At 31.8% G+C, this 144179-nt stretch overlaps 2 long non-coding RNA genes across 2 annotated transcripts; both read left to right on the forward strand.

Annotated features, from left to right (window-relative positions):
- Positions 1–43566: 43566 nt before the first annotated feature.
- Positions 43567–91420, forward strand: LOC139848178 (uncharacterized). The gene is made up of 3 exons (XR_011759863.1): positions 43567–44060; positions 53399–53499; positions 91136–91420. It is a non-coding gene; the product is annotated as an uncharacterized lncRNA (long non-coding RNA).
- A 230-nt stretch (positions 91421–91650) lies between these two features.
- LOC139848179 (uncharacterized) lies at positions 91651–94218 on the forward strand. The gene is made up of 3 exons (XR_011759864.1): positions 91651–91740; positions 93617–93915; positions 94153–94218. It is a non-coding gene; the product is annotated as an uncharacterized lncRNA (long non-coding RNA).
- Positions 94219–144179: the final 49961 nt, after the last annotated feature.

Raw genomic sequence — 144179 nt, forward strand, 5'->3', positions numbered from 1 at the left:
TACCTGGTTCATATTATTAATAAGCTATAATGTACTGTAAATATATACTACATCTATAATATTCCATGTGAATAATTATTTTCTTTTCATTCTTATAGAAGAATATGGCGCGATTGAACCGAATGACGGAACAAGAAATTCAGGAACTCATCAATCAGCGAGTGAACGACAGAATGTTATGGGTCGAGGCTGCAAGAGGTGCTGCAGTTAACCCAAATCCTCGTGTGGGGTGCACTTACAAAACTTTTCAAGCTTGCAAGCCCTCATCATTCAGTGGAACAGAAGGACCGATCGGTTTAACCCGGTGGATAGAAAAGATGGAGACTGTGTTTAAAATAAGTGGTTGTGTTGAAAAGGACATGACCAAGTATGCATCGTGCACTTTACAAGATAGTGCACTCACGTGGTGGAAAAATTATGTGAAGGCTGTAGGAGGAGATGTAGCTTATGATACTCCATGGGAAGAATTCAAAACAATGTTAATCAACGAATATTGTCCAAGGAATGAGGTTAGGAAGTTGGAAGATGAATTACGAAGTCTGAAGGTTATTGGTACTGAAATCACCAACTACAATCAGCGATTCATGGAATTAGTTTTGCTATGTCCTGAATTGGTTTCAACCGAAGAACGGAAAATTGAAATGTACAAAGATGGGTTGCCCAAAAAGGTCAAGGCAAATGTTACAGCATCGAAACCTAAGACAATTCATGAAGCTATAACCATGGCAAACGAGCTAATGGATCAGGTCATCATGGATAAGAAAGTATCCAATACTGATGTGAAGGTATCAGGTAACAAAAGAAAGTGGAATGGAAATTATGATCGAGGTAACCAACAACAATCTTTTAAGAAACAAGAAAACACCCAAGGTGCGGGAAGTGGTTTAAGCTTTGGTTATAAATGACAAAATCCTTTATGCAACCGATGCCACAAACATCACTCTGGTTACTGTAATGTGGTATGCAACAAATGTAATCGAAAGGGTCATCTTGCTGAAGATTGTAGGGCTCTCGTTACAAATACAAATGGTACCAAGACTCCTGCCATCAATGCAAATAGAACTGCTTTGGCTACCATTACTTGTTTTGGGTGTGGAAAACAAGGTCACTATAAGAGCCAGTGCCCGAATCCAGAGAAGAATATCGGACCTGCACGTGGGAGAGCATTTGTTATTAATGCTAGAGAGGCGTGTGAAGACCCGGAGCTTGTTACGGGTACGTTTACCATTAATAACTTATCAGCATCTATTATATTTGATACTGGCGTCGATAGAAGTTATGTGTGTAGAAATTTTTACACTAAATTGAATTGTTCCTCATTACCTCTAGATGCTAAGTACATGATTGAGTTAGCTAATGGTAAACTAATTAAAGCCGATAAAATTTGTCGTGATTGTGAAATAAATTTAGCCGGAGAAACGTTTAAAATTGACTTGATACCCGTAGAATTAGGAAGTTTTGATGTAATAGTCGGCATGGACTGGATGTCCAAAATAGGAGCTGAAGTTGTGTGCGCCAAGAAGGCAATTCGCATTCCTCGTAAGGATAAAACGCCAGTAATGATTTATGGAGAGAAGGGTAACTCAAAGCTAAAACTCATTAGTTATTTGAAAGCTCAAAAGTGCTTGAAGAAAGGGTGCTATGCTATCTTAGCACATGTTAATAAAGTCGAAACGAAGGAAAAAGTGAAGAGCATCAATGACGTGCCTGTGGCAAGAGATTTTCCTGAAGTCTTTCCGGAAGAATTGCCGGGATTACCTCCATTTAGATCGGTAGAATTTCAAATAGATTTAGTACCAGGAGCTGCACCAGTGGCTCGTGCGCCATATAGACTTGCACCGTCCGAATTAAAAGAACTTCAAAGTCAGTTAAAAGAATTACTGGACCGTGGATTCATACGACCAAGTACTTCACCGTGGGGAGCTCCAATTCTATTTGTTAAAAAGAAAGATGGATCTTATAGGATGTGTATAGATTATCGTGAATTAAATAAGTTAACTATCAAAAATCGGTATCCACTACCGAGAATTGACGACTTATTTGATCAACTCCAAGGATCATGTGTTTATTCGAAAATCGACCTAAGATCGGGCTATCATCAACTACGTGTCAAAGAGGAGGACATTCCGAAAACTGCTTTTCGGACACGTTATGGTCATTACGAATTTTTGGTCATGCCGTTTGGATTGACGAATGAGCCAGCTGTATTCATGGACCTCATGAATCGAGTTTGTAGTCCGTATTTAGATAAGTTTGTTATCGTTTTCATTGATGACATTCTTATCTATTCCAAGAGTGAGCAAGAGCATGAGCAGCATTTAAGGTTGATATTAGAGTTGTTAAGAAAAGAACAGCTATATACTAAATTTTCTAAATGTGCTTTCTGGTTGAAAGAAGTGCAATTTCTTGGCCACGTTGTTAGTAGCAAAGGAATTCAGGTTGATCCAGCAAAAATTGAAGCCATTGAAAAATGGGAGACTCCTAAGACACCAATGCAGATACGCCAATTTTTGGGTTTAGCCGGTTATTATAGAAGGTTTATTCAAGATTTTTCCCGAATAGCTAAGCCGTTGACAGCGTTAACGCAAAAAGGGAAGAAATATGAATGGACATCTGAGCAGGAGAGTGCATTCCAATTACTAAAGAAGAAGTTAACTACGGCGCCTATTTTATCGTTACCAGAAGGGAACGATGATTTTGAAATATATTGTGACGCTTCGCGACAAGGTTTTGGTTGCGTTATTATGCAACGGAAGAAAGTTATTGCATACGCATCCCGACAATTAAAGATTCACGAGCGGAATTATACGACGCATGATCTAGAACTGGGAGCAGTCGTGTTTGCATTGAAGATATGGAGACACTACTTGTATGGGGTTAAATGCACTGTGTTTACTGATCATAAAAGCCTTCAACATATTTTTGATCAGAAACAGTTGAACATGAGGCAAAGTAGGTGGGTCGAGTTAATAAATGACTATGATTGTGAAATTCGTTATCATCCCGGGAAAGCAAACGTAGTGGCCGATGCTCTAAGCAGAAAGGAACGAGAACCAATCCGAGTTCGAGCAATTAACATAAAAATTCGCATGAATCTCAACTCACAAATCAAAGAAGTTCAACAAGAAGCACTTAATAAAGAAAACATAAGAAAGGAAATAATGAAGAAGTATGAGAAGCAACTCGTTATGCGGAAAGACGGAATTCGATATTTTGCAAATCGTATTTGGGTACCAAAGTTGGGTGGATTAGGGAAGTTGATATTGAACGAGGCACATAAAACAAGATACTCGATACATCCTGGAGTTGGAAAGATGTATCAAGATCTTAAGATGCATTATTGGTGGCCTAACTTAAAAACAGACGTTGCAACATATGTTGGGGAGTGTTTAACTTGTTCCAAGGTCAAAGCAGAACACCAAAAGCCGTCAGGGTTACTTCAACAACCAGAAATCCCAGAATGGAAATGGGATGGTATTACCATGGATTTCATCACGAAGTTACCAAAGACTGCCTGGGGTTACGACACCATTTGGGTGATTGTTGATCGTCTCACCAAGTCTGCACATTTCTTGCCTATAAAGGAAACGGATAGAATGGAGAAACTATTACGATTGTATATAAAGGAAGTTGTTTCAAGGCATGGAATACCTATTTCCATTATATCTGATCGTGATAGTAGATTTACCTCAAAGTTCTGGCAAGCACTACAGGAGGCACTAGGAACTCGTTTAGATATGAGTACCGCATATCATCCGCAAACGGACGGGCAGAGTGAAAGAACAATTCAGACTCTTGAAGATATGCTCAGGGCATGTGTGATCGATTTTGGAAATGGATGGGATAAGTATTTACCGTTAGCAGAATTCTCGTATAATAATAGTTATCATGCGAGCATTGGAGCTGCGCCATTCGAAGCATTGTATGGAAGGAAGTGTAGATCTCCTATATGTTGGAATGAAGTAGGAGATCGACATTTAACTGGTCCTGAGATCATACACGAAACGACTGAAAAGATAGTACAAATTAAGGAGAGATTGAAAACAGCCCGTAGTCGCCAAAAGAGTTACGCCGATGTTCGAAGGAAACCATTAGAGTTTCAGATCGGTGACATGGTTATGCTAAAGGTGTCACCTTGGAAAGGTGTAATACGTTTCGGCAAAAGGGGTAAGCTGAACCCAAGATATGTAGGTCCGTTCAAGATTATTGAACGCATTGGAACGGTAGCTTATCGACTTGAGTTACCGCAACAACTCGCCGGAGTACATAATACCTTTCACGTCTCAAACCTTAAAAAGTGTCTTGCAAAGGAAGACCTCACCATCCCTCTTGAAGAAATCCATGTCGACGAGAAACTACAATTCGTCGAAGAACCAATCGAAATCATGGATCGTGAAGTTAAACAGCTCAAGCAGAGCAACATACCGATCGTTAAGGTTCGTTGGAATGCTCGAAGAGGTCCCGAGTTTACGTGGGAATGAGAGGATCAGATGAAACAAAAGTATCCACACTTGTTTCTCGATGACGCAAAATAGGTACAATTTTAAAATTTCGGGACGAAATTTATTTAACGGGGAGGTAATGTAACGACCCGCACTTTTTCGATCGTTCTACACTTATAAGATTAATATTTACATAAATTAAACCTTACCAACATGATAAGCAATCCAAATTGTTGAGACTTATGTTTTCGAAAAGAGTTTTACACAACGTTTGACCGTCTAGTTTGACCGATGATATCACGAACTATACAATATATGATAATTATACGTTTGTGTATATATATGTATATATACATATTTAACATGATCTAAGAATGTTTTAATATCTCATTTTGTATTAATAACAATAAGTTATAAGTATATTTTGAAACTACTAACTTAAGTTTTCAAAACGATAACCATACGTAACGTTATTTGACTTAAATACTTATAACCTATAATGTTTATACATATATCGTATAAGTAATGTATTTAATCACTTTTAAAGGGCTTACATACATAAAACAATATAAGTATATTAACAAAAGATAGCTATATTTGAATCCTCGTTCCGTTTTCTCAAAGATTTCTATACGTATACCTAGGGTATATGTACCCGTATCATACGCAGCTTCTAGATGTATTTACTATTGGTATATACCAATAAAAATCTGCTCCTTAGCAGCCTTAAATGATTAAGAAACATGTGGAACCAACCATTTGTCAAGTAGCATGAATTATTTAGCAAGAAAACAAAGTTAGGTATCTTTTTTTTCCTTTATAACCTAAAAACGTTTTTATGCATGCACACCATTTCTTCACCCCATTTTCTCATACTTACACTTCCATTTCTCTCTCAAAATACTCTTAACTTCATACTTGATCATCTCCAAGCATTTTCCCCATCATTTAGCTTCAAAAACAACACTTAAACCTCATAAGAAAACCTTACAAAAACACTTCAAGAAATCCTTCCAAGAACACCAACTTACTTCCAATCTTTCATCCACTTCCATCACCCTTTTGGTTCTAGGTTCTTACTCTTCTTTTACAGCAACCTTGTCCAAGGAACTTGAGGTAGAATCTATGTTCATAACCTTATTCGATTCATATATATATAGCTATCTTATTTTGTGGTATAAAAGTTTAACAACAAGAACATAGTTTGAAAGTTTTCAAACTTGTTTGCAAACTAAATAGATCCTTCTAACTTAACTTTTAAAATACTTCAAGACCTGTAATATATCTTAAATATATGCTAATTTAACAAGGTATAACTTGGTTTTTCAAAGAACACCTTAAAAACTGAATTTACGACATCGGAGTGCAACCGGGGGCTGTTTTGGGTTGGATAATTAAAAACTATCTTAAACTTTGAATTGGAGGTTTATTTTCTGGAAAAATGATTTTTACTATAAATATGATAACACATAAAAATTTCATGATTTAACTCAAAGTATAAGTATTTTTAGAAAAATAATCATTTAAGGTTGTTTACATGATGGAAAATGATTAACTTCATAAGTTTCACTAAAGTTTGACCTATGACCTGTGATTTCGAATACAAACTAAGGTATTTACAGTTCATAGTCTTAAAGAGGGACTCGATCCAAGGAAGTGGCAAGTTGAATCAACGAAAACGGAGTTGTAACGAAGAAACTATGACCAAAACGAGATCGGATATCTAAGACTAGTTTAGCTACGAAAATAATTGGAGAAAATTAAATAAATCACATTTTTTAAAAATAACATGATATTTTATATATATGTACTCATAATTTAATTTTATATGGTTCAGGATCACCCGTAAACAATACGAGAAGATTAATCATAAGATCCCATGATTGTACGCAACATGTCATTTGACAACACCGGTACTTTATGTACGCAACACGTCATTTGACAACACCGGTACCATGGGTCAAGATTAATCTCAACCAATACATATACGATGGGGTTTTATTTATTTCGTTGGGGGTTTTATTTATTTCATTGCGGGTATATTAAACATCTAAAAATGAACCATTAAAATTGAATTACTAACAACGAACTGCTAACTACGGACTAAGGAATTATTAAAAGTATTAAAAGTATAACAAGTATATATATGTGACGTTTGTTTAAAAAGAAAAGGTATTGATATATTATATATGGATAGGTTCGTGATATCAACCGGAGACCAAGTCAAATTATATATATCTTCAAGACGAAAGTGAGTATATAGTCCCACTTTTAAACTCTAAATATTTCGGGATGAGAATACATGTATTTTATGTTTTACGTTATGGACACAAGTAATTGAAAATATATTCTACGTTGAGTTGTACCACTGGCATACTTCCCTGTAGCTTGGTAACTAATATTTATAGCGGTATTGTAAACGCGAATCCTGTTGATAGATCTATCGGGCCTGACAACCCCAACCGGACTGGACGACCAGTATTCAACGGTTGCACAGTACTTCATTTTGTGACTACACTTGGTACGGTGTAGTAAGATTTCATATTAAAGGGAATATGCGACGTGATTAAATGTTAAGTATGGTTACCAAGTGCTCAACCACTTAGAATATTTTTATGAAAATGTTTATATATGAAATCTTGTGGTCTATATATATATATATATATATATATATATATATATTGCTGCCGGCACTAAACCTATATCTCACCAACTTTATGTTGACGTTTTAAACATGTTTATTCTCAGGTGATAATTAGAAGCTTCCGCTGCATTATGTTGAATTTGAGCAGGATCTTGCGTACGCATATTTGTGTCAAAAATAAAACTGCATATCCAAGAACTTGTGTTGTAAAATATGCTAGAAATCGTGTTGTTATCATCATTTGTAAAGTTTGTAAGTCGAAGATTATCGCTAAACGATAATCATCTTTATTTCGTCCAAAGCTTGTATCAAAAATAAGAATCATGGTTTGTAATGTATAATATATGCAGTTTTTCTTTTAAAAATGTCGCATATAGAGGTCAATACCTCGCAATGAAATCATACGTTATCTAACACGTTCTTACGGTTAAGGACGGGTTATGACATATTCCAATATACATCTAATAATTATGTATAGAATTCATATATATCTCTATACATAGATTTATTTTTAATAACAACTTCCTTATCTTGTATTTTGTTTTACATATTGAGTTTTAATGATTATTTTATATTTTGATAATCTGAGTTAATACATATACCCTTATATTTATAAATATATATATATATATATATATATATATATATATATATATATATATATATATATATATTATATATTTATTTTCAACAATTGTTCGTGAATAATCGGGATTAGTCAAAGGTTAAATGAATCCATGTAAACTGTTCAAAAAATTTGAGACTCAACATTACAGACTTTGTTTATAGTGTCGAGATCATATGAAATTAAGTTTAAATTTGGTCGGAAATTTCCAAGTCGTCACTGTACCTACCCGTTAAAGAAATTTCATCCCAAAATTTGAGTGGAGTTGTCATAGTTAACAATAAGTAAGTTTTTATGACGCATACGAGCAGGAAATTAGAGTTTTATCATCAGTGGGAAAAATGGATAAATCAGTTCGTTTATGCGAAGAGTACAAGTGAAGCTATCATAAAAGAGTGGAATGAGTAAATGTAGATTCGTCATATCTTTTGACGTAGATAGTATTGATTTCCAAAGTTCAAGGGATTTGGAGAAAATCTTCTTAATAAGATTTGGTTCTTCGGTAATTCAGGAAATTAGGATCCACTTTAAATGCGATCATTTGTTTTGATTGTTCTGTCGGATATTTTACCATAAATCCACCCTCTTCATTTCTTCATTTTCACAGCTCACCTCTTTCTATTCTTTCTTCCTCAATTCAACTTTTGGTTTCTCTTCTTGACTTTAAGTCAAACGAATAATGATTCAGAATTCGTAGGTATGGAGTTTCGAATGATTATGAATAATGTTCTAAGCGAGAGATTGTAATCGCACGATCTTGATTGGTTAAATTACTAAAATTCAAGGGAAAGATAGAACTATCAAGAAGATATGTTCTCTATATATGTTTGGAGATTAGGTAGAATGTAAGAGTCGTGTAACATGACACATGATGACGTTATAATCTATGAATCATCACGTTCCATTAGAAATTCAGCATGACTTACTGTAATATAATCACGTTGATCAAATGTCATTATATTATACTAACTCATGCTTCAGTTCCCAACACTACTTCAAAAACATTTATAATTTAAATTCGAATTTTTAAGAATTTAGCAACTAAAACAGTTTCCTTTCTGATGTAACACTGATATCGCGAAGAGATAAATGATTTCAGATAAGAATAGTTATGAAAATATCTTCAGAATATCAAGGATATTTATAATGAAAGATACGATGATATCTTAGAATTTCTAATATCGAAGAATGATGAAGAAGATTTATCCGTAAAGGTTTAGAGTCAGGAGCAAGGTATTTGATAATAACTTCAGCAGATACTGAATCGTTTGGATTCTTTGAAGGCAGGTTTAGTCTTTGTGATTTGTCCATAGCCTCCTTCATAGTTTCGCATAATCCTCTTTTAGGTACTAAATTTTCTATTTAGCGTTTCCAACACTCCATTCTTTATCATCATACTTTTGACTGTTAAAGTCATCAACAGTTTTCGCTGCTTTGTCAGCTTTCTCAAAATTCCAGGAATTGATTCGTAGACTAGAGTGCTTTTCAGAATTTCATAATGGAGATCATAATTCTAAGATATAAATGTTATATGTATACATATAACTGTTGATGTAGAAACGTTGCGAGATTCAAAATACTGATTGCTGATTCCCGATAATTGGTATGGCAATTATCATTACAAGGTGCGAATGAGTATATGATAGGGTTTCGATAAGGATAATGATTTTTTGGAAAGTCAAAGATCAGTGAAATTGTTGGTAAGTTTACTGCTAATGTGGTGGGATATAAACGGTTCCCCTGTAACAATAAAAGAGCACACATGTATATATATGAAGGTTATAATAAGGTTGTTTTGAACGAAAGTCGAAGTTGACTTGCTGGAGCTGTGACAAAACTGGCTATCTCGAACAGGAGTTGCAAAGATATTTTCGGTAATAATAACGCTAAAGGAATTAGTACAGCTACGTGTTAAATGTTTACTCAGTTTCCGAGAGTTTTTCATGTGCATAACTATATGCATAAATCTTTCTTTCCGTAGACGAAGTGGGGTTGGTTCATCTTCTCGATTGAGATGTTTTCAAGAATCATGAAAGGTTTGAACGCAAATTGTAATCGTCAAGATACAAATGAGGTTTAAGATGAAATCAAGTGGCAAACTTAAAGAAATGTTTAGTTTCATATGTTATAATCAATATTTTAATTCATTTTAATTGTCCAATGTTAGTAGTCCACAGTTGATAGTCCACAGTTAACAGTTCAATAATTCATATATAGTTTAATATATAATATTCGAATTAATTAATACGTGTCGTGACCCATTATATACATGTCTCAGACTCGATCACAACTCAAAGTATATATATTATTTGAGAATCAACCTCAACCCTGTATAGCGAACTAGAGCATTACAACATATATAGTGTCTATAGTTATTCCAAATAATATATATAGATGCGTCGATATGATATGTCAAAACCTTGTATAGGTGTCCCGATATTTAAAGTGCGTAAAATAACAGAAATTAAATGACGATAAATAAAATTGTGAGAATTTAAATTACGATAAATAAATTGCGATAATTAAATTGCGATAAATAAATTGCGATAAAATAAAATGTAATACGGAATTAACAGTTAGCTAGGAACAGTTAGCTAGGAATAGTTAGCGTGGTTTCTTAACAAAATTTCTCATAGTTAATTTATTTGTTTCTAACAAATTTTATTTTTTGTCATATGTTTTCTTCATTATGCCACTTGTTGAATTCTGATAAGTCAAAATCCAAATATGAAATTGAATGAAAATGGTTACTCTGTGATGAACGGATTCGTATATATGTGGATGTAAGTATGATAGTAAATGACTGTTAAATCAGAATCGAAGAATGTACAGTATAACTTATTAATTGTAAAATCTAAATATTCCTCGGGTATTACCTACCCGTTAAAATATTTTCACCATTAATAGTTTATACAAAAGAATTTTTAATTACAATCTTTATGAAAACATATATACATATATATTTTCTTCAGATATAATCATGGATTTAATGAGTTAATATGATATTAAACTCATTTGATTTACCGTTAGAACTAGAATACATAATCTCTAAAACATTAGAGATTACATAATCGCCATGTAGAATGAAGATAAATGATGTAGAACTTTTTTCGTAGAACGATGATTATACTCGAGGTATAGAATGAGATGTTGAGGCATGGATTGTTGATGGTACTTGTGCTATTACTGATGGTACTGTTGGTGCCGGTGATGTTGCTGAAGCTGGTAAATTTTGCACCACGTTTTCCAAATTAATTACTCGAGCGCGAAGCTCGTTGACTTCTTCCATTATTCTGGGATGATTGTCGGTTAGGACGAGCGGATAAATAAGGTTTAGAATTGTGGATAGAATATAATCGTGTCAATCTACTCTGAAAATGAGGCTGAAAATGGTGTTTCAGATAGGTTCACTAGTAAGTACTTCAGGTTCTTCACCAAGAGGGCAATTTGGTTGGTGGAAAGGATCGCCTTCTTCGCGTCTCCATTGATTAAGTCGACTATGAACCCATCAGATGAATTGGGGATGGCTGGTTGCTTAATTCATTCTGGTGACGCCGCTTTCGGAGCTTAGGTGAACATCCATGTCGGAATAGCTATCGGGTTCTGAAGAACTTGAACTAGTGACGAGTTCCATTTCGTACGAATGAGTAAAGGATTTTTTTTGATATAAAATGATTTTCGACTATCGGGTGGTATTCTAATTATATAGAATATCTCTATATATATAACAAAAGATTTCGTAGATTACGGAGAAATTCACGGAATATACTAGGCAAAGTTTACAGTAACAGATACTCTAAGATATAAATTAGCATATACGCTAAGATATGAATTTTGTCTATACACTATTCATGCAATCAATGCAGTAAGATGTGTCTAGACTAAGAATGCTAAGCAAGTGATTCCCTAAGAATGATAAGCAGGTAATTTTTAACACAAAATGATAAGCAAAACTTTTGACATGCAGACACGGTCGAAGTCCAGACCCACTAATGCATCTAAACAACTATCAGTTAGACACACTAATGCAAGAACTGGTTCGCTAAGACCACCGCTCTGATACCAACTGAAATGCCCCGCTCATACCGATTATAAACGATTCATAATAGTTGATTACATCGCGAGATACTTGACCTCTATATGCTACATTTTACAAGCATTGCATTCGTTTTTAAAAGACAATCTTTTGACGGCATGCATACCATTTCATAATATATCCAGCTATAATTGATTTAATAATAATCTTGATGAACTCAATGACTCGAATGCAATGTCTTTTGAAATATGTCATGAATGACTCCAAGTAATATCTCTAAAATGAGCAAATGCACAGCGGAAGATTTCTTTCATACCTGAGAATAAACATGCTTCAAAGTATCAACCAAAAGGTTGGTGAGTTCATTAGTTTATCATAAACAATCATTTCCAATAATATAATAGACCACAAGATACTCATATTTCGAAAACAATCTGTGCAGGTCTGCTCACTGCTGTAAAATCATTCATACAATATATAAACACCTGGTAATCGACCTTAACAAGATGCATATAGAATATCCTTCGCATACCGGCATTTCGCACGGTCATGCAAAAGCATACAAACAGGCCACTCTTTTAAATATGATGGTTGTGTACACCTCACAAACAGATCATATCTTTTAAAGCTGGCGGTTGTATACCTATTTCGAAGTACTATAGCAGTTTAAATTCTCTGACTGGGGCTTGTGAGTGCCCATAGATCTATCTTTAGGATTCGCATCAATTAGGAGCTCGGTTTCCTAATTCTTAGATTACCATACTATAAAGGGGTGAAATCCGGTGTACTCGTAACTCAATCGTAGAATGTTTTTAAGTACTTGTGTCTATTTCGTAAAACATTTATAAAACAGCGCATGTATTCTCAGTCCCAAAAATATATATATTGCAAAAACATTTAAAAAGGGAGTAATGAAACTCACAATATTGTATTTTGTAGTAAAAATACATATGACGAAACTGAACAATGCAGGGTTGACCTCGGATTCACGAACCTATATCAGTCATATGTATTAAAACTCATATAATCATTATCGAACAAGTTATACATTATTTTAATTGTCATATATTTATATATATATGTTTTATATAAGTATTTATTTGATAAAATAACATTAGTAATGATAATGAATAAGGTGTTGTATTATTTTATAATAATAATAATAATCATATTAATAATAATAATAAATAATAATAATAATAATAATAATAATAATAATAATGATAATAATAATAATAATAATAATAATAATAATAATAATAATAATAATAATAATAATAATAATAATAATAGTTATATTAGTAGTAATAATGATAATGATAATTTTTAGTAAAGATGATAATCTTAATAATAATGAAGAGATTAATAATAAAAATGATACTTTTAATATTAATGTTAATTTTTAATAATAATCGAAATGATAATACTAATAATATTATTAATGATGATATTAATAATGATATTAATAATAATAATAATAATATTTAATAATTTATTTACATCACAACTTAATTCTTATTTTAATCATTCTTTTAATAATATTTGTATTTAAAATTTTTGTTTTTATAATCCTAATCTCATTCAATCTTAATATTTATATACATAATATTACTGATAATAATAATAATAATAATAATAATAATAATAATAATAATAATAATAATAATAATAATAATAATAATACCTAATAAGGTTTGGGTTTTGGCCCCAATTAAAACCCAATCATCGCAGCCCAAAGGCATTTTCTCCAATATCAGTCCAATAACCTCAATCGGCCCAACCAAACAATCAAATAAAGATATAAAAAAAATCGGGTTACTGGTTCAATTATATTTCGTATGTGTTGGTATTGTCGGCTCAAAAATAGATCGAGAATGGCAGAAGTGGAACGCAGGAACCAGTATCATGATTTAGGGTTTCTTGATTCATAAATCAACAATCGATCAATCAAGCAGGAACCAAAAATTGGCACGAAGGAAGGAAAAATTATATAACTATTCAAGGGTTCCTCGATTCATAAATAAAAAATCGATCGAGCAGTAATCATCAAGGTTTAGTAAGTTTTCGATTCATCATTGTCAGTCTTCATTATCATCGGTAATCGTCATCAATCAATCAGCTATTCGATTCATCAAATTAATCAATTAGGTAATCGATTCAATGATATTTCTTAATTTCATTAATACCTTTATAATTTCTGTATACATATTTGATAGAAGATGTTCATTAATTTATCGTGGTCCTCTGTTTCACTCTCGGTTCTCCTTCTTTCTCCACCAAATCACACAAGAAAAATTATTGTTTAATTGAGGATTATGTATGTTATTTTGATTGTTAAATTAGTTGTCACAAATTGTAAAGGTTAATCCGTTTCCGTAATTTGATTGACTCTTTTGCTGTTTGAAGATGATTATTACAATATATACCTTCTTAAGGTTGTTTAACGATTTAGGAAAGATGAAAAGAGAAAATAAATAAACATAAGTTTCTCTGTTCAATTTTTATATAAATAAATATATTACAGTAGGGATTGAATAATAACAGATAAATAGCAGCAGCTCACCATGGTTTATAACTCGAACAGCTTTGATTTTATATAGGTATTTAGTGGCGGTTCAAGTGGTGGTTTATTCGGGCTGCAGTAGAAAGAACGAGTTGTAGCAGGTGATGAATGATGTGGGTTTAATGAGGATGATGAAGATGGGTTTCGATGGTGAAGGTGGTTGTATTGATATAAGGTGGAGGTGGTCGTTTACAGTTTGAGAGATGGTGAAGTGGTGTTCGACGGAGACCTTGGTGGTGATTATGGTTTGTCATGGTGATTGTGGGTTGGTTCGAAGGTGGTGGCGGGTCTGTTGAGTCTTCAATCAACAAACTGAAAGGTGTAACTCCCCAATGGGTTTGGATTTGGGTTGAACAATACTCAAAACAGAAACGGATACTGCAGTGGTAACTAACAACTTCAAACAAGAAACAGAAGCATGCAGTGGCAGCTGTTCGATACAGTAGTATTAAATGAAACAATTTGGTAGTGATATGATGGAGGTAATGGTTGTTGTTTGATTTTTATGTGGGTTTTATGTTCAAATCGGAATTGTATGTATATTTTTCTAAGAAAAAGATTGTGGTTGTTTGAGTTGGATACTTCAGATAGAAATAGCAAACATTAGAAAATAAATTGTGAAGTGGGTGGTTTGATGCAGGGATATGTATATGTGTATATAATGTGCCAGCGAAATTTATGTAAAATGGAATCAAATACAGTTGTTTGTAGTGAAAGGACCCGTTCATATACATTATAAACGATTCACAATAGTTGATTACATTGCGAGGTATTTGACCTCTATATGATACATTTTACAAACATTGCATTCGTTTTTAAAAGACAAACTTTCTTTACATCGGAAATTGACAGGCATGCATACCATTTCATAATATCCACTATCCAACTATAAATTGATTTAATAATAATCTTTGATGAACTCAATGACTCGAATGCAACATTCTTCGAAATATGGTATGAAAGACTCCAAGTAATATCTTTAAAATGAGCAAATGCACAGCGAAAGATTTCTTTAACACCTGAGAATAAACATGCTTTAAAGTGTCAACCAAAAGGTTGGTGAGTTCATTAGTTTATCATAATCATTTATTTCCATCATTTTAATAGACCACAAGAATTTCATTTCCAGTTCTCATAAATATACGTCCCATGCATAGAGACAAAAATAATCATTCATATGGTGAACACCTGGTAACCGACATTAACTAGATACATATAAGAATATCCCCTATCATTCCGGGATCCTCCTTCGGACATGATATAAATTTCGAAGTACTAAAGCATCCGGTACTTTGGATGGGGTTTGTTAGGCCCAATAGATCTATCGTTAGGATTCGCGTCAATTAGGGTGTCTGTTCCCTAACTCTTAGATTACCAGACTTTAATAAAAAGGGGCATATTCGATTTGGATAATTCAACCATAGAATGTAGTTTCAATTACTTGTGTCTATTTCGTCAAACATTTATAAAAGCGCATGTATTCTCAGTCCCAAAAATATAAAGGGTAAAAAAGGCAAATGAAACTCACCATACTGTATTTCGTAGTAAAAATACATATAACGTCATTGAACAAGTGCAAGGTTGGCCTCGGATTCACGAACCTAAATTAATTATATATATTTATGTGTTGGTCAATATTTGTCTAACAAATTAGGTCAAGTCATAGTGTACCACAATCCTAATGCTCGAGACTAATATGCAAAAGTCAACAAAAGTAATTTTGACTCAAAATAATTTCCAAAAATCTATACATGATTAATATATAGTTTAAATATCGTCATTTTATATTTTTAAATATTTTTAAAAGATTTATTAGAGTAAATAATATAATTTATTTATTAATAAATAAAATTTTATATTAAATTTATATAATAAAATATACTTTTATATATATTAAGTAATAAAATTTATAGGGTTCATTTAATATCATAAAGATAATATGATAGGTATTATTAAAGTAAGTTATTACACGTAGTAAAATATGTGTGTATCACATATTTATTTGATAAAATAATATCTATAATGATAGTAAGTAAAAGTTGTATTATTTTATAATAATAATTATTATTATTATAAAAATATCAATATTTATAATTACTAAGATGACATTATGATAAAACGATAATTCTAATTATGATAACTTTAATATTTATGATAATTTTTAATATTATCTTTAAAATAATAATTCTATTTAAAATAATAATAATGATATTTTATAGTAACAATGACATTTCTATTAAAATGATAATTTTTGTTAAAATGATAGTTTTAATACTAACGATACTTTTAATAATAATAGTAATGATAAAAATAATAAGAACGATAATTTTATCTAAATTAATATATTATAATATTTTAATTTCATCATGATACTCTTACTCATTATTTCCTAATCGTTTCGTTTAATAGATTTTAATCGTCTTTTATATCGTGTTCATAATAATGATAATAATAGTAATCAAAATAATTAGGTGTTACAAATATTTATTTTAATTACACTAATATTAATAATGATAGTTACTATAACATTATTAACGATAATACTAATAATTATCTTAATGATAATATAGTAATAATAATAATAACAATAACAATAACCATTTTTAAATAATGATATATATATATATTAATAATGATAATAATAATAATAATAATAATAATAATGATAATAATAATAATAATAATAATAATAATAATAATAATAATAATAATAATAATAATAATAATAATAATAATAATAATTGGATAATAATAATAATACTAATTATAACTTTAACGATAATAACGATAGTAATAATAATAAAAAAAATAACAATTTTTAATGATAAATCCCTTTTATTGATAAAGATAATAATAATGATAATAATAAGATAAAACTAGAACGACGATAAAAACGACGATAATAATAATCATTTTTAATAAAAATATCGAAAATTCAATTGATTATAACTTCTAATCCGTTCATCGAAACCATACGATATCTAAAGGAAAAGTTCTTAATTTTTCGCTAGCTTTCCAAGGACATGCATATCTTATACCTTATCTCAACCGCAAGTGTAACTAATTCAAGATTCAACCTAACATGTCTAAGGGCAATATCAAAAGTACAAGCATGCATAATCCTAAATACTCGAGCACTAGTCAGGGATACACTATTAGTATGTAAAAGTTAAATTATGAGTACTCACGTATCAATATTGAGATTCAATATTGCAGGAAAGGTACGTAGACGCAACGAAAATGATAAACACTATATTGTCCTCACGAGCATACCCATGAACCATACTCAATCACCTCCATAGCTATAACCCATAATTTCCTTAATCCTATCCTACCCGAAAAACAATTTCGAAATCACTCGGACAGCACTCCGTCGTAATATTTTATGTATACTAATAATATCTTGAAATAATACGGAGTAAATATATATATGTAAATCGATTGAGAGAGTTTAGAGAAAAATATTTTCAAGTTTCTATTAAATAATGAAACCTATTGAATTTTATTTATAATAGATTTTTAAATTATTAAAGTGAATTATTAAAGTATAAATTATTATAGTGAATTATTAAAGTATGAATTATTAAAGTATGAATTATTAAAGTGAATTATTAAAGTATGAATTATTAAAGTGAATTATTAAAGTTAAAGTAAAGTAAAAATAAAGTAAAGGTAAAGTTTAAGTATAGTAAAAGTATAAAACTATGTACGTATAATACGCGTATAAATATATATAATATTAATTTAAATCGTTATATATATTTAATAAAATAAAATATAAATATCGTTATCTTTATCATACTAGTTAAGTAATGAGTTGTCAAAAGTGGTTCTAGATATTTTTAAAAGTTATATACGTTTTAATAATAAAGTTCTTTTTAAACTGAAACGTTTTTGTACGTTTGAAACTAAATAGATCAATCGAGTCTTTATGAGATTCAATCTTCCACTATCCTTTGTCTAGTTCTCAATGATTGACAATTTGTTCTTATTTATAAATCACTTTACCATTTTTCGAATATTGTTAAAATAGAAAGATTTCTCAATTCAACGTAGGCCTTTCAACAGAGACTTGTAATCATAATTCAATATATCTGATAATTCAATCATTTGATCTTATCTTCTAATTCCATTGATAAACATTTTGAAACAGATACAATCATATAAAGTATTTAATCTAATATTTTGTTTACGTTTCAAGTTATAATATATATACACATATACATATATAATCATATTCGTTTAATGGTTCGTGAATCGTTGGAACTTGGTCGAGGTTGAATGAATGTATGAACATAGTTTAAAATTCTTGAAATTTAACTTAACAAATATTGCTTATCGTGTCGGAAACATATAAAGATTAAAGTTTAAATTTGGTTGGAAATTTCCGGGTTGTCACATGTAGTGGATGTAGTGGTCGACACTTTCCATCAGAAGCAGAGAAGAAAACAAATTAAAGAAGAAAAGAAAATAAAAAAAAATTATATAACAAACAAAATGAGAAAACGATGGGTAACTAATTCTTGTCTTGTAACTCAGATTCGTTTCAATTAAGTAGACAAATTAGATAGATTAGATAAAGACATCAATCAAATTTCTGATCCTAAATCTAATTATGCGATTTTATATGAATTATAAATAATTAATAATTATAATTATATTAATAATAACTCAATACTAATATTAATAATAATAATAATAATAATAATAATAATAATAATAATAATAATAATAATAATAATAATAATAACAAAAATAATAAGAGTAATAATAATAAGTCACAATAATAATAATTTTAGTGAATTTGATAATAATAATATTAATGATAAGTATAATAATAATAATAATAATAATAATAATAATAATAATAATAATAATAATAATAATAATAATAATAATAATAATAATAATAATAATAATAATAATAATATTAATATTGATATTAATATTTATATACATCAAATTTCACATTTATTTTTAACATAATAATATTATTAATATTTAATAATAGTAATGATAAACATAATAATAAGAATTATAATTTTAAAGCTAATAATAACTAACAATTTATTTAAATCACAACTAATTTATAATTTCAATCTTTCTCATAAAAATATTTATAATAAAAATCCTTATTATGATAACCCTAAAACTATTAGAATTTATTAATTACAATCATAACAATAATAATAACATAATTAATACTAGTATTGATATTAGTATTATTAATAATAATGAAAGTAATAATAATATTATGACATTATATCCTTAACTTGTAATTATATCTAATATATAATATTTCATATTATCAATTATGTACTAGTGAATAATTATATAATATTTATATATATATATATATATATATTCAAATATAAATCTAATAATTATGTATAGAATTCATATATATCTATACATAGATTTATTTTTAATAACAACTTCCTTATCTTATTTTTTGTTTTACATATTGAGTTCTAATGATTATTTTATATTTTGATAATCCGAGTTAATACATATACCTTATATATATATATATATATATATATATATATATATATATATATATATATATATATATATATATATATATATATATATATATATATATATATATATATTTATTTTCAACAATTGTTCGTGAATCATCGAGATTAGTCAAAGGTTAAATGAATCCATGTAAACTGTTCAAAAATTTTGAGACTCAACATTACAGACTTTGCTTATCGTGTCGAGATCATATGAAATTAAGTTTAAATTTGGTCGGAAATTTTCGGGTCGTCACAGTTTTCAAACAATGACTTTGTAACGACCTTTGTGCCACGTTATCTTTTGTAAAACGCTCTCTTTTTATGAATGCAAAACTGGTTTTCAAACAGCATATAGTGTTTGACCTTGTAATGATCCTGTTGTTGATGAACCGTACACGATGGTTTTGTACGGGGCGTCACAAGTGTGTTGTGTAAAGATTACCCGAAGTTGTAAAGATGATCTGTTAGAATTCCAAAAAACCATGACCAAACCTGAAAATCCTACGAACTGTAAGCCTTAACTCATTAAATGATCTCTTATATTTAATTCTCTCAAAGACTTAAATAGTGGTACGGAAATTAAGTTATATAATTCGGCTATATTAGTGACGTAGTAACTATATCAATAATAACCAACCATAGGGCAAAAGTTGGTGTAGGTAATTTAATTGCAACACAAAATTAAATATATCCAAGAAGTTTGGTGTAATTGTTGATTTTCTGTTTGTTCCATCAACAACACACTAATAACTTCTTAATTAAATGATGCAAAAATTAGTTTGCAAATACATCAACGTTGGGACAAAAATATAAGCAAACCAATTATAAAATATATGCATAATACCGAATGATGCCTCAAGATTGTGAGTTACTGTTGGGCTATCTCATAATTCTCAGACACTAAACGTAACTTAATACGGAGTATGACTTTTCATTCACCAAAAATTATATCAACTACTAGTCTTCTGTTGGGCTGATAACTAATCTCAATAATTAAGTAGTCATAAAATATGTTTAAAGAAAATAATATAAATGTTATAAAATATCTAGATTGGATGTTAATTTTATTATTATTATATTTCTTGCATAGTAATATTTTATACTATAAATAGACATGTATGGTAGCCATTTAAGGTGCACCATTTCTCTTGAAATATCAATATCAATATTTCTTCTCTCCTTCTTCTCTCTTTTTCTCTCTTTGTTCTTATAACCATTAAAGGTAGTTATAAGCCTACTGAATTATAACACGTTATCAGCACGAAGAGCTTAGTGTAATCAAAGGATATCTCAAACGATCACGAGTCACTAATCAAGGTATGAAATTATTAATAATTTTCAGACTCGGACATATCAAATTTTGGACTACTAACATTTTGAACTACTAATTTTTATTAAGTTCTTAGTGCATTTGTATTGTTCTTATTATATGGTTGGCTCTGCCACCTAAATTATATATGGTCGACACTGTCGCCTAACTATCATTTATGTTTACTAACTTTTATTAACTTCACTAACATTTATATTTATGTTATTTAAGTTATATATGGTCGGTTATACCACCTGAATTATATTTCTGTAATCTAACTTTTATTAACTTCACTAACATTTATATTTATGTTATTTAAGTTATATATGGTCGGTTATACCACCTGAATTATATTTCTGTAATCTAACTTTTACTAACTTCACTAACATTTATATTTATGTTATTTAAGTTATATATGGTCGGTTATACCACCTGAATTATATTTTCTGTAATCTAACTCTTATTAACTTCACTAACATTTATATTTATGTTAATAAGACCTCATGATTGTACGCAACACGTCATTTGACAACACGGTACTTTATGTACGCAACACGTCATTTGACAACACGGTACCATGGGTCGAGATTAATTCCGATCAATACGAATACGACGGGGTCTTTATATGTTATCTAACATTTATGATTACTTATGCAATTAATCATTATTTATTTCATGCATACTAATGTTTATTCTTAAATTTATAATTTTAAAAGTTAAAATAAAAAATAGTTTGTATTTTTATTAAAAGTAAATCTTAAAAGTTAAAATAAGAAAAAGTAGTTTGTACTTTTATTAAAAGTAAATCTTAAAAGTTAAAATACAAAAAGTAGTTTGTATTTTTATTAAAAGTAAATCTTAAAAGTTAAAATAAGAAAAAGTAGTTTGTATTTTTATTAAAAGTATATCTTAAAAGTTAAAGTAAGAAAAAAAAGGGATGGTAAAATGGAATAGTTTTTTTGTCAAAAATGAAGTATTGAAAATGAAGTGGTCTCCTTCTATAACTAAAAAAAAAAAATATATACTTTTATCAAATGAATTTTTTTGTGGCCGACAATTTCAAATACGAGTCCGTGTTTAGTTTATCAAGAATATCTCTTGCTTTGGTGAAAGGTCACGATCACGATATCAGGTGTTGTGAAAGAATTAAAAAAATTGGTCAAGTGGCCTTTTAAAAACTAGAAAAAAAAATTTAAACAAAAAGTTTTTTTTATATATTTATAATTTACGGGTAACGTAAAAAAAGGAAGTTTTTTTTATAAAAAAAAAAAACAAAGAAAGTGTTTAAATGAGTTTTACAGAAAGGGGGAAAGCAAAGTAAAAAAAAAAACTTTTTTCCAAACAAAGGTAAATGAAAGTAGGACTTAATACAAGAAAAAAGTAAACATCTCCTAGACGTGATAAAATCTATCAATGATAAGTATTAGACTTGATGAGCTAAATATGACAAAAATGTTTCAACATGTCTTATGTTAATTTTCTAAAATAAGTTATTATTATTCCGAGTTTAACACATATACATATGTTAATTAAAAACAACCTTTTTGTTCTTATGTAGTGTTGGGTTGCAATTTTGGTTGTATGCCATAATTCCATCCAGTAGAGTGACAATAGAAAACTTTTGATGATAATCAATAAAAAAAAAAATTTCCCAAACTTGTCAAATGTTTTGTTAAAAACGTAACCGTTGAAAAAAGGAGGTTGAATAATAAAACTTAAAAAACAAATTATTTTTTTAAGAGTGTGCATCAAAATGGCCCGTTTAATAATGGGGAGTAAAAATATAGTCAAATTGTTTCAACGAACAAGGGTTCAATTGGATGTCTCTTAAAAAAAAATCCGCGGGTACGGGTGATGGATCCAATGGATCCGCATCCACGACCCGCGGGTGCTATCCCTAATTGTGACAAGTACAAATCAACTAAAAGTCTAAAAATAAATGCTCTTATAGGGACCAAATGTTCACAATAATTGCCTAAGCTAGATATGAAACAAATAGTTCATAAAAAAAAAAAAAAAAGGTCGTTGTGCGTTTTCGGGATGATAGCCGAAATACACTTACAAAAGTAGGTCAGCCGTCAATTCTTTATGGCCATATCAACGTAGATCAATAAAATCATTTATGGTTTTGATAAAAGATTAATTAAAAATTAATTGTTTTTTGGTCTTGGATTCTCGGTAACAAAAGCAAAGGTTGTTTTTGGTTGCCACAACAAACAAGACAGAGGTTGTTGACTTTTGTTGTTAAACATGGCACAAGTGAACAATAACAATAGATTATTGTTTTTGAAAAGAATAATGATGCGTTAATTTTATTGTATAAAATAAAATTAAAGAAAATGATTTTCATTGATGACTATGAACAAACGCAAACAAAGTGTTTGTGGTATTTGGTGATTAAAAAAAAGTGCATCTAAAGCTTCTACTGAAAATAATATGCATCTAAAGCTTCTACTGAAAATTAATGTGCAAGGTACAACGTATAACTATATGGTCAAATTCATTTGAGCCTTCGGAGTCACAAGTATATGATGTATATATATATTACTCAATTAACAAAATAGTAAATCTAAATTAATTCATATGAATAGTAAAACGAAATTAATTAATTTACTATTCACATAAAAAAGCGCATATGATAAAAAGCGCATCGCATATGATAAGCGCATATGATAAAAAGCGAATATGATGAAAAGCACAACGCATATGATGAAAATCGCATATGATTAAAAGCGCATATGGTGAAAAACACAGCGCATATGATTAAAAGCGTATATGGTGAAAATGATATATGATAAAAAAAAAACACATATGGTGATTTATAAAAAAAAAAAAAAAAACACATATGGTGATTAATGGAAAGCACATATGGTGATTAATGAAAAGTATATTGTGAAAAAGAATCACAAATGTTTCTTGAAAAAATTCAAGGTAAGATATATGAACCAATTCATCCATCATGTGAACCATTTTGATATTTCATGGTTCTAATAGACGCATCTAGCGGATGGTCTCATATTTGTATGTTATCAAGCCGTAATATGGCATTTGCAAAGTTTCTTGCACAAATTATTAAATTGAGAACACATTATTCTGATTACACCATTAAAAGGATGAGACTTGATAATGCTGGTGAGTTAACATCTCAAGCATTTAATGATCATTATATATCTACAGGGATTGTTGTTGAACATCCAGTTGCTCATGTGCATACACAAAATTGGTTTAGCTGAATCAATAGATAAACGCTTACAGCTAATAACTAGACAATTGATAATGAGTACAAATCTCTCAATATTTATATGTGGACATGTAAATTTACATGCTGCGACATTAATTCGCATTATACCATGTGGAAGTCGTAAATATTTTCACTTAATACTTGATTTTGGCCAAGAGCCAAATATTTTCTACCTTAAAACATTGGTTGTGCAGTGTATGTTCCAATTGTATCACCACAACACAATAAAATGGTTCTTCAAAGAAAGATGATAATATATTTTGGATATAAAACATCTTCAATCATAAGATATATTGAACTCATGATGGGTGATGTTTTTACAGCACGTTTTGCTGATTGTCATTTTAATAAAACATTGTTCCCTAGATTAGGGGGAGAAATAAAAATAAAAAATAAAATGATGCTTCATGATGTGAACATCAATTAAGGTATATTGAACTCGCACAAAAGAATGTGAAACGAAAGTTCAAAAATAATGCATATGCAAGAACTTGCAAATTAATTACTTTATGCATTTACAGATATAAAAAAGTGACTAAATCATATATACCAGCGATAAATGCTCCAGCTCGAACTGAAATTCCAAAAGCTGGCAATAATGTCACTGTTGAGTCTTTGCCACGCATCAAACGTGGAAGATCAATTGGTTCCGAAGATAAAAATCCTCGAAAAAGAAAATCAGCTGATAATGAGGTAAGAGAAAGTGTTCAAGAAGAACCACAAATCAATATTCCTTCTGCAGAGGATATTGATAAATGTAAATACTAAAATTGCGATAAATTATGCAATATTATGGAACCGAAATGAAACTAAAATCTCTATGAGATATTTTCATATAATGTTACAATGACATCATGAATAAAGATGATGATCTGGAACTAAAATCTGTCATTGAATATACAAAATGGACATGATTGAGCTCAATGGAAAGGAGCAATAAGAGCTGAATTAGAATCGCTCGATAAAAGAAAAGTTTTCGGATCAATCGTTATCACTTTTAAAGATGTGAAACGTATGGGATACAAATGAATTTTTATCCGAAAAGAAATGTGCAAATGAAGTTACAAGGCAAAACTAGACTTGTAACTCAATATTTCCCACAAAGACCAGAAATGAATTAGGAGGAAAAATTATCCTCCTGTAATGGATACAATTACTTATTAGATACTTAATCAACCTGGTAGTTATTTAAATGCATCTCATGAATGTTGTTACTACTTATCTGTATGGATCACTTAATAGTGATATATATGAATATACCTAAAGGGTTAAGGTATCATAAGCATCTAATGTAAAACCCAAGGGAATATATTCCATTAAATCACAAAGATTTCTAAGTGGGTTTATACAAACGGGACGTATGTGGTATAACCGATTAAATGACTACTTGATAAAAAAAAAGGGTATAAATATAAACTTATTTTGCACGTATGTTTTATAAAAACAATGTTCGGATATGAGATCGTAGTTGTTTATGTCAATGTTCTTAACATCATATGAACAAATAAAGAGATCTATGAAATCATTCAACTTCTAAAGAATTATTTTGAAATGAAAGATCTTGAAAAAACCAAGTATTACCTTGGATTGCAAATTGAGCATATGCCTAATGGTTTACTTGTACATCAAACAACTTATACCGAAAAGATTTTAAAACATTTTTTTTAAAGACAAACTCATTGTTGTTAGATCACTCAATATTGACACTGATCTATTTCATCCCTGCGAAGATCATGAAAATTTTAACAGATCGGAAGTTCTATATTTTAATGCAATTGAGGTTCTTATGTATCTTATAGATTATACAAGATCTGACATTTCTTTTGCAGTTAATTTGTTGACAAGGTTCAGCTCAGCCCCTACCAAAAGACATTGGAATGGGATCAAACAAATAGTTTGATACCTTCGGGGAACTACTGATTTATAATTATTTTATTCTAACAACTCGAAACAAGATTTGTTTGGTTATACAGATGCAGATTATTTATCCGATCTACATAAAGCTAAATCTCAAACTGGATATGTATTCCTAAATGGAGGCACCGCAATATCATGACGTTCTCAAAACAAACACTTGTTGCAACATCATCAAATCATGCCGAAGTGATTGCATTACATGAAGCTACTCGGGAATGATTTTAGTTAAGATCAATGATACAAATCATTATTGATTCTTGTGGACTAGAACGCTATAAAAGCGTAACAACTATCTATGAAGATAATACAGCTTACATAATACAAATGAAAGAAGAGTATCAAAAATGACAGAACAAAACATAAATGCTGACGAGGCGCTAAAGCTATAAACGGTCTTAACGGTCATAAGTTTGATGGAAAAGAATGGTATATTGGTAAAGCTCAGAAAAGACTACAAGGGAATATGAATTGAAACAAGGGTTTGAGCAAACCATGAAGGAGATTGTAGACAAATCACAGGGGCTAAACTTCTACATAAAAGATTTAGATGATACAGTTTCAGATGAAAACCTCAGATTCTTCTCATATACTCAAGATCTCGTAAAAGACAACCAGATTAAAATGAGATACGTTCAATCAACAACTCTGCTGATCTTTATACCAAAGCACTGCCAACTGCTATTTTCAGAACACACGTTCATAATATTGGCATGAGGCATGTTCAGAAGATGTAACAACTCAGGCGTTGCCTACTTGAGGGGGAGTCAACTCTATGCTGCACTCTTTTTCCCTTAGCTAAAGTTTTATCCCAATGGGTTTTCTTTAGCAAGGTTTTTAACGAGGCAGTACTAGTTATTCTCTAATAAAATTGTCATCCAAGGGGGAGTGTTATAAAATATCTAGATTGGATGTTAATTTTATTATTATTATATTTCTTGCATAGTAATATTTTATACTATAAATAGACATGTATGGTAGCCATTTAAGGTGCACCATTTCTCTTGAAATATCAATATCAATATTTCTTCTCTCCTTCTTCTCTCTTTTTCTCTCTTTGTTCTTATAACCATTAAAGGTAGTTATAAGCCTACTGAATTATAACAATAAACATGTTTTATAATGTCCTTTTAATCATAAACTATCAAACAAATAGTTATATTAGTTTGTTTTATTTATTTTAAATATAAATGTGTATATATGTACACTTTTAAGTTGAACTAGATAATGAGTGTTCAAAAGTCATGAAGGATAATAATAATGAAATAGGTGCAATAATGTAACCAATTATTATCACGTAACAATAAATAAACTTCCTGGTTATAACACCATTAAAAAAATCTTATTCTTTATTGTTGCTATCAAAATTGACTTTAACAACTAGTGCAAGGACCCGTGGATTCACGGGTTTTTAAATAAATTTTTTTGTAATGATACGTTAAATAATCAACGTGCAGATAAACTAACGAAATTCATCAAGTTATATGAAATAGAAAACAACATTGTTTAAACAAATAATTGGTCGAACGACAATTAAAAAGAGAGATCCAAAAGCATAGTCTTTAAGTTACAAAACATTAACAAACAATTTGAAAAGCATGTTAATAATTCATTACTTCCAAAAATCATCAAATCCTCTTTGTAGTAGGAAGGTCATTACTTGTCAAGTTCACCGAAGTGGGACGTGACATTCTATAGTTAATTAGTTCCTCTTAAAATGTCGAATCCACCTCCCTCAAGGCCCGATGGATAACAATTAAAGCCTTCAAAGCAACCTGGCCCATAAACATGTGGTCATTATGCAAATATGTATTAATTATTGTATATGACTAATTACATTCTTTGAATACTTACTGCCCAATTGCGTGTTTTTGACAATCTTCTTTCAAGAGCATGAAGACAATAAGCAATATCTACCCTAGGTCTTGTAGCCGATATGTCACCAATTATAGCTGCAACACAAATTTGCAAGATAATACTAATAAAAATTTCATAACACGAAAATACATCACATTTGAATTCTATCCCCAATAAACACCAACCTCATAAATGTTTCTCGTTCGCTGGGCGCTCAACATGATTAGAGTTGCCTTAACAATACTTGCATCCAGTTCCTATAGGAGTTTTACATACAGAGAATACCAAAGAAAAGTATATTAACGAATTGAGCATATTAACTTTTTATGTTTTTTTTTTTTCAAAAAATATTCTTATTATTCCTATACCTTAAGATTGCTACAGCGCATTCAACCTGTCTTTCCACTTCACCATTTAATGAAAGAAAAACACATGAAATCGTTTGGTACCTCTTCTATTTATAGAGATGCGATGCACACTTATATTTTGAAATGTCATACCAAGCATATACTATGTCTTTTACCAACCAAATATCAAATCAGTATACTAATATTTAAGTTTTAATTTTGGCAAATCAACAAAATACTCAAGATATATATTAATTCTAATAGGTTGAAATAGCCACCTCTATACAAGACATCGAAATAATCATGTTACCTGAAAATTGTCAAAGTAGCGAGAACGAATGTTATCATCAAATTCCTTCATAGTGTCCCAGGGTCCATCACCAACACCGACTAATACAATTGATAGTGGAATCATGCTGTAAAAAGGAGTGCTAAAATTCAGTTGGATACACAAAATTCTTTATTTACTTGATAAGGGTTACGGGCAGTTACCTTGCTTCAACTATGGCACCTACAGTTTAATTTTCTTGTGGATTCAACCGACCACGTTCAGTATCGACACTTCTAGTTACCTATATACTCAGAGCAATAATGGAACTCATAACAAAATGTAACAATTGAATATGCATTTGTTCCGTATAAGTACTCCTATAAAGATTTAATAAAGAAAAGCTAGAAATTTTTAGACCAGACCAAAGTGTATATAAGCAAATATATGTGCTAGGTACTGATGTAAATCTCTGAATACTCACTGCCATTTAAAAAGGACATGACAAACACTGATCAACAGTCGGCTTGTTACTGATGTAAATCTCTGTGCAACACACTTCCTTATCTTGAGCATTTCATTAAACACCTTGTCTTCATGTTTACTTAAACAAAACCAATTACATATAGTTAGAACTCTAGACCAATAATAACGATAAAAACATAAGCTAAAGCATAGCTCATTGAAATTACAAATGACCCAATATCTAACCATTAGAGTAATGGGTCACATTGTTCAAATCTCATTAGTAAACCTAAAAATAACTCTAAATTCAGATGACATTAGAGAAGTGGATCACATTGTTCAAAAGCTACATAAAAATCTTTATATTAGGTTTACATTCTAAAACTAATCTAACAAATTTTTGGGTTAAACAAAACATACTACATATGAATCTGTAAAACTCAATAAAAAAAAAATTAAAAGAATCATTTACCCTATGTATAAGCTGACTGAAGCATCAATTAATCATCTAAAAACTTGAAAAAGACAAAGAAATTAAAAAAGTTTAAAAACTTGTGAAACACAAAGCACCTGGACATTTTGCAACCATCAGATGCTTCAATGCACCTGAAATATGGCGGTGGCGATGGTGACAAAACTCGGTAATAAAGAACTTGATAATGCAAGTACACCTTTAAATATCAATATGGTCATTTCAATCTTCATTAACTCAAACCAAAACCTAAATTTCTGCAAGTAAAAATAAAATTAGTATACAGGCTTACATTTCAATTGGATGTAAAAATTTGCAACAAAGACATGTTAAATTTCGTTGGTACATTAAAGTGCACATAAGATTTATGCTTATGAAATACTATTGAAAAATAAAATACTGAACTTTGAAGTTCCATGATGTAAATAACCTAAAACTTCAACGATATGAAAAACTATAACTTAACTTATCAATCTATCATGCATTTATTTACAAAACCAAACATACAAAAGAAGGATCAACTGTAATAAAACTAAATAAAAAACATACCCTTAACTAATGAACATGAGGAAAATCATTAGAAAGATGAGAAAATTACTTGACTAAAGAAACCAAAGAATGAGTGTACTTACATGGAAGCAAAGTTAAGTATGTATCTTCATTGAACTTCACTTCACTGTATTGGAAATAATAATAAGGAATATCAAATTCAACAATGAGTTATATCCTAATATCACAACATAATGACTAAAAACTAAATTAGAATTTTACTTGAATGTTATGAGTACCTTCACTGTATTGAAAATGATAATAATTAATATCGAATTTAACAATAAGTTAAATCCTAATAACACAACATAATCACTAAAAAAAACTAAATCAACATTTAACTTAAATGTTAGGAGTACCATGACAATATATTTCTTTTAGACATTTCATCGATCACATTCCGTGCATTTTCTTCGAAGAAGCTTAAACCTTCCATCTTACATATCTGCTTTACCCAAGAATCAAAAACGGTAATTGGTTATTATAAAAACATCAAACCCAAATTTCAGAATGAAAACCCTCATAAGAAAATAAATAAGCAGTAACAATACCGAAAATCATCCCATAAATTAAGTTCTGTGTATTTATCAATTCGATTTTTAGAGCAAATTTTTTATAGCAGATTATAAAGCGAAAACGATAGTTACTGCAACTTTAAGTTGCTCTTGTATGTTTGATATTAAGCATGTCATCCCATGCTTGTATGTTGTGACACTCTTCTTTAACAACAACAACAACAACAACAACAACAACAACATTACCCAATTCCACTAAAGTGGAGTATGGGGGAGGTTAGATGTAGACAGTCATTTCCTCTACCCTAAAGTAAAAGGGAAGTCATTCTTCTACCCAGGATACCTATCGGTCCCCAGGTAGAGGAAGTCGTCCCTCCCTATTCTGTAGAGCAGAGAGGCTGCTTCCTAGGGACCTCCGACCAGAAAGAACCATGAAATCCGATATGTGAAGTAAAAATATACAAGTAAAGTTGATAAAATAGAAACTTTACCATGGATAATGTATACTCCAATACGATATATATAGGTAAATAAAGCATATAACAATATAATGTAATATAACATATACGAAGATATGTGAGTGTCAAATATGCAAGTATAACAAGTCATGTAAGTACAATAAGTATACGTAAACATGTTGGTAAGAAGCATGTAGGTATAATATATAGTATAAAATAGATGGTATACTATGTAGGCATAGACAAATAAGTATACTATGTTAGCATAAAAACATGTGATATGTAAGTATGTATAAATTAATTGCTATATACGTATAAATTAATTGCTATATAATGTAATACAAACATGTAACCATATAGTGCAATAAAGCATGTGAATATGCTACAATAAGTATAGATATATTATATATCCATAAAACATGTCCAGCCAATACGTAAAGTCCCACGAAAAAAAAAATTAAATAAATAAATAAATAAATATATACGTACTTAAAAAATATTGTGCCTTTAAAAAAAATATATATATTTGAGCAATGATTAAAAAAACCTGGTAGAGAAGAAATCAGAGGAAATAAGCTCTTCAATTAGGCCCTGATAGTAAACATATCAAATTAAAATCTAAACCTACGAAATAAAAATCTGAAAGTACCAATTTAAACTAACAAAGCACAACAACTAATAGCAAAGGAATCAATATTTCGAAAGCTATAACAAACCATCACCAAACATAAGTCATACACATAACAAAATCAGTTATACCTGCGTTTTTTTGTCTGTGAATGGTGCCGGTTGCAGCTGTAAGTGATGTTGTTTCCTTCACAAATCAACTGTAAAAAACAATACAAAATGGCTAAAATTAGCCAGTTTGAACACAAACATATACACGAATTTCATTCATGTAGTTTTTTATTGTAAGAATACACTCAAACCCTAACATGAAAGATGTTCCATGGATCCTTGAATCTTATAATGTATCTCTACGATTATCACTGCATATATCATCAAATGAGAAGAAGATCTTGTAAATACATGAAATTTATAAAAATAAATGTGAACTTTACCGTGAAGCAATTAGAATGACAGAGATAGCAGTGACAGCGACAATAGTGTAGTGGTGGCGATAGAACTGACGGTGGCGATGGTGATGGTCTGAGTGGTGGTTTAGGCGACGGTGATGGTCTAAGTGCGCCATAGATGGAAGGAGTGGTGGTTTAGGCGATGGTGATGGTTTGGATGTTTTTTAGGGTTTTGATTTTGTTCAAAGAGGAATATAGACGGACGAGTTTGATGAATAGAGAAGAAGATGAAAATCAATTTTGAAATTACACAGATATCCATTGATAAGGTAGGAAAAAAGAAGAAGCGTGCTATACATTTTTCAAGATGCAGATTTAATTTAAATTATTATTGAAAAATGGGTCAGTACTCAGTAAAATAAGTATATTGTTATAATAATAATAATAATATAGATATGGATAGTCAATTTTGGTGTATACATATAGTCAATTTTGGTACACAAAGTATGTATTTTTATATTGAGATTTTAGGCTATAAATACTCATGAATGCAAGCATTAAACTTGCACCAATTCTCACACTTACAAAGTGTTTCTTTCTTTCTCTCAATTATCATCTTTGTTCTTACACTTCATTATTAGTATTCTAAATCAAGAATCAAATCACTAAAGGTAGTTATAAGCCTACTGAATTATAACATCAAGAATCAAACCACTAAAGGTAGTTATAAGCCTACTGAATTATAACATCAAGAATCAAACCACTAAAGGTAGTTATAAGCCTACTGAATTATAACACGTTATCAGCACGATAATCTTAATACTAAATATGGTTGGCTCTGCCACCAAAATGATATATGGTCGGTTATACCACCAAAATGATATATGGTCGGTTATACCACCAAAATGATATATGGTCGGTTATACCACCAGAATGATATAGGTCGGTTATACCACCTGAAAAAATATATGGTCGACACTGTCGCCAAATTTTCATTTATGTTTACTAATATTTATATTTTTGTTATATAACATTTATTTATGATTGCTTACACATGGTCGACACTGTCACCTACTTATCATTTATGTTATATTAAATTTATGTTTAATGTTTATATACTTATGAATATAAATTGACTCTAATTTATCATGATGTTTGTTTTAATTTTTGATAATAGAAAATGTCGAATCTGGAAAAGCTTAAATTTACTCCTTTAGAATCAACTGGAAACAACTACATGCCATGGGTTATAAAAGTAAAAATGCATCTTAAATCAATGGGCATTCTTGAAACCATAAATGAAAACAACACTTGTTCTGAAAAAGAACAAGCTACGGCATGTTGCTTTATTCATCAACATATTGATGAATGCTTACAAAATAATTATGTGACTGTAGAAGATCCCCATGTTTTATGGGAAGGTCTCAAAAGCAGATTCAATAATCAAAGAGAAATTTTACTTCCAGCTGCAATGGAACAATGGAGAACATTAAGGTTCCAAGACTTTAAGAAAGTAAATGAATACAGCTCAGCTCTGTATAATACATGTTCACAACTTAAATTCTGTGGACATGAAATTAGTGATGCAGACATGATGGAGAAAACTTTCTCCACAATGAATGCTGCAAACATCACAGTGCAAAGAAATTTGAGAATGCTAAAGTTCAAAACATATCCTGAACTTAATTCATATCTCTTAGTTGCAGAGCAAAATGATGAGCTATTAATGAAAAATCAGCAATCCCGTCCTACTGGTACACTTGCAATCCCTGAAGCAAATACTGCAAATAATTATAAACAGGGACAAGGACGCGGGCAAGGTCGTGGTTATAATAACCATCACCATCATCATGCCAAAAGCCATAACTATGGTAGAAACCATCCTTATGGTAATGGTAATGGGCGTGGACGTGGTCGTGGTCGTGGCCGTGGTGGTCAAAGAAATAGTAATCCACGAAAATATAAATATCAACCACAAAACAAGCCCATTAAACAAGATGTTGAAGAAAATTCTTCTAAAAATTCTGAAGAATCTTGCTACAGATGTGGTAGAATGGGCCACTGGGCTAATACTTGCCGAACATCTAAACATCTTGTTAAGATGTATCAGGATTCGCTGAAAGGTAAAGAAAAGGAAGTAAATTTTGTGGATAATATTGATCCAACAGTCACTGAGAAACCATCTGATTTATATGAAGATTTCTTGAATGTTTAAGTTGTGTGTCTTTTGAAAAATAAACGATTTAATATCGTCTGTCTTTGTCATTATGTTTGCTAAATGTTTCAGTACTATCTATTTGCGTTTAAAATATTGTGTAATATTAATGTACTCACTATTTATTTCTTATATATGAAGTTCAATATGAATTTTGCTGGAATACAACATCAATCAAGTGGTGGAGATCTCTGTATAGCAGACAGTGGAACTACACACACTATACTTAAATCCGAGAAATATTTTATTGATCTAAAACCAACGGAAGGAACTATACATACAATATCAGGACCTGCTAACTTGATAAAAGGGATAGGAAAGGCAAATTTCATACTACCAAATGGTACAAAATTTTTAATAAATGATGCCTTATTTTCTCCCAAGTCAAGCAGAAATTTATTGAGTTTCTCCGACATATACCTTAACGGGTATGATTATCAGTCAGTGACAACAGAAAATGAGAAATATTTAAGTATCACTGACAAGAGTCATGTGGTTGAAAAACTGCCAAGACTTAGTTCTGGATTACATTATACACATATAAATGTACCAGAAATACATATGGTAGTTAACGAAAAATATATTGATCCTGGTGTATTAAGTTTATGGCATAACAGATTAGGCCATCCAGGATCAACAATGATGAAAAGGATTATTGAATGTACTCATGGACATCCACTAAAGGATAGAAAAATCCATCATGATACAATGGTTCCATGTACATCTTGCTCTCTTGGAAAATTGATAACTAGACCCTCACCACTTAAGGTTGAGAAAGAATCACCAATGTTTCTTGAAAGAATTCAAGGTGATATATGTGGACCAATTCATCCACCATGTGGACCATTTAGATATTTCATGGTTCTAATAGACGCATCTAGCAGATGGTCTCATGTTTGTCTGTTATCAAGCCGTAATGTGGCATTTGCAAAATTTCTTGCCCAAATTATTAAATTGAGAGCTCATTTTCCTGATTACACCATTAAAAGGGTGAGACTTGATAATGCTGGTGAATTTACATCTCAAGCATTTAATGACTATTGCATGTCTATAGGAATTGTTGTTGAACATTCTGTTGCTCATGTGCATACACAAAATGGTTTAGCCGAGTCATTGATTAAACGTTTACAGTTAATCGCTAGACCATTGATAATGAGAACAAAACTCCCTGTATCTATATGGGGTCATGCAATTTTACATGCTGCTGCATTGATTCGCATCAGACCAAGTGCAAGTCATAAATATTCCCCCCTACAACTTGCTTTTGGTCAAGAGCCAAATATTTCCCATCTTAGAACATTTGGTTGTGCAGTGTATGTTCCAATTGCGACACCACAACGTACAAAAATGGGTCCTCAAAGGAGGTTTGGAATATATGTTGGATATGAAACATCTTCAATATTAAGGTATATTGAACCTATGACAGGTGACGTTTTTACAGCACGTTTTGCTGATTGTCATTTTAATGAAACATTGTTCCCTAGATTAGGGGGAGAAATGAAAAATAAAGAAAATGATGTTTCATGGTGTGAACCTCAATTAAAGTATCTTGATCCTCGCACAAAAGAATGCGAGACAGAAGTTCAAAAGATAATGCATATACAAGAACTTGCAAATCAATTGCCTGATGCATTTACAGATACAAAAACGGTGACAAAATCATATATACCAGCAGTAAATACTCCAGCTCGAATTGAAATTCCAAAAGCTGGCAATAACGTCACTCATGAATCTTTGCCACGTCAGAAACGTGGAAGACCAATCGGTTCAAAGGATAAAAATCCTCGAAAAAGAAAATCAGCTGATAATGAAGTAAAAGAAAGTGTTCAAGAAGAACCACAAATCAGTACTCCTACTGCAGAGGAGATTGATGATGTCAATACAGAAATTGCAATCAATTATGCATATTCAAAAATATTATGGAACCGAAATGAAATGAAAAATCTTGATGAGAAATTTTCATTTAATGTTGCATATGACATCATGAATAATGATGATGATCCAGAACCAACATCTATGGTTGAATGTCAAAATAGACATGATTGGGCTCAATGGAAAGAAGCAATACGAGCTGAATTAGAATCACTCAATAAAAGAAAAGTTTTCGGATCCATCATTCTCACTCCTAAAGATGTGAAACCTGTAGGATACAGATGGATTTTTGTCCGAAAAAGAAATGAGAAAAATGAAGTTACAAGGTATAAAGCTAGACTTGTAGCTCAAGGTTTTTCTCAAAGACCGGGAATTGATTATGAAGAAACTTATTCTCCTGTTATGGATGCAATTACTTTTAGGTACTTAATCAGTCTGGCAGTTTCTAAAAATTTAGAAATGCATCTCATGGATGTTGTGACTGCTTATCTATATGGATCACTTGATAGTGATATATATATGAAGATACCTGAAGGATTTAAGGTACCAGAAGCATCAAATGCAAAACCCAAAGAAATGTATTCGATTAAATTACAAAGATCTTTATATGGGTTAAAACAATCGGGACGTATGTGGTATAACCGATTAAGTGATTACTTGATAAGCAAAGGGTATACAAATAATCTTACTTGCCCTTGTGTTTTCATTAAGAAAACAACATCCGGATATGTGATCATAGCTGTTTATGTTGATGATCTTAACATCATAGGTACAAATAAAGAGATCCATGAAGCCATTCAACTTCTAAAGAAAGAATTTGAAATGAAAGATCTCGGAAAAACCAAGTATTGCCTTGGTTTACAAATTGAGCATATGCCTAATGGTTTACTTGTACATCAAACAACATATACTGAAAAGATTTTGAAACGTTTCAATATGGACAAGGCAAAACCATTAAGTACTCCTATGGTTGTTAGATCACTCAATGTTGAAGCTGATCCATTTCGTCCATGTGAAGATCAAGAAGACATTCTTGGACCAGAAGTGCCATATCTTAGTGCAATTGGAGCTCTTATGTATCTTACAAATTGTACAAGACCTGACATTTCTTTTGCAGTTAATTTGTTGGCAAGGTTCAGCTCTACTCCTACCAAAAGACACTGGAATGGGATCAAACACATATTTCGATACCTTCGAGGAACTACTGATTTAGGATTATTTTATTCTAACGAATCAAAACAAGATTTGGTTGGTTATGCAGATGCAGGTTATTTATCTGATCCACATAAAGCTAAATCTCAAACTGGATATGTATTCCTAAATGGAGGTACTGCAATATCATGGCGTTCTCAAAAACAAACACTTGTTGCTACATCGTCAAATCATGCCGAAGTGATTGCATTACATGAAGCTACTCGAGAATGTTTTTGGTTGAGATCAATGACACAACTCATTACTGATTCTTGTGGACTAGAACGCGATAAAAGTCCAACAACTATCTATGAAGATAATGCAGCTTGCATAGCACAGATGAAAGAAGGGTATATCAAAAGTGACCGAACAAAACACATACCACCTAGATTCTTCTCATACACTCAAAATCTCATTAAGGACAACCAGATTGAAATGAGATATGTGCAATCTAGCAAAAACTCTGCTGATCTTTTCACGAAAGCACTTCCAACTGCTATTTTCAGAATACACGTTCATAACATTGGCATGAGACATGTTCAAAAGATGTAACAGCTGAAGCGATGTCTACTTGAGGGGGAGTCAACTCCATGCTGCACTCTTTTTCCCTTAGCTAAAGTTTTTTCCCACTGGGTTTTCTTTAGCAAGGTTTTTAACGAGGCAGTAATTTATAGTTGATCTTCAACAAAATAAAATTGCTATCCAAGGGGGAGTGTTATAATAATAATAATAATATAGATATGGATAGTCAATTTTGGTGTATACATATAGTCAATTTTGGTACACAAAGTATGTATTTTTATATTGAGATTTTAGGCTATAAATACTCATGAATGCAAGCATTAAACTTGCACCAATTCTCACACTTACAAAGTGTTTCTTTCTTTCTCTCCATTATCATCTTTGTTCTTACACTTCATTATTAGTATTCTAAATCAAGAATCAAATCACTAAAGGTAGTTATAAGCCTACTGAATTATAACATCAAGAATCAAACCACTAAAGGTAGTTATAAGCCTACTGAATTATAACATCAAGAATCAAACCACTAAAGGTAGTTATAAGCCTACTGAATTATAACATATATCTGTATATGCGTTGTCCGGTTTTATTTTTTTATAAAATTCCATTTTTTTATTTTTATTTTTTTAGATAATAAAAAATGTTTTTTAAATGATGATGTAAGCAAGGATATCTCATGTTGTGCCAAGTGTCCCTTGATTTTTTTTAACTTAAGGTAAAAATATTGAAGTGATGTCATGTCCTAAGCCATTTCATAGTATGTATAGATAGATTCAGATCAATATATATTTTATGAGTTGCAATTGCTTGTAAAACCATTTCGATACAATTTTATAATGCAAAATTAATATTTTAGTTTTCATGATTTAACTTTAGAGCATTTAATTTATAAGTTGAACCATATAATGTTCAAACAATTATACCTATAAGAATTTGTAGTTTCAGTTTTATCCGGATGTCGTTTTGAGTTTGCGTTCACACTACATCCGGCCCCTCAAATTCGACCTCATATACACAACGACCCCCAACTTTCTACTATTTCAGGGGTAAAAAACGTAACTATATAATTTAAAAAAAAAAAAAAAATGATTCCACCCGTATTTTTCACGGGCCCTATCTTCTCGCTCGGTCCGAGTTAAATTTTTCCGAAACCACCGTTCAACTCGAAAAAATCAGACGGACACAACGGGACTAACTATGCGCGAAACGGACATCGTTAAAAAACACTAAATAACGGGTCCTATATTCTCGCTCGGTGCGAGCTAAATTTTTCCGAGACCACCGTTCAACTCAATATTATTTTACGAACACAACGCGACTAACTATACGCGAAACGGACATCGTCAAAAAAACACTAAATATTTCGAACTATATTTCATACATATACGTACACATCCAACAAACAACCCAATCTACTAGATATATTAGGTACCAAACAACGTATATACAAATATAACCGCGCGTTGAATACAACTGCAGCAACACGCGGTCGAATTTTTTCTAGTTTTAATCATCAACATAACATAATTTGAAGGGGGGAAAACGATCCGACTGTTGCGCTCGAAAAACTTAAATGCTCATTATTTTACTTTAAACTTATAATGTAACTTACAGTGAATGAATCATATACTTAAATAACACTCATCTTTCTTATATTATATTATTATTATTATTATATTATATTATCTATAATAATAAGAAAGTAATTATCTGCTAAAAACACACTTGTCAAAAGTTCAACCATTAGATGACTTTCCTTATTTAAAATCTTAGCCATTTAAATTGCTAATGACATTATTTAGCTTTTTTATCGACAGTTACCTCTTCTAATTACACTCATGCCCTTAATATAATTTAGTTATCACGATTACCCCAACAGGCCCATTACCTTTTCTCAAATATTGCGGTGTATCATATCACATTATAATAGGGATTTCTTTGATTTGTTCCCCTAAATTCACACCCACTTCGTTTCTTTCCCACCATCGACGATCGACGATTAATCCTCAATACACCCATCTCAAATCAATTGATATACAAGGGATGCACTACCCGGCCGTCACACTCGCACCTTCGTTTTTTCCATTCATTCATCCAAATCACAGATGTCACTCTAAGTAATCGTATATTGTACCTCAAAAATCAACGACTTCGTATTTCTCTCATTACCCGCAAGTGTTCTTTTTCAGATTAATAGTTGTGATAGAATCAAAATAAAAAATCAAGGATTTGTCGATAACGGTCTGTCTTTGATTATCGCAGTTCAGGTTTCATAACAAATTTTATATCTGCATCACTTAATGGAGCCCGTTAAGTAATGTCATTTAAAGAGTATTTGATAGTTCATTTGACTACACTATAGCTATAAATAAAATCAAGAGCTTTTCTTCCTTTGCTTCCCCGGGAGAGTGAGTTTGTAATAGGCGTTAAGAAAATAATAATGGATATGCAAATGGTTTGTAATCTACATGTTTTTGTGACGAGGTTTAATTCGATCTGGACGAGATAAAACTTTGGCGGCCTTTTTTAAGAAAAGTAATGTTATGCTTAATATATTTTTCTTTAATGTGGAAAAAATCTATTAAATTAGATACAAGAACCATGGTTAACAATTATACATTGCAGGTCCTGATTGAAAGTATTTTCAGCACCTATGCGCTTATTTTCAGTTTTTTAATTTATTTATTACTACTATTTAGCCAAAGACTTAGGGTCACATATTGTAACTAAGATCATTCATTATTATGAGTTTTAATTAAATAACTCTCTTTTGCAGGCTGTTTACAAACAACAAAATGTCAACGCGAAGTTTATAAGGTATTTTTAACACTGTATTGTCTGATGATCTTTGATTTTACAATTCATGAAGCATCATGTATTCGCAATTCTGTTTGTAAACTGAGGTAATGTATAATCAGTGGCGGAACTTGACCCCGACTCGAGAGGGGGCGAAACTAATTGAAGGGGGTAAGAAACTAATCGAAGGGGGGTAAACACTAAAAAAAACCTTATTTTTTCGTAAATTTTTTTTTTTTTAGTGTAAATTTTTTCCCCCCCCGAAATCGAGGGGGGGCGGATACCCCCTTTTGTCCCTTAAATGTTCCGCCCCTGTGTATACTGCATTGCTAATTTGCTCGCATCATTGGCAGATATACCAGCATTTCAATAGCATGCCCAGTTAGAAATTTGTTATCATTATCATTATTTTGAATAACTATCATTATGATTCTGTAACAGAGTATAATATTGAATGTAAATATCATAGACGTTTTCATTATTCTTAATATCATTACAAAACATGCCAGAACTGTTCATCCCTTTTTTTAATTTATTTTAAAGCCCGTTTGTTTTACTGTTTATGTATAACGTTTTAGGTATAAAACCTAAAGTGCTGGTTGCCTTTGGGCGGCAACTGGTGTCTTTTGTTTATCAATTGACTCGGGTTCGAGGTGTGCGAAAGTCAATTTTTTTCCAGTCTGCAATCGTACCAGGTTCGCCCCCTTTTTTTAGGTTCCGACTATCGATTGCATGCTTTCATCTACCGTTTTCCTATATTTATTGTATGGTTTTTTGGTCCAGTTTTTATCGCAATGTTTTCAATTATGTTCACCGTTTGCCGATTACTGTTGGTTTACATATCTCTTTGTTGTTGCAGATTATAATAGTAGCTTTTCCTTCTTTTTGTTGCTACAAATTGGTATGTTGTCAATATCTTCCCTTTTAAGGTTTTTAACTAATTGTTTCTATTTCTAAATACCACTTAGTCTTCATGATACCAACATTAATGTCCTTTTGTCTTCTTCATCTACGTATTTCTATTTCAGGTTATCTCCTAAAGTTCTTTCTATCAATTTCTGAGATAACTATTTTGTTTATTTATTATTTTTTTATTTTTTTGTATTGATTTTTAATTTTTTATGTTTCGATTAGTGTTGTTTTTGTTTCAACTATAATGTGCCTTTGTTTAAATTGCTATTGTTAAATCTGTTCTATTGTTTTTGTGCCAACACTTGTTGTATTTGATGTTATGCTACATCATTTTCTTGTTGTTTTTGCTCTTTTCTTAACTTTAGGTTTACAAAATCCTCTATGAACTAATTGTATTTGTTAAGTACATTTTGTAATACGTGTTGTGCCGCCTAAAAAGCGCCAACGAACTAATGGTGCTGGTGATAACACTCAAAAAAAGGCTGCTATTGATAGTTTTCTTGCAAACACGTGTGGTTTATCCGCTAGACAAATAGCAGTAACCCGTGATCCTTGCTGTCAGCTCATGCTCATGCTGGGTGACAACAAAAGAAGGAAACGCCAATAACCTTTACCTGCATCAGTATAAACTAAAAAAAATATATGCTGACTTGCATAAACAAATCCATTTGCAGGAAAACCCGAAAAACCAGAACTATCAAGCTCACCAGCAACCCACTGTTACTTAGATCCAGATATCCTATAATTTCACGACGCACTAAACGCGTAAGTATCTACAAAATCACTCCATGATACATCTTCTATATAAAAATTCTGAACATAAAAAACAACTTGAAACCGACGGATACATAGAAAAATACAACGCAAACCTGATGACCAATGTAAACACGAACCGCTGCAAAAGTGCACATGAAGCAAAAGAACGAAGCATCAAACGCTTATCTGACTTGATATCCAGAAACCTAAACCTATATTAGGTAAACAAATTATTATTCTTCATATCATCACAACATATGCCATTACTATTCAACACGTTTTTTAAAATTTATCTAAACCCGTTGCCTTTTCTGTTTATCTATAATGCTTTGTGGCTAAAAGCGAAACTGGTAGTTCATATCAGAGTCCTTTGATTCTTACAGAAAGCTCAAATGACATGCGAAGGCACAATCAAGACCATAGATGACCGAAGAATATGGTGGTATAACACCTGCGACAGTTGCAACAAGAAACTAGAACCATTCAAAAAAGGCCTAGGGTGCCTGTGAAAGATGGCTACAAACCAGACAACTACAGGTACAAAAAAAAAAAAAAAAAAAAAAAGAACCATACACTAACAATGAAAACATACACATGTACTGCTTCAGAATCACGTTCACTGATGGCAGTCACGTCCTCACCCTTGATCTTTTACGTGTATTTGTAAAATCAAAAGATTACCTACTTGCAAACGGTGTGTAAATCTTATGTTTATGACTTGCCACAATCCGTACTCATTTGCACTCATTTGTTTGGCGTGTCTAATTTTAATGATTTTGCTATTTGTCAATTTGTTATTCAGGCACTACTCTTAATCTCTACTATACATAATAAGAAACACAAAATATAGTCATTAGAAAACCTAACTTTCAATCACATCCTTCCATTCGATTTTTTAGATTAAATTATGACCATTAGATTAAGCTAATCAACTTAATGAACTCATTAAGGAACAATTTGCAAAAATCATACGAAAATGCCCTTCATTCCAATAGAAAAAGCGGGCTAAAATTGAAAAAATAGGGGTTCTCTGTTACCATCCTCATTTGTCGCCTAGAATCCTTAGCAACAACATACACATTCCATGAAAAACACACACTCATATTCATCCGTTTTCAGATCTGGGAAAAAGATCCACACACTTATCAGTTTTCACTCTCTTTGAAATCAATTCAACAAGCCATTCATCCATGTCTTATACACTTTTTTTTTTTGTTAAATCTCAATTCTTAAATCAGATAATTACGTTTTTAATCTCATTCGACAACTACAACGACTATGGCCCTAATTGATCGAAAATCATTCAACAACTACAACGACTATTTTCTCTTTAAAAATCATCTAGATCGAAATTGGTTCTTCAATCAGTTACATCGGATTCGCACAGGGTTATATCACAAGAAGATATGTTTCGATTTTTTATGTCGATTAAAGAATTCGGGAAGAAATATAATTGGAGAATTAATTTTCAATTGTTTAATCAAATGAAACAATCACCAAATATCTCTGAACAATCGTTTGATTCTACAACGCCATGATTAAAAACTAAGGTAATTAGATATTTGTTTCAATTACTTCGAATTATTTGATAAATATCGAATCACATAATATGGTTATGATATCTGATCGTATTAATTTACTGTTATTTAAAATATTGTATGAATGAATATGTTACTTAAGTTTTACATGGGTACTGATACATAATCGAATAGTGTTCATACTTGCGTTCTTTAAATTATCTTATATGAATCTTTTATTTGAATAGATGTGAATGTCTGGTACAATCTTATAAGAATGGAAGTAACCATATGATTCATCAATGCATTTAGTCTTACATGATCTTATGTGAATGTTTGAATAAGTCTTTAAATATATATGATTTTATATGAATGTTTGATTAAATCTTAAAATCTCGAATGAATATGTGAATTAAGAGATACATGTGTCCTCAACCATAAACGAGTAAAATCATCAATGGATGCTGAGAAATATATTGACCTTAAACTTTGCATTTTGTTTCATAATAATAATTTTCTTCATACTAACATGCATATAAACCATTATTTTGTGTTCATGAATAATTTAAGCATACAAGCAACTGTATCATAGTCCTATACATTCTTCATTAGAATTTTGATGAACGTTTTAGCTTGATAGTCTTATGATGTCAAAATATAATGAATAATTATGCGAGTTTGATACTTAAAGTGTTACTGACATATTGTATGAATAAGATTATTAAACATTTCAGTAGAAATTATCATTTTAGGGTCTACATACTGATTGATCTTTCATTGACTGTATTAGAACCCAACCAATATACAATATAATTATGAAAACATTTTATTTCCTTAACTAAATGTTTGACCAAAATGTACATATATGGATGATATTGTGAGATATAATATATTTGAGAAAAATATGAGATACAGTTAGTCATTCAAATTCAAATTTTGAACCAAAATAATCTGTATATGAATCATTAGTGTTCACGAATGTCAAATATATATACTGCTAACCATAAAACAATTTAAATATGGGAATTATTATAAATGACTAGTTTAATACCCGCAACCTTGCGGGTTTTGATAGGGTTTTTATACTTTGAACATTTTCATCCAACTTCAACATACATTATTCACATACCATATACAATAAAGGAATGTGTTGTCGTTGTTAATACATTTAACATTGTTTGTATCTGGATACCGTTGATCATCATACATTATTTGTGGTTGGGTCACTATTTGTGGTTGGGTCAATTAGGTAGTAGGTAGTATAATGAATATTATGAAATAATTTAAAGAATTTAAGTTAATCCAAATGTATTACTTAGCCCAAAAATTTATGTAAGCCCAATAATAATTTTATAGTGGCTCTTGATTGATATTTGGTCAAAAATCAAATAGAAATACCAAATGTTATATCAACATTCGAGGAAAAAAATAAGATGAATAAATTAAAACAGATTTGTTATTCAATTCGATGAATTGATCGATGCATTCATATAAATTGGGGTAGGTGAGTATAATGTGTTTAGATTCGGGTCGGGTTATTTGGTTGTTGGGTTGGGCTGATTATTAATGAAATGAATGATTTGGACCAACGATTGGGCTTATTTGATTAAGAAGTTAATGCTTAAGTGGAAAATTCACATACCATGAATAAACAATGCAAATTTCTTAGAAGTAAATAAATTTCAAATAAACAACCATTATAAGTTTGGAATAACAATGCATACACCACTTACTTAGAAACAAATAAATAACCATAAGAACATAATTCAGAATTGTTGAAAAATACATTTTTGGAAAAATAAATAAATTTCAGGACTTTGGACGACTTATCCACATATAGCTTAATGCTGTAATTCGGTTCAAGTATGCATTGATTGCTAACAGAGCCATTGCAAATTGTTTTTTGATGAAACGACTGTGTATTTTGTCAAGAGTAATAGCACGTAAACGATCAGCCTGAAATGTAGTAACTATTAATGTTAGTAAAAAAAGAAAATAAAAAAAAATTAATAGCATAGTTAATGTAATTGGATGTGGAAATAATTTATGTATTATGTGTACCAAAAAAGAAAGATCACTATGTATACCTTTTGCATTATTTCTTCCATCGCGCGTAGATTTCCCATTGAAATATGCATTTGACTCATATAATTGCTAACATACATATCATCACATGTCTGGCGAAACGCTTCCCCAACAAAACGGGATGATAGAGTGGACTGAAGTTGCGTAAATTGTTTTGATAAGTCTGTCTCCTGTTTGAAAGTATCATTCTTCAAGTTGATAAGAAACTGGCTTTGTTCGGGGGTTAGTTGTAGGTGAATATTAAGAAGCTGTAACAAAGTTAGTATAGCAGTTAATTACTATTAACATATATATATATATATATATATATATATATATATATATATATATATATATATATATATATATATATATATAATGAGTAAAGATAGATTCGTGTGTTAATTAAAAATGGTACTGTATATTTGTATACTTACATTGACAACGTCAGACGGACGAAAACCACCTAACCACATGACACACAGTTCTGCAGGTGTCATCCAAGTTCCATGTAGAAGGTTCAACACATCATCCTTAGATGCAAACTCTCTAAGTAAAAACTGGCTCTTAAGGTGATCGAAAACAGTTAATATAATAGGATGTAATTCTGTTTCTGGTTGGTTAGTAAGCATTGCGTTACGAAGGCGAGATATATGATCATTGTGAACGTTGAACCAACACTTGTAGACTTCACTAAATTTGAGAGTATCTTAAAAAAAATATCAATACATAAGTATAAAATTCATCGTAAACATCATATTTATCTATTATTATAGTAAATAAATAACAAATAAAACTATATATATATATATATATATATATATATATATATATATATATATATATATATATATATATATATATAAAAGAAAAACAACTTTGCATTATGAATAACATACCAGATTCGTTACATTGTGGGAAAACTATTGTTTTATTAGCTGGAATTGATTGCTGTAAAATAAAATTATTAAAGTTACAAAGAACGATTCAAATTTAATATATTGATAAAAATATAAATATAAATGTGATTGCAAGTGAAATATTAAAACGACAAACAAAGTCAAAATAAATGATTAAATGTATAGTGTAGCATTGTCGAATTTAACAAATATAAACAAACACACCTACTTGTGAATTAGATCTGCATTAGCAATAATGGTTTTCAATTTTTTGTTCTCCGACTCTAAATGTTCATAATATGCCTGAACCACAACATGTATATAATTAGTTGACAGTTAAGTAATCGTTGATAAGAATGTTATGAATATGAATGGTCTGTAAATAAGGATAAACAATTGCAACAAAATAAACCGAAAATACTTCAAAGTTAAATTAGATAAAACTTCAAGAAAGAGTCGGGTTACATTCTTAAATGAAAAGTAAACACTTCCTAGCAAGAAAACACACAAACGACAAGCTAACATTATGGTTAACGAAGAACAAAAGAAATCCTAAATCACGAGTTGGCAGCATCCTTTATGGTCTTGAGAACCAAAAAGTTTGATGACATCTTTATTGGAACGGTTTGCAAAACAAAAAAGGAAAAGTTCTCAAATGCTGGAAGTGTTATACGACCTAAAGAGTCTCCATTTTCGGAATTTTTAGAGCAGCCATTCCATCAGATGTGCCTGCAGTAGGTGTTTCAACATCTTCATTAAGTGCTGGTGATTCAGATTTCCTCTTGGTGTCCATCGGGCTTGGAGTAACAAACTGAGTAGATGACTGAACATCAATAGGATGACCATTCTGCATAAGATGCAAACATGTAGGGTGATGGCAAAGTTTGTTGTAACTTGTAAGTGTAAATGAACCCGGTATATAAAACATAACGATTGAATTAAAGTAGATAAACTACCTTAGAGGGTGTTACTTCATTAGTAGGTTGAACACTTGTTCCAACATCCTTCACAACTTTGTTTTGAACAACATTTTCAACATCTTTTCCCACAGCCTCATCAACAATTACTTCAACTCCTTTTTCAACAACAGGTTCGTTAAGTTTAAGCGAACGATCAACCACGTCAATAATGTCTTGAGAATCAGTTACATTGATAACTGTTATTATCGGATTGTTAAGGCGAGAACAGACATCCGTAACACGGAGCAACCAAATGTATGTAGCATCAGTGAGGTCATACAAATCAAGGGGCATTTTCATTGGATCAGCGCACTGCAAGAAAATCGAATTACTATCAATGAATGTGGACAGATATAAAGTAATGTTGCATAAAATTCGTATAACTAATATTCTTAATAACATTAATAATGAATTGGAAAGCACGTTTAATGCCTTTTCTCTTAGCCATTCAACAGTTTTGTGCAACATCTTTGCAATTTCAGATTGAAATAATGTGACACGAACTTGTCCAGATGAGTCACCAACATAAACAGACAAACGGATGCTGTTTGACATTCGAAAATATAAGATAATTCGTTAGTGTACAATTGTAGATATTTTTGCTAATATATAAATGTAAGTGTATGGCGTAATTTATTTTATGTGTAATGTAAACGGTAGAACCTTGGGATAACTTCAGTAACAGGTCCGCAGTTGTCACACTCATACTGAAAATTTTGGCCAAATTTAGGTCCTGCATACTTGTTGCATTGTTTACAGATTAAAGAGAGCCAGCCTTCATCTTCATCAATTACAATAACTTTTCCTTTAACAACTTCTGGCATCATCAGGTCGATGAGGCTTATTATATCCAATTCGAAACCAGCCTGAAATGAAAACAGAAAGTTATGAAGAAAATTAATTAATTAACGATAAATAAAAAGGAGGATACAATGGAAAATTAAAAACGGGTAAAGTGTTTGTGTTCAGGTCTGTCTGAGATAAACAAAGGCACTTACTTGTGTTAATCATCAATTAACGAAAAATTATTAATTAATTAAACCAAAATTATAATAACTAAAAAAAGAATAGAATAGGAGGCGTACGGTAATAAGTTGAATAGCATAGGTCTGATAGTCTTGAAAAAATCTGGAACTAAACTCATTCAACTTATTTTGGGCAAATTTTTCAGAAGCATAATCATCATCCATGATCTTCGCACGTCCCTCACAAAACACCTTAACCATCTCAAGGGTTTTGCTATCGCTTTCGAGTACTTTGTTGGCGCCAGCAAAGGCCTTGTAACGCATTTGGACCAGTTTAGACTCAGTTTTAAAGGGAGCGGCGTCAATCCGTACCCCGTCTTTACAATCGAGATGCTGTTCAAGTTCGCAATCGCTATCGCTATCGCTATCGGAATAGCTATACATATCGCTATCTGCCATTTGTTTATACTCACAATCAATGGATCAATAAATAAATCAATCAAGTCAAGTTGTTAATAATAATAGAAAAAGTAATAATCGTTATTCATTCTTATTCAGCGTCAATCCGTACCCCTGTTCATCTCTTTTTTAGGGGTTGGGTAAATCATGTGCACTTTATAATTTACTCATCCTCAATTTCATTATTTTATTTTATTTTATTTTATTTTATTTTATTTATAATGGCTTTTGGCGATAGGTGTATGGTTTATAGAAAAAAATAAAAAAAAATTGTTTGCAAAATTACCTGCTGAGCTTTTTCGCGTAACCAACCAACGCTTTTCTTAATCATCTTAGATAGCTGGGAGTCGAACAAAACCAATGTACACTCACCAGAATCGTCAGCGACCCTGATAGTGGTGCGAATCCTGAATAATGATAGGTCATTTGATTGTCAGCGTGGGAGCATTTAATATAAAGGAATAAAATATAAAAGTGAAATACTAATGGTAATAATTTGAATTAAACAGTCAGTAAAGTAATGTACCTAGGGAAAACATCAGTTGTGACCCCACACATTTCACATTCAAAGCTTTTTTCCTTAGTCTCAACACATAACCTCGAATTAACTTTTTTGTTACACTTCGTACAAATGTTAATGAACCATCCTTCGTCATCATTGATTTTTTGGACTCTTCCTCGCACAATGCAACTCATAACCTAAATCAATGGATACAAAATGTAAACAAATTATATATTAAGATATTGTTTCAATTTGTTAGTAAGTTTAAAACTTCTTGAATTTATATAAGAAAAAAAAATTATGTTAACTTGAGTTATATTTAGCACAATACCTGTTTACTATTAACAACTTCAATGATTGCCTTAGGTTCATGTTTTGAAAACATCGCAACAGCAGTTTGAACAACAGTGGCAATCTGGATATGAGCTAGTGGCTTCACACAATTTGTCGAGTTTTCAGATGCAATGTCAAACCTGCAATAGTACCATTTTAGCAAATTGGTTTAGTCATTCGAATATTGTTTATTGAAGTAGAAAGAAATACAAGGTATAATTAAGTGAAACTTACTCAGCCTTATATGTGCGAATAAGGGTCACATCCTCATTAACAAATAAACGACATCCCCATAGTTGATTGGATACCTGGGGGAATCCTGGAAAGGAAAATAAAAGTTAAGGTTATGTAAATATTAAAAACGTTCGGCATATTATAAGTAAAGTAAATCAAGTCATTGAACTGTGATATACCTTGCCAGTCACGCACTTTGCAGTTGTGAATCATGACAACGATTGGAGCTTCATCATTTTTATGGGCAGATGCATATTCAAACAACTTTGTAGCATGCTGTGCCCATAAGGCACAGTTAATGCGCTGACCACTTTTGTAAAAATATCATATATAGTAATGTTAGGTGGACATAGTACAATCGAAACTACTAATCATATATCAATTAAACAATTAGATATATATGTATTACAAATTGAAACAGAATTTGCAAATATGATCAGAGTATATAATTATAGTATGTACCTGTTATCGCTCAAAACAAACTCAATTGACTTCGTGTCCACCGCTTTCTCGCGCTTCACACGAAGTGGTTCCATTTCAACCAAACGTCCAACAATATCTGTAGAATAAAGGGAGATAAATAAAAACCATATATTATATAATACATTAACATACAAAAAGTAAACATACTAATTTAATGTTACAAATATGTAAGTATGCATTAAAAAAATTATTTTCATAATAGAAGATATACCAAAGACATGAGAAGCATTTAGCTTCCACTCAATGATTTGTTGAAATGGTACTGGATTGAAGCCATCAGTTGCGGGTTCAAATGGTGCACAAGGAACAACTGTTGTTGTTCGGTAAATGAGCATCTTCCATTCATGTGGAAGTAACATGACTTTGTCATCACAGCGAACAACACCGAAATTTGAAATTTCAATGAAAGAGTCTTCTCTTAAGATATTTTCGAAGACATGAATGTTATTTCTGGTAACCGTTGCACGTATTTTGTTACCCTGCATATATAGCATAACATAGGTAATGTCAGCAATCAATATCATTATCTATTACCATATGTAAGTAACATTTAAAAATTAGAAGATTCGGTTACATTTAAGTAAATGTGAATCATAATCATGATTGTAAAATATAGTTATTCTAATAATTGATGTACATATTCAATTGACAAGTGTTAATCTGTTTAATCAGAATTTGTGATACAATAATGGTAATAGATGGTTTCAAGAATGTGATATTTCATGAAATGAAATTTTAACCTTCAGTAGGCATGGAACTTACATAAAAGAATGTTTTCATCATGATAAAGTATACATGTGGATAATGACCTAAAAAATTGTACTTGCTGCTCAAAAAATATAGAAAGTTATAAAAAACTGTAGTAAATTTAGGTCAAACCAGGTTGTCGATAAGTATCAACTCCAATGACATGGCAGAGTAGGGATTGTTGAAATAAGTTTTTCTCCAGTTCACAAAAACCTTAACACGAACTCTCCAGTTTCTCCTCGAATCGTTAAGCATGGCCAGTGGTGAGAAGTCTGCAGCATCCTCCATTTCCAAATAAATTTTGTGTACCAAACTTTTGGTTGTGAGTGAATGTAAGTTGAAAACGTCTTATGTATATATAGAGTTATTATTAGAGATGATGTACATGGTAATGGATGAGTGGGTGGTGACAGTTTCAGCCGAAAAAAACTACAAGGAGGTAACCGAATGTGCAGTTGTGGTGTGATATTCCAAAACAAATAATAGTAGAAAAAATAACTGCTTATGACATTATATTACGTGCAATCATTTTATATAACGTCAGTGACTAACATAACTTATGATAAAATTTTGGTACTCATTATACATAACAGTCCTTTTTTATGATTAACATATATAAGTCATGAAAATTCATATTAATCAATTTTATCATATTATCATAGTCATAGGTTTAATAAATACGGAGTATCAGATTGTTACAATATTTGTTTAAATTGAAATTAATTGACTAAAAAAAAAATCATATATCTTCGATTAAGTATCTCCCATTTATAGTGTAGTGAAGAAGTAATACAAATTATGATTTACAACATACCTGCAGGTGCGGTATCGATTTTAAAAATTACATAACAATCACGACGAACTTGTAGGTAAATTGATTAACTTTACGCACATAAAGATTTTTTTCCAGAATACACGCAATCGAGAAATCAATAAGTTGTTCTGATTGAATTTAATCGATGGAATTAGGGTTGTTCGCGTGAGATTATCATTGAATTGAATCAAGTCTGGGGATTTTTTTCCAGGATACATACGTTGCGAGAAATCAATAAGTTGTTCGGATTGAATTTAATCGATGGAATTAGGGTTTTGCGCGTGAGATTATAGTTGAATCGAATCAAGTTTGGGGATTCAGCTAGTAGTTAATAATCAAGATCGGAATCTTCATTAAAGAGATGAATGGTTCTGGATTTTTTTTTTTTAATTTTTTGAGAGGAATCGATTGAATCTTTGTTAAGGAATACGTACATATGCAACGCATCGGTTTAAAGTGATTGAATATAAAGGAGGGTTAAAATAGTTAATTTAGGATAACCCTTAGTTAACATCCTGAGGTATAAGCTAAGACATATCCTGTCCGTTTGATCATTATTTTTAAGGGTGGGGATTAAAAAGTTAAGGAATATTTTGAAAGTATTAATTAATATACACTTTGCTTTAATATATAGAGAGGATTGTTTTGTATAAAATTAAAGGATTCAGTTACATAGAGTGATGATTAATTTATCCCATAATCACTGCTTTAGATAAGTTACCGTATCAAACAAATTTAAAGTTGCTGTAAATACGCATAATCATCATAAATTCAAAACAATCATTCCAGAAAAATTCTTGATATAGTATTATCTATTCACTATTTAAAGGCCTCATTATACTGCTCTATCTCATTAACAATTCGTATTGTTCTGAACTAACAACAACTCATACTACTCAATGGCTAATGTAGAAGCGTTCACTCCTCTTAATTTTGCTTACCAAGGGAAGAGAAGATTATAGGGTTAGAGTGAAGGTGCATCTCAACTGGATATGGTCCTATTGGACCAAGAGGTATGAATGTTTATGTCTTTGATTTTCTAAATAAAACATACGTACTGTCTGTGAAGCGACCCGTCCTAATTCATCCGGACGAAGTCGATATCGATTATAAACGATTCACAACAGTTGATTACATCGCGAGATACTTGACCTCTATATGATACATTTTACAAACATTGCATTCGTTTTTGAAAAGACAATCTTTCATTACATCGAAAGTTGACGGCATGCATACCATTTCATAATATATCTAACTATAATTGACTTAATGATAATCTTAATGAACTCAACGACTCAAATGCAACGTCTTTTGAAATATGTCATGAATGACTCCAAGTAATATCTCTAATATGAGCAAATGCACAGCGAAAGATTTCTTTCGTACCTGAGAATAAACATGCTTTCAAGTGTCAACCAAAAGGTTGGTGAGTTCATTAGTTTATCATAAACAATCATTTTATAATTTTTAATAGACCACAAGATTTCATATTTCCATTTCTCATAAACATACGTCTCATACATAGAGACAAAAATCATTCATATGGATTGAACACCTGGTAACCGACATTAACAAGATGCATATAAGAATATCCCCTATCATTCCGGGAAATCCTTCGGACATGATAAAAACAACATCGAAGTACTAAAGCATCCGGTACTTTGGATGGGGTTCGTTAGGCCCAATAGATCTATCTTTAGGATTCGCGTCAATTAGTAGACTTGTTTACTAATTCTTAGGTTACCAAGCAAAAAGGGGCATATTCGGCTTCGATCATTCAACCATATAATGTAGTTTCGATTACTTGTGTCTATTTCGTAAAACATTTATAAAAGTAGCGCATGTATTCTCAGTCCCAAAAATATATATTGCAAAAGCATTTAAAAAGGGAGTAATGAAACTCACAATACTGTATTTTGTAGTAAAAATACATATGACGACATTGAACAATGCAGGGTTGGCCTCGGATTCACGAACCTATAATATTTGTATATTTATTAATATATATAATTGAAATCGAACAAATATATATATATATATATATATATATATATATATATATATATATATATATATATATATATATATATATATATATATATATATATACATTTCTTAATTATATCTGATAAGGCTAAAAAAGGAACATATATTTCATAGCAATATCCCTCCTAAATAATAGGTTTTCATATGTAATTGTATTATATTTTCATTGTAATTGTTTAAATAAATAAGTACGAAGACAAAAGGCGAAAACGAAGATTTGAAGACACAAACGTCCAAAAAGCTCAAATGTACAAGATACAATTCAAAAGGTTCAATTTATTGATGAAAAACGTCTAAAAATGACAAGAGTACAAGTTACAAAACGCAAAGTACAAGATATTAAATTGTACGCAAGGACGTTCGAAAATCCGGAACCGGGACATGAGTCAACTATCAACGCCCGACGCAACGGACCAAAAATTACAAGTCAGCTATGCACAAGAATATAATATAATATATAAATAATTATATTAATTATTTATATTTTATATTTATATATTTATTATGTCGACAAGCTAGGAGCCAAAAGTTTGTGAGCTGGATTTTCAAACTCCACTGCTCGCGGAGTTTGAAGGCCAAAAACTCCACGACTCGCGGAGCTGCCAAATTCCAAAATGCCTATAAAAGGTCACGAATTCTGCGAGTAAAAAAAATATAAATAATAATAATAATACTCTGTAATAAATAAATAAATAAATATATAATATATATAGTATAGGGTAGTTTTATATTAGATTCGTTCGGGTTATGTAAAGGTTATTTTACGGGTTTTTGAAGTCGAAATTCTGTCCGTGTAACACTACGCGATAAATACTCAATGTAAGTTATGTTCTCCTTTTTAAATTAATGTATCGTACTTAAGTTATTATTATGCTTATTTGAGTCAAAGTAATCATGATGTTGGACTAAATATTAAAGATAGGGGTAATTGGGGTTTGTACCATAATTGGGGTTTGGACAAAAGAACGACACTTGTAGAAATTAGACTATGGGCTATTAATGGGCTTTATATTAAATTAACGATACCTCGTTAATTTAATATAAAGGTTATGATTTGACGTATCTATATATAACCACATACGCTTAATCGGAAACGATGGGCGGGATATTTATAAGTACGAATTATTGTTCATTTGACCGGACACGGGGATGGATTAATAGTCAATGGACTCATTAAAACAGGGGTGGATTACATTCAAGGGTAATTGGTGTAACTGTTAACAAAGTATTAAAACCTTGGTTTACACACAGTCGATAACCTGGTGTATTCATTAAGCAAAGTATTAAGACCTTGTTATAGTTCGAATCCCCAGTTAGTTGGAATATTTGACTTCGGGTATAAGGTTAAATTTGCCGAGCAGTTTATAATTATGACCGATGAACTATTATGGACAAAAACCAGATAGGTTTCAAATACATCCAGGACAAAGGACAATTAACCCAGGACAATAGATTAAAATCAAAATGTCAAACATCATGGTTACGGAAGTTTAAATAAGCATAATATATTTTATTTCATATTTCCTCGTACTTTTATTTATTGTCATTTTAATTATTGTTATTTATTTTATATTTTTATTTAAATATCGTCATTTACTATACGCTTCGCTTAAAATATAAATCGACAAACCGGTCATTAAACGGTAAACCCCCTTTTATATATTATTATATATAATTATATATATTTTGTACAAATATAGTTGTTTAAAAATATAGTGTGCAATAAGCCCGCTCCCTGTGGAATGAACCGGACTTACTAAAAACTATACTACTCTACGATTAGGTACACTGCCTATAGTGTTGTAGCAAGGTTTAGGTATATCCCATTTGTAAATAAATAATTAAAACTTGTGTAATTTGTAACGTATTTCGTAGTAAAATATAGTACTATCACGTACCCCCTAGCGAAAACATCAAGTTTTTGGCGCCGCTGCCAGGGAACGTCGCCGAAACTCTATATTTTTAATTTATTTTTATATAAATATATTTATATATATTTTTAGAAAAACAATATAAAAAAAACACGTTTTTTTCAAACTCCACGACTCGCGGAGTTTGAAGGCATAAAACTCCACGACTCGCGGAGCCGTCCTGACGCGCTGACAGAAACCCTATTTTCGCTTTAATTACGGAGTAATATTATTTATTATTATTTTTAAACCCTAATTACTTTATTAGTTTAATATAATTAGTTTTAATTTTTAATTAAATTGTATTTTAATTATAATTAGTTTTATTATATATAAAAATTAATATTTTTATAAAATAAATATAAAAATAATATTTTTTATAAAATTAGTAATTTTATCATTTTTGTATCTTTTTAATTATTTAATCGTAATATTTGTATTTTTATCGTTCATATCTAGTTTTAAGCTTAGTATTTTGCCGTAGCTTATTTTTATTTCTAGATTTTTAGGCCTTGCCGTAAATTCCCTTAAATGCTTATTCCTTAGACTAAGATTTAGGTACTTTAGAATTTTGCGATGCCGTTTTTCGCGCTATCTTTCTTACTTTTATTTTTCGACGTTTTTCGACGCGCACTCTTTTTCTTTCTTATTTCTCGACACGCTAGTTTTTAGGACTTAGAAATTTTCTCTATTTCTTATCTAATATCTCAAACGGAAAGAAAAATTATTTAAGTGGTTAAATTAATGGACGTTGACAATTTTCTGCTTCGTAGTAATAGTTGGATTTGTTAGTGGCTGAGTTGTGAGCTTCCGATTTAAAGAGTTCTGGCTCCCTGCTGCATCTTTTGGCTATTCGAAACGTGGGCAAAAGCAGAAAAGTCTATTAATTGGACAACTTATATAAGTTTTTCTATTTTTATAACTAATAGGATAATTAGTAAATGCACCACATTGTAGCTAAAATTTGGCCATCGCAATAAAATGGAAAATTTTGAAAACAAGGCTATGGAAACTCTTTTTGATATCCAAAATCAATTAAATCAATACTCTCAACCGAGTGTTGATGACAATTCGCTCAGTCAATCTTGGATCACGAACGACGAAACAATAACTGGTTGTGAAATCTGTGGAGATTATCACTCAACATGGGAATGTTATTATTACGTTCCTATGAAAAATTACGCACCCACGGAACCTGAATGGAATGATTATGAAGAATACAATTCAAATTGGGATTATTCCCAAGAATATTTCCAAACTCAACAACCAGTAGACGGGGAAAATTACGTGTCTAAAAATTTATTAGACAATATGAAAATCAAACTCGAAGAACTCAATGCTCAAAATGAACAAATGAGAGAGTTTGTAAACTGGCAAGCTGAAACTCTATCAGACTACACACCTGTTGATCCGAGGAGTATTGTGCAAGAAAATCTCATATCATCGAATTTTGATGAATTCGAGAGCTCCGAAATCACCAACTATCCCGATGATACTTTTTATTCAGCTTTACCAATTTCACAACATATCGACACATTAACCCCTACCGACGAAATCAACGATCCATCAATGGATAAAGAAGAAGTAAGGGTGACAAATTGGTACTCTTGGGAATACGATAACGTTGAAAATTTTACCCCCGAGGCCAAACCGAACTTCACCATTCCACAACCTTCCAACCCAATATTCTCAATAGACGAGTCATCCACTGGAAATGAACTACGAGCTGTAATAGATAAGGACACCTCGAATTTCACCCAATTGGGTAATAGAGGTGAAAACTTTGATCCTGAGAATAAAAGGAAGGAAATATTAGGAATTGTCCACCCTATAGAAATAAGTATGTCGGTGTATATCGATCCATTTAACCAAGAACCAGAAAAGAGACATATCCATTTACTAAAAGCTACACTTAAAAAAGAATTAAATAGTGACGATCGGGTGGTTCTAAACTTTAAACCCAATGATATATTATACACCACCCGAGATGTAAATAACTGGCTCACTATTCTAATTCGTGGAACTTATTCTACCGATTTCACATGTCGTCAGCTAAGTGTGGGGAAGTCTAACCCCACTTAACGTTAAATTAGGGGTTCGGGTTAGTGCATAACTCGTTAAATAAACATGCATAATAAGTAAGGGTAAAAGACGCATTTTCAAATATTAGCAAACAGTTCAGAAAAGCAATCGTTTTTGGAAAAAAAGCATGTGTGATAAAACAAGAAGGAATGAACGATGAGGTGCACCATCTATCATCCTACAAATCTATGGTATCTTTAACTACTTTTCTACACTAATCACCCTCATAAATTTATAATTATAGTCTGATTTCATGCAAATGAGGGCATTGCATGATCTCAAGTGTGGGGAAGGGTTATAAATTCTCTCAGGTTTATACTTGGTTTATTTGCCAAATTTTATGAAAATTTGAAAAATTTTCAACTAAATGAATTCAAAATCATGTTTATACATATTTATGAACGATGAAAATTAGGTGTTAATACCGAAATTATCGTTACCTCGGAAAGGACATAAATTGAGAAACACCCTAAAACGCTTGAATTCATTTAAAATGGAATAAAGGAGAATAAAAAGGCAAAAAAAGAAATTAAGTGTGGGGAGAATGTACCTAGTTATTCAATTAAAAACAATCTAGCACATGTTTCTGTAAAGTTTATTGCAGATGCTTTTGTTTTGGACTAACTTAACTATTTTACCCGATGAAAGAAAAGAAAAGATGGATCTACACGATGAATCAATTCCATCATTAAAAGGAAGTAAAGTCTTCCGAAAAAGACACGCGCTTCGTGATTTAGGTCAAGAAGTTGTCGTCCAGACCAGCTGTAGGTTGGCGAAAAATCTAGAAAAGTCATCACTAAAATCAGCAGGAAATCCACGGACCTCAGCATCAAACAGGGTCGCCAAGTGGTCAGACTTATCCTAACCATGAGAGGATCTGTCTTGTAAAATGGGGAGGGCACCGTGCAAATGAAAGGACCCGTTCATATACATTATAAACGATTCACAATAGTTGATTACATCGCGAGGTATTTGACCTCTATATGATACATTTTACAAACATTGCATTCGTTTTTAAAAGACAAACTTTCTTTACAACAAAAGTTGACGGCATGCACACCATTTCATAATACATCCAACTATAATTTGGCTTAATAATAATCTTGATGAACTCAATGACTCGAATGCAACGTCTTTCAAAATATGCCATGAATGACTCCAAGTAATATCCTTAAAATGAGTTAATGCACAGCGGAAGATTTCTTTAATACTTGAGAATAAACATGCTTTAAAGTGTCAACCAAAAGGTTGGTGAGTTCATAGGTTTATCATAACAATCATTTCAATATATTAATAGACCACAAGATTTCTGTTTATAAATATATGTACACTCGCAAGTGTATAAAAGTATTCTATAAGTTGTAGGCACCCGGTAACAAGCCTTAACGTTCATGTTTTACCCTCTGAAATACACCAGATCAGGTGTGTTTAAAATAACCTCGAAGTACTAAAGCATCCCATAGTCAGGATGGGGTTTGTCAGGCCCAATAGATCTATCTTTACGATTCGCGCCTACCGTACATAGACAAGTAGTTTAATGTTACCAAGCTAAGGGTATATTTCTGGTTTAAACCCACGTAGAATTAGTTTTAGTACTTGTGCCTATTTCGTAAAACATTTATAAAAACAGCGCATGTATTATCAGTCCCAAAAATATATATAAAAGGGAGCAAATGAAACTCACAATACTGTATTTCGTAGTAAAAATACATATAACGTCATTTAACAAGTGCAAGGTTGGCCTCGGATTCACGAACGTATCAATATTGAGATTCAATATTGCAGGAAAATACGTAGACGCAACGGAGATGATAAACACTAGATTGACCTCACGAGCATACCCATGAACCATACCCATCACCTCCATAGCTATAACCCATAATTTCCTTAGCTTCGACTCATTCAAAAAAACTATTTTGAAATCACTCGGACAGCACTCCGTCGTAATATTTTATGTATACTAATAATATCTTGAAATAACACAGAGCAAATATATATATTTATATATATAAATCGATTGAGAGAGTTTAGAGAAATATATTTTCAAGTTTCTATGAAATAATGAAACCTACTGAATTCTATTTATAATAGATTTTTGAATTATTAAAGTGAATTATTAAAGTATGAATTATTAAAGTGAATTATTAAAGTATGAATTATTAAAGTGAATTATTAAAGTATGAATTATTAAAGTGAATTATTAAAGTATGAATTATTAAAGTGAATTATTAAAGTATGAATTATTAAAGTGAATTATTAAAGTATGAATTATTAAAGTGAATTATTAAAGTATGAATTATTAAAGTGAATTATTAAAGTATGAATTATTAAAGTGAATTATTAAAGTATGAATTATTAAAGTGAATTATTAAAGTTAAAGTAAAGTAAAAGTAAAGTAAAGGTAAAGTTAAAGTATAGTAAAAGTATAAAAACTATGTATGTATAATACGCGTATAAATACATATAATATTGATTTAAATCGTTATATATATTTAATAAAATAAAATATAAATATCGTTATATTTATTATACTGGTTAAGTAATGAGTTGTCAAAAGTGATTTTAGATATTTATAAAAGTTATATTCGTTTTAATAATAAAGTTCTTTTTAAACTGAAAACGTCTTTGTACGTTTGAAAATAGATTAATAGAATATTATGGAAACCAATTCTCTACTAACTTTTGTCTAACTTCCGTAAATGACACTTTTTTTTTATTTATAAATAGCTTTACAAATTATTCTGAATATCGTTAAGAGGAATAGATTTTTCTCAAATCATAGTGGACCTCTCAACAGAGACTTGTAATCATAATTCAATGTTTCTGATAATTCAATCATTTAATATGTATATATTTTAATTTCCTCAAAAATCATATTGAAACAAATACGTTCGTGTAAAGTATTATACGTTAATACTTTATTAATATTCTCAAGTTATAATATATATATATACATATACATATCTATTTATATATAACGGTTCGTGAATCGTCGGAATTTGGTCGAGGTTATAATGAATGTATGAACACAGTTTAAAATTCTTGAGATTTAACTTAACATACTTTGCTTATCGTGTCGGAATAATATAAAGATTAAAGTTTAAATTTGGTCGAAAATTTCTGGGTCGTCACAGCAAATTAGCTTGATAAGACTAATGAATCAGATCCCCAGAAAGGATAATCTCCTTAAAGATCAAAAATCAGCTTTTAAGACTGATATTACTCAATCCTTGAGATTGACCTTAAAGATTGAGAATTACAAACTCATGGAATTCAATGATATCTAAACTCGAGCTTGAACGAGAAAATATTTTGATCAAAAATACAAACCGATTTGTTTTCTGAAAAACCATTTTCAATGCGTTCATTACCATTGAACGTAAAATCCTAGGAATTTACCTGGAATTCATTAGGTCACCTGAACCAAATCGGGTGTCAACCGTAAGAACGGTGGTTGCATAGCATGGTTGGAGACAGGACCTTGTGCCAGACTGAAAAATCATAGGATGATCTTTACTATTACTCCTACAAAGGATAGTAATAGTATCCGACACATTTATAGACCATAATTAAAAGCAAGTCACGGGACATTGCCTTAACAGTTTCTTGTTCATCGCTTTCCTTTACAACCGGACGGTAGTTTACCGAAAGGTAATATACGGAGCAAGTATACTGGACGTGTTGCTTTCCCAATACAAGTTTAGCAAGTGGGTAACACAAAACCACAAGTGTTGAGCTAAAATTTTCAAATCTGAAACCCACACAACCCACAAAAAAATATTTTGCAAACACCGGTGAAGGGTTATTCCGGAAAACTTATCTAGGGTAAAAGCTAGATTGAATTTTCAAAAGATCAAATATTTTCATAAAGATCCAATTTCCTTAAGGATCTACATTTTCATAGTTATGTGGGACTGTAAACCGCGTTTCAAATGTGCACTTTGCTTTAGAAACCTAAAGTAAATCGGCTATTTGATTGCAAGTGTCATTGACCTAAACCCGAGGCAACTGTGGATGGCACACCCACCTTTAACCATGGTTCTATCGTTACTATCATTGTTTATACCGCCGTATCAAAATCACTGATGTATAAAGTGTGAGAATAAAAAAGTGATTCGAGTGAAGTGTGATTTTATTTCAAGTTATGTATTGCTTGAGGACAAGCAACGCTCAAGTATGGGGATATTTGATAAGGCTAAAAAGGAACATATATTTCATAGCAATATCCCTCCTAAATAATAGGTTTTCATATGTAATTGTATTATATTTTCATTGTAATTGTTTAAATAAATAAGTGCGAAGACAAAAGGCGAAAACGAAGATTTGAAGACACAAACGTCCAAAAAACTCAAATGTACAAGATACAATTCAAAAGGTTCAATTTATTGATGAAAAACGTCTAAAAATGACAAGAGTACAAGTTACAAAACGCAAAGTACAAGATATTAAATTGTACGCAAGGACGTTCGAAAATCCGGAACCGGGACATGAGTCAACTATCAACGCCCGACGCAACGGACCAAAAATTACAAGTCAGCTATGCACAAGAATATAATATAATATATAAATAATTATATTAATTATTTATATTTTATATTTATATATTTATTATGTCGACAAGCTAGGAGCCAAAAGTTTGTGAGCTGGATTTTCAAACTCCATGACTCGCGGAGTTTGAAGGCCAAAAACTCCACGACTCGCGGAGCTGCCAAATTCCAAAATGCCTATAAAAGGTCACGAATTCTGCGAGTAAAAAAAATATAAATAATAATAATAATACTCTGTAATAAATAAATAAATAAATATATATATAATATATATAGTATAGGGTAGTTTTATATTATATTCGTTTGGGTTATGTAAAGGTTATTTTACGGGTTTTTGAAGTCGAAATTCTGTCCGTGTAACACTACGCGATAAATACTCAATGTAAGTTATGTTCTCCTTTTTAAATTAATGTATCGTACTTAAGTTATTATTATGCTTATTTGAGCCAAAGTAATCATGATGTTGGACTAAATATTAAAGATAGGGGTAATTGGGTTTTGTACCATAATTGGGGTTTGGACAAAAGAACGACACTTGTGGAAATTAGACTATGGGCTATTAATGGGCTTTATATTAAATTAACGATACCTCGTTAATTTAATATAAAGGTTATGATTTGACGTATCTATATATAACCACATACGCTTAATCGGAAACGATGGGCGGGATATTTATAAGTACGAATTATTGTTCATTTGACCGGACACGGGGATGGATTAATAGTCAATGGACTCATTAAAACAGGGGTGGATTACATTCAAGGGTAATTGGTGTAACTGTTAACAAAGTATTAAAACCTTGGTTTACACACAGTCGATAGCCTGGTGTATTCATTAAGCAAAGTATTAAGACCTTGTTATAGTTCGAATCCCCAGTTAGTTGGAATATTTGACTTCGGGTATAAGGTTAAATTTGCCGAGCAGTTTATAATTATGACCGATGAACTATTATGGACAAAAACCAGATAGGTTTCAAATACATCCAGGACAAAGGACAATTAACCCAGGACAATAGATTAAAATCAAAACGTCAAATATCATGGTTACGGAAGTTTAAATAAGCATAATATATTTTATTTCATATTTCCTCGTACTTTTATTTATTGTCATTTTAATTATTGTTATTTATTTTATATTGTTATTTAAATATCGTCATTTACTATACGCTTCGCTTAAAATATAAATCGACAAACCGGTCATTAAACGGTAAACCCCCTTTTATATATTATTATATATAATTATATATATTTTGTACAAATATAGTTGTTTAAAAATATAGTGTGCAATAAGCCCGCTCCCTGTGGAACGAACCGGACTTACTAAAAACTATACTACTCTACGATTAGGTACACTGCCTATAGTGTTGTAGCAAGGTTTAGGTATATCCCATTTGTAAATAAATAATTAAAACTTGTGTAATTTGTAACGTATTTCGTAGTAAAATATAGTACTATCACGTACCCCCTAGCGAAAACATCAATATCCTTTTTATATTAATAGTATATATATGGATTTCATATATTCATTTTGTATATAACAATATTAATTTTTGTTATGTTATATATATTAATTATATCATTTGTATACTAATAATTAATAATAGTAGTTATAATAATGTCAAAATAATGTTATTAGCGGTAAAAAATGATTATCGTATTTAATATTATTAATATGATAATAATGTTATTAATTCTATTAATGATAAAAATAATGATATAAATGATAATGAATGTAAAAATGTTAATTTTATTGTTAATGATAGTTATGATATTGACTTTAGTAATTACATAATAATAATATCCATGATAATATAAATAATAATATTTATAAACCTATTTGTGATAATAATGATAATAATTTTAGTAATAATATTAATGATGATAATAATAATTATGGTTATAACAATAATAATAATAATAAGTCTAATAATAATAATATTTATTTTAATATTAATAATACTAATAATAATATTACTAATCAAAATATTGATAACACCTATGATAATAATTATAACAAAGTAGTAGTAGTAGTAGTAATAATAATAATAATAATAATAATAATAATAATAATAATAATAACAATGATACTTATAATAATGATTATAATGCTAATAATTATAATAACAATAATAAACATAATAATAACAATAATAATAATAATAATAATAAACATAATAATAATAACTAATAATAATAATTATAGAAATAAAATAAGAGTGTATACCCCTTTAATAGCTTTTTGTAAAAAGAAATGCCCTGAACCGGGCTCGAACCCGAGACCCCTCGAATACCCAATCACACACTTAACCACTGATCTGTTTCTGCTTTTCTGATTAAACCTCAGACCATCTTTATTTAACCAAACATTTCGTGTTCTTATATCTTCTTCTTCACAACCAATTTCAATCCACCACAATCAAATTAATCAAAACAATCAACTTTGATTCTATAACAGAAAACGATTAAACTGTGAATTTAAATTAAGAGACTCAACAAAATATATATATATATATATATATATATATATATATATATATATATATATATATATATGTGTGTGTGTGTGTGTGTATATATATATAGGAAAACAGCTGCTGCTGTGTTACGGTTTTTAAAAAAAAAATAAACAAATAATGATTTTGATTTCTACAATGTTATAGACCAAGATCACAATATGAATTGTGTTTCAAATCACTCCTAGAAACTATTGGATTCGTCAATTGAATTTAAAATTTCAAAACGAACTCGAATTTCTCTAAGAACGATTCGGTTGACTTTTTGAAACGAAACTTTGACTCAAGAATTTGGGTTTGTTATTAAGAATTGTGATGTGAAACTTTGCAAAAAGTTTACATAAATGAATCCTAACAAAACTGTATTATTACTTTTTGAAGTTGATTTCAAAATCGAGATTTGAGAAAAATGAAACAAGAACAGGGGTCCTGCTCCAGTTTCTGAATTTTTTTTTTTGCTAAGTTAATTCGAATATAAACGATAATTGATAATGGGAAAGGTGAGGTGTATATAAAATAGTTATTAATTTTAGCAGGAAATACTATTAAATACGATACAATTTTACACAAGATATTTATTTATTTATAGAATGGATATACTTAAACCTTGCTACAACACTTATAGGCAGTGTACCTAATCGTACAGTAGTGTAGTTTTTAGTAAGTCCGGTTCGTTCCACAGGGAAATCTTTAAACAAAGCTCAACGCTATATTAGTTTACTTTTATTAAAAATACAAATATATATATAAGTAATATTATTATTATAAAGGGGGGTTTTTACCGTTTAATGACCGGTTTGTCGATTTTAAGACTTTAGTCGCAGTTAAAACCTAATGTAAAATATAAAATAAATACAAGACTTAAATTAAAGCGTAAAGTAAATAACGATAATGAAATTTCGAATAATAAAAGTGCGATAAAATAAACTTACGATAATTAAAAAGTACGATAATTAAAAGTGCGATTAAATAACAATAAATAAAAGTGCGATAATTAGAAGTGCAATTAAATATAAAATAAAGGAAATTAAATATGAAATAAAAGAATTATGCTTATTTAAACTTCCGTAATCATGATGTTTGACGTGTTGATTTTAGTTTTATGCCCATGGGTTAATTGTCCTTTGTCCTGGATTATTTAATATGTCCGTCTGGTTTTTGTCCATAACAGTCCATCAGTCATAAATATAAAGTGCGAGTGTCCTCATCAAATTATTCTTATACCCGAAGTTAAATATTCCAACTAATTGGGGATTCGAATTGTAACAAGGTTTTAATACTTTGTTTAATGAATACACCAGGTTATCGACTGCGTGTAAACCAAGGTTTTACTACTTTGTTAACAATTACACCAATTACCCTTGAATGTAATTTCACCCCTGTTTTAATTATTCTAGTGGCTATTAATCCATTCCCGTGTCCGGTTAAATGAACGATTATTCGTACATATAAATACCCCGCCCATCGTGTCCGATCGAGTGTATATGGTAATTTATAGGGACGCCCAATTGTAAATATTTATATTAACATTAACAAACTATCATTTAGTTAAACAAATATAAAGCCCATTAATAGCCCATATTCTAATTTCCACAAGTGTCGTTCTTTTGTCCAAACCCCAATTATGGTACAAAGCCCAATTACCCAATTTTAGTAATTAGCCCAACATCATGATTACTTCGTTTTAAATAAGCATAATAATAACTTAGCTACGAGACATTAATGTAAAAAGGTTGAACATAACTTACAATGATTAAAAATAGCGTAGCGTTACACGGACAGAATTTCGACTTACACCCTTACAATATTCGCTAACATACCCTTATTATTAGAATTATAATTAAAATTAAAATATAAATTATAAATATAAATATAAATTTTACGTATGAATGAGGAAGAAAAAGATGATGGTTTTTGATCAGAATTCGGTTGGCTTTATAGGCAGTTTTCAAATTTGGGGCTCCGCGACTCGCGGCAAAATCCTCTTCAAACTCCGCGAGTCGCGGAGAATGAAATTACAGCTCAGTCCTTGGAGTCTTTCTCTGCCGACGGTTTTTTATTTATAAATATAATATATATATAATTAATATAATTAATTATATATTATATTATATTTATATACATAGTTAACTTGTAATTTTTAGTCCGTTGCGTCGAGCGTTAAGAGTTGACTCTGGTCCCGGTTCTGGATTTTCGAACGTCCTTGCGTACAATTTTATATTTTGTACTTTGCGTTTTGAATCTTGTACTCTTGTAATTTCGAGACGTTTCTTATCAATAATTGGAACCTTTTTGATTGTCTTTTGTACTTTTGAGCTTTTTGGTCGTTTGCGTCTTCAATTCGTCGAATCTGTCTTTTGTCTTCACCTTTTATTATTTAAACGAATATCTCTTGTAAATAGAACAATTGCAACTAAAAGCTTGTCTTTCTTGAGGAATAATGCTATGAAATATATGTTCGTTTTTAGCATTATCAAATATTCCCACACTTGAGCGTTGCTTGTCCTCAAGCAATATCGTCTTGAAATACTAGAATCACTTCTTTATTCTTCACACTTTGTACATCAGTGATTTCTATACGGCGGTATAAACAATGGTAGTAACGATATGGTTTACAGTCCCACATGACTATAAAAATTTAGATCCATTAAGGAAATTGGATCTTTATGAAAACATTTGATCTTTTGAAATCTAGTTTTTACCCTAGATAAGTTTTCCGGAATAACCCTTAACCGGTGTTTGCAAAATATTTTTGTGGGTTTGGTGGGTTTCAGATTTGAAAATTTTAGCTCAAAACTTGCGGTTTTGTGTCACCCACTTGCTAACCTTGTATTTGGAAAGCAACACGTCCAGTTTACTTGTCCCGTATATTACCTTTCGGTAAACTACCGTCCGGTTGTAAAGGAAAGCGTTGAACAAGCAACTGTTAAGGCAATGTCCCCTGACATGCTTTTAATTATGGTCTATAACGTGTCGGACGCAATTACTATCCTTGGTAGGAGCAATAGTAAAGCTCACCCTTATAATTTTTTTCGGTCTGGCACAAGGTCCTGTCTTTGACCACTATGCAACCACCGTTCTTACGGTTGACACCCGATTTGGTTCAGGTGACCTAATGAATTCCAGGTGAATTCCTAGGATTTTACGTTCAATGGTAATGAACGCATTGAAAATAGGGTTTTCAGAAAACAAATCGGTTTGTAATTTTGATCAAAATATTTTCTCGTTTAAGCTCGAGTTTAGATATCATTGAATTCCATGAGTTTGAATTCTCAATCTTTAAGGTCAATCTCTAGGATTGAGTAATATCAGTCTTAAAAGCTGATTTTTAATCTTTAAGGAGATTATCCTTTCTGGGGATCTGATTCATTAGTCTTATCCAGCTAATTTGCATGGTGCCCCCCCATTGTACGAGATAAATCCTTCTCATGGTTAGGATAAATCTGACCACTTGGCGACCCTGTTTAATGCTGAGGTCCGTGGATTTCCTGCTGATTTTAGTGATGACTTTTCTAGATTTTTCGTCAACCTACAGCTGGTCTGGACGACAACTTCATGACCTAAATCAAGAAGCGCGTTTCTTTTTCGGAAGACTTTACTTCCTTTTAATGATGGAATTGATTCATCATGTAGATCCATCTCTTCTTTTCTTTCATCGGGTAAAACAGTTTAGTTTAGTCCAAAGCAAAAGTATTTTCAGTTATTTGTTACAGATATATGTGACATATGTTTAAAATAACTTGGTAAATTTTCCCACACTTGGCTTTTTATTTTTCTTTTTATCGTCCTCTATTCCATTTTAAATGAATTTTGACATTTTAGTTTGTTTCTTAATTTATGTTCTTTCTGAGATAACAATAATTTCGGTGTTAAAACCTAGTTTTATCGTTCATAAATATGTATAAACATGATTTGAATTCATTTAATTGAAAAATTTTACTAGAATTGGGTAGTCAGTATATAAGACTAGGGCTGTTCTTTTTTATCAGAGAGCACTAGATTCTAATACAACTACTGCTTTACTAGTATTTTTAATGGTAACCAAGTGTATAAAGTAAAAAATTTTAAAATCCGAAAGAATTTAACCCCTTCCCACACTTAAGATCTTGCAATGCCCTCATTTGCAAGAAATCAGTAACAATTTAAATTATTGAGGGTGATTTGTGTGAAAATGATTAAATTTTTACCAAAGTTTCCAAATATATTGGCGTTTGTTTGCTGAATGATAAATGGTGCACATCATTTGTTCATTCCGTCTTGTTGTTATTTCACATATATTTTGCATCTTGTCGTCAAAATTAGTTGCTTTTGCTGAACTTAATGCCAGTCTTTGAAAATGCGTTGTTTTACCCTGTTGTGTACATAAGATAAACTGCAAACATATATACATATTTTTGAAGTTTGGTATATTACCCCACATTCAAAAATTATTAAAATCTAAGAATAAAAGTTAGATAATTATAAAAATGATTACAATATTAACAAAAATATTAAATGTATCAATAATTACAAATTACAAAATAAAAAAAATAATAATAAGTAAACTAAGGATGATATTGGTACCAATAGGGGTTCCAGGCATAACCATAAGTGCTATAGAATGCTTCGGCAGGGTCATACGTAGGATATGGTGGCTGCATCTCTATAGACCAAGGAGGGAAGACGGGTTTCGGTGTAGGAATATAGTTTCTACCTATATGTTGGCAATGAGCTATGATCTGGTTCTGATGAACTTGCCAATCTTCAAATGCTCTCTGTCTAGCATTTTCGTATTCCTGAGAAGCTATAAACCTATGCATTTCTTGCATCTCATTCCCCCCTCCTACATTACCTTGCTGCTGGTTTCTCTCCACCTGTGGATGTCTACCATGGTATCGTACTGCGGCGTTATTTCGCCTCTTCAAAACTTTCGCACCATGGTATACATTTAAACCTATAGTATCGCGGGGTTCTGGTTCTTCTACTAATAATCCCCCCCGACTTATATCCACACCGAGATATTCACCAATCAAAGTAATAAAAATTCCACCTCCTATTATGCTATGTGGTCGCATCCCCCGAACCATAGCTGATAAATAATAACCCACACAATACGGTAGCATCCTTCTCAACATGATTTTAGGTGTAGAAATTTACCGTTTTTCTTGAGTAATTCTTAGATAGCATCCTTCTCAACATGATTTTAGCAAAAAATTTGGTGATTAACGGTTAAAAATTGGGATTTTTGGGGGTGTTTTTCGGGTTTTTTCGGAGTATTTCGAGCTGTATTTTTGGGTGTGGAGTGTGAAACTGAGCTGTTGCAGCTCTTATTTTTTTTTTTCTGTAATCCGGTCCTCCCGCGAGTCGCGGGGATCTACCCTCCAAACTCCGCGACCCGCGGAGTTTTTTTTTTTTTTTTTTTTTTTTTTTTAATCATTAATTTTTGAAACAATTAAGTACTTAATTTTAAAATTTTGTTTCCCTTGTTATTTAGGACGAGGTCGTTTCGGATCGATGTCCTAGTCCGTCCTTCGACAAAATTTTAAAATTTGTCTTTTTGTAGCGATTGTTTTAAAAGCTAAGATTTTTGGGTTTTTTAATGTTTTTGGCATACTTTAAATCAATAAGATTAAAAATAATGATAATAAAAGTTCTCGTCCCTCCCTCGGGTAAAGCAATTTCGGTTCAAAGACCTAGTCTTCAACTTACGACGAATTTTAAAAATCATATTCTTAACTTAATGAGATAAAGTAAATTTTTGTTTTTAAATTCACACAACTTAAATATAAAATTCAAAATTAATATTAAAAATTCACACCAAACTTAAAATTTGAAATGCATAAAATTAAAAATTTATATTTTAAAAATTAAAAGTTCACACCAAACTTAATTTAAAAATTTATAAATTCATATCAAACTTATATTAATTTTTCAAATATTTACAATTTTAAATATATTGTTTTTACAGAGTTTACAATATTAATTTAAGATTTAAATATTAAGATTAAAAACATGGTAAAAATAAAATTAAAAATCTTTTTGTCTTTTTATCCCACTTTAATCAATCAAATATTATCAAAAATATGCGCCCCTCTTTTCGGTAAAGTATTTTCGGTTCCAAGACCTAATTTAACTCATGACGAATTTTTGAAATATTTTGGTTTGATTGATTAAAGATATTTATACCTTAAGAATAAACGTTAAATTTCGCAGTGATGTAATAAATTTTTGAATGATATCAATAATTTCGGTCGCCAAACCTAATTTTATTTAATACCAATTTAATACTTTTTAGCGAACAAATTAGCGTTTATTATCAAAAGGTTAAAAATAAAAATAAAAATAAAAACTGTACAGACATACATGTGAAATAGATTTCTTAGTTATATGATCTATCCCATTCATAAGATAGTCGGTTTAATTGGTTTTCCATGGCTACATAGGCGTAACCTCGAGCATTCAGTATCTTTTCTTCTCAACATATGAACGGTCCGTCTCTGCATAAAGTAACAAATTCGGTATTTGAATAGGTTTGATTATTTGAACATTTACCTCCATGTGACCATTTTCCGCATTTGTGACATCTTTCTAGGTGTCGTGCTCTTCTTTTCGCTGCGGATTTTGATTTTCCTTTACCAAATTGTAACTTATTATCTTCGCATCTGGATTCTTTTCTAACTCCGTCCATTCTTTCTCTGATTACTGATACTATTTCACTCGGGAGTATGTCATTATTACGTTTAGTGATCAAAGCGTGTAGCATTAGACCATGGTTTAGTTCACAGGCAGTCTTCATTTTGTAAAAACCTAAAAAAAATAAAAATTCAGAATGGGGGGAGAAGACTAGTTCTTTAGGGTCTGCTAGGGAAAGACCATTCGGGTTCCATTTTCGAGAACTACACGAAAACAGACAATCTAACTCTAACAGAAATACATATTATCCTTTAAAGACTTGATTCTCCCCACACTTAGTTAGCTGTGGTGTCGAAATTGTGATTAACTTTGTTGTCGACTTCCATCGGACCATGTATGTAATGTTTAACTCTGTGACCATTAACTTTAAATTCAATCCCATTTGAATTTATCAATTCTATCGTTCCGTATGGGAAAACTCTTTTGACTATGAATGGTCCAGACCATCTTGATTTCAATTTTCCAGGAAATAGCTTGAATCGTGAATTGAAAAGAAGAACTCTGTCTCCTTCTTTAAATTCTTTTGAACTTCTGATTCTTTTATCATGCCATTTCTTCGTTCTTTCCTTATAGATTAACGAATTTTCGTATGCTTCATGTCTTAATTCTTCTAATTCGTTTAGTTGACTTAATCGTAGACGTCCGGCTTCATGTAAATCAAGATTACATGTTTTCAAAGCCCAAAATGCTTCGTGTTCAATTTCTACTGGAAGATGACATGCTTTTCCATAAACAAGTCTAAAAGGTGTGGTTCCAATTGGAGTTTTGTAGGCTGTTCTAAAAGCCCAGAGTGCATCCTCCAATTTAATGGACCATTCCTTCGGATTTGATCCTACGGTTTTCTCTAGAATACGTTTTAAAGCTCGGTTTGTATTTTCAACTTGTCCACTTGTTTGTGGATGATATGCGGTGGAGATTTTATGAGTTACTCCATATCTTTTAAGAACTTTCTCAAGTTGATTATTACAGAAATGAGTACCCCGATCACTTATTAAAGCTTTCGGTGTTCCAAACCTTGCAAAAAGACGTTTTAAAAAGTTGACTACAACTCGTGCATCGTTAGTTGGGAGAGCTTGTGCTTCCGCCCATTTAGATACATAATCAATGGCTACGAGTATATATAGATTATTATGAGATTTTGGAAATGGACCCATAAAGTCAATACCCCAAATGTCAAATACTTCACATACTTGGATGACATTTTGTGGCATTTCATCACGTTGACTTATTTTTCCGGCCCTTTGACATGCATCACAGGATTTGCAAAGAAGGTGTGCGTCTTTGTAAATTGTTGGCCAATAGAATCCAGCATCATAAACTTTTCTTGCTGTTAGTTGAGGCCCATAATGCCCTCCTGTTGGTCCTGTGTGACAATGGTTTAAAATTTTACTAGCTTCATCTCCAAATACACATCGGCGTATTATTCCATCGGGACAACTTTTAAACAGATGTGGATCTTCCCATAAATAGTGTTTTATATCACTGAAGAATTTCTTTCGTCTTTGGTACGATAATCCTTTTTCAAGGAATCCACAAACTAAGTAGTTTGCATAGTCTGCAAACCATGGGATTTCTTTATAATCTATCTTCAATAGATATTCATCAGGAAAGTTGTCTTGTATGGCTGATTCATTTAGAACTTCTAATTCGGGATTTTCAAGACGAGAAAGATGATCATCGGCGAGATTTTCTGCTCCTCTTTTATCTCGGATTTCAATATCAAACTCTTGTAAGAGTAAGATCCAACGGATTAATCTTGGTTTAGCATCTTGTTTTGAAAATAGGTATCTAAGAGCAGAATGGTCTGTATAGACCACCGTTTTTGCTAGAACGAGATATGATCGAAATTTGTCAAAAGCAAAGACAATAGCAAGGAGTTCTTTTTCCGTAGTTGTATAGTTTGTTTGTGCTCCTTGTAATGTCTTACTAGCATAATATATAGGTTGAAATCGTTTTTCAATCCTTTGTCCTAAAACGGCTCCCATTGCAAAATCACTTGCATCGCACATTAGTTCAAATGGTAGATTCCAATTTGGTGTTATCATGATTGGTGCATTAGTGAGTTTCTCTTTAAGAATATTAAAAGATTTGATACACTCATCTGAAAAGATGAATGGAGCATCCTTTTCTAGGAGTTTATTCATAGGAGTGGCAATTTTAGAAAAATCTTTTATAAAACGTCGGTAAAAACCGGCATGCCCTAGAAAACTCCTAACTCCTCTAACATTGGTGGGATGTGGAAGTTTAGCAATTACATCTACTTTAGCTCTATCCACTTCAATTCCTTCTTTTGAAATTTTATGTCCAAGAACGATGCCTTCTTTAACCATGAAATGGCATTTCTCCCAATTAAGTACTAGATTTGATTTTTCGCATCTAATTAGCATTCGTTCCAGATTAACTAGACATGATTTAAATGTATTACCGAAGACTGAAAAGTCATCCATGAATACTTCCATGCATTCTTCTATCATGTTGTGAAAAATCGCCATCATACACCTTTGAAAGGTTGCAGGGGCGTTACAAAGTCCAAATGGCATGCGTTTGTAAGCAAAAGTACCATAAGGGCACGTGAATGTGGTTTTCTCTTGGTCCTCGGGTGCTATTGGAATTTGAAAATATCCGGAAAATCCATCTAGAAAACAATAGTAACTATTTCCGGCTAATCTTTCCAACATTTGATCTATGAAAGGTAAGGGAAAGTGATCTTTTCTGGTGGCGTCATTTAATTTTCTATAATCAATACATACACGCCATCCTGTTACAGTCCTAGTAGGAATAAGCTCATTTTTCTCATTTGTAATGACAGTCATGCCACCCTTCTTAGGTACGCATTGAACTGGGCTTACCCATGGACTATCAGAAATTGGATATATCAAACCTGCATCTAGCAGTTTAATAATCTCTTTCTTAACTACATCTTGCATATTAGGATTTAGTCTTCGTTGGCGTTGCACATACGTTTTATGACCTTCTTCCATAAGGATTTTATGTGTGCAATACGAAGGACTTATTCCTTTAATATCATGAATCTTCCATGCAATGGCTGGTTTATGAGCTTTCAACACAGAAATGAGTTGTGATTTTTCATTTTCAGTAAGAGAAGACGATATTATTACAGGTAATTCAGATTCACCATGTAAATAAGCGTATTCCAAATGGTTTGGAAGTGGCTTTAACTCTAATTTCGGAGGTTCTTCTATCGATGATTTATATCGATATCTGTCTTCTTCTTTTAGCATTTGAATTTCTTCTGTTGTTGGTTCATATCCATTAGCTATAAGTGTAGCTAACATTTCAGCTTCATCAATTGGTTCATTACCTTCTCCTAAAGAACATTCTCCTGTTCCTTGTAATTCTGGAAATTCTTCTAATAATTCTGCATGTGCATCTATAGTTTGAATATAATAACATGTATCATCTGCATATTGTGGTTGTTGCATTGCTCTATCAACTGAAAAGGTAACACTCTCATCCTCTATACTTAGGGTCAGTTTCTTACCGAACACGTCTATCATTGCTTTAGCCGTGTTTAAGAATGGTCTTCCTAATATGAGAGGAACTTGAGAATCTTCTTCCATGTCCAAAACAACAAAATCTACTGGAAATACTAAAGTACCAACTTTAACTAGCATGTTCTCCATTATCCCTCTAGGATATTTTATTGATCTATCGGCTAGTTGTATGCTTATTCTGGTTGGTTTTAATTCTCCAAGGTCTAGTTTAGCGTATAGTGAATACGGCATTAGATTTATACTAGCACCTAAGTCTGCCAATGCTTCTATTGAACTAAGACTACCCAGAAAACATGGAATTGTGAAACTTCCTGGATCAGATAGTTTTTCTGGTATCTTATTCAACAGCACTGCTGAACAATTAGCATTCATAGTAACAGCCGAGAGTTCTTCCATTTTCTTTCTATTTGAGATTAGATCTTTCAAGAATTTAGCATATCTAGGCATTCCTGAAATCACATCAATGAAAGGAAGATTTACATTTATCTGTTTAAACATATCCAAGAATTTGGATTGCTCGGCTTCAAGTTTCTCTTTCTTCATTTTACTCGGATAAGGAAGTGGTGGTTGGTATGGTTTAACATAAGGTTTATCCTTAACTGTGTTATCTTCATTAACCTTTTCAACTACCGGTTCTTTTTCCTTATCTTGATCAGGTTGTGGTTCTTGTGGAGTAGGAATGGTTTCATCAGAAGTTACAGGTATTTCAGGTGGTTTAAGTGTTGTACCACTTCTTGTGGTAATAGCTTTAGCTGTTTCATTCCGGGGGTTAGCATTTGTATCGCTAGGTAGACTTCCCGGTTTTCTTTCACCTATTAACCTTGCTAGGTTACTCACTTCTTGTTCCAGATTTTGAATAGAAGCTTGTTGATTTCTAAATGCTTGAGCATTTTGTTCATTAGTTTGTTTTTGAGATGTGAAAAACTGTGTTTGAGTTTCAACTAGCTTCGTCATCATATCTTCTAAATTCGGCTTTTTATCATCGGTTTGTTGTGGTGGTTTGTTTTGAAAATTCGGTCTTTGCTGATTATAAGTATTATTGGATACTTGTTGATTGCTAGGACCTTGTTGGTTGTTGTATGGAATATTTCGGTTATAATTCTGGTTTTGATTGTAAATCGGTCTTGGCGGTTGATAATTATTCTGATAATTATTTCCAGGCCTTTGGTTTATGTATGAAATATTCTCTCTTTGTTCCATTGTTAATTCAATACTGAGACAATCTTTTGTCAAATGTGGTCCTCCACACTGCTCACAACTAATTCGTATTGAGTGAATATCTTTAGTCATCTTTTCCATTCGTCGTTCCACAGCATCTATCTTTGCGGAAATGGAACCTAAGTCATGGCTAGAATCGGCTCTAGCTGCTTTAGATGATCTAATGATATCTTTTTCTTGGTGCCACTCATGTGAGTGGGAAGCAGTGTTATCAATAATTTTGTAAGCATCAGTTTCGGTTTTCTTCATAATAGAACCACCAGCTGCTATATCTATGTCTTTTCTTGTAGTGATGTCGCATCCTTGGTAGAATATTTGTACTATTTGACAGGTGTCTAAACCATGTTGCGGACATCCTCTTAATAACTTTCCATATCTTGTCCACGCCTCATATAGAGTTTCATTTGGTTTCTGTGTAAACGTAACAATTTCTGCTTGAAGTCTTACGGCTTTAGATGCAGGAAAGAATTGTTTAAGAAATTTGTCAACTAAAACGTCCCATGTATCGATCGCCCCTTCAGGTAACGATTCCAACCAATCTTTGACTTCTCCCTTTAAAGTCCAGGGAAATAACATGAGATATATCTGTTCATCCTCCACTTCTCGGATTTTAAATAGTGTGCAGATCCTATTAAAGGTACGTAGATGTTCATTTGGATCTTCCTTCGGCGCACCACTAAATTGGCATTGATTAGTCACCATGTGTAGAATTTGTCCTTTGATTTCATAATCTGGCGCATTAATGTCTGGATGAGTAATTGCGTGACCTTGGCCAGTGCGTTTAGCTCTCATTCGGTCTTCCATACTTAGAGGTTCTAGATTCTCCATAATTGAATTTGTTGAATCGGAATCACTAGAGGATTCAGATTTAATGGTTCGTTCCTCAACAATCTCTGTTTGAATGATTGGTGGCTCCGGAGGAAAGTTTAGTGGTTCAGGATCTATGAACCGTTCCTGAATATTTTCCGGATTCTCAATTGTGATGTTGGGTTCAAAAAATGGATTATCAGAAATTTGAACTGAAGTACTTGGTCGACTGGATGACGATTCTAAAGAAAAATCAACGGCGGTTATATTTGTTAAACGATGTCTTGATCGAGTTACAGGTGGTGAACGTACAAAAGGTGATGAACGTCTTGCTCGGTGCATTCACTGAATATCCTATTAGTTTTTAAAAGGAAAGAAAAATTATAATAAGTTATCCAATCAATAGACTTTTCTGATTTTGTCCACGTTTCGAATAGCCAAAAGATGCAGCAGAGGGGCAGGATTCGTTTGGTCTCAATATAATTGAGGACTGTTTGGCTCCAATAATCCGGTCCACGTACAAATCCAACTATTACTACGAACCAGAAAATTTTGATGTCTATCAATTTAACCACTCAAAATAAATTTTCGTAATTTTAAGAAATTTAGATAAGAAGTAGAAAAAATTCTAAGTCCTAAAAACTAGAATAGCGAGAAATAAGAGAGAAAAAGAGTTCGTCGCAAAAGGTAGAAAAAGAAAAAAAATGGTTGAAAAATAAAAGGTGACGGAAAAATAAAAGAAACTTATAAAAACTCAAAAATACTTGACTAACCTAACCTTATTACTACAACTAACTTAAAATTATAATCGCAAATTGAGATTACTAATTGGAATGATAATTGATACATAGTAAAAGGTCTAAAATTATTAAAGCTTACAAGGAAAAACTAAATCCCAAATGGAAATAACTTAAAAAGAAACTAAAACTTAAAAAGGCGTCGCAAAATTCTAAAGCACCTAAATCTTAGTCTAAAGAAAAAGCACTTAAGGAATTCTACGGCAAAGCCTAAAAATCTAGGAGTAAAAATAACTATAGCAAAAACTAAGTTTAAAATTAAATATGAGCTAAAAATACAAATATTACGCTACAACGATTAAAAAGGGACAAAATATAAAAATATACAAAAAGTTGTAAAAAGTACAATTTTTATAAAAATATTTTTTTTATATTATTTTTTTAATAAAACTACTAATTTTACAATTTAATAAAACTAATTAATACTAAATACATAAATTAAATAAAAAGTAAAAATAAAAATAAAACTAATAATAATAATAATAATTAGGTTTAAATAATAATTATAATTAATAATAACCCGTAATTAATGCAGGATTAGGGTTTTTTGTCGCCTGTCAGAAAGGCTCCGCGAGTTGCGGTAATTAATACATCAAACCCCGCGACTCGCGGGGTTCAGAAATTCAGTTGACAGATTTAAATTCGACGCGTTTTCTTTATTTATTTTTTTTTTCTGTTTTTAATTTTTTTCTATAAATAAAAGATAGTTAATAAAACTTATATTTTTATAAACTAAAATAGAAATAAAGAAACTTATAAAACTTAAATATTTAACAAAATCTTAAAAATACTTATATTTTTGTTTTTCTTTTTATATTTTTGAATATTTAAAACGTATTTTTACAAAAACGAATTTTAATAAAAGTAAACAAAAAATCCCTTTTTTTTTTTTTTTTTTTTATTAGCGTTGTGCTTCCGGCTTTTAAGATAGTTCCCCGGCAGCGGCGCCAAAAATACTTGATGTTATGCGAGGTGTATATAAAATAGTTATTAATTTTAGCAGGAAATACTATTAAATACGATACAATTTTACACAAGATATTTATTTATTTATAGAATGGATATACTTAAACCTTGCTACAACACTTATAGGCAGTGTACCTAATCGTACAGTAGTGTAGTTTTTAGTAAGTCCGGTTCGTTCCACAGGGAAATCTTTAAACAAAGCTCAACGCTATATTAGTTTACTTTTATTAAAAATACAAATATATATATAAGTAATATTATTATTATAAAGGGGGGTTTTTACCGTTTAATGACCGGTTTGTCGATTTTAAGACTTTAGTCGCAGTTAAAACCTAATGTAAAATATAAAATAAATACAAGACTTAAATTAAAGCGTAAAGTAAATAACGATAATGAAATTGCGAATAATAAAAGTGCGATAAAATAAACTTACGATAATTAAAAAGTACGATAATTAAAAGTGCGATTAAATAACAATAAATAAAAGTGCGATAATTAGAAGTGCAATTAAATATAAAATAAAGGAAATTAAATATGAAATAAAAGAATTATGCTTATTTAAACTTCCGTAATCATGATGTTTGACGTGTTGATTTTAGTTTTATGCCCATGGGTTAATTGTCCTTTGTCCTGGATTATTTAATATGTCCGTCTGGTTTTTGTCCATAACAGTCCATCAGTCATAAATATAAAGTGCGAGTGTCCTCATCAAATTATTCTTATACCCGAAGTTAAATATTCCAACTAATTGGGGATTCGAATTGTAACAAGGTTTTAATACTTTGTTTAATGAATACACCAGGTTATCGACTGCGTGTAAACCAAGGTTTTACTACTTTGTTAACAATTACACCAATTACCCTTGAATGTAATTTCACCCCTGTTTTAATTATTCTAGTGGCTATTAATCCATTCCCGTGTCCGGTTAAATGAACGATTATTCGTACATATAAATACCCCGCCCATCGTGTCCGATCGAGTGTATATGGTAATTTATAGGGACGCCCAATTGTAAATCTTTATATTAACATTAACAAACTATCATTTAGTTAAACAAATATAAAGCCCATTAATAGCCCATAGTCTAATTTCCACAAGTGTCGTTCTTTTGTCCAAACCCCAATTATGGTACAAAGCCCAATTACCCAATTTTAGTAATTAGCCCAACATCATGATTACTTCGTTTTAAATAAGCATAATAATAACTTAGCTACGAGACATTAATGTAAAAAGGTTGAACATAACTTACAATGATTAAAAATAGCGTAGCGTTACACGGACAGAATTTCGACTTACACCCTTACAATATTCGCTAACATACCCTTATTATTAGAATTATAATTAAAATTAAAATATAAATTATAAATATAAATATAAATTTTACGTATGAATGAGGAAGAAAAAGATGATGGTTTTTGATCAGAATTCGGTTGGCTTTATAGGCAGTTTTCAAATTTGGGGCTCCGCGACTCGCGGCAAAATCCTCTTCAAACTCCGCGAGTCGCGGAGAATGAAATTACAGCTCAGTCCTTGGAGTCTTTCTCTGCCGACGGTTTTTTATTTATAAATATAATATATATATAATTAATATAATTAATTATATATTATATTATATTTATATACATAGTTAACTTGTAATTTTTAGTCCGTTGCGTCGAGCGTTAAGAGTTGACTCTGGTCCCGGTTCCGGATTTTCGAACGTCCTTGCGTACAATTTTATATTTTGTACTTTGCGTTTTGAATCTCGTACTCTTGTAATTTCGAGACGTTTCTTATCAATAATTGGAACCTTTTTGATTGTCTTTTGTACTTTTGAGCTTTTTGGTCGTTTGCGTCTTCAATTCGTCGAATCTGTCTTTTGTCTTCACCTTTTATTATTTAAACGAATATCTCTTGTAAATAGAACAATTGCAACTAAAAGCTTGTCTTTCTTGAGGAATAATGCTATGAAATATATGTTCGTTTTTAGCATTATCAGATCTCTTTAACAACTGGATAGAATCAATTTATAAAAATAATAATCGACAAGAATTAGACAGGAAATATTCATTCAGTACAAAAGAATAGAAAAAAATAAAAACAGAAAGTGACATTCAACTGATTTTGGTTTTATATAAAATTTGTTTGCATCTGCTATCGAATTTTAGAGACATGAAAGAATATTAACACAGTTTTTATGGTGATGCAAATCAGAAAGAACGTATTTTTCTCATATATATCTGTATTTGATTTTATTATATATATAATTATACATATCTGTATTTGTATCTATATATGTATATAGACATCTGTATTTTATGTATGTATATATATTTGATTATAACCTATAATATTCATATATATGTATCTATACCAGTATTTGTATATCTCTTTTATTTATAATATATATTTATAAATTAATCTTATTAATAATTATAATTATAACCATAATAATAATACTCTTAATATTATAAATAATAGTATTATAAATTTATAGTATAATAATAATATTACTAATGATAATGATAACTATAAATTTATATCAAAAATATTTTTAATAATACTAATTATAATCATACTAATGTTAATAATGAATATAATAATATTAGTAATAATAACACATAACAATTTATATACTAATTTCATATCTATATGATATATATTTATTACTAATACTAATATTGATATTATTATTTAATGTACTAATAATATTACTAATACAACTATACTTTAAACTTGAAATAACATATTTTGAGTATTTATTATTTATACATTTTAATATGTTATTATATACATTCAATTACCAATTATGAATAGCATTCATTTATATATATATATTATATACAATTAAGTTATAATTATTAAGTAGATAATTATATTAATTATATATATTGTAAATAATAGCACAGTATAACATTTAATACTTTGTTAACATTGATAAATTATGTATATTCAATCTACTCTTTATATTCAAAATAATAAGTTTTAGTTATTATAAGTTATCGTTAATAATAATTTAATCACATACTAGTACATTAATATTTAGTTTATTATATATAATTATTTACATATATGATTATTTATATATATTTTCTGTTTACAATTAGAGGTTCGTGAATCGTCGAGAATAGTCAAAAGTCGAATGATAATTGAATACATGAATATAGTTCTAAAATTTTTCAAGACTCAACAACATAGACATTGCTTATCATGTCGAATTCATACAAAAATTAAGTTTAAATTTGGTCGGAAATTTTCGGGTCGTCACAGTACCTACCCGTTAAAGAAATTTCGTCCCGAAATTTGAGTGAGGTGGTCATGGCTAACAATAAAAATGTTTTCATGACGAATATGGGTTGATAAATAGAGTTTTATCATTATTGATTTAATATAGATAAAACGATTCGATTTTGTGAAGCGTACGAGTAAAGTTATCACAAAAGAGTGAAATGAGAAAATAAAGTTTCGTCATAACTTTTGACGTTGTCTTGATGGAATTCTGAAATTCAAGGGATTTAAAGAAAATCTTCGAAATCTAAAAGATTTGATTCTTCAACGAATAAGGAAATTAAGATATCTATAATTAAATACGGTGATTTGCCTCGATTACTCTGTCTGATATTTCCATTATAAATAAACTCTTCCATTCCATTATTCTCAACATTCCTATACTTTCTATTTTAGTTCATACATCCAAAAGATTGTGAAAATGCTTAATCCAGTTCTAATCCTTGATATTTTCCTAATTATCATTTCTGTCATCCTTCTTTTCAATCTTCCACTAGAAAAATCTGTTTACTTCTACTATTACCTTGGGGTGATGCTATTCTTAATTATACCGTGTCTTTATATTGCTATTCGTATTAATATCTATGGTTTGTAACCTTCGTGTTGTTATTGGGCTTTATATTTTTTTCTTATATATTGGAGCTCTTTGCCTTTTTATTCTCTTCTCGACCTCTAGTAAAGCGAGTAATGGTCCAGAATTCGTAAGTATGGAGTTTCGAATGAACTTAATATTCTAAACAAGAAAGAACGTAATCGCACGATTTGATTTGTCAAATTACCAGAATCACTGAGGATAGAACTATCAAGAATATACTTTCTTGATATGTTCAGAAGTTAAGCAGAATGAAAGAGTTATGTAACATGGCACATGATGACGTTATGATCTGTGAATCATCATGTCCCATTAGAAACTCAGCATGACTTACTGTAATATAATCACGTTGATCAAGTGTCATTATATTATACTAACTCATGCATCAATTTCCAACACTACTTCAAAATCATTCATAATTCAAAGTCAAATTTTAAAGAAATTTTGAAACTAAAGTAGTTTCCTTTATGATGTAATATAGATAGCATGAAAAGATAATTAATTTTGGACGAGAATATTTATGGAAATATTCTCAGAAATATCGAAGATATTTATGATAATATTTTGGAATTTCTAAGTTCGAAGGTGGATGAAGAAAATTTTTTCGCAAGATTTTAACATGATTTCGGAGCAAGATATTCTCTAAAGATTTCAACGGATCCAGAATTATCTGGATTCTTTGAATATAGGGTATGGTCCTTGTATTTGTCCTTGGTCTCCTTCGTGGTTAGCTCAATCTGTTTTCTAGTTCTAATTTTTCTGAGCTTTTCCAACATACTATTCTTTATCATCAAACTTCCGACGGTTAAGGTCGTTTACGGTTGTCTACAGTTTCTGCTGCTTCATTCAGCTTTTTCATCATTCAGATTATTGATTTGTAGACTAAGTGCTTTTCAGAATTTCAGAATGAAAGATCATAATTCTAAGAGATAAATGTTATACATATAACTGTTGATGTAGATATGCTGTGAGTTTTTGAATGCTGATTGCTGATTCTCGGTAATTGGTATGATGGTTCTCGTTACATGATGCGGATTAGTATATGATAGAGTTTCAATGAATATAATAATTTTTCGAAAAGTCAAAGATCAATGAAGTTCCTGGTAAGTTTACTGCTAATGTGGTGGAATATAAACAGTTCCCCGGTAACAATAAAAGAGCACGCATATATATTAAGTTTATAATAAGGCTAGTCCGATTGAAAAGTCGAAGTAGACTTGCAGAAGCTGTGACAAAACTGGCTATTTTGGAAAAGAGTTGAAATGTTATTTTCGGTAATATCAATGCCAAAGGAGCTAGTACAGACACGTTTTAAACGTTTACACAGGTTTCGAGTGTTTTCAGGTGCATAACTATATGCATCAATCTCTTCTTCCGTAGATGGAGTGCGGTTGGTTTATCCTATCGATTGAAGTGTTTTCAAGAATTATGAAAGGTTTGAATCGCAGATTGTAATCGTCAAGATACAAATGAGGTTTAAGATGAAGTCAAGTGGCAAACTTGAAGAATTGTTTAGTTTCATATGTTATAATCAATATTTTAATTCATTTTAATTGTCCAATGTTATTAGTCCACAGTCGATAGTCCACAGTTAACAGTCCAATAATTCATATATAGTTTAATATATAATATTCGAATTAATTAATACGTATCGTGACCCGTGTACATGTCTCAAACTCGATCACAACTCAAAGTATATATATTATTATAGAATTAACCTCAACTGTGTATAGCGAACTCGATCATTACAGCATATAGAGTGTCTATGGTTATTCCAAATAATATATATATATATATGCGTCGATATGATATGTCAAAACCTTGTATACGTGTCCCGATATTTAAAGTGCGTAAAAAAATAAATAACAGAAATTAAATGACGATAAATAAAGTGCGTAAAGTAAATAACATAATTTAAATGATGATAAATAAAATTGCGAGAATGTAAATTGCGATAATTAAATTGTGATAATTCAAATGTAATCAGTTAGCTAGGAACAATTAGCTACGAACAATTAGCGTGGATTCTTAGCAAAATTTCTCATAGTTAATTTGTTTGTTTCTAACAAATTTTATTTTGTCAAATGTTTTCTTCATTATGCCACTTGTTGGATTCTGATAAATCAAAATCCAAATATGAAATTGGATGAAAATAGTTATTCTGTGGTGAACGGATTTGTATATCGGTGGATGTAAGTAGGATAGTAAACGACTGTTGAATCAGCTTCGAAGAATGTACAGTGTAACTTATTAATGTGAAATCTAAATATTCCTCGGGTATTATTTACCCGTTAAAATATTTTCATCATTCACAGTTTGTACAAAAGTATATTTAATTATAATCTTTATGAAAATATACTTACATATATATTTTCTTCCGATATAATCATGGATTTAATGAGTCAATATAATATTAATCTCATTTGATTTACCGTTAGAACTAGGATACATAGTCTCTAAAACATTAGAGATTACATATTTTCCGGGTAGAACGAAGATAAATGATGTAGAACGATACGTAGAACGATGATTATCTCGAGGTACAGAGTGAGATGTTGAGGCTTTTGATGTTGAAAGTTAGGTTATTGGTAGTACTAGTGTAGATGTTGGTGGTACTGTTTGTGTGGGTGATGTCGTTGAAGCTGGTAATTTTTGCACCATAATTTCTGAAGCCACTACTCGAGCGCGAAGCTCGTTGACTTCTTCTATTACTCCGGGATGATTATCGGTTGGGACGAGTGAATGAATATGGTTTGGAATCTGAGATAGTATGTAATCATGACGAGATATTCGGGAAATGATGGTGAAAATGGTGTTTCGGGCTAGTTCGCCGGTAAGTGTTTCAGGTTCTTTGCCAAGAGGGAAATTTGATGGGTGGAAAGGATCACCTTATTCTTGTCTCCAATGATTAAGTAGATCACGAACCCATCAGATGAATTGGGGATGGCTGATTGGTTGATTCATTCTGATGACGCTGCTTTCGGAGCTCAAGTGAAAATCCATGTTGGAATAGCTGTCGGAATAACTATCGGAATAGCTATCGGAAACTGAGGGACTTGAACTGGTTGAGGGATTCATCTCGTACGATCAGATGAAGGATTTTCGATAAGAAATAGATTATAGGATGTAGATTAGTACCCCGCAATACATACTTTACATATGCATATATAATACTAAAATCCCATATGTTACGGAGGAATCTACGGAAGCTGTCAGACAAGGTCTACAGTAACAGATACGCTAAGATATGAATTATCAGATACGCTAAGATATGAATTTTTTTCTATACACTATTCATGCAGTCAATGCAGTAAAACGTGTCTAGACTAAGAATGATAAGCAGGTAATTTCCTAAGGATGATAAACAAGTAATTTTCGACACGAAATGATAAGCAAAACTTTTGACATGCAGACACGGTCGAAGTCCAGACTCACTAATGCATCTAAACAACTATCAGTTAGACACACTAATGCAAGACCTGGTTCGCTAAGACCACCGCTCTGATACCAACTGAAGCGACCCGTCCTAATCCATCCGGACGAAGTCCATATCGATTATAAACGATTCACAACAGTTGATTACATCGCGAGGTACTTGACCTCTATATGATACATTTTACAAACATTGCATTCGTTTTTGAAAAGACAATCTTTCATTACATTGAAAGTTGACGGTATGCATACCATTTCATAATATATCTAACTATAATTGACTTAATGATAATCTTGATGAACTCAACGACTCGAATGCAACGTCTTTTGAAATATGTCATGAATGAATCCAAGTAATATCTCTAATATGAGCAAATGCACAGCGGAAGATTTCTTTCGTACCTGAGAATAAACATGCTTTCAAGTGTCAACCAAAAGGTTGGTGAGTTCATTAGTTTATCATAAACAATCATTTTATAATTTTTAATAAACCACAAGATTTCATATTTCCATTTCTCATAAACATACGTCCCATGCATAGAGATAAAAATCATTCATATGGATTGAACACCTGGTAACCGACATTAACAAGATGCATATAAGAATATCCCCTATCATTCTGGGAAATCCTTCGGACATGATAAAAACAACATCGAAGTACTAAAGCATCCGGTACTTTGGATGGGGTTCGTTAGGCCCAATAGATCTATCTTTAGGATTCGCGTCAATTAGTAGACTGGTTTACTAATTCTTAGGTTACCAAGCAAAAAGAGGCATATTCGGCTTCGATCATTCAACCATATAATGTAGTTTCGATTACTTGTGTCTATTTCGTAAAACATTTATAAAAGTAGCGCATGTATTCTCAGTCCCAAAAATATATATTGCAAAAGCATTTAAAAAGGGAGTAATGAAACTCACAATATTGTATTTTGTAGTAAAAATACATATGACGACATTGAACAATGCAGGGTTAGCCTCGGATTCACGAACCTATAATATTTGTATATTTATTAATATACATAATTGAAATCGAACAAATATATATATATATATATATATATATATATATATATATATAATATATAATATATTTCTTAATTATATCTTTTTTATATTAATAGTATATATATGGATTTCATATATTCATTTTGTATATAACAATATTAATTTTTGTTATGTTATATATATTAATTATATCATTTGTATATTAATATTAATAATTAATAATAGTAGTTATAATAATGTCAAAATAATGTTATTAGCGGTAAAAAATGATTATCGTATTTAATATTATTAATATGATAATAATGTTATTAATTCTATTAATGATAAAAATAATGATATAAATGATAATGAATGTAAAAATGTTAATTTTATTGTTAATGATAGTTATGATATTGACTTTAGTAATTACATAATAATAATATCCATGATAATATAAATAATAATATTTATAATCCTATTTGTGATAATAATGATAATAATTTTAGTAATAATATTAATGATGATAATAATAATTATGGTTATAACAATAATAATAATAAGTCTAATAATAATAATATTTATTTTAATATTAATAATTAATAATACTAATAATAATATTACTAATCAAAATATTGATAACACCTATGATAATAATTATAACAAAGTAGTAGTAGTAATAATAATAATAATAATAATAATAATAATAATAATAATAATAATAATAATAATAATAATAATAATAATAATAATAATGATACTTGTAATAATGATTATAATGCTAATAATTATAATAACAATAATGAACATAATAATAACAATAATAATAATAATAATAAACATAATAATAATAACTAATAATAATAATTATAGAAATAAAATAAGAATGTATACCCCTTTAATAGCTTTTTGTAAAAAGAAATGCCCTGAACCGGGCTCGAACCCGAGACCCCTCGAATACCCAAACACACACTTAACCACTGATCTGTTTCTGCTTTTCTGATTAAACCCCAGACCATCTTTATTTAACCAAACATTTCGTGTTCTTATATCATCTTCTTCACAACCAATTTCAATCCACCACAATCAAATTAATCAAAACAATCAACTTTGATTCTATAACAGAAAACGATTAAACTGTGAATTTAAATTAAGAGACTCAACAATATATATATATATATATATATATATATATATATATATATATATATATATATATATATATATATATATATATATATATATATATATATATATATATATATGAAAACAGCTGCTGCTGTGTTACGGTTTTTAAAAAAAAATAATAATGATTTTGATTTCTACATTGTTATAGACCAAGATCACAACATGAATTGTGTTTCAAATCACTCCTAGAAACTATTGGATTCGTCAATTGAACTTAAAATATCAAAACGAACTCGAATTTCTCTAAGAACGATTCGGTTGACTTTTTGAAATGAAACTTTGACTCAAGAATTTGGGTTCGTTATTAAGAATTGTGATGTGAAACTTTGCAGAAAGTTTACATAAATGAATCCTAACAAAACTGTATTATTACTTTTTGAAATTGATTTCAAAATCGAGATTTGAGAAAAATGAAACAAGAACAGGGGTCCTGCTCCAGTTTCTGAATTTTTTTTTTTTTGCTAAGTTAATTCGAATATAAATGATAATTGATAATGGGAAAGGTTGAATGATCTCTTTAACAACTGGATAGAATCAATTTATAAAAAAAAAATCGACAAGAATTAGACAGGAAATATTCATTCAGTACAAAAGAATAGAAAAAAAATAAAAACAGAAAGTGACATTCAACTGATTTTGGTTTTATATAAAATTTGTTTGCATCTGCTATCGAATTTTAGAGACACGAAAGAATATTAACACAGTTTTTCTGGTGATGCAAACCAGAAAGAACGTATTTTTCTCATATATATCTGTATTTGATTTTATTATATATATAATTATACATATCTGTATTTGTATCTATATATGTATATAGACATCTGTATTTTATGTATGTATATATATTTGATTATAACCTATAATATTCATATATCCGTATCTATACCAGTATTTGTATATCTCTTTTATTTATAATATATATATATTTATAAATTAATCTTATTAATAATTATAACCATAATAATAATACTCTTAATATTATAAATAATAGTATTATAAATTTATAGTATAATAATAAATAATAATATTACTAATGATAATGATAACTATAAATTTATATCAATAATATTTTTAATAATAATAGTAATACTAATTATAATCATACTAATGTTAATAATGAATATAATAATATTAGTAATAATAACACATAACAATTTATATACTAATTTCATATCTATATGATATATATTTATTACTAATACTAATATTGATATTTGATATTATTATTTAATGTACTAATAATATTACTAATACAACTATACTTTAAACTTGAAATAACATATTTTGAGTATTTATTATTTATACATTTTAATATGTTATTATATACATTCAATTACCAATTATGAATAGCATTCATTTATATATATATATTATATACAATTAAGCTTTAAGTATTAAGTAGATAATTATATTAATTATATATATTGTAAATAATAGCAGAGTATAACATTTAATACTTGGTTAACATTGATAAATTATGTATATTCAATCTACTCTTTATATTCAAAATAATAAGTTTTAGTCATTATAAGTTATCGCTAATAATAATTAAATCACATACTAGTACATTAATATTTAGTTTATTATATAAAATTATTTACATATATGATTATTTATATATATTTTCTGTTTATAATTAGAGGTTCGTGAATCATCGGGAATAGTCAAAAGTCAAATGATAATTGAATACATGAACATAGTTCCAAAAATTTTCAAGACTCAACAACATAGACATTGCTTATCGTGTCAAATTCATACAAAAATTAAGTTTAAATTTGGTCGGAAATTTCCGGGTCATCACAGTCTGCACCATTCTTAAGACATTCATATTGTGAATATGTTGGATATATTTGATATTAGTCGTTGTTTGATGATCTAATGCAATTGCCTTCCAAAAAAAAAAAAAAAAAAAAAAAAAAAAAAAACCCTACTTAAATGGAATGCTTGCAAAGTATACTTACAATCGAATTTATAATGGCAGAAGTTTACTTTTCATATGTAGTGTATATATACTCTGAATTTTTACTAATATGTAGTATATCATAACTATCTCATTATATTGCATTTCATTTATTTTTTATGTAAGCCGTTTTCAAATTGTCGAATTGAATTAGGCATATGGGATCAATATTGAAGCCTTAAGTCAGCTTGGATTTGTGTATGAATTTTTCGCTGAGTAGATTTTCAAGCCATGTTAGCAATTTTAACCCATTTACGTAGATAAGAAGTATTGTTGTAAGGTGTTCCCTGTTCGGGTTACCCGGGAAGGGCGAGTAATCCGACCCCATACTCTAGTGTACGCAGCCCATCAGGAATACTACCTGGCTGTTTCCAACCCTTCCCTGGCCACCCCAAGAATTGAACCTGAGATCCTCTTGCAAGGATCTCAGGGCCCCAACCACTAGGCTACCTTGGGATTACGTAGATAAGAAGCATTTTGCAAAAGGTGCACAAAGATCTCAACAGAATATTGTGGTTGTAACTCGACATCTATTTGAGAATTCGAAGTATTGCTCTCATGCAGGCCATTAAAAAAGCTATGTGAGCTGTTGTCGGATGTAAGACAGGATATTCTGTTTATGTCACACTTGTGTGTAAATTCCTAAAGATTTAGTTTATTTTGTAATGCATGTGGTTTCTGAATCAGGTGCCTCAGTTAGGTGTTTAAAAGGTTGCAAGATACTCAATAAGGATCCAGACCCTATGAACCCAGTGGAGGGTAAGTGGATTAGTTTTCTTACTTGAGACATTCGTTTGCTCTGTTTGAACCAATTTAAGTTTTATCGGTAGTGTATGTTTTTTGCAATTACCGCAGCAAGCAAATTATATTGATAAAGGTAAAGGTAATGGAGTCGTTGATGAACAAGAAGAAATTTGTTGAACCAATTACAGATATGAAGGCAAGGAAATAGGTTGTGTTAGTTAAACTATATGCCTTTATATTGACATGAAATGCATCAGTATGGTCGTGTGTTTGTGTGTAATCAGATTCCAGTTTATGTAGTTGTGTTCAAGTGGGTGGTTTCGGTGACGACTGAAAAATGATTTGGGTCATGATTTATAGTTCGGTCGAAATGGGTCAAGTTGAATCTACATTAAACATTTTTTGTTTCTTCAGAAAGTTACAACTTTTTTGTAACAATAATCTTTATCTGTATATTCCAAAGTTAGAAGTTATCATCTTCAAACGTTTTACTATTTGGTGCGTGTCGTATTTCATCACGAATCTATCACAACTCCAAAATAATTGTAAGATCCATTTGGTGTTTTAGGTTTTCGTGAAATGATGATTATTTGTGTTTTTTGAATATTTTTGTTTACTTTCATTTTAGGTTTCCTGATTTGATTTTTTCTGGTTCGATTTGATGAAATTTCTAATCGACAATGGTATAGCTGCTTTTATGATATCTTCATCTCTTAATATTATGTTATCTTCATCTATATATCTGGTGAATAAGGATTCTATCAACAAACGGTTTCGATTTTTCTTACAAGGTTTACGTTTATATATCACATTGAATTCTCGGTTTGCAGGAAAGTTCTTAATATGTTGTATACATTTTCAACCATGGTTTAAAAAAACGTACGCCTCATACGCCTCGAGGCGCGCCTCACTACGAAATTGCAATTGACCGTTTCGAAACGCACGCCTCATTGCTGAATAAAAACGTACGCCTCACACCTACGCCTCACTACGAAAAACGTACGCCTCAATTGTTTAGAAAAAACGTACGCCCCTTAGAAAAAATAGCGGGGAAATTGGTGGCGGCAAAATTAGGGCGGCTGAATCCTTCTGTTTTTGACATGAGAAACATGATTGAATGAAATAGAAGAAAAGAGAGGAGGAAGATGAAGATTGAGAGAAAAGAGATGAGGATAAAGAAGAAAAGAGATAAGCGATGAGAAGAATGAAGGAAAGAAGAAAAGTAAATTGCAATTTAATATCTTTTGAAGTCCAATCTCATCTGTACCTACTCTATCATATTTTGGCAAGATTTTGCAAGCATATCCTTTTGGTTTAGCTAAATTTGCAAGCAAGTCCTTACACTATATTACACTTTTTAAAACATATATTACAGCATATATGTAATACGTAGTGTATAATAATAATAATATTGAAGAGTCCTGTTACTCATATGCTCTATAATAATAATAATAATAATAATAATAATAATAATAATAATAATAATAATAATAATAATAATAATAATAATAATAATAATAATAATAATAATAATAATAATAATAATAATAATAATATATTTTTCACAAATGCCTCATATGCTCCATAGTATAATGAACTTATAATTTTATATGTATTTTTTTAACTCCGCCTCGAATGTACGCCTCGTTTCGCCTTGAGGCGTACGCCTCGCCTCACAAAGAGAAAACGCCTCGAGGCGCGTTTCCCTTTTTTTAAACCTTGTTTTCAACCCATAATGCTCATCGATAGTTGTTACTTCATAAGAATATACGGTTTTTAACAATGGTTATTTCTTGAATACAATTTCATGATTCAATTGATAACACCGTTTCATGATTTAATAAGGTATGATTGAGTTTAACATGTTTATTGGACCTCTAATTGTTTGCAGGATTAATTTAGCAAACGAAGGATGTTTTGAAGATGATGGGATTGTTAAATGGAATTAAAAATTTGTGACCGTATGTTATTTGAGGGGTTTGAAGATGGGGGTGTTCATTATTGGGATAAAGGTGAAATTGCAGTATAATTTAGTACCATTATCTGAGACTGATCATGGGAAGAAGGGAATGGCTTAATTTAATTATGCAGAATTGTAAAGCACCAATTGTTGCATCAAATTAGCTTTTTTATGCAAGAGTTTGACTCAAACAGGAGGATTGCTTAATGACGCTGCAACCAGAACACGAGGTACATGTGGTACATATCAGTTATCTGCTATTATAGTGGTAATATTGATTATTGAACAAACATGTTTTGATGTGTTTATCATAAAGAGATCATAACTTTGAACTTTTTGCATATGGTTTGGTTCCTAACAGGTTAAATTAATAGATATCTACAAAAAAAAGTCTCGACGTTCATTTCATGTCCTATTTGCTTATTATATACAAAAACAACTTTGACCCGGTTGCTTATCGTCTTTAGGTAGCATTAAGGACAGTGTGGAAAGCTATTTTTCCTCGAGACGAGCTTCATGGTCTATATGTGTTATGATGTCAAAGCAGAGGGGTATAAAATACTATTAAATTTTAGCAGAAAAATACTATTAAATACGATACAATTTTACACAAGATATTTATTTATTTATAGAATGGATATACTTAAACCTTGCTACAACACTTATAGGCAGTGTACCTAATCGTACAGTAGTGTAGTTTTTAGTAAGTCCGGTTCGTTCCACAGGGAAATCTTTAAGCAAAGCTCAACGCTATATTAGTTTACTTTTATAAAAATACAAATATATATATAAGTGATATTATTATTATAAAGGGGGGTTTTTACCGTTTAATGACCGGTTTGTCGATTTTAAAACTTTAGTCGCAGTTAAAACCTAATGTAAAATATAAAATAAATACAAGACTTTAAATTAAAGCGTAAAGTAAATAACGATAATGAAATTGCGAATAATAAAAATGCGATAAAATTAAATTGCGATAATTAAAAGTACGATAATTAAAAGTGCGATTAAATAAAATAACAATAAATAAAAGTGCGATAATTAGAAGTGCAATTAAATATAAAATAAAGGAAATTAAATATGAAATAAAAGAATTATGCTTATTTAAACTTCCGTAATCATGATGTTTGACGTGTTGGTTTTAGTTTTATGCCCATGGGTTAATTGTCCTTTGTCCTGGATTATTCAATATGTCCGTCTGGTTTTTGTCCATAACAGTCCATCAGTCATAAATATAAATTGCAAGTGTCCTTGTCAAATTATTATTATACCCGAAGATAAATATTCCAACTAATTGGGGATTCGAATTGTAACAAGGTTTTAATACTTTGTTTAATGAATACACCAGGTTATCGACTGCGTGTAAACCAAGGTTTTACTACTTTGTTAACAATTACACCAATTACCCTTGAATGTAATTTCACCCCTGTTTTAATTATTCTAGTGGCTATTAATCCATTCCCGTGTCCGGTTAAATGAACGATTATTCGTACATATAAATACCCTGCCCATCGTGTCCGATCGAGTGTATATGGTAATTTATAGGGACGCCCAATTGTAAATCTTTATATTAACATTAACAAACTTTCATTTAGTTAAACAAATATAAAGCCCATTAATAACCCATAGTCTAGTTTCCACAAGTGTCGTTCTTTTGTCCAAACCCCAATTATGGTACAAAGCCCAATTACCCAATTTTAGTAATTAGCCCAACATCATGATTACTTTGTTTTAAATAAGCATAATAATAACTTAGCTACGAGACATTAATGTAAAAAGGTTGAACATAACTTACAATGATTAAAAATAGCGTAGCGTTACACGGACAGAATTTCGACTTACACCCTTACAACATTCGCTAACATACCCTTATTATTATAATTAAAATTAAAATATAAATTATAAATATAAATATATATTACTTCGTATGAATGAGAAGAAAAAAATGATGATAAATTCGATCAGAATTCGGTTGGCTTTATAGCCAGAAGTGAAATTTGGGGCTCCGCGACTCGCGGCAAAAAGCCCTTCAAACTCCGCGAGTCGCGGAGAGGTATTTACAATTCACTCCCTTGGAGTTTCCTGCTGCCGACGGTTTTTATTATATATATATAATATATATATAATTAATATAATTAATTATATATTATATTATATTTATATACATAGTTAACTTGTAATTTTTAGTCCGTTGCGTCGAGCGTTAAGAGTTGACTCTAGTCCCGGTTCCGGATTTTCGAACGTCCTTGCGTACAATTTAATATCTTGTACTTTGCGTTTTGAATCTTGTACTTCTGTGATTTCGAGACGTTTCTTATCAATAATTGGAACCTTTTTGATTGTCTTTTGTACTTTTGAGCTTTTTGGTCGTTTGCGTCTTCAATTCGTCGAATCTGTCTTTTGTCTTCACCTTTTATTATTTAAACGAATATCACTTGTAAATAGAACAATTGCAACTAAAAGCTTGTCTTTCTTGAGGAATAATGCTATGAAATATATGTTCGTTTTTAGCATTATCAAATATTCCCACACTTGAGCGTTGCTTGTCCTCAAGCAATATCGTCTTGAAATACTAGAATCACTTTTTTATTCTTCACACTTTGTACATCAGTGATTTCTATACGGCGGTATAAACAATGGTAGTAACGATATGGTTTACAGTCCCACATGACTATAAAAATTTAGATCCATTAAGGAAATTGGATCTTTATGAAAACATTTGATCTTTTGAAAATTAAATCTAGTTTTTACCCTAGATAAGTTTTCCGGAATAACCCTTTACCGGTGTTTGCAAAATATTTTTGTGGGTTTGGTGGGTTTCAGATTTGAAAATTTTAGCTCAAAACTTGCGGTTTTGTGTCACCCACTTGCTAACCTTGTATTTGGAAAGCAACACGTCCAGTTTACTTGTTCCGTATATTACCTTTCGGCAAACTACCGTCCGGTTGTAAAGGAAAGCGTTGAACAAGCAACTGTTTAAGGCAATGTCCCGTGACATGCTTTTGATTATGGTCTATAACGTGTCGGACGCAATTACTATCCTTGGTAGGAGCAATAGTAAAGCTCACCCTTATAATTTGTCGGTCTGGCACAAGGTCCTGTCTTTGACCATGCTATGCAACCACCGTTCTTACGGTTGACACCCGATTTAGTTCAGGTGACCTAATGAATTCCAGGTGAATTCCTAGGATTTTACGTTCAATCGTAATGAACGCATTGAAAATAGGGTTTTCAGAAAACAAATCGGTTTGTAATTTTGATCAAAATATTTTCTCGTTCAAGCTCGAGTTTAGATATCATTGAATTCCATGAGTTTGAATTCTCAATCTTTAAGGTCAATCTCTAGGATTGAGTAATATCAGTCTTAAAAGCTGATTTTTAATCTTTAAGGAGATTATCCTTTCTGGGGATCTGATTCATTAGTCTTATCCAGCTAATTTGCACGGTGCCTCCCCATTGTACGAGATAAATCCTTCTCATGGTTAGGATAAATCTGACCACTTGACGACCCTGTTTAATGCTGAGGTCCGTGGATTTCCTGCTGATTTTAGTGATGACTTTTCTAGATTTTTCGTCAACCTACAGCTGGTCTGAACGACAACTTCATGACCTAAATCAAGAAGCGCGTGTCTTTTTCGGAAGACTTTACTTCCTTTTAATGATGGAATTGATTCATCGTGTAGATCCATCTCTTCTTTTCTTTCATTGGGTAAAACAGTTTAGTTTAGTCCAAAGCAAAAGTATTTTCAGTTATTTGTTACAAATATATGTGGCATATGTTTAAAATAACTTGGTAAATTTTCCCACACTTGGCTTTTTATTTTTCTTTTTATCGTCCTCTATTCCATTTTAAATGAATTTTGACGTTTTAGTTTGTTTCTCAATTTATGTCCTTTTTGAGGTAACAATAATTTCGGTGTTAAAGCCTAGTTTTATCGTTCATAAATATGTATAAACATGATTTGAATTCATTTAATTGAAAAATTTTACTAGAATTGGGTAGTCAGTATATAAGACTAGGGCTGTTCTTTTTTATCAGAGAGCACTAGATTCTAATACAACTACTGCTTTACTAGTATTTTTAATGGTAACCAAGTGTATAAAGTAAAAATTTTAAAATCCGAAAGAATTTAACCCCTTCCCACACTTAAGATCTTGCAATGCCCTCATTTGCAAGAAATCAGTAACAATTTAAATTATTGAGGGTGATTTGTGTGAAAATGATTAAATTTTTACCAAAGTTTCCAAATATATTGGCGTTTGTTTGCTGAATGATAAATGGTGCACATCATTTGTTCATTCCGTCTTGTTGTTATTTCACATATATTTTGCATCTTGTCGTCAAAATTACTTGCTTTTGCTGAACTTAATGCCAGTCTTTGAAAACGCGTTGTTTTACCCTGTTGTGTACATAAGATAAACTGCAAACATATATACATATTTTTGAAGTTTGGTTTATTACCCCACATTCAAAAATTATTAAAATCTAAGAATAAAAGTTAGAAATTATAAAAATGATTACAATATTAACAAAAATATTAAATATATCAATAATTACAAATTACAAAATAAAAATAAAAATAAATAAACTAAGGATGATATTGGTACCAATAGGGGTTCCACGCATAACCATAAGTGCTATAGAATGCCTCGGCAGGGTCATACGTAGGATATGGTGGCTGCATCTCTATCGACCAAGGAGGGAAGATGGGTTTCGGTGTAGGAATATAGTTTCTACCTATATGTTGGCAATGCGCTATGATCTGGTTCTGATGAACTTGCCAATCTTCAAATGCTCTCTGTCTAGCATTTTCGTATTCCTGAGAAGCTATAAACCTATGCATTTCTTGCATCTCATTCCCCCCTCCTACATTACCTTGTTCCTGGTTTCTCTCTACCTGTGGATGTCTACCATTGTATCGTACTGCGGCGTTATTTCGCCGCTTCAACACTTTCGCACCATGGTATACATTTAAACCTATAGTGTCGCGGGGTTCTGGCTCTTCTACTAATAATCCCCCCCGACTTATATCCACACCGAGATATTCACCAATCAAAGTAATAAAAATACCACCTCCTATTATGCTATGTGGACGCATCCCTCGAACCATAGCTGATAAATAATAACCCACACAATATGGTATACTTACAGCGCTGTGTGGGTCTCGAATACACATATGGTAAAACAAATCTTGTTCATTTACCTTTTCTTTGTTTTTACCCCTTTGTGTAATCGAATTAGCTAAAAACCTATGTATTACTCTTAATTCGGCTCTATCTATATCCAAATAAGAGTAGTTTCCCCCTTTGAAACGGTGGTGGCTTGTCATTTGACTCCACACACCGTGTGTATCAAAATTCTCATCTATTTTCCTACCGTTTAGTATCAATCCTCTACAATCGGCAGACGCTAATTCCTCAGGCGTATATATACGTAAAGCCTGAGCCATGTCCAGTAAAGACATGTGGCGCATCGAACCGCCTAACAAAAATCTAATAAAAGAACGATCGGTTAAACTAGCTACCCGATCATTCAACTCTATACTACATAACAACTCTTCACACCATACTTTATATACAGGTCTGCGTATGGTGAATAAACATATCCAGTCATTAAAAGAAGAATTACCATACCTCTGTACCAGTAATTCCCTAATTGGCCCGGCCAATTCTACAGCTTCCAAGGGTCCCCATTCTATGACCCTCGGTACCTCAACAACCTTGGAGTGAAGAGTATGCAAACCCCGTTGATATTTTGGATAATCTATCCAAAGTCTGTCAAATCGCAGGTTCGGGTGCAACTGTTCCAAGTGCATATCTGAAAAGGTCATGACTGGATGAGGTACATCCTGCTTGTAGTAGTTATCTACCTCCTGTTGTTCCAAGTTCTCAGCAGGAGCATGGCGGGCTTGGGATGAAGATTCACCCCTTTCATTCTGCAAAACACATCAAACACAAATTTTGTGCATCCAAATATGCATTAGTGTCAACAAAATCATCAATCAAAATAATTACAATGACATTATCAATTTATATCAAACTTAAGCTTATTTTCACATTTTTATCAAATCTACACTTTTTCAAATAAGCATATACGAAAATTTTCGCCAAGTTCATAAGCATTCAACTCAAATAACATGTCAAAATAATCATTACTAGCAAATAAACAAGTCTCAAATGGCATTATCTTTCAAAAATCAAGTTCATGAATTTTGGACTTGAAAAAGTCCACTTTAATTCTCAAAATCATGTTTAGGCTCAAAGTTTGGATCTTTTAACTACCTAGACATGTTACACTACTCAATTTAGCAACAATTCATGACAAAAATCGGCCATAACCTGTTTATATCAAAAAGCCCCAAATTTGCTCAAGAACACAAACCCTAGATTCTAAAGATTTTGAAGTTTTTGGCTTCAAATGATGTTAACAAGCATCAATCTAGGTTATACATGCATAATATACTAACAATTTAACACTAATTACACTAAAAATTAACAAAATTCAAATTATGAAAATATGCTCAAGAACACACTAAAATTCGGATTTAAAGGTGATTTGGGGTGTAATTGTACCTGTTTTCTTGAGTAATTCTTAGATAAGATCCTCCTCAACATGATTGTAGTGAAAAATTTGAAGATTAACGGTGAAAAATCGAGTTTTTGGGATGATTTTCGTGGGTTTTCTCGGGTTTTTTCGAAGTGCAGTATGTGTGTGTGTGTTATTATGTTCCAGCTCGTTCCTTTTATTTTTTTTTTCTGTATTTTTGTCCCTCCGCGAGTCGCGGAGGTTTTCACTTAAAACTCCGCGAGTCGCGGAGTTTACCCTTTTTTTTTTTTTTTTTTTTTTTTTTTTTTTTTTTAACTTATAAAACAATTAAGAAATTAATTTTAAAATTTTGTTTCCCTTGTTATTTAGGACGAGGTCGTTTCGGATCGATGTCCTAGTCCGTCCCTCGACAAAATTTTAAAATTTGTCTTTTTGTAGCGATTGTTTTAAAAGCTAAGATTTTTGGGTTTTTTCAATGTTTTTGGCATACTTTAAATCAATAAGATTAAAAATAATGATAATAAAAGTTCTCGTCCCTCCCTCGGGTAAAGCAATTTCGGTTCAAAGACCTAGTCTTCAACTTACGACGAATTTTAAAAATCATATTTTTAACTTAATGAGATAAAGTAAATTTTTGTTTTTTAAATTCACACAACATAAATATAAAATTCATAATTAATATTAAAAATTAAAAATTCATACCAAACTTAAAATTTGAAATGCATAAAATTAAAATTTCATATTTTAAAAATTAAAAATTCACACCAAACTTAATTTAAAAATTCATATTATAAATTCATACCAAACTTATATTAATTTTTTAAATATTTACAATTTTAAATATATTGTTTTTATAAAGTTTACAATATTAAATTAAGGTTTAAATATTAATTTTAAAAACATGGTAAAAATAAATTAAAAATCTTTTTGTCTTTTTATCCCACTTTTATCAATCAAATATTATCAAAAATATGCGCCCCTCTTTTCGGTAAAGTAATTTTGGTTCCAAGACCTAATTTAACTCATGACGAATTTTTGAAATATTTTGGGTTGATTGTTTAAAGATATTTATACCTTAAGAATAAACGTTAAATTTCGCAGTGATGTAATAAATTTTTGAATGATATCAATAATTTCGGTCGCCAAACCTAATTTTATTTAATACCAATTTAATACTTTTTAGCGAACAAATTAGCGTTTATTATCAAAAGGTTAAAAATAAAAATAAAAATAAAAACTATACAGACATACCTGTGAAATAGATTTCTTAGTTATATGATCTATTATATTCATAAGATAGTCGGTTTAATTGGTTTTCCATGGCTGCATAGGCGTAACCTCGAGCATTCATTGTCTTTTCTTCTAAACATATGAACGGTCCGTCTCTGCATAAAGTAACAAATTCGGTATTTGAATAGGTTTGATTATTTGAACATTTACCTCCATGTGACCATTTTCCGCATTTGTGACATTTTTCTAGGTGTCGTGCTCTTCTTTTCGCTGCGGATTTTGATTTTCCTTTACCAAATTGTAACTTATTATCTTCGCATCTGGATCCTTTTCTAACTCCGTCCATTCTTTCTCTGATTACTGATACTATTTCACTCGGTAGTATGTCATTATTTCTTTTAGTGATCAAAGCGTGTAGCATTAGACCATGGTTTAGTTCACAGGCAGTCTTCATTTCCTAAAAAAAATAAAAATTCAGAATGGGGGGAGAAGACTAGTTCTTTAGGGTCTGCTAGGGAAAGACCATACGTGTTCCATTTTCGAGAACTACACGAAAACAGACAATCTAACTCTAACAGAAATACATATTATCCTTTAAAGACTTGATTCTCCCCACACTTAGTTAGCTGTGGTATCGAAATTGTGATTAACTTCGTTGTCGACTTCCATCGGACCATGTATGTAATGTTTAACTCTGTGACCATTAACTTTAAATTCAATCCCATTTGAATTTATTAATTCTATCGTTCCGTATGGGAAAACTCTTTTGACTATGAATGGTCCAGACCATCTTGATTTCAATTTTCCAGGAAATAGCTTGAATCGTGAATTGAAAAGAAGAACTCTGTCTCCTTCTTTAAATTCTTTTGAACTTCTGATTCTTTTATCATGCCATTTCTTCGTTCTTTCTTTATAGATTAACGAATTTTCGTATGCTTCATGTCTTAATTCTTCTAATTCGTTTAGTTGACTTAATCGTAGACGTCCAGCTTCATGTAAATCAAGATTACATGTCTTCAAAGCCCAAAATGCTTTGTGTTCAATTTCTACTGGAAGATGACATGCTTTTCCATAAACAAGTCTAAAAGGTGTGGTTCCAATTGGAGTTTTGTAGGCTGTTCTAAAAGCCCAGAGTGCATCCTCCAATTTAATGGACCATTCCTTCGGATTTGATCCTACGGTTTTCTCTAGAATACGTTTTAAAGCTCGGTTGGTATTTTCAACTTGTCCACTTGTTTGTGGATGATATGCGGTGGAGATTTTATGAGTTACTCCATATCTTTTAAGAACTTTCTCAAGTTGATTATTACAGAAATGAGTACCCCGATCACTTATTAAAGCTTTCGGTGTTCCAAACCTTGCAAAAAGACGTTTTAAAAAGTTGACTACAACTCGTGCATCGTTAGTTGGGAGAGCTTGTGCTTCCGCCCATTTAGATACATAATCAATGGCTACGAGTATATATAGATTATTATGAGATTTTGGAAATGGACCCATAAAGTCAATACCCCAAATGTCAAATACTTCACATACTTGGATGACATTTTGTGGCATTTCATCACGTTGACTTATTTTTCCGGCCCTTTGACATGCATCACAGGATTTGCAAAGAAGGTGTGCGTCTTTGTAAATTGTAGGCCAATAGAATCCAGCTTCATAAACTTTTCTTGCTGTTAGTTGAGGCCCATAATGCCCTCCTGTTGGTCCTGTGTGACAATGGTTTAAAATTTTACTAGCTTCATCTCCAAATACACATCGGCGTATTATTCCATCGGGACAACTTTTAAACAGATGTGGATCTTCCCAGAAATAGTGTTTTATATCACTGAAGAATTTCTTTCGTCTTTGGTACGATAATCCTTTTTCAAGGAATCCACAAACTAAGTAGTTTGCATAGTCTGCAAACCATGGGATTTCTTTATAATCTATCTTCAATAGATATTCATCAGGAAAGTTGTCTTGTATGGCCGATTCATTTAGAACTTCTAATTCGGGATTTTCAAGACGAGAAAGATGATCAGCGGCGAGATTTTCTGCTCCTTTTTTATCTCGGATTTCAATATCAAACTCTTGTAAGAGTAAGATCCAACGGATTAATCTTGGTTTAGCATCTTGTTTTGAAAATAGGTATCTAAGAGCAGAATGGTCGGTATAGACCACCGTTTTTGCTAGAACGAGATATGATCGAAATTTGTCAAAAGCAAAGACAATAGCAAGGAGTTCTTTTTCAGTAGTTGTATAGTTCGTTTGTGCTCCTTGTAATGTCTTACTAGCATAATATATAGGTTGAAATCGTTTTTCAATCCTTTGTCCTAAAACGGCTCCCATTGCAAAATCACTTGCATCGCACATTAGTTCAAATGGTAGATTCCAATTTGGTGTTATCATGATCGGTGCATTAGTGAGTTTTTCTTTAAGAATATTAAAAGATTTGATACATTCATCTGAAAAGATGAATGGCGCATCCTTTTCTAGGAGTTTATTCATAGGAGTGGCAATTTTAGAAAAATCTTTTATGAAACGTCGGTAAAAACCGGCATGCCCTAGAAAACTCCTAACTCCTCTAACATTGGTGGGATGTGGAAGTTTAGCAATTACATCTACTTTAGCTCTATCCACTTCAATTCCTTCTTTTGAAATTTTATGTCCAAGAACGATGCCTTCTTTAACCATGAAATGGCATTTCTCCCAATTAAGTACTAGATTTGATTTTTCGCATCTAATTAGCATTCGTTCTAGATTAACTAGACATGATTTAAATGTATTACCGAAGACTGAAAAGTCATCCATGAATACTTCCATGCATTCTTCTATCATGTCGTGAAAAATCGCCATCATACACCTCTGAAAGGTTGCAGGGGCGTTACAAAGTCCAAATGGCATGCGTTTGTAAGCAAAAGTACCATAAGGGCACGTGAATGTGGTTTTCTCTTGGTCTTCGGGTGCTATTGGAATTTGAAAATATCCGGAAAATCCATCTAGAAAACAATAGTAACTATTTCCGGCTAATCTTTCCAACATTTGATCTATGAAAGGTAAGGGAAAGTGATCTTTTCTGGTGGCGTCATTTAATTTTCTATAATCAATACATACACGCCATCCTGTTACAGTCCTAGTAGGAATAAGCTCATTTTTCTCATTTGTAATGACAGTCATGCCACCCTTCTTAGGCACGCATTGAACTGGGCTTACCCATGGACTATCAGAAATTGGATATATCAAACCTGCATCTAGCAGTTTAATAATCTCTTTCTTAACTACATCTTGCATATTAGGATTTAGTCTTCGTTGGCGTTGCACATACGTTTTATGACCTTCTTCCATAAGGATTTTATGTGTGCAATACGAAGGACTTATTCCTTTAATATCATGAATCTTCCATGCAATGGCTGGTTTATGAGCTTTCAACACAGAAATGAGTTGTGATTTCTCATTTTCAGTAAGAGAAGACGATATTATTACAGGTAATTCAGATTCACCATGTAAATAAGCGTATTCCAAATGGTTTGGAAGTGGCTTTAACTCTAATTTCGGAGGTTCTTCTATCGATGATTTATATCGATATCTGTCTTCTTCTTTTAGCATTTGAATTTCTTCTGTTGTTGGTTCATATCCATTGGCTATAAGTGTAGCTAACATTTCAGCTTCATCAATTGGTTCATTTCCTTCTCCTAAAGAACATTCTCCTGTTCCTTGTAATTCTGGAAATTCTTCTAATAATTCTGCATGTGCATCTATAGTTTGAATATAATAACATGTATCATCTGCAGATTGTGGTTGTTGCATTGCTCTATCAACTGAAAAGGTAACACTCTCATCCTCTATACTTAGGGTCAGTTTCTTACCGAACACGTCTATCATTGCTTTAGCCGTGTTTAAGAATGGTCTTCCTAATATGAGAGGAACTTGAGAATCTTCTTCCATGTCTAAAACAACAAAATCTACTGGAAATACTAAAGTACCAACTTTAACTAGCATGTTCTCCATTATCCCTCTAGGATATTTTATTGATCTATCGGCTAGTTGTATGCTTATTCTGGTTGGTTTTAATTCTCCAAGGTCTAGTTTAGCGTATAGTGAATACGGCATTAGATTTATACTAGCACCTAAATCAGCCAATGCTTCTATTGAACTAAGACTACCCAGAAAACATGGAATTGTGAAACTTCCTGGATCAGATAGTTTTTCTGGTATCTTATTCAACAGCACTGCTGAACAATTAGCATTCATAGTAACAGCCGAGAGTTCTTCCATTTTCTTTCTATTCGTGATTAGATCTTTCAAGAATTTAGCATACCTTGGCATTCCTGAAATCACATCAATGAAAGGAAGATTTACATTTATCTGTTTAAACATATCCAAGAATTTGGATTGCTCGGCTTCAAGTTTTTCCTTCTTCATTTTACTCGGGTAAGGAAGTGGTGGTTGGTATGGTTTAACATAAGGTTTATCCTTAACTGTGTTATCTTCATTAACCTTTTCAACTACCGGTTCTTTTTCCTTATCTTGATCAGGTTGTGGTTCTTGTGGAGTAGGAATAGTTTCATCAGAAGTTACAGGTATTTCAGGTGGTTTAAGTGTTGTACCACTTCTTGTGGTAATAGCTTTAGCTGTTTCATTCCGGGGGTTAGCATTTGTATCGCTCGGTAAACTTCCCGGTTTTCTTTCACCTATTAACCTTGCTAGGTTACTCACTTCTTGTTCCAGATTTTGAATAGAAGCTTGTTGATTTCTAAATGCTTGAGCATTTTGTTCATTGGTTTGTTTCTGAGATGTGAAAAACTGCGTTTGAGTTTCAACTAGCTTCGTCATCATATCTTCTAAATTCGGCTTTTTATCATCGGTTTGTTGTGGTGGTTTGTTTTGAAAATTCGGTCTTTGCTGATTGTAAGTATTATTGGATACTTGTTGATTGCTAGGACCTTGTTGGTTGTTGTATGGAATATTTCGGTTATAATTCTGGTTTTGATTGTAAATCGGTCTTGGCGGTTGATAATTATTCTGATAATTATTTCCAGGCCTTTGGTTTATGTATGAAATATTCTCTCTTTGTTCCATTGTTAATTCAATACTGAGACAATCTTTTGTCAAATGTGGTCCTCCACACTGCTCACAACTAATTCGTATAGCATGAATATCCTTAGTCATCTTTTCCATTCGTCTCTCGAAAGCATCTATCTTTGCGGAAATGGAATCTAAGTCATGGCTAGAATCGGCTCTAGCTGCTTTAGATGATCTAATGATATCTTTTTCTTGGTGCCACTCATGTGAGTGGGAAGCAGTATTATCAATAATTTTGTAAGCATCAGTTTCGGTTTTCTTCATAATAGAACCACCAGCTGCTATATCTATGTCTTTTCTTGTAGTGATGTCGCATCCTCGGTAGAATATTTGTACTATTTGACAGGTGTCTAAACCATGTTGCGGACATCCTCTTAGTAACTTTCCATATCTTGTCCACGCCTCATATAGAGTTTCATTTGGCTTCTGTGTGAACGTAACAATTTCTGCTTGAAGTCTTACGGCTTTAGATGCAGGAAAAAATTGTTTAAGAAATTTGTCAACTAAAACATCCCATGTATCGATCGCCCCTTCAGGTAACGATTCCAACCAATCTTTGGCTTCTCCCTTTAAAGTCCAGGGAAATAACATGAGATATATCTGTTCATCCTCCACTTCTCGTATTTTAAATAGTGTGCAGATCCTATTAAAGGTACGTAGATGTTCATTTGGATCTTCCTTCGGCGCACCACTAAATTGGCATTGATTAGTCACCATGTGTAGAATTTGTCCTTTGATTTCATAATCTGGCGCATTAATGTCTGGATGAGTAATTGCGTGACCTTGGCCAGTGCGTTTAGCTCTCATTCGGTCTTCCATACTTAAAGGTTCCAGATTCTCCATAATTGAATTTGTTGAATCGGTATCACTAGATGCTTCAGATTTAATAGTTCGTTCCTCAACAATCTCTGTTTGAATGATTGGTGGTTCCGGAGGAAAGTTTAGTGGTTCAGGATCTATGAACCGTTCCTGAATATTTTCCGGATTCTCAATTGTGAGGTTTGTTTCAAAAACTGGATTATCGGAAATTTGAACTGAAGTACTTGGTCGACTGGATGACGATTCTAAAGAAAAATCAACGGCGGTTATATTTGTTAAACGATGTCTTGATCTAGTTACAGGTGGTGAACGTACAAAAGGTGATGAACGTCTTGCTCGGTGCATTCACTGAATATTCTATTAGTTTTAAAAAGGAAAGAAAAATTATAATAAGTTATCCAATCAATAGACTTTTCTGATTTTGCCCACGTTTCGAATAGCCAAAAGATGCAGCAGAGGGGCAGGATTCGTTTGGTCTCAATATAATTGAGGACTGTTTGGCTCCAATAACCCGGTCCACGTACAAATCCAACTATTACTACGAACCAGAAAATTTTGATGTCTATTAATTTAACCACTCAAAATAAATTTTCGTAATTTTAAGAAATTTAGATAAGAAGTAGAAAAAAAATCTAAGTCCTAAAACTAGAATGGCGAGAAATAAGAAAGAAAAAGATTGCGCGTCGAAAAATGTCGAAAAAGAAAAAATGGTTGAAAAATAAAAGGTGACGGAAAAATAAAAGAAACTTATAAAAACTTAAAAATACCTAACTAATTTAACCTTATTACTACAACTAACTTAAAATTATAATCGCAAATTGATATTACTAATTGGAATGATAATTGATACATAGTAAAAGGTGTAAAAATATTAAAGCTTACAAGGAAAAACTAAATCCCAAATGGAAATAACTTAAAAAGAAACTAAAACTTAAAAAGGCGTCGCAAAATTCTAAAGCACCTAAATCTTAGTCTAAAGAAAAAGCACTTAAGGAATTCTACGGCAAAGCCTAAAAATCTAGGAGTAAAAATAACTATAGCAAAAACTAAGTTTAAAATTAAATATGAGCTAAAAAATACAAATATTACGCTACAACGATTAAAAAGGTACAAATTATAAAAATATACAAAAAGTTGTAAAAAGTACAATTTTTATAAAAATATTATTTTTATATTATTTATTTAATTAAAACTACTAATTTTACAATTTTAATAAAACTAATTAAACAAAATACATAAATATAAAGTAAAAAGTAAAAATAAAACTAAAATTAATAATAATAATAATAATAATAAAGTTAAATAATAATAATAATAAATTATAACCCGTAATCAATGCGAAATTAGGGTTTTTGTCCGTGTGTCAGAAGGCCTCCGCGAGTCGCGGCAAATAAAGAGGAAAACCCCGCGAGTCGCGGGGTTCAGGAATTCAGTTGACAGGTTTTGTTTTTACGCGTTTTCTTTATTTATTTTTTTTTTTTATTATTTTCTGTTTTCTGTTTTTAATTTAAATAAACGATTTTAAAATAAAACTTATATTTTTATAAACTAAAATAGAAATAAAGAAACTTATAAAACTTAAATATTTACAAAATCTTAAAAATACTAATATTTTTGTTTTTCTTTTTATATTTTTCGAATTTTTAAAACGTAATTTTACAAAAATGACTTTTAATAAAAGTAGATAAAAATTTTTTTTTTTTTTTTTTATTAGCGTTGCGCTTCCGGCTTTTAAGATAGAATTTCCCCGGCAGCGGCGCCAAAAATACTTGATGTCAAAGCAGAGGTGTATATAAAATAGTTTATAATTTTAGCAGAAAAATACTATTAAATACGATACAATTTTACACAAGATATTTATTTATTTATAGAATGGATATACTTAAACCTTGCTACAACACTTATAGGCAGTGTACCTAATCGTACAGTAGTGTAGTTTTTAGTAAGTCCGGTTCGTTCCACAGGGAAATCTTTAAGCAAAGCTCAACGCTATATTAGTTTACTTTTATAAAAATACAAATATATATATAAGTGATATTATTATTATAAAGGGGGGTTTTTACCGTTTAATGACCGGTTTGTCGATTTTAAAACTTTAGTCGCAGTTAAAACCTAATGTAAAATATAAAATAAATACAAGACTTTAAATTAAAGCGTAAAGTAAATAACGATAATGAAATTGCGAATAATAAAAATGCGATAAAATTAAATTGCGATAATTAAAAGTACGATAATTAAAAGTGCGATTAAATAAAATAACAATAAATAAAAGTGCGATAATTAGAAGTGCAATTAAATATAAAATAAAGGAAATTAAATATGAAATAAAAGAATTATGCTTATTTAAACTTCCGTAATCATGATGTTTGACGTGTTGGTTTTAGTTTTATGCCCATGGGTTAATTGTCCTTTGTCCTGGATTATTCAATATGTCCGTCTGGTTTTTGTCCATAACAGTCCATCAGTCATAAATATAAATTGCAAGTGTCCTTGTCAAATTATTATTATACCCGAAGATAAATATTCCAACTAATTGGGGATTCGAATTGTAACAAGGTTTTAATACTTTGTTTAATGAATACACCAGGTTATCGACTGCGTGTAAACCAAGGTTTTACTACTTTGTTAACAATTACACCAATTACCCTTGAATGTAATTTCACCCCTGTTTTAATTATTCTAGTGGCTATTAATCCATTCCCGTGTCCGGTTAAATGAACGATTATTCGTACATATAAATACCCTGCCCATCGTGTCCGATCGAGTGTATATGGTAATTTATAGGGACGCCCAATTGTAAATCTTTATATTAACATTAACAAACTTTCATTTAGTTAAACAAATATAAAGCCCATTAATAACCCATAGTCTAGTTTCCACAAGTGTCGTTCTTTTGTCCAAACCCCAATTATGGTACAAAGCCCAATTACCCAATTTTAGTAATTAGCCCAACATCATGATTACTTTGTTTTAAATAAGCATAATAATAACTTAGCTACGAGACATTAATGTAAAAAGGTTGAACATAACTTACAATGATTAAAAATAGCGTAGCGTTACACGGACAGAATTTCGACTTACACCCTTACAACATTCGCTAACATACCCTTATTATTATAATTAAAATTAAAATATAAATTATAAATATAAATATATATTACTTCGTATGAATGAGAAGAAAAAAATGATGATAAATTCGATCAGAATTCGGTTGGCTTTATAGCCAGAAGTGAAATTTGGGGCTCCGCGACTCGCGGCAAAAAGCCCTTCAAACTCCGCGAGTCGCGGAGAGGTATTTACAATTCACTCCCTTGGAGTTTCCTGCTGCCGACGGTTTTTATTATATATATATAATATATATATAATTAATATAATTAATTATATATTATATTATATTTATATACATAGTTAACTTGTAATTTTTAGTCCGTTGCGTCGAGCGTTAAGAGTTGACTCTAGTCCCGGTTCCGGATTTTCGAACGTCCTTGCGTACAATTTAATATCTTGTACTTTGCGTTTTGAATCTTGTACTTCTGTGATTTCGAGACGTTTCTTATCAATAATTGGAACCTTTTTGATTGTCTTTTGTACTTTTGAGCTTTTTGGTCGTTTGCGTCTTCAATTCGTCGAATCTGTCTTTTGTCTTCACCTTTTATTATTTAAACGAATATCACTTGTAAATAGAACAATTGCAACTAAAAGCTTGTCTTTCTTGAGGAATAATGCTATGAAATATATGTTCGTTTTTAGCATTATCATGTTAAGCGGAAGGAAATATGGTGGCATGGAAAATATTCTTCCTCTGATTTTCGATAAAAGATAAACTTTTTATCCTAATTTAGATTCAGCATTTTTTTTAATTTTTTTTATTTTATATATTCTAACGACCTGAATTTCCATCACATGGGTGGAGGTATATCTAATTGGAGAACAAATGGGTGGGAAGTTGGGTCTGGCATAATGTTCTAATGGGGAAGGGGATGACGAATTAACAGAACTTGACAATTTGTTGTCTTTGGTTTCTTTATGTGTTGATAGCAGGGACACGTGCATATGGAACATGGATAAAAGTGGAGAATTCAATACCAAAAGCTTGGCGACTGCGATTAATGAGAAGATAATAGCATGGGCGCGAACAAAGTGGAGAAACTCGACGAGATAAGCTTCTTCCGCAAAAGGTTAAAATTTTAATATGGAGAGCAAAAAGAAGACTGCTACCGGCAAGAGTGGATCTTGATAGAAAAGGTATTAATTTTAATTTGGTTAGGTGCCCAATGTGTGACGGTGCTATTGAAACGATTGAGCATACTCTAATATTTTTGTCAGTACGCAATGAATATTTGGGAGCATGTGTATAAGTGCTAGGAGTATGGAAATGTGATCAATATAATATGCGTTCAATGGGGAGGGATGGAGAAGGAAATCGAGCATGCTCAATCAAAAGTTCTTGGGGCAAAAATGCTTGAGCGATCCGGTGCTTTTTCATGATATACAGGTTAAAAGTTTTTGAATGGATATTGAGAAAGTAAAAGAAGGTTTGATAAATCTGGGAATGAATGAGACGATAACTTGATGACCAAGAATTTGAGTATATAGTATGTGTGAAGAAATCTTAGAAATTAACTCAAGGGAAATTGTTTTGGACGTGTAAGGGAGTCATCCAAAGAGCAGCCTGATTGAGTAGTCTTGCTCCTATATTGTGATGTAATATAGGAGTTAAGACAATGAACGTTAATGCACACAAGTTCATTCAATATTCATAAGCAGGACGAACTCATCAAATTTTAATGGTGGATATATCAACACTTTAGAAAATATGTTTACATAGTGATTTTGTTTCTCATTTGTCTAGATTTTCTCTGATTTCGATAAGTTAAGTTATTTAAAGCCGAGCTGCAACATGTAATGCAAATACTTCACAGCCTGCATCTTTAGAGGCGGATTTTCTAATCTCTATTTAGCAAAGACAAATATTTGTATGCTAATCATTTTATGTTTAGATTTAATATTGTTACGTTTATTCTTTTTAATGTTAGTATGCTTCTAATGCCCCGTTTAAAAAGACAAATGTGTGCTTCATGTTAATTGTTTCCGGAAAAGCTAATGGTCTTATTGATGGTTATCAATGTGTAAAAACTTATATTTCTTTGCAAATTCAACTCTAAACTAATATCTAATATCTATTAGTACTACAAACTAAACGACATTAATAGATTAATATTATATTTTCTTTTACTTTGTAATCAAACGAACATATTATATATAAAACTACTCTACTGGAACCATCACATTTTCTTTAACGTTCATACAAAAGTGCCCGCGAAATTGCGGGCCTTAAGCTAGTTATATCATAATAAGTTATTAATAATACATTTTTAGAATCATGTATGATAAAATACCAGCGAATGTGCGGGTTATAAACTAGTTGTTAGTAACAATAATTATCAATTAATGTAAGTTACATATAACTGTTTTAATCTCATTACACATAATGTAAAATTATATGTATTTGATACGATAAGCGATTGAGATCAGTTACATGATTTTGAAAAATGAAAAGACACTAAGTTTGGTAGTAATAATATTTGGACATAAGTAAATGTATTTTCATAATGCAAAATAAGTGTCCATGATTTCTCAAATTACATAACGAGAAAGTAATCAATTCAATTATTTACAATTTACTATTAAGAATTATGAATCACATAGTTAATAAACATTTCCCTTTAGTTTTCAAAATAAAATAAAACTTTAAACGACTAGCAAAGATCTCATGAATATTTATAATCACAAAAAGTTTTGACATAAAACAAGACAATAACACATGTTATACTTATTTGTCATCAAAATCAAAGGCAAATCTTAATTCAGATAACTTGATAAGCGTTATAGCAATTATCTTAAAATCAAACAAAAACAGTTAGAGATGTCAAACAAAACTTTAGTACATCTCAAACACAATAAGTAACACATACCATGCTCGATTACTTTGGTTTTCAAAACGGCTTCGTATTTTTGTTGAAACAGAGAACAATATCACCAATCATAAGCATTAGGTGCATTTCATAGACTAATTAGATAAAATACAATATTCGGATCATACTCATATAATCATCCGAAAATTCACATATAACTCAAGAGTATCTATGAACTTTGTGCTTACCCAATTATAAATATATAAACATAATTTGGATTATAAAATATGAGATATATTTGCTCTAATACCACATGTTAGACATATATTCAATAACATCATATAATTCATAATATCATCATAAAGATTAATACATCATAAAACTTACGAGAGTAGAGGGATGATGATGAAGATGCCATGAGAATAACAATGAGTGGAATATTTAATCTTCTTTCTACTTGAACCTCTCGTTTAGTGATAGACTTAGTATGTCATAGTTAAGTGTTGTTATGTTAATGTAATGTATAGTGACCCGAACTTTTCCATGTTTATATATATTAAATGAAATTGATATTTACATGATTAAGTGTTTCCAACATGTTAAGAAATCAAACTTGTTAAGACTTGATTAATTGAAATATGTTTCATATAGACAATTGACCACCCAAGTTGACCGGTGATTCACGAACGTTAAAACTTGTAAAAACTATATGATGACATATATATGGATATGTATATAGTTAACATGATACTATGATAAGTAAATATATCATTAAGTATACTAACAATGAACTACATATGTAAAAACAAGACTACTAACTTAATGATTTTTAAACGAGACATATATGTAACGATTATCGTTGTAAAGACATTTAATGTATATATATCATATTAAGAGATATTCATACATGATAATATCATGATAATATAATAATTTAAAATCTCATTTGATATTATAAACATTGGGTTAACAACATTTAACAAGATCGTTAACCTAAAGGTTTCAAAACAACACTTACATGTAACGACTAACGATGACTTAACGACTCAGTTAAAATGTATATACATGTAGTGTTTTAATATGTATTTATACACTTTTGAAAGACTTAAATACACTTATCAAAATACTTCTACTTAACAAAAATGCTTACAATTACATCCTCGTTCAGTTTCATCAACAATTCTACTCGTATGCACCCGTATTCGTACTCGTACAATACACAGCTTTTAGATGTATGTACTATTGGTATATACACTCCAATGATCAGATCTTAGCAGCCCATGTGAGTCACCTAACACATGTGGGAACCATCATTTGGCAACTAGCATGAAATATCTCATAAAATTACAAAAATATGAGTAATCATTCATGACTTATTTACATGAAAACAAAATTACATATCCTTTATATCTAATCCATACACCAACGACCAAAAACACCTAAAAACACTTTCATTCTTCAATTTTATTCATCTAATTGATCTCTCTCAAGTTCTATCTTCAAGTTCTAAGTGTTCTTCATAAATTCTACAAGTTCTAGTTACATAAAATCAAGAATACTTTCAAGTTTGCTAGCTCGCTTCCAATCTTGTAAGGTGATCATCCAACCTCAAGAAATCTTTGTTTCTTACAGTAGGTTATCATTCTAATACAAGGTAATAATCATATTCAAACTTTGGTTCAATTTCTATAACTATAACAATCTTATTTCAAGTGATTATCTTACTTGAACTTGTTTTCGTGTCATGATTCTGCTTCAAGAACTTCGAGCCATCCAAAGATCCGTTGAAGCTAGATCCATTTTTATCTTTTCCAGTAGGTTTATCCAAGGAACTTGAGGTAGTAATGATGTTCATAACATCATTCGATTCATACATATAAAGCTATCTTATTCGAAGGTTTAAACTTGTAATCACTAGAACATAGTTTAGTTAATTCTAAACTTGTTCGCAAATAAAAGTTAATCCTTCTAACTTGACTTTTAAAATCAACTAAACACATGTTCTATATCTATATGATATGCTAACTTAATGATTTAAAACCTGGAAACACGAAAAACACCGTAAAATCGGATTTACGCCGTCGTAGTAACACCGCGGGCTGTTTTGGGTTAGTTAATTAAAAACTATGATAAAATTTGATTTAAAAGATGTTATTCTGAGAAAATGATTTTTATTATGAACATGAAACTATATCCAAAAATTATGGTTAAACTCAAAGTGGAAGTATGTTTTCTAAAATGGTCATCTAGACGTCGTTCTTTCGACTGAAATGACTACCTTTACAAAAATGACTTGTAACTTATTTTTCCGACTATAAACCTATATTTTTTCTGTTTAGATTCATAAAATAGAGTTCAATATGAAACCATAGCAATTTGATTCACTCAAAACGGATTTAAAATGAAGAAGTTATGGGTAAAACAAGATTGGATAATTTTTCTCATTTTAGCTACGTGAAAATTGGTAACAAATCTATTCCAACCATAACTTAATCAACTTGTATTGTATATTATGTAATCTTGAGATACCATAGACACGTATACAATGTTTCAACCTATCATGTCGACACATCTATATATATTTCGGAACAACCATACACACTCTATATGTGAATGTTGGATTTAGCTATACAGGGTTGAGGTTGATTCCAAAATATATATAGTTTGAGTTGTGATCAATACTGAGATACGTATACATTGGGTCGTGGATTGATTCAAGATAATATTTATCGATTTATTTCTGTACATCTAACTGTGGACAACTAGTTGTAGGTTACTAACGAGGACAGCTGACTTAATAAACTTAAAACATCAAAATATATTAAAAGTGTTGTAAATATATTTTGAACATACTTTGATATATATGTATATATTGTTATAGGTTCGTGAATCAACCAGTGGCCAAGTCTTACTTCCCGACGAAGTAAAAATCTGTGAAAGTGAGTTATAGTTCCACTTTTAAAATCTAATATTTTTGGGATGAGAATACATGCAGGTTTTATAAATGATTTACAAAATAGACACAAGTACGTGAAACTACATTCTATGGTTGAATTATCGAAATCGAATATGCCCCTTTTTATTAAGTCTGGTAATCTAAGAATTAGGGAACAGACACCCTAATTGACGCGAATCCTAAAGATAGATCTATTGGGCCTAACAAACCCCATCCAAAGTACCGGATGCTTTAGTACTTCGAAATTTATATCATATCCGAAGGGTGTCCCGGAATGATGGGGATATTCTTATATATGCATCTTGTTAATGTCGGTTACCAGGTGTTCACCATATGAATGATTTTTATCTCTATGTATGGGATGTGTATTGAAATATGAAATCTTGTGGTCTATTACTATGATTTGATATATATAGGTTAAACCTATAACTCACCAACATTTTTGTTGACGTTTTAAGCATGTTTATTCTCAGGTGATTATTAAGAGCTTCCGCTGTCGCATACTTAAATAAGGACGAGATTTGGAGTCCATGCTTGTATGATATTGTGTAAAAACTGCATTCAAGAAACTTATTTTGTTGTAACATATTTGTATTGTAAACCATTATGTAATGGTCGTGTGTAAACAGGATATTTTAGATTATCATTATTTGATAATCTAAGTAAAGCTTTTTAAACCTTTATTGATGAAATAAAAGTTATGGTTTGTTTTAAAATGAATGCAGTCTTTGAAAAACGTCTCATATAGAGGTCAAAACCTCGCAACGAAATCAATTAATATGGAACGTTTTTAATCAATAAGAACGGGACATTTCAGTTGGTATCAGAGCGTTGGTCTTAGAGAACCAGAATTTTGCATTAGTGTGTCGTATCGAGTTTGTTAGGATGCATTAGTGAGTCTGGACTTCGACCGTGTTTACTTGAAAAATGATTGCTTAACAAATTTTGTTGGAAACTATATATTTTTAACATGTGAATATTATGTGATATATTAATCTCTTAACGTGTTTGATATTATGTGATAGATGTCTACCTCTAGAACAAGTCCCATTGACTCACCTAATAATAATGAAGAGTCAAATGTAAATTGGAATGATTCGTGGACTGATTCACAAGTTCCCGAAGAGGAACCGGAAGAAGAGTCGGAATCGGAAGAAGAATCAGAACCGGAAGAAGAGGAACCGGAGGAGAAAATAGAACCGGTGGGGGAAATAATAAAACGGTTAAGTAAAAGAAAATCCTCAACCAACCGACCAAGGTTAATTATGGTCAATGGTGTTTCCGCCAAGGAAGCAAAATATTGGGAGGATTACCAGTTCTCCGATGAATCGGATTCCGACGAGAATTCCGATGATGTTATAGAAATTACCCCAACTGAATTTAAAAAGGCAAAAGAAAATAATAAGGGAAAGGGCATAAAAATAGAGAAATCTAATTCCAACCCCGATGAACTTTATATGTATCGTCAACCCCCGAAGTCCTTAAGTTGTAACAATGACCCAGGAACCTCTAAACCACCAGGTTTTTCTAAACTGTTGTGGAAAATAACAGCTAGTATTAGGGGAACATCATATATCCCTAGAAACTTGGCAAAACGAACCAAAACCAAAGAAGAAGAAACAAGCGAGTCGGAATAAGATAGTTGTATTCGTGTGGTGTAATATATGTAATATAGTGTGCTTATGCTTTATGATATATGTAAAAATTGCTTGTATTAATAAGTATTTTTTTTTATGAATCTAACTCTTGTCTATTTTACAGTATAAAAACACAAAATGGATAGACAACCCAATATTTTAAGAGACCTACCCGGAGACATGATTGATGAAATCTTGTCTAGAGTCGGTCAGAATTCTTCGACACAACTATTTAAGGCGAGATCAGTTTGTAAGACATTCGAAGAACGTTCCAAGAATGCCTTGGTTTATAAAAGGCTTTCGTTCGAAAGATGGGGGATATCACATTGGGAAATCCATAAGTTACGATGTGTTTACTTTGACGCATATATTGCGGGGAACCCAAATGCTATTTTACGCAATGGGTTAAGAAATTATTTTGACTCAATATATCCGAATATTGGACTTCGTGATTTAGAAAAAGCGGCTAACATGCAACATAAAGAAGCATGTTATGCTTACGGATTAGTAATGTTCGCTTCTCACCAAAGTGAGAACAAGAACATCGGGCTACAACTATTAAACAAAACGTTCCCACAAGTGACGGAGTCGGTAATTGGGGTAAGAAATGAGGTTTTTAGATTGTTACGGGACTGTTGGACATTACGTAATCCTCGTCCCTTTGACGACATTACAACACGTTGTCTTATCAACGGCCATAACGGTTATGTTCCACAAGACCAAGGATGGGAAGTAGTCCTAGTAAAACCAGAATGCATGACTTGTTTCTGGACGTATGAATTACGTGTCTTTATTGCCTTTGCTGAACGATTTGTGTACTAGCTAGAATTATCTTCACAACTATCTTGTATCAAAGTTATTGTGTGCTATATTTCATGCTTTATGTAAAATAAGCGGTATTGTAAGTTTGTAAAATATTGTATAAAAGTTTGAACGCGAAATATTATTATAATCAGTTTTTCATATAGAATTGTAGTAGTTGAATTGTATATTAGCTACTAAGTATGAACTTAACGGGTAGGTACTACCCGAATTTAAACTTATAAAACGCTAATATGAAGAAAAAGCTTTTATAAATGAGTTCATATTATGCTACGAAATACTATTAACTACTCTTAATATTCTGTATGATTAACTTGTTCCATTTGATAATTTTGAAGGAAATGGCACCGACTACTCGACACACCGTGAATATGAATGAAGAGGAATTCCGTACTTTTCTAGCTTCAAACATAGCCGCAGTACAGGCTGCGCTACATACCAACAATAACCTTGGATCTAGCAGTACAGGAAATCGTGTAGGATGCACCTACAAAGAATTCACTGCCTGCAAACCTTTGGAATTTGATGGAACCGAAGGACCGATTGGATTGAAACGGTGGACCGAGAAGGTCGAATCGGTGTTTGCCATAAGTAAGTGTACTGAAGAGGACAAAGTGAAGTACGCTACGCATACCTTCACAGGTTCTGTGTTAACATGGTGGAATACCTATCTAGAGCAAGTGGGACAAGACGATGCGTACGCACTACCGTGGTCCGCATTCAAGCACTTGATGAACGAGAAGTACCGTCCCAGAACCGAGGTCAATAAGCTCAAGACAGAACTTAGAGGGTTACGAACCCAAGGATTTGATATTACCACGTACGAAAGACGATTCACAGAATTGTGCCTATTGTGTCCGGGAGCATTCGAAGATGAGGAAGAGAAGATCGACGCATTTGTGAAAGGATTACCGGAAAGAATCCAAGAAGATATAAGTTCACACGAGCCCGCCTCCATACAACAGGCATGTAGAATGGCTCACAAACTAGTGAACCAGATTGAAGAAAGAATTAAAGAACAGACTGCTGAAGAGGCCAATGTGAAGCAAGTCAAAAGAAAGTGGGAGGAAAACGGTGATAAGAATCACCAATACAACAACAACAGCAATTACAACAATAATCGCAACAATTATCCCAACAATCGCAACATCAATCGCAACTACAACAAACGGCCCAACAACAACAACAACAACAACAACAACAGCAACTACAACAATCATCCCAACAACAATAATAACCGCAACAACAACAATCAGAAGCAGCTATGCCAAAGGTGTGAAAAGTATCACTCGGGGTTCTGCACCAAATTTTGCAACAAGTGTAAAAGAAATGGTCATAGCGCGGCGAAGTGTGAGGTCTACGGACCAGGGGTTAATAGAACGAAAGGAACAAATGGTGTCGGAACGAGTAATGGCGGAGCAAGTAGTGTCGGAGCAAGTTATGCCAATGTAGTTTGTTATAAATGTGGAAAATCGGGCCACATTATTAGAAATTGCCCGAACCAGGAGAACACGAATGGACAAGGCCGCGGAAGAGTTTTCAATATTAATGCGGCAGAGGCACAGGAAGACCCGGAGCTTGTTACAGGTACGTTTCTTACTGACAATAAATCTGCTTACGTTTTATTTGATTCGGGTGCGGATAGAAGCTATATGAGTAGAGATTTTTGTGCTAAATTAAGTTGTCCATTGATGCCTTTGGATAGTAAATTTTTACTCGAATTAGCAAATGGTAAATTAATTTCAGCAGATAATATATGTCAGAATTGAGAAATTAAACTGGTTAGCGAAACATTTAAGATTGACTTGATACCAGTAGAGTTAGGGAGTTTTGATGTGATAATCGGTATGGACTGGTTAAAAGAAGTGAAAGCAGAGATCGTTTGTTACAAAAATGCAATTCGCATTATACGAGAAAAAGGAAAACCCTTAATGGTGTACGGAGAAAAGGGCAACACGAAGCTACATCTTATTAGTAATTTAAAGGCACAAAAACTAATAAGAAAAGGTTGCTATGCTGTTCTAGCACACATCGAGAAAGTACAAACTGAAGAAAAGAGCATCAATGATGTTCCCGTCGCAAAAGAATTTCCCGATGTATTTCCGAAAGAATTACCGGGATTACCCCCACATCGATCCGTTGAATTTCAAATAGATCTTGTACCAGGAGCTGCACCAATAGCTCGTGCTCCTTACAGACTCGCACCCAGCGAGATGAAAGAACTGCAAAGCCAATTACAAGAACTTTTAGAGCGTGGTTTCATTCCACCAAGCACATCACCGTGGGGAGCTCCTGTTTTGTTTGTCAAGAAGAAAGATGGTACATTCAGGTTGTGTATCGACTACCGAGAGTTGAACAAACTTACCATCAAGAACCGCTACCCACTACCGAGAATCGACGACTTATTTGATCAACTACAAGGCTCGTCTATTTATTCAAAGATTGACTTACGTTCCGGGTATCATCAAATGCGGGTGAAAGAAGATGATATTCTAAAGACTGCTTTCAGAACACGTTACGGTCATTACGAGTTTAAGGTCATGCCGTTTGGTTTAACTAATGCACCAGCTGTGTTCATGGACCTTATGAACCGAGTGTGTGGACCATACCTTGACAAGTTTGTCATTGTTTTCATTGATGACATACTTATTTACTCAAAGAATGACCAAGAACACGGTGAACATTTGAGAAAGGTGTTAGAAGTATTGAGGAAGGAAGAATTGTACGCTAAGTTTTCAAAGTGTGCATTTTGGCTGGAAGAAGTTCAATTCCTCGGTCATATAGTGAACAAAGAAGGTATTAAGGTGGATCCGGCAAAGATAGAAACTGTTGAAAAGTGGGAAACCCCGAAAACTCCGAAACACATACGCCAGTTTTTAGGACTAGCTGGTTACTACAGAAGGTTCATCCAAGACTTTTCCAGAATAGCAAAACCCTTGACTGCATTAACGCATAAAGGGAAGAAATTTGAATGGAAGGATGAACAAGAGAAAGCGTTCCAGTTATTGAAGAAAAAGCTAACTACGGCACCTATATTGTCATTGCCTGAAGGGAATGATGATTTTGTGATTTATTGTGACGCATCAAAGCAAGGTCTCGGTTGTGTATTAATGCAACGAACAAAGGTGATTGCTTATGCGTCTAGACAATTGAAGATTCACGAACAAAATTATACGACGCATGATTTGGAATTAGGCGCGGTTGTTTTTGCATTAAAGACTTGGAGGCACTACTTATATGGGGTCAAAAGTATTATATATACCGACCACAAAAGTCTTCAACACATATTTAATCAGAAACAACTGAATATGAGGCAGCGTAGGTGGATTGAATTATTGAATGATTACGACTTTGAGATTCGTTACCACCCGGGGAAGGCAAATGTGGTAGCCGATGTGAAAGGATCCGAAACTAATCATCCGGACATCGTCCATATAGATTAAAAACGAATTACAATAGTTGATAACATCGCGAGGTACTTGACCTCTATATGATACATTTTACAAACGTTGCATTTATTTCTTAAAGGCAATCTATTATTACATCGAGAGTTGACATATTAGCCTAACATTTTATAACAACCAAATGATCTAATCTGCCATTTTCATAACAATAGTCTTTAATGAACTTCAATGACTCGAATGCAACGTCCTTGTATCATAGCTTAAATGGTCCCAAGTAGTATCCTTAACATGAGCTAATGCACAGCGGAAGACTTAATTCGTACCTGAGAATAACATGCTTTAAAACGTCAACATAAAGTTGGTGAGATATATAGGTTTGATGCTAGCAGCGTTATAACAATGGACCACAAGATTTCGTATATAATCATTTCAATAAAAATATTCTAAGTGGTTGAGCACTTGGTAACCATACTTAACATTTAATCACGTCGCATATTCCCTTTAATATGAAATCTTACTACACCGTACCAAGGTGTAGTCGCAAAACAAAGTACTGTGCAACCGTTGAATACTGGTCGTCCAGTCCGGTTGGGGTTGTCAGGCCCGATAGATCTATCAACAGGATTCGCGTTTACAATACCACTGTAAATATTAGTTACCAAGCTACAGGGAAGTATGCCAGTGGTACAACTCAACGTAGAACATATTTTTCAGTTACTTGTGTCCATATCGTAAAACATAAAATACATGTATTCTCATCCCGAAATATTTAGAGTTTAAAAGTGGGACTATATACTCACTGTTGTCTCGAAGATATATATATTTTTGACTTGGTCTTCCGGTTGATATCACGAACCTATCCATATATAATATATCAATATATTTTCATTTTAAACAAACATCTCGTATATATATTTATAATACTTTTAATACTTTGAATAATTCCTTAGTCCGTAGTTAGCGTTTCGATGTTAGTAATTCAATTTTAATGGTTCATTTTTAGATGTTTAATATACCCGCAATAAATAAACCCCCAACGAAATAAATAAAACTCCCATAAAACCCCATCGTATATGTGTTGGTCGAGATTAATCTTGACCCATGGTACCGGTGTTGTCAAATGACGTGTTGCGTACATAAAGTACCGGTGTTGTCAAATGACGTGTTGCGTACAATCATGGGATCTTATGATTAATCTTCTCGTGTTGTTTACGGGTGATCCTGAACCATATGAAATTGAATTATGAGTACATATATATAAAATATCATGTTATCTTAGAAATATGTGATTTATATCTTTTTTTCCAATTGATCCCGTAGTTGAAATGATCTAGGATAACCAATTTTGTTTCGGTCATAGTTTCTTCGTTACAAGTCCGTTTTCGTTGATTCAAATTGCCATCTTCTTGGATCGAGTTCTTCTTTAAGACTATGAACTGTAAATACCTTGGTTTGTATTCAAAATCATACGGCATAAGTGAAACATTAGTGAAACATATGAAGTTAAACATTTTGTTACAAAAAAAAAATCATTTAATGACCATTTTTCTAAAAATACTTATACTTTGAAAAACAAAGTTTTACCTTATTAAATTAGCATATATTTAAGTTATATTACAGGTCTTGAAGTATTTTAAAAGTTAAGTTAGAAGGATCTATTTAGTTTGCAAACAAGTTTGAAAACATTCAAACTATGTTCTTGTTGTTAAACTTTTGTACCACAAAATAAGATAGCTATATATATATGAATCGAACAAGGTTATGAACATAGATTCTACCTCAAGTTCCTTGGATAAGTTTGCTGTAAAAGAGGAGTAAGAAGCTAGAATCAAAAGGGTGATAGAAGTGGATGAAAGATTGGAAGTAAGTTGGTGTTCTTGGAAGGTTTTCTTGAAGTGTTTTTGTATGGTTTTCTTATGGTGTTTATGTAAGGTTTTTGAAGCTAGATCTTCTTAGAACTTTACTGAATTGTTGAAGGTGTTTAAGGGTTATAAGTGTGTGTGTTTTAGCTAGGAGATTGAAGTAGTAAATGAATCAAAATGATGATACATATATACTCCTAAAAATGTGATCTTTAAGGATAACATGACAAAATTTTAGTTTGTAATCTTATGTATTTGTCAAACAATAATACAAAAGCAATTACCTTATACCTAGGGTAGTAACAAGGGCTGGTTAGGTGGTGATTTGATGTGTATATACCAATAGTAAATACGTATAGAAGCTAGGTATGATACGAGTACAAATACTCTAGATATACGTATAGAAATTTTGTGAAAAATGGAATGAGGATTCAAATATAGCTATCTTTTGTGAATACACTTATATGATTTTATGTATTTAAGTCTTAAAAGTGAGTAAATACATTACTTATACGATATATGTATAAACATTATAAGTCTTAAGTATTTATGTCAAATAACGTTACGTATAGTTATCGTTTTGAAAACTTAAGTTAGTAGTTTCAAAATATACTTATAACTTATAGTTTTTGATACAAAATAAGATATTAAAACATTCATTAATCATGTTAAATATGTATATATACATATATATACGCAAACGTATAATTATCATATATTGTATAGTTCGTGATATCGTCGGTCAAACTAGACGGTCAAACGTTGTGTAAAACTCTTTTCGGAAATATAAATCTCGACAATTTGGATTACTTATCATGTTGGTAAGTTTTAATTTATGTAAATATTAATCTTATAAGTATAGAACGATCGAAAAAAAATGCGGGTCAACTTTAGGGTTTTTGCTTATCGTGTCGGAACCATATAGAGATTAGAGTTTAAATTTGGTCGGAAATTTCCGGGTCGTTACAGTACCCATCCGTTAAAGAAATTTCGTCCTCGAAATTTGGTAGAGGTTGTCATAAATAACCATAGGAATGTTTTCATGACGAATATGAGGTAATAATGAAATTTTATCATTATTGAAAGATTTAGATAAAACGATTTGGTTATGTGAGACGCACGAGCGAAGCTATCACAAAAAAAAAAAAAAAAAATGAAATGAGTAAATATGGAATCGTTTTTAATCGATGACGTGGTTTAGAATTGATTTCCGGGATTTAAGGGATTTAGGAAAAATCTTACGTAATAAGATTTGGTTATTCGGCGATCAGAATCTTCTTTGATTTAATGCGGTAATCTGTTTCGATTTCTCTGTCGGATATTTCACTATAAATCCACCCCTTCGTTTCCTTATTTTTCACAACTCGCATCTTCTACTCTTTCTCCTTAATTCCTACTTTAAGGTATCCTTTGAAATGCTTCATCCTGTTCTGATTTTTGTTATACTTCTAACTTTTATATCTTTCATTCTTCTCTTCCATCTACCGCCAGAAGAATCTATTCACTTTTATGATTTTCTTGGAATTATAATGTTTCTAATTCTCCCGTGTCTTTACGTCGCCATACGTATTGATATACATGGTTTGTAGTTTCTGGGTGGTTGTTGGGTTTGATATCTTTCCTTATACTTCGATGCTCCTGCTTCTGTTTTCCATAATCATTGTCATCCATAGTTAATATTCTCTCCTATTTGCTGTGATCTATACCCCAATTTCTATTTTGGGACTTTGTCCCTTCGTTTCTTCTTCCCGTCCTTGAGTCAAGCGATCAATAGTTCGGAATTCGTAGGTATAAAATTTGGAATGAACCTAGCTATTGGTTTTAGAATAAAATTGTAATGACACGATCTTGATTCGTTAAATTACTCGAATATTCCGGAAAAATAGAACTATCAAGGTGATACGTTCTAATATGTTTGGAGACTTGATAGAATGTAAGAGCCGTGTAACATGGCACATGATGACGGTACTGTGAATCATCACATTCCATTAGAAACTTAACATGACTTACTGTAATATAATGAAGTTGATCAAGTTTCATTATATTATACTAATTCATGTATCAGTTCCCAACACTACTTCAAAACATTCCTATTTTAAACTTGAAGGTTTTAGAACTTAGAAACTAACACAGTTTCTTTTATATTGTAACGCAGATATTACGGAGAAATACATGATTTTGGATAAGAACAGTTGTGAGAATATCTCCAGAAATATGGAGGATATGTATAACAAAAGATATGAAGATATCTTATAATATCTAAGATAAGATGATGATGAAGAATATCATCGGGAAAGGTTTAGGATAAGGGGTAGGTTTTTTTTTTACTAATGGTTTCAGCAAGCACTGAATCGTTTGAATCCTTTGAAAGCAGATTCAGTTCTTGTGATTTATCTACATCCTCCTTCATACTTTGCTCAATCCGTTTTCCAGTTCCAACTCTCCTCTTTTTCTAAGCTTTACCAATACAATGTACTTCATCATTAAACTTTTGACTGTTAAAGTCGTTTACAGTTTTTTTTTTTTTTTTTTTTTTTTTTTTTTTTTTTTTTTTTTTTCTGCTTCTTCAGCATTTCAAGAACTACTTCATAGTCCAGGATGTTTTTCAGAACTTCACATTCGAAAAATGTAATTCTTAGGGATAGTCGTTCTCGGTATAACTGGGAGATTTTCTACGAGATTTTCAAAATACTGATTGCGGGTTTCGCCAAAGAGATAACGAGTTGCTGGTACGTCTGCTGATGATGTTGTGAAAAAGGTTCTCCGGTAACAACGTCGAAAGGACAAAGTATAAATATCGAGATTATAATAGGAGTAGTCTCACTGAGAAGTCGAAGTGGAGCTGTGACAAAATTAGCTTCTTGAAAAGGAATCGTATGATTGTTTTTGATAATGAATGATAAGGAATTCGACGCGGATACGTTTTAACTATAACTTCGGTTTCGAAAATTTTTCAGGTGCATCACTGTATGCATAAATCTTTCTTCCGTAAACGAGGTGCGGCTGGTTCAACTTCTCGATCGAGGTGTTTTCAAGAATCATGAAAAGATTTGAATGAGGATTATAATTGTCGAAGTACAAATGAGGTTTAGGATGAAATCAAGTGGCAAAATTGAAGAATTGTTTAGTTTCATATGTTATAATCAACATTTTATTTCATTTTAATTGTCCAATGTTTCTTCTTTATGCCACTTGTTGGATTTGGATAGGTAAAAAAAAATTCAAATATGAAATTTAAATGGAAATGGTTATTCTGGGGTGAACGGATACGTATATCGATGGTTGTAAGTAAAATAACAAATGACCGTTGAATCAGATTCAAGAATGTACAATATAACTTATTAATGTGAATTCTAAATATTCCTCGGGTACTACCCACCCGTTAAAATATTTTCATCATTATTAGTTTGTACGAAGGAATTTTTAATTACTATCTTTATGAAAATATACTTGCATATATATTTTCTTCAGAGATAATCATAGATTTAATGAGTCAATAAGATAATAAACTCATTTGATTTATCGTTAATTCTAGATTACATAATCTCTAAGACTTTAGAAATTACATAATCGTCATACGATACGTAAAGCGAAGATAATCGATGTAGAACGATATATAGAACGAAGATCATACTCGAAGTACAGATATTGAGTCGTGTGATGTTGATATTCGAGATACAGATTGTGATGTTGAGATTTTGGGGGTGACAAGAGTACTGTCGGCGTTGATGATGGTGGTATAGATTATGCTGCTGGTGCTGCTGCTGGTGTTTGTAACCTTCGCACCGTATTTTCTAAAGCCACTACCCGAGCGCGAAGCTCGTTGACTTCTTCTATTATACCGGGATGATTGACGGTTGGAACGAGCGAATGAACAAGATTCGAAATATGGGATAGTATGTAATCATGACGAGATACTCTAGAAATGAGCGAGAAAATGGTGTTTCGAATAGGTTCACCGGTAAGTGCTTCAGGTTCATCGTTAAGAGGACAATTTGGTGGATGGAATGGATCACCTTCTTCTTGCCTCCAGAGATTTAGTATATTACGAACCCATCCCCAATTCATCCAAAATAGATGATGGGAAATTGGTTGATCCATTCCGGTGACGCTGTTCTCGGAGCTCGAATGGAAATCCATATCGGCGTAGCTATCGAAGTCGGAGGAATTCGAACTGGATGAAGAATCCATCTTGTATAGTCGGAGAAGTGAATTTTTGGTTTGGAATAGATTATAGGAGTTGGGTTTGGTACTCTTCAATACATAATTTACATATGTATATATAATATCAAAATCCCATGAATTACGGAGAATCTTTGAAATACGTCAGGCAATGTCTATAGTAACAGATACGCTAAGATATGAATTTTGTCTATACACTATCGATGCACTAAATGCAGTAAGACGTGTCTAGACTTAAGAATGATAAGCAGGCAGTTCCCTAAGGATGATAAGCAGATGATTTCCGACTAGGATTGATAAGCAAAACTTTTGACAGGCAGACACGGTCAAAGTCCAGACTCACTTAATGTATCCTAACAACTACTAGTTAGACACACTAATGCAAGGCCTGGTTCGCTAAGACCAACGCTCTGATACCAACTGAAAGGATCCGAAACTAATCATCCGGACATCGTCCATATAGATTAAAAACGAATTACAATAGTTGATAACATCGCGAGGTACTTGACCTCTATATGATACATTTTACAAACGTTGCATTTATTTCTTAAAGGCAATCTATTATTACATCGAGAGTTGACATATTAGCCTAACATTTTATAACAACCAAATGATCTAATCTGCCATTTTCATAACAATAGTCTTTAATGAACTTCAATGACTCGAATGCAACGTCCTTGTATCATAGCTTAAATGGTCCCAAGTAGTATCCTTAACATGAGCTAATGCACAGCGGAAGACTTAATTCGTACCTGAGAATAACATGCTTTAAAACGTCAACATAAAGTTGGTGAGATATATAGGTTTGATGCTAGCAGCGTTATAACAATGGACCACAAGATTTCGTATATAATCATTTCAATAAAAATATTCTAAGTGGTTGAGCACTTGGTAACCATACTTAACATTTAATCACGTCGCATATTCCCTTTAATATGAAATCTTACTACACCGTACCAAGGTGTAGTCGCAAAACAAAGTACTGTGCAACCGTTGAATACTGGTCGTCCAGTCCGGTTGGGGTTGTCAGGCCCGATAGATCTATCAACAGGATTCGCGTTTACAATACCACTGTAAATATTAGTTACCAAGCTACAGGGAAGTATGCCAGTGGTACAACTCAACGTAGAACATATTTTTCAGTTACTTGTGTCCATATCGTAAAACATAAAATACATGTATTCTCATCCCGAAATATTTAGAGTTTAAAAGTGGGACTATATACTCACTGTTGTCTCGAAGATATATATATTTTTGACTTGGTCTTCCGGTTGATATCACGAACCTATCCATATATAATATATCAATATATTTTCATTTTAAACAAACATCTCGTATATATATTTATAATACTTTTAATACTTTGAATAATTCCTTAGTCCGTAGTTAGCGTTTCGATGTTAGTAATTCAATTTTAATGGTTCATTTTTAGATGTTTAATATACCCGCAATAAATAAACCCCCAACGAAATAAATAAAACTCCCATAAAACCCCATCGTATATGTGTTGGTCGAGATTAATCTTGACCCATGGTACCGGTGTTGTCAAATGACGTGTTGCGTACATAAAGTACCGGTGTTGTCAAATGACGTGTTGCGTACAATCATGGGATCTTATGATTAATCTTCTCGTGTTGTTTACGGGTGATCCTGAACCATATGAAATTGAATTATGAGTACATATATATAAAATATCATGTTATCTTAGAAATATGTGATTTATATCTTTTTTTCCAATTGATCCCGTAGTTGAAATGATCTAGGATAACCAATTTTGTTTCGGTCATAGTTTCTTCGTTACAAGTCCGTTTTCGTTGATTCAAATTGCCATCTTCTTGGATCGAGTTCTTCTTTAAGACTATGAACTGTAAATACCTTGGTTTGTATTCAAAATCATACGGCATAAGTGAAACATTAGTGAAACATATGAAGTTAAACATTTTGTTACAAAAAAAAAATCATTTAATGACCATTTTTCTAAAAATACTTATACTTTGAAAAACAAAGTTTTACCTTATTAAATTAGCATATATTTAAGTTATATTACAGGTCTTGAAGTATTTTAAAAGTTAAGTTAGAAGGATCTATTTAGTTTGCAAACAAGTTTGAAAACATTCAAACTATGTTCTTGTTGTTAAACTTTTGTACCACAAAATAAGATAGCTATATATATATGAATCGAACAAGGTTATGAACATAGATTCTACCTCAAGTTCCTTGGATAAGTTTGCTGTAAAAGAGGAGTAAGAAGCTAGAATCAAAAGGGTGATAGAAGTGGATGAAAGATTGGAAGTAAGTTGGTGTTCTTGGAAGGTTTTCTTGAAGTGTTTTTGTATGGTTTTCTTATGGTGTTTATGTAAGGTTTTTGAAGCTAGATCTTCTTAGAACTTTACTGAATTGTTGAAGGTGTTTAAGGGTTATAAGTGTGTGTGTTTTAGCTAGGAGATTGAAGTAGTAAATGAATCAAAATGATGATACATATATACTCCTAAAAATGTGATCTTTAAGGATAACATGACAAAATTTTAGTTTGTAATCTTATGTATTTGTCAAACAATAATACAAAAGCAATTACCTTATACCTAGGGTAGTAACAAGGGCTGGTTAGGTGGTGATTTGATGTGTATATACCAATAGTAAATACGTATAGAAGCTAGGTATGATACGAGTACAAATACTCTAGATATACGTATAGAAATTTTGTGAAAAATGGAATGAGGATTCAAATATAGCTATCTTTTGTGAATACACTTATATGATTTTATGTATTTAAGTCTTAAAAGTGAGTAAATACATTACTTATACGATATATGTATAAACATTATAAGTCTTAAGTATTTATGTCAAATAACGTTACGTATAGTTATCGTTTTGAAAACTTAAGTTAGTAGTTTCAAAATATACTTATAACTTATAGTTTTTGATACAAAATAAGATATTAAAACATTCATTAATCATGTTAAATATGTATATATACATATATATACGCAAACGTATAATTATCATATATTGTATAGTTCGTGATATCGTCGGTCAAACTAGACGGTCAAACGTTGTGTAAAACTCTTTTCGGAAATATAAATCTCGACAATTTGGATTACTTATCATGTTGGTAAGTTTTAATTTATGTAAATATTAATCTTATAAGTATAGAACGATCGAAAAAAAAATGCGGGTCAACTTTAGGGTTTTTGCTTATCGTGTCGGAACCATATAGAGATTAGAGTTTAAATTTGGTCGGAAATTTCCGGGTCGTTACACGATGCCTTGAGCAGGAAGGACAGAGAACCCATTCGAGTAAAATCTATGAATATAATGATTCATAATAACCTTACTACTCAAATAAAGGAGGCGCAACAAGGAGTTTTAAAAGAGGGAAATTTAAAGGATGAAATACCCAAAGGATCGGAGAAGCATCTTAATATTTGGGAAGATGAAACCCGGTATAGGGCTGAAAGGATTTGGGTACCAAAATTTGGAGATATGAGAGAAATGGTACTTAGAGAAGCTCATAAAACTAGATACTCAATACATCCTGGAACGGGGAAGATGTACAAGGATCTCAAAAAACATTTTTGGTGGCCAGGTATGAAAGCCGATGTTGCTAAATACGTAGGAGAATGTTTGACGTGTTCTAAGGTCAAAGCTGAGCATCAGAAACCATCAGGTCTACTTCAACAACCCGAAATCCCGGAATGGAAATGGAAAAACATTACCATGGATTTCATCACTAAATTGCCAAGGACTGCAAGTGGTTTTGATACTATTTGGGTAATAGTTGATCTTCTCATCAAATCAGCACACTTCCTACCAATAAGAGAAGATGACAAGATGGATAAGTTAGCACGACTGTATTTGAAGGAAGTCGTCTCCAGACATGGAATACCCATCTCTATTATCTCTGATAGGGATGGCAGATATATTTCAAGATTCTGGCAGACATTACAGCAAGCATTAGGAACTCGTCTAGACATGAGTACTGCCTATCATCCACAAACTGATGGGCAGAGCGAAAGGACGATACAAACGCTTGAAGACATGCTACGAGCATGTGTTATTGATTCCGGAAATAGTTGGGATCGACACCTACCGTTAGCAGAATTTTCCTACAACAACAGCTACCATTCAAGCATTGAGATGGCGCCGTTTGAAGCACTTTATGGTAGAAAGTGTAGGTCTCCGATTTGTTGGAGTGAAGTGGGGGATAGACAGATTACGGGTCCGGAGATAATACAAGAAACTACTGAGAAAATCATCCAAATTCAACAAAGATTGAAAACCGCCCAGAGTCGACAAAAGAGCTACGCGGATAGTAAAAAAAAAGATATAGAGTTTGAAATTGGAGAAATGGTCATGCTTAAGGTTTCACCTTGGAAAGGCGTTGTTCGATTTGGTAAATGGGGGAAACTAAATCCAAGGTACATTGGACCATTCAAGATTATAGATCGTGTCGGACCAGTAGCTTACCAACTGGAGCTACCTCAACAACTCGCGGCTGTACATAACACTTTTCACGTCTCAAATTTGAAGAAATGTTTTGCTAAAGAAGATCTCACTATTCCGTTGGACGAAATCCAAATCAATGAAAAACTTCAATTCATTGAAGAACCCGTCGAAATAATGGATCGTGAGGTTAAGAGACTTAAACAAAACAAGATACCAATTGTTAAGGTTCGATGGAATGCTCGTAGAGGACCCGAGTTCACCTGGGAGCATGAAGATCAGATGAAGAAGAAATACCCGCATTTATTTCCAGAAGATACGTCAACACCTCCAACTGCTTAAAATTTCGGGACGAAATTTATTTAACGGGTAGGTACTATAGTGACCCGAACTTTTCCATGTTTATATATATTAAATGAAATTGATATTTACATGATTAAGTGTTTCCAACATGTTAAGAAATCAAAATTTCTAAGACTTGATTAATTGAAATATGGTTCATATAGACAATTGACCACCCAAGTTGACCGGTGATTCACGAACGTTAAAACTTGTAAAAACTATATGATGACATATATATGGATATATATATAGTTAACATGATACTATGATAAGTAAATATATCATTAAGTATATTAACAATGAACTACATATGTAAAAACAAGACTACTAACTTAATGATTTTTAAACGAGACATATATGTAACGATTATCGTTGTAAAGACATTTAATGTATATATATCATATTAAGAGATATTCATACATGATAATATCATGATAATATAATAATTTAAAATCTCATTTGATATTATAAACATTGGGTTAACAACATTTAACAAGATCGTTAACCTAAAGGTTTCAAAACAACACTTACATGTAACGACTAACGATGACTTAACGACTCAGTTAAAATGTATATACATGTAGTGTTTTAATATGTATTTATACACTTTTGAAAGACTTCAATACACTTATCAAAATACTTCTACTTAACAAAAATGCTTACAATTACATCCTCGTTCAGTTTCATCAACAATTCTACTCGTATGCACCCGTATTCGTACTCGTACAATACACAGCTTTTAGATGTATGTACTATTGGTATATACACTCCAATGATCAGCTCTTAGCAGCCCATGTGAGTCACCTAACACATGTGGGAACCATTATTTGGCAACTAGCATGAAATATCTCATAAAATTACAAAAATATGAGTAATCATTCATGACTTATTTACATGAAAACAAAATTACATATCCTTTATATCTAATCCATACACCAACGACCAAAAACACCTACAAACACTTTCATTCTTCAATTTTATTCATCTAATTGATCTCTCTCAAGTTCTATCTTCAAGTTCTAAGTGTTCTTCATAAATTCTACAAGTTCTAGTTACATAAAATCAAGAATACTTTCAAGTTTGCTAGCTCACTTCCAATCTTGTAAGGTGATCATCCAACCTCAAGAAATCTTTGTTTATTACAGTAGGTTATCATTCTAATACAAGGTAATAATCATATTCAAACTTTGGTTCAATTTCTATAACTATAACAATCTTATTTCAAGTGATGATCTTACTTGAACTTGTTTTCGTGTCATGATTCTGCTTCAAGAACTTCGAGCCATCCAAAGATCAGTTGAAGCTAGATCCATTTTTCTCTTTTCCAGTAGGTTTATCCAAGGAACTTGAGGTAGTAATGATGTTCATAACATCATTCGATTCATACATATAAAGCTATCTTATTCGAAGGTTTAAACTTGTAATCACTAGAACATAGTTTAGTTAATTCTAAACTTGTTCGCAAATAAAAGTTAATCCTTCTAACTTGACTTTTAAAATCAACTAAACACATGTTCTATATCTATATGATATGCTAACTTAATGATTTAAAACCTGGAAACACGAAAAACACCGTAAAATCGGATTTACGCCGTCGTAGTAACACCGCGGGCTGTTTTGGGTTAGTTAATTAAAAACTATGATAAAATTTGATTTAAAAGATGTTATTCTGAGAAAATGATTTTTATTATGAACATGAAACTATATCCAAAAATTATGGTTAAACTCAAAGTGGAAGTATGTTTTCTAAAATGGTCATCTAGACGTCGTTCTTTCGACTGAAATGACTACCTTTAAAAAATGACTTGTAACTTATTTTTCCGACTATAAACCTATACTTTTTCTGTTTAGATTCATAAAATAGAGTTCAATATGAAACCATAGCAATTTGATTCACTCAAAACGGATTTAAAATGAAGAAGTTATGGGTAAAACAAGATTGGATAATTTTTCTCATTTTAGCTACGTGAAAATTGGTAACAAATCTATTCCAACCATAACTTAATCAACTTGTATTGTATATTATGTAATCTTGAGACACCATAGACACGTATACAATGTTTCGACCTATCATGTCGACACATCTATATATATTTCGGAACAACCATAGGCACTCTATATGTGAATGTTGGAGTTAGCTATACAGGGTTGAGGTTGATTCCAAAATATATATAGTTTGAGTTGTGATCAATACTGAGATACATATACACTGGGTCGTGGATTGATTCAAGATAATATTTATCGATTTATTTCTGTACATCTAACTGTGGACAACTAGTTGTAGGTTACTAACGAGGACAGCTGACTTAATAAACTTAAAACATCAAAATATATTAAAAGTGTTGTAAATATATTTTGAACATACTTTGATATATATGTATATATTGTTATAGGTTCGTGAATCAACCAGTGGCCAAGTCTTACTTCCCGACGAAGTAAAAATCTGTGAAAGTGAGTTATAGTCCCACTTTTAAAATCTAATATTTTTGGGATGAGAATAAATGCAGGTTTTATAAATGATTTACAAAATAGACACAAGTACGTGAAACTACATTCTATGGTTGAATTATCGAAATCGAATATGCCCCTTTTTATTAAGTCTGGTAATCTAAGAATTAGGGAACAGACACCCTAATTGACGCGAATCCTAAAGATAGATCTATTGGGCCTAACAAACCCCATCCAAAGTACCGGATGCTTTAGTACTTCGAAATTTATATCATATCCGAAGGGTGTCCCGGAATGATGGGGATATTCTTATATATGCATCTTGTTAATGTCGGTTACCAGGTGTTCACCATATGAATGATTTTTATCTCTATGTATGGGATGTGTATTGAAATATGAAATCTTGTGGTCTATTACTATGATTTGATATATATAGGTTAAACCTATAACTCACCAACATTTTTGTTGATGTTTTAAGCATGTTTATTCTCAGGTGATTATTAAGAGCTTCCGCTGTCGCATACTTAAATAAGGACGAGATTTGGAGTCCATGCTTGTATGATATTGTGTAAAAACTGCATTCAAGAAACTTATTTTGTTGTAACATATTTGTATTGTAAACCATTATGTAATGGTCGTGTGTAAACAGGATATTTTAGATTATCATTATTTGATAATCTAAGTAAAGCTTTTTAAACCTTTATTGATGAAATAAAGGTTATGGTTTGTTTTAAAATGAATGCAGTCTTTGAAAAACGTCTCATATAGAGGTCAAAATCTCGCAACAAAATCAATTAATATGGAACGTTTTTAATCAATAAGAAGGGGACATTTCATAATGGGGTGTGCCTAAGCCCCTATTTATACAAGATGTATAGGTAGGGATCAACTCCCATAACATTAAGGAGTAACATCTTAATAGTCTTCCATCAAAAGTTTAAGACTAATTAAGAGCACTTCATTATGGTGATTAAGTAGAGCCCTTATGAAGAGTTTCATAATATAAAAAGGATTAATAAGAATAATAAAGTCTTGTAACTTAATATATTAAATCAATACATTATCATGCATAAATAGGTTAGGCCATATTAATGAAGAATAAAAAGTCTATATTTAATTGTAAGTCTAACAAATGTGGCCCCACTAGAGCGTGTTGAGTTATGTTGTCATGTCCTTCCGAGGGTGAACCGGAGAAGACCCGGATTCTCACCCGAGGTCGAATTGGAGGTGAGCTGGGACTAACCATAAGTCCAAGTGTAGAACTCACTCCTAAAAGTTAGCTTGAAGGAGGAGGAGACACCTTGACTTATAAGCCATCACCTAATCCCGTACTTGGGAGAGGTGGGATCGTAACAATACCCTACCCTTAAAGAGCCAACGTCCTCGTTGGTCATGGCTATGTTGGTCACGGTTGGCACCCTCTTTTTGGGTCTAAGATACCACTCCATGGGTCACCACTCCGAGTAGTCGTGTCCCGAAAGATGAGGCTAGCTTTGATACCAATTGTCATGGTCTTTCGAGGACGAACCGGAGAAGACCCGAATTCTCACCTGAGGACGATATGGAGGTGAGCTCAGACTACCCATAAGTCCAAGTGTAGAACTAACTCTCAAAAGCTAGCTTGAAGGAGGAGGGGACACCTTAAGTTATAAGCCATCACCCAACTGTATGGTAGAGAAAAGACTATCTACATCTAACCTTCCCCATACTTTACTGTGGTGGAATCGAGTATCGTTGTTGTTGTGTAAATTGCATATCACATTCAATTATACTTAACAGTACTAGTGTGAATCGTTGCACGCTACATCTATGCCCAATGTGTAATATTGGTCATAATGGAGGCACAAGTTTTCCAGCAAATTTTCACCTAGCTCTGTTTGAGTTATCTGCCGTGTATTGCATCTCTTCGTGCATGTAACCGAGAGAAATTTTTTGTTTTATGAACACTCGCACATGGTGTTGATATAGGAAGGGTTATTGCATCTCTTTGTGCGAACACGTTCACATCATCTTATAGTACCGCCAAACAAAATGCATCAGGAAGGTTTTTGGATCTAAAAATGGTGACTACTTTCTTGATTCCAGGTTGTAACCACGAAACAAATAGATGAGTACTAAAAAATTTCATAAAATCTGTTATGTTTTTATACCAAGCATCAAATGTTTTATAATGCTCTTTAACAGTTCCAATTTGCTTTGGAAGATCGTGGAGAATCATTTATCTTTAATTGTTGATGAGAATTTGTCGAATTGCTTCAATGGCATCCGTTTCACCTTGTGTGCTGGGACTGGGGGTTAGGTCATGAGTTCGAGCCTCGCTCTGCCAATCCTATTAATTAATCTACATGAAATATGGATATTCAGATTGACCTCAGGGGTTTTTTTCTCCCGGATTCATTCAGGAATCAAACTCGGTCCGCCTGCCCCTCGGGATGGTTAAAGAATCGGGTTCCTGTAATGCTATTCGGGTTTCCTTCCGAACTCGTGTGTGTGTGCAAACGATGAATGTCGTTGAAATAAATAATACGCTAATGCAAAACTTGCCGTTCAAAAAAAAAAAAAATAACTGTTGTGTGCATTGTCAACTAAAGTGAACAACTTTCACGCCCACGCAGGTTACTTCCAACCACTAATATTAATGTTTAGTCACACCGAAATTTGTGTTGACCCAATATTGTGCCTTAAGAAATGAGGCCAGAATTTAAAATCACGGGCCCAAATAACTATTGATATTTCTGTTCTCTAATGTTAGAGGCCCATTTACTTAAACCGGAGAAACGAAGACTGATAAGTGTCCAGAAATCTTCTCTCACAAACAATTAGGTGTTTTTATAGGAGCTGATACTTCCACCTTCATATTTACTACTTCCACCATAATTATATGTCTTTCTTCCAGTTATAACCCTGAATAAATTAAAACAAAAGCTTGTGTAAGGTATTCATTAAGGGTATTTTAGTAACTTAAGGTGGAAGAAGTAATTGTAATGGTGGAAATATCATTGGTTTTTATCACTGCTGCCGATCCTCCAATCCTAGTCGTCTGAATTCACTAACCGCTGGTACGTTTTTAATCCTTTGTTCTCATAAATGTAATCGATGCGTTTGTATATGAACATAAATGAATCAATCCATAAACAACGCGAATTTGATAAACCTTCAAACCACAGTTTTGGACGGAAAAATGATAAAATCAAGGAATTGGAGTCCGATGTTTTAAAGAGTTGATCATGAACATCCTGTAGTCTCAGATCTTTTACAAAATAGCTGATACGAGTTTTAATTACTTTATGTAAATAATGTTGAGTAAATTGCATCTTTATTGTTTAGCCAAATAAAATTAATAGGTCTATGCAGTTTGATAGACATTTGTGAGCTTGAGCGCTTCTAGATTAGAGGTGAAATTTTTGTACTAAACTTTGTATGAACCACCTGCAACTATTCTGTTTTATGCTGGCTATCATGTGATTATTGAATTGAATGTATTATATTGATATGTAGAGACTTATTATTAGTAAGTTATTAGTAATAAAGATGTGGTGTGAAACTATTATTGTTTAGAGGATATATATTTTATAGGAATGGAACCTGGAAACCATGATGGATTCGGTGACAACGATCAAAACTGGCAAGGTATTTTATGCCTTAAATTTAATTAATCGTCTCTTCTGTTTTTCTTTTTAATTAACAAGGTTTTTGGGGCGACAATGCGAATGCTCAGCAGTTTCATAATTTCGGCCACCAGCAAATCCCCCCCCCCATAATTTGGGCCAACAGTTTCATCAATTTCAAGATGTGGGTCCTCAATTTGGATTTTTTGGGGGACAGAATCTTATGGGCCAACAAATAGTTCAAGCAGATTTCGAGATTGCAGCAGGCCAACACCAACAAGCTGGATTTGGACTGCACGTTGCTCAGCAAGGAGGACAACAGCCACCAGCTGGCCTAGGCTATCAACATCAACAAGCTGGATTTGGGCTTAACGTTGCACCAGGACCACATCAACAGCAGCAAGCTGATTTCGGGCTGCAACTTATGGCACCTCAGCAAGGTGGACAGCAGCCACCAGCTGGCCTAGGCAATCAGCTTCAGCCACTACCTCTCATTCTAGCAGGAAGAGGCACACAGGGTCAGCTACAACCTGTTATTCCAGCAGCAGCAGGCAGAGGTGCTCGAGGCCCTGGCGCTCAGGGCGCAAAGCGCTTGCTCAAGCGAACCAGAAAGATAAGTTTTTTTGTAACTAATGAGGTGACTCAGGGTGCAGGATCTGCTTGCTCTATTCAAAGCTTCAAAGGTGATTTGGGGTTTGATGAATTTTATACCAAGATTGGACAAAAGAATCAATTGCAACCTCAAAGCTACATGCTGGAATTTGAAAACAAACCTGGAGAGCGAGCACAGTTATATAGCGAAAATCATTGGAGGGTTCTGTTGAAAAAGTACAAAAAAAGACTTGAAGACGATACCATTAAGTTGTATTTGGTAGACGTTGATGTTGAGTCAGACAATGAGGACTAGACAATGATGACTGAAGGTATATTTTTTGTTATTATAGTTTAATTCTGTACTTTTATCTATGTTGTTATTACTTGTGTTGCTAACTAGTGTTTCACTTATTTTATAGGGCCTGGCAGGTGTGTATTCAGCAGTGTCAGTGATAACTTTGGAAATTGGAACGACTGTGCTCTCTTTTTGTGTGTCTAACCATGTATTAAACGTAGTTGCCTGCCATGCTATATCCTATATTACTCATTGGGTTTTGTAACCAGAATGTTAACTCAGTTTTAATTTTTGCGGTTATTAATGCGTTTTACTCCTATGTTTCAATTTTGGCTGGGGTATGTTTTGAAATCTATCAATAATTTATGCTTGACCTGCACTTCCAATAAACATACCAATAAAGGAAGTGTTGCTTTGTAGATCTGCACGTGGTCTGATAAACCAAATTACATACCAACTTGAAATATGCAATAGCAGCAACTTGAAAACTTGAAAAAATGGCTATCCAAAATTTTCTCCCAACCTACCCAAACTCAATCCCATCCCAATCAATTTTAAAAATCACAACCAATCTTGTTCAAATCAACAATAAGCCCCTTTTTCAAAGCAATAATTTCAGTTACTCCTTCCCTAAAAAATCTACAATTTTCATTGGAGGCTTATCCAAATTTACAAACCCAACTGTTCTAAATAACGTTTTCAAAGCTTTCGGAAATATTCAAAACATATCTTGGAAACAAGGGCGTAACTTCACTTTCATCAAATTTGGAGATATACTTCAAGCATCATCTGCAATTTCAAACGTGAATGGGAAACTTTTGAATGGCCGTTCAATATTTGTCGGTTATGCAAAAACAGATATGGTGATCAAATACTACAAACAAGGTAATAATTCTAACATTCTCGATGGGTTCAATTCAAGAGTTAACTTTAACTGTAAACCAAGATGTACAAGATCGATGGAAACTAACTGCACTCGTTGTCGATAAAGTACCCATTAAAGCAGTTAAACTTTTAAAATGGTTGAAAAGCCGCAACATTTCGATTGTCTCTGTATCTACTTGGGGGGTGTTTGGATATATTGTTGAGTGCAAAGATGCAGAAAGCTTTCAAAGAATTATAATGGGTCCAACAATGAACAAGTTAGAATTCTTGTTGGTTCAACCCATGGATCAAAGGTTACTAAGTTTTTAAAGGTTCACTCTTTTAGAGTTAAAAGGAGTTCCCTTCGAATGCTCGTCCATGGACGCTTTTGAATTTGGTGGCTGGAACTTTTGAAAAGTTGGTTCATGCCGATTCAAATTCTGTTAATTTAAAACATGCCGAATCATTGTTTGTCTTAACCGAGGTTAATGACCCTGCACCCATCAAACAATATGTTACGGTTAATGTGTCAAATACCCAAAGATGCAGGGTATGGGTTCAAGAGTTCACTGAGAATGTAACGACTGAACCCATTTCAAATGAATCCATAGAAGAATACAACTCATTACTTCAGGGTAACGAATATCCCTCTCCAGTTTCAAACGAGTCGAGTCATAAGAGGTTTTTAACCCCGGAAAACATCTCGTCAACTCCAGTTAACAAAACCCCTATGTCGGAATCCATGGTGGTGTTAGAAAAGAAAGATGGGGAGTTAGCCGTTGAAATTTTGATTCTTGATGATGTTGTTCCCACAGATGATGGGAAAGCCGAGACAAACAACGACTATGCTGGCAATACTAGTGACAAAGAAGAAAAGGAGATGCTACACTTATCATTGGAAAAGGTAAGAAAAGCTATAACTAAAAATAAATTAAAGGAAAGAGTCAAAAGTGTCTCCAAATATTTAGATGCAGATTTCGAACACCAAGACCAACGGGATTGTCATTTGGTTAAAAGTAAGAAACAAAGTACTTTCCACCATACCTCTTCCCAACCAACTCCTTTTGCATACAATGAAATAGATTTCCCCTCCCTCTCTCCTAGCCTATCGAATCCCAGCCATCAATCAAGAGCTTTTTACCTTCTGCATCACAAAAGCAAAATAACAATTCCCCTAAACCATTGCCAAAAGACCACACCCAAGAGCAATGTTTAGACAAACAATGCAAAACTTCATGTGCACTCATTCGAAATAGACGTGGGACACAACAAGTTGAAAATAATATAAGCAACCCATCAAAGTTTAAATCAAAGAAGAAGTCAACACAAAAAGAACAACAGTGGGTTGATAATACTCTCAACACTTCTTCTTTGTTTGATACGGATAGTGAAATAAATTGTGTAGATGGTCAAAATTCGAAAGCTGTCTTTGATTCATATAAACAAACGACCAGGGGTGGGTTCAAAAAAAAAAAAAAAAAATCACTTATAAAGAAGAGCTTCAAATTCTCAATATTTTAATGGATAATATGGCAGTGAAAGAGTTGCCTACTAAGAATTCGAAAGCATGAGGGTCGTCTCACGGAACACCGGCAGCCTCGGAAACAAAGACAAAGGTCGTCTTACAGGTTCAATGGTCATTCACTTTCAACCTCAATTCATAGCCAAGAGACTATGGTAAAAGAAGTATCACAACCCACTTTAAATTCAATTTGGAAGCACTTCATCTTTCGGCTTGTGCAATATAGTTTCAATGGTCGATGTCATCAATTTTATGTATGGGAATACAATCCCGATTCATTATGCAATTCATTTTAAAAAGATAGATCCGTAGGCTTTTTTGTTAGTTTAAAAGCCGAATGCCCACCAACGAAGCATTGCTTCAATGGTACCGCGGTTACACTTGTGTACTCGCAGGGCTAGAGGTCTCGGGTTCGAGCCTCGTCACCCGCTCTAGGAATTGAAATATATTCCTTGAAGGTGGCCCAAAGGGAAGGTTTTACCGACCCGCTCCGGGACTAAGATCCGGCCCGCCTGCCCCTCGGGATGGTTAAAGGGTCGGATCCTCAGAGTGTGGTTCGGGTTTCCTGCCCGAAAGCGCGTGTGTGTGTGCAAATGATGACTAGGCTTCGGTCCGGACTGATGCAAGCTTGCCTTTCAAAAAAAGCCGAATGCCCGCTTCTTGCTTTTCAACTTTCAATGTATGTATAATTAGGCTTCTTTCATCTCTTAGATGAATGGTGTACTCATTTGTTTAATGATAATTTTCCTTTTCGCCGAAAAAAAAAAATAAATAAATAAACACAACAATACGATTCCTTAAATACTTTCTAGTTAGTAGCACCAACATTTAGGTGGTAAAATATTTTATTTTACTACGAAAAATTGAATTGTATTAAATGGAAAGATCTTCATCAAAACAATGAAGATACAATACAAGTTACAATGACGGAGACGAGCTCGGTCTAAATTGAAAGTACAAATTGACATTACAATTGATAAAAATTAAAAAAAAAAATAGTAAATAAGGATTGTTCTCCCAAACACACGAATGGACACCATTGCACAAGTTGAGATTAGTGGCCCATAGGAAAGTCTTTAACTTGATATTGCGGATCAAAACCGAACGACAAGTGAACTTCCCATTGAAAATAAAATCGTTTCGAGCCTTAAGTGTTTTTTACACATGTCAAATTCTCAATGGTGTTTGATTATAGATAATAATAAAATATTACTCCCTCTGTTCCAGATTAATTGCTCAGTATTCCTTTTTAGGGTGTCCCAAATTAATTGTCCACTTCCAAAAATAAAAAGTAAATTTAGTAAAGTTTACAATATTGTCCCTAATGAATAAATTAAATTATAAAAGTTAGAGGCTTTTCTAATTAACTGATTGAAGGTAAAACTGTAAAGTTAAGAAAAAGTACACAAAAAGTACAGTGTGATAATAACATTTCTTAAAATTGTGCATTTTTTTGTCTGTGGACAATTAATGTGGGATGCATGGAGTAATTAATTAATTAAAAAAAAGGGCTCTACACCATCCCATTTTTTCTCAAGCGTCCTTTTAACAAATCGCTCTAATCCAAATCTACCCTAAATTAACGTTGTCAAAATTCACAAGTAATATCAAAGGCTGTGATCAAAGGATAAGGAAAAGTTTGTAATCAAATGGCTTAATTTCCAGCGGAACTAGCGTATAACTTCTAATCGATGCTCTTATTTCCTCTCTGTTTTTTTCTCAACTTCCTGTTATCAATCAACAACCACAATCTGAAACCCTAATCACCAAAATCGTAAATCTTCATTACCAGCAAATTATCCAAGTCTTCGAAAGAGTTTTAAATAAGGTATGTACTCAATGTTTGATTATGTATATTCATTTCATTACGGTTGATTAAAAAGACTGTTCGTATTTTCTGAAATTGTTGTCTATATCATAAACAAGATAGCGTTGTTCATCTT

The sequence above is a fragment of the Rutidosis leptorrhynchoides genome, chromosome 5, assembly GCF_046630445.1.
Source record: "Rutidosis leptorrhynchoides isolate AG116_Rl617_1_P2 chromosome 5, CSIRO_AGI_Rlap_v1, whole genome shotgun sequence".
NCBI lineage: Eukaryota > Viridiplantae > Streptophyta > Magnoliopsida > Asterales > Asteraceae > Rutidosis > Rutidosis leptorrhynchoides.